General features: G+C 41.7%; 1 protein-coding gene and 2 long non-coding RNA genes across 12 annotated transcripts in view; 2 read left to right on the top strand and 1 right to left on the bottom strand.

Annotated features, from left to right (window-relative positions):
- Window positions 1-1692: 1692 nt before the first annotated feature.
- LOC117974110 (uncharacterized) lies at window positions 1693-8291 on the bottom strand. Of its 2 annotated transcripts, XR_009308074.1 has the most exons (6): window positions 7036-8283; window positions 6300-6539; window positions 5594-5898; window positions 5036-5141; window positions 2492-2868; window positions 1693-2203 (listed from the first exon to the last, which is right to left on the bottom strand). It is a non-coding gene; the product is annotated as an uncharacterized LOC117974110 (long non-coding RNA). The 2 variants fall into 2 exon arrangements; XR_009308073.1 differs by having other exon boundaries at window positions 5036-5898; window positions 7036-8291.
- Window positions 8292-30319: 22028 nt separating this feature from the next.
- On the top strand, window positions 30320-111527 carry LOC117962476 (NT-3 growth factor receptor-like). 6 transcript variants are annotated; one of them, XM_058995618.1, is made up of 19 exons: window positions 37687-37751; window positions 39250-39384; window positions 41152-41226; window positions 41378-41449; window positions 56494-56562; window positions 61514-61671; window positions 62237-62379; window positions 62518-62659; window positions 63587-63883; window positions 64152-64166; window positions 65719-65783; window positions 66273-66375; window positions 86261-86449; window positions 94792-94922; window positions 95858-95914; window positions 99268-99440; window positions 101345-101588; window positions 108728-108886; window positions 110791-111527. In XM_058995618.1, exons 3-19 carry the CDS (start codon window positions 41198-41200, stop codon window positions 110974-110976), a joined length of 2232 nt encoding a protein of 743 aa, XP_058851601.1. In that variant the 5' UTR covers window positions 37687-37751; window positions 39250-39384; window positions 41152-41197; the 3' UTR covers window positions 110977-111527. The 6 variants fall into 6 exon arrangements, with proteins under 6 accessions (XP_034757373.2, XP_034757374.2, XP_058851602.1 ...); XM_034901482.2 differs by lacking the exons at window positions 37687-37751; window positions 39250-39384 and adding an exon at window positions 30320-31065; XM_058995619.1 differs by lacking the exons at window positions 37687-37751; window positions 39250-39384 and adding an exon at window positions 37495-37560.
- Window positions 111528-130130: 18603 nt separating this feature from the next.
- Window positions 130131-144179, top strand: part of LOC131699172 (uncharacterized) — an 85582-nt gene continuing 71533 nt past the window's right edge. For all 4 annotated transcript variants that reach the window (XR_009308071.1, XR_009308070.1, XR_009308069.1 and 1 more), the window contains exon 1: window positions 130131-130200. This is a non-coding gene — a long non-coding RNA (uncharacterized LOC131699172). The remainder of the gene's footprint in view (window positions 130201-144179) is intronic.

Genomic DNA, 144179 nt, shown 5'->3' with positions numbered 1-144179 from the left:
GAAGAGGGGGCTTGGGCCCCCGGCCGTGGGGGGAGTGGAAGATGGGGGGTGTTGGTACCATGGGGGAGGAAAAGCAGGAGGCATAAACATGGGGGAGCAGGCAGTGATGTTACCTTGCCCTTTTGCCCTGCAATGGGCCCGATCAGCTGAGCTCTAGAGATGATTATAGGACATAAGATATCTTTAACGCGCCCTGTCAGATGGCAGGGCAAAAGGCATACGCCTGCACGCCTGCGTGCCTCCCCCATGTTTACCCCCTCCTTCTTCTTTTCCTCCTCTCTGGTACCAACACCCCCATCTTCCACTCCCCCCACGGCCGGGGGCCCCAGCCCCCTCTTCATCCTCTTCCAGCTCCTCTTCAGGGCACACTGCCCTCCTCCGTCTGTGGAGACACAACCAACATCGTTAGTCACAACCTGCATCATTACTTACAGTCAACACCCAGATTTACAACCACCACCATGACTCACAACCAACAGCATTACTTACCTCAGGAACTTGCCTCCGGGACCAGGATTCGAACCACCGTCTTCAGGGAGAGAAGGCCATCAGCATAGCCACTGCGCCACCAGCTCCCACAGGAAAGTGTTGGTTCACACTATATATAAGCTCAATTAACACATTCTTTGAAACAAGCAAATAACTCCTGGATTTGAACCCAGTCCATCTTACTTCCACGGAGTAGTCTGCTTTTTCATTGTCTTATATAAGAAATTAACCAAGTCTTTGAAAACAAAGGAGGAACTCACGTGGATTTGAACTCAGTCCCCCAAGGTAAGCAGCACAGCATGCTAGTGAACTAGCCCACTGCACCACCTGTCTGCTTGTGACTGCCTTGTTGTCTAACCTTGTATATGAGGTTCACTTCCCTTGTCAGAGGTCGCACTGCAGGAGTTGAGAATCCTGGCGCTGACTGCACAGTTGCATTCTTTCATGCCACTGAAGAGAGGAGGGATTATGAAACACCCCTGTTACACAGCAGGGCTCGGAGGTAAATACCAGGGATACCAGGTCAATGCTATGAGTGTTAACTCTAATCATATATATAATAACTGTGTGGCTTCCAGAGGAACATGTGTTTTTTATATTGTGTTCCTCGTCAAGCTGTGGAATCTGAAGCTGCGCAGCAGAAATGATTCCACTTCCAGCAGGTTGACTTTGTGCAAAGTTTCTATTCTGATGTAAACTTTCATCCCCCCCCCGAGCACCTTACTGTCTCCACTAAATCATTATTACTGATGAACCAACGGGAGCGCCAAGCCTTCCTCAATAGGCAAAGCTAGCGCTGCTGTTCAGGGTGAGCGTGCCTCAGCACTGCCAGCAAGCACTCGGGCGCTGGGGAGCAAAGCAGTACAAGAGCCTGGATGTCTTGGCTTTGCGGGAGTGAAGGGAGCTCTGTGAATACTGTCCTGTCCTTTCTGCAGAGGAAACGGAAGATTAGCATGGAAAGCGACCCCTTAGAGGAAGGACAGCGTTCTGATCAAGGACAGGTGGAGGGCCATGAAAAGGCTTCAGAGGCTTCTAGTCGTAGTTTAAAGTTTCAGCCAATAAAAGTGACACGTTGTGTGTCTGTATTGTAGCTGCAATTACTGCCTGGTGATTGAGAATAAATATGTATAGATCCCCTTTCAGGGCTTGTTGTGTGACAGGATGCTGCATGGAGCCATGAAGAAGGGAAACGCCCACACAGTATGTATTTCCAAACGTCCGGATTTATTAAAGAAAAAGGCTTGAAAGTAAAACAATCTCCCCTCTACGAGCAATGGTAATGGAAGGGCTGCAGTCCCCAGCAAAAACACACTCTGTTACCCACAAGCCTCCTGCACCAAACTGGGCTCCTTTTAAAATAGCAGAAAGTAGAAAATGTGGTTTGTCTTACCAAACACACACAATGCGAACAGTCAGTCAATATGTAGCGGTATCGTGAAGCGGGATGTGGGGCTGCTCAATGCCTTGCTCACTGGGTGTGCTTCTATTCTTTTAAACAAAGTAAGGAGAGGAGAGGAGAGGGGGAGGAGAGAGTAAAGAGGAGAGGAGAGAGGGGAGAGGGGAGAAGAGAGGGGAGAGGTGGAGAGGGCAGCAGCAGTATTCCTCAGTCTAGGAAGGACAGCTCCATGCACTCCACAGCCTCAGGGTGAAGCATGCGAGTCGCCAGCCGCTCCATATCATCCAGGCTCAACAAGCACAGCCTCCGCTCGTAATCCTGACAGAGAGGCAGATGGAGAGACACAGTCACAAATACACGCTGCTCTACACCTGCATTTCAGAGTGTGTGTGCTGCAGCTGTGATTGTGTGTGCGTCTCTGTGTCACTGTACAGCTGTGTCTGTGTGTGTCTGTATAACACTGTGCATGTGCTGCAGCTAGGATTGTGTGTGTAGCAGTGTTTATTGTGTTCAGGTTACCTTGTGTAGCTGCTCCAGACTCTCACTGTGTGTGTGTGTGTGTGTGTGTGTGTATAGCAGTGTGTGTGTTTATTGTGTTCAGGTTACCTTGTGTTGCTGCTCCAGACTCTCACTGCGTCGGCAGGGCTGAAGTGTTTGTTCAGAAGAGCAGGCAGGCTGTGCCACACTGACCCGGGGTGAGGCGAGGCGTGAGAGGAGGGGTTAGGCGAGGGGTGAGAGGAGGGGTGAGGTGTGAGAGGAGGGGTGTGGCGAGGGGTGAGAGGAGGGGTGAGGTGTGAGAGTAGGGGTGTGGCGAAGGGTGAGGTGTGACAGGAGGGGTGAGGCGAGGGTGAGGGGTGAGGTCTGAGAGGAGGGGTGACACGGAGTGCTGTTCTTGCTCGGGTGACACTTTCTCTGTTGGGGGCGTCACAACGAGTTCAGCTTGGAATCGGGAGCGATGGAGTCGTGTGACAGTCTGTGCTCATCTGAGAGAGAGAGAGAGGGAGGGGGAGAAACAGGAGAGATTCAAGACCAGGTAGATTAACCCTTAGCTGCTGACTCGGTGTAATTTCAGAACTTTTGTTACGATGACAAAACACGTCATATCTCTGCCGTCCAATCAGCAATTTTGTTTTTTTAAAGTATGAGTCATAGCCATGACTACGGGGCTTGCCATGATACCATTGGTTTAGGGCTAGGGTGGGCGGGACATATAATATTTTGATTACAAGGGCGAGTCTCTGTTGGCGCCATTGTGACTGAGTGCACAGCAGAGTCGAAGCTCTGTATCTCCAGTTTTACAATCCCAAGAGTGCTAATCTACATATCATCTAAACGGGAGGTACTTGGGCTAATTAACCATATTGTTGTTGTTGTTTTTTTCAACTTGATATTGTTTTTTTGTGCTGAGTACATCTGCAGTGTTTATTTTTGTTTTGTTTTCGCTGTGTCTCTTGTGTGTGCGCTTGCTTGCTGGGCAGGGCTAACTTCATGACTGCTGTAGACAAGAGGAACTACTGTACCAACACCACGTTTTGTTTTGTTTGTTTGTTTTGTTAAACATCTTTCTTATAGTTAGTTTCACATACGTTTTTATTTTAGACTTGTTTTTCCTCAGGAGAGAAGGCAAAACTAACAGGTCTATCGCATGTGATGCAAAGTTAGGCGTTTGTGTACGTCTGTGTTTTACTTTTTCTAGTCGATTCATTATTTCTCTGTAGTCGTTATTATTATTTAATTATGCATCTATTATTTTTTAACTTTTTATTCGATGTGTAAAAGAATGAGGAAAACACCTTATTTAGTTTTTATTTTTACGTTGTGTATGTAGCCTATGTAAAAAACAAAGACATTTAGCTGTAGTTATTATTTAGCCATGTATTTTATTACTCGTTTACTGTGTGTAAAGAACAGAAAACATTATTTAGCTGTTGTCACTATTATTATTTAGCCATGTATTTTATTACTTGTTTACTTTTTTATGTGTGTGAAAAAGGATGGAGCAGAATATTAATATTAGTATTAATATTATTATTATTAATTGGTATTTATTTTAATGTTTTATGTGGGTGTGTGCAAGCCAGAAAATGGATGGAGACAATCAGCTCTAGCATGTGGTTTAGTCACTGAAGAGGAGGAGGGCCCTGACTGAGGAAGAGATCGAGGGCATGTACGCCATGGAGGAGGACCTCCCTGATGAAGAGCTGCTGCAGGAGGAGGAGGAGGAGGAGAGTGATCTGGAGGAGCCCCAGTCCAGCACTTCAACTGCAGGGTAGTTTTGAAATTAAATATATACAGAACAATATGGAAGGTTTTATTTTTTTTGTCTCCCTCCCTCCCAAATAAAATTCTTAATTTCAGAGTTTTATTTGTAATATACTTTTTTTTCAAATAAAAAAATTAAACATTTTACTTGATAACTTGTGTGTTGTTTCTTTATTTTTGTACTGAAATATAATTGTATCTCAAACAGGGCAATAGTGTTTCCAGTCTCACTTTTTGCCAAGTTTTAACCCTGGTCTGCCTTTGCCATTTCAGAAGTTGATTTTTGTAAAATACTAGGCATTGCAAAACCTTATCTAGCTCTGCAACTGTTCAAGATATTTCAATTCTGATTTCAGATTTGAATTCCTTGGAAAATTGTGCAGCTACAATATACTCTAGTTATATATATATATATATATATATATATATATATATATATATATATATATATATATATATATATATATATATATATATAAACTCTTGGGAAGAGGTTGAAATTGACCAATTTTTAAAAATATTATTTTTCATATTTCGATAATTTTTTGGGAGGTGTAGCTCACATGAAAATAAAAATAAAATCACCCCACAACAAAATAAATTACATCAATGGAAAGATCTACTTAATGCCTTTCTGTAGGTGTATTAGGTTTTCATTTCTGATTTAAGGTTCCAAAACTACAAGTGTTTAAACAGAAAGTGTTCATGTTTATGACTGGATATGTTTATTCCCCGTAGGCAGCATAGGGTTAAAACACTTCATGCAACTCAAAGATGATAAAAGATTGAAAACAATTTGTTTGCAGGTGTTACTGTTAATAGATATATGTAGAATAACATGCATGCTTTTTAACTGAGTGCTGAGCTGTGCTGTGCTGTTCAGCCTACCTGCCAGCGCCTTGCCTTTGTAGAGGAGTCCCTGTTGATTGACAGGTATGTTGAGCCTGTCAGAGACCAGACTCCAGACTGTGGAGACCTTCTCATCCTCACAGACCTGTCAAGAGACAAGAACATACAGACACACAGTGAGGGGATGAGCATTAAACACTGAAACTACATCTTCATCAGTACACAAGTCTCGAGTGAAGCGACATCCCTCATCTGCACCATGCAAATGCACTTACTGTAATTTCAAACGGGATTGAGATTATTATGCTCAAGAGCTAAAAGGCAGTAACAACGTACGCTTAGAAATAATAAAACAATGTTTTTAAGAAAGCCCTCAGGACACGTGACGACATCCCCTCCTTGACAACGTCCTGTCCTCCTGTAGGAAGTGTCTCTTTACCTCCGCAATACCTGAGCTGGGAAGGTACACATTTTAAAGGGCCTTGATTTGCAGCAATGCAGTTCAACCCACTCTGTGATGTTTTATGTTCTGTTATCAAACAACCGCTGACTTGCCCAATCGTAGAAAGTAGAAGTAGAAAATGTGGTTTGTCTTACCAAACACACACAATGCGAACAGTCAGTCAATATGTAGCGGTATTGTGAAGCGGGATGTGGGGCTGCTCAATGCCTTGCTCACTGGGTGTGCTTCTATTCTTTTAAACAAAGTAAGGAGAGGAGAGGAGAGGGGGAGGACAGAGGAGAGAGGAGAGCAGAGAGGGGAGAGGTGGAGAGGGCAGCAGCAGTATTCCTCAGTCCAGGAAGGACAGCTCCATGCACTCCACAGCCTCAGGGTGAAGCATGCAGGTCGCCAGCCGCTCCATATCATCCAGGCTCAACAAGCGCAGCCTCCGCTCGTAATCCTGAGAGAGAGGCAGAGGGAGAGACACAGAGTCACAACTACACGCTGCTCTACACCTGCATTTCAGAGTGTGTGTGCTGCAGCTGTGATTGTGTGTGCGTCTCTGTGTCACTGTACAGCTGTGTCTGTGTGTGTCTGTATAACACTGTGCATGTGCTGCAGCTAGGATTGTGTGTGTAGCAGTATTTATTGTGTTCAATTTATCTTGTGTAGTTGCTCCAGACTCACTGTGTGTGTGTCTGTGTGTGTGTCTGTGTGTGTAGCAGTGTCTGTGTTTATTGTGTTCAATTTACCTTGTGTAGCTGCTCCAGCCTCTCACTGTGTGTGTGTGTGTGTGTGTGTGTGTGTGTGTGTGTGTGTGTGTGTGTATAGCAGTGTGTGTGTTTATTGTGTTCAGGTTACCTTGTGTTGCTGCTCCAGACTCTCACTGCGTCGGCAGGGCTGAAGTGTTTGTTCAGAAGAGCAGGCAGGCTGTGCCACACTGACCCAGGGTGAGGCGAGGGGTGAGCTGTGCTGTGCTGTGCTGTTCAGCCTACCTGCCAGCGCCTTGCCTTTGTAGAGGAGTCCCTGTTGATTGACAGGTATGTTGAGGCTCTCAGAGATCAGACTCCAGACTGTGGAGACCTTCTCATCCTCACAGACCTGTCAAGAGACAAGAACACAAAGACACACAGTGAGGGGATGAGCATTAAACACTGAAACTACATCTTCATCCTCACAGGACAGGAGAGAGACAAGAACACACAAACACACAGTGAGGGGATGAGCATTAAACACTGAAACTACATCTTCATCAGTACACAAGTCTCGAGTGAAGTGACATCCCTCATCTGCCACCATGCAAATGCACTTAGTGTCATTTCAAACGGGATTGAGATTATTATGCTCAAGAGCTAAAAGGCAGTAACAACGTACGATTATAAACAATAAAGATGACCCCCAGTCAATATAGCCGGGGAAATCACACCCCCGTCAAACCGCACCCTGCTGATCAGAGCTCACAAAGACAAACACATTATTAAAAGCCAATCAGCAAACAGTCACAAGCGGGTCCGGACGGCCATTTGTTATTAAAAATGCGGGATTCAAAAACAACCGCTGCACTGAATAATAGACAAAGTAAACGAGATGCACTCACCTGGTTTAACGAGCGCTGTCCCTCGTAGTCTGTGTAAAACAATAGCAAACGCCTCCTCACATGGCGTCCTTCTTCCACAAACTTATCACATGAAATAAAGTCGTTTCACACAGACACACGCCTCCGGCTGAGCTGTCCTCTGCTCTTTACAATTGGTAGCGAACTTCAGGGAGACAGACGAGGCTTTAGCTTTCATTTCCTATCCTATGCTCCCCTCGTGTGGACATTTACTAGAACTGCTGTCAAGGGGCTGAATTCAGTTTTAACTAATTCTGCTTCATAAAATCAAATGAAACCTGCTGAAAAACGTCACGTTAGCATACTGAAATACACACCGCTTGTAATTTTCCAATTTACTTAACTAAAAACTGACACAAATATAAAATGTGATATTTCCAAAACTGACGCTGCTCTTTTATTTAAACAACTGCTCTATCAATACAATGGTCGTCGTGAATCTTGGTTATATTTCTACGTCTGAGATTAAATTATTGCAAACACTTTTAGATACATTTTAAACCGCTATAAAAGAGAACTACAGTTGATTCCTTCAGGCACGTTCCGGTTTAGAATCGTTGTTTTCTTTGGTTATTTCGAAACTGCCCGTTTTAAAATATGACTGATAGTAAAACAATTCTTCACTAAAAGCATGAAAATATAATATTATTAAAATACTGACGTGGACACGTGTACTAAAAAATGTTTTATTAATAATAAATGTATATTTTTAAACAGGTGCGCACGTTGGACAGCCATAGGGTCTATACAAATTAGGTAACGCATTTCTAACTTTTGATTCGCTAACTGCGTTCGCCAATCAGAAGTCATTTAATTTGTGACTTGTCTTTTATCCAATCAGATTGTTTAGGACATGACGTAACCGTTCCACTTTCTCTCCACGAGATAGCCGCATCGGTAAGGAATTCATCAAATAATCTTCCAGCGCCTCCCGACTGCAGTACCGCTGCGTGTCCACTGGAGGGAGCCGAGCGCCTCCGTGGCGGCGGCTCCGCATGACTCGAGCGCGTTTGTGACGTCCCCGCCCCGATTGGCCCGTCTGTCGCTGTTTGTGAAGATAGCGTTCGCAGTTTTCACTGTAAACCTCTGGAGCTTGGGAAGGGAAACTGCCCGTGAAAGCTGAGCGACCAAAACTGTGAAAAATGACATCGCTCTGATAAAAATACGAGACGCCCTACACAGCATGAGTCATAAATCACAGAAATCGTGATTCCTACAAACATCATCATCATTATCATAATAATAATAATAATACACGTCATTAATTCGGCTGCAGTGTTGCTAGGACTCCCAGCGTCACAGTCCCTCTGGCTGTAGTACCGGTGTGTGTCCACGGGAGGGGGCAGTGTGCCTCACTGCTTGCTTGCCTGCGCTTTGGCTCCGCACCCACTCAAAAACCTTTTTTAAAATGTATTTTGAAATCTGAATTTGGACGCGTGTATTGTTTTGAAGTCAGCAAACATTTGAATTGCAGATGAACGAGTGTAGCTGATGGAATTGCATTTAAGTTTAACACAAAGAATCGTTCGTGTCAGTGCTTCACAGAGGGTTGTTTTAATATAACAGTTTTTTTTTAATTTGCAGACAGTTTGTGTGAACTCTATGGCGTTGGAGACAGGACGCTTCACGTGCTCCAGTTTACACGCAGTGACTGAAGAGGAGATGCGATGTACCGTTGCTTGTTTTAGACAATGGGGATGGGACTGAGCGCTTAAACACCGCGGGATTTGAATCAGCTGCTCCAAGTTTCAGCTTGTTATCAGAAAAATACACGCAGCTGCAATGTTTTCTGATTAAAGCAACTCCAAATTTAAAGATATAATTCCTCCTTTCTGCTTCTAACTGCCTTGTACTTGTCCACTCGTACTTCTCCCCACACGCTGTCGCTGGGAAGCCTGGCTGCCTTTGTTTGTGTTTGTGCTGCGGGCTCCGCCCCTCCCACTTGTCCCAGAACGCCGCGGGATTTGATGAGTGCTAACTTATTTTGCTTCAAGTGGTTGAAATGAGTGCTAACTTATTTTGCTTCATAAAGTCAAATGAAACCTGCTGAATAATGTCACATTAGCATACTGAATTATACACGGCTTGTAGGGTGGATTTTAAACAGCACAGTGCAGTTCTCCCAAATGTGTCGATGGATAGATGGAGAATGCTGCCCAGTCTAGAAACAAAGCATAATGTGTGTTGTTTTGGCCCAGAAACTAGTTGCTTAGCTTTTAAACCACCTTCTCTCTTTTTTCCTTCATTAAGGGTACACCATTTGTGCCCTAAACACCTGCCAGTTTAACTTTATTGTTCCCTAGCCTTTATTTACTGATTCATGTACTTAGTTTCTGCTTTCAATTGCTAGATGGCTCTCTATTCACTGATGAGTTTTTGCTGAGCTAATGCCCCTCTTCAGCTCATAAGCACTGGGCTCATGGTCTCCATTCATAATGTAATGTTGAACTAGGGGCTTTTCAAAAACATACCAGGTTTCCTTTAATATATGTGAGAGGGTGTGGGTATCTGCCGATAGACGAGAGACACACAGGTTGGATTTGAAAGAGCGCTCAGGTGTCCAGGTTTTATTTACAATGCACAAGCAGTTCAAGTGGTAGGTGATCACCGCTAGGCTACCAGCAATGGTAATCCTCGTGCAGGAGGACATACACAAAAATACAAACAAAGCACTGTTCAGAACAACGACAAAAAAAACGCTACTCCCTGACATCTCCTCTCTTTACTTGGGTTGGATTCAAATCTCCCAAGATTTCCCCTATTCGTTCTAGTACTAGCGATCCTGGGTAACACACACAGTGAACAAACATCCAGTACATTTTCCCTTGTGTGTTTCTCACCCAGGTGGCATACCCACATAGTCGTGAGACTCCTACAGCACAGTCTGCTTTCCAGACAGTTTGTATCCCTGGTTGGAGAACAAAGGAACTGGCTGTGCAGCTCCTTTTTAAAGGCATGTGGCCAGGGCTAATTGAGAATCAGTCCATCAATTAACACATGCTTTTGAATTACCAAGGCATTCTACCACCCAGCCCTGCCACATTTAACACAAACTTGACTTTCAAATGAAACCCATTTGATTTATAAACTAAGCAAAAACACAACAGCCCACTATTTACAGGCACAGAGCCTCAGCCCTGCCACAGGACAGTATCTCTTTATTTTAAAGACATATTACTGCTGAGCCCTCACAGTGTTCACCCCTTCACAGCAATGGGAATAGGAAGAAGATCATTTAGAAACCAATACAGAAATTAAAAGCTTACTTTACACCTGGTTTGAAGTATTGTCAAAAATCTAAGCTAAGTATAGTATTGGTATCTTAGGGAAAGAACATATTATGGAAAAAGCCAGTGAAACAAAGTTAATGTGAGCAAGTTGTGTGAGTGAGCTGATTGTACTGCACAGGGTTAGCTACTGTAGCAGTGGTAACAGGCAGGCAGATTGGAACATGCACAATCCATGCTGCCTAAAAACAAAGGCAACCACAGCTAGCATTAAGAGCATAAACAGGGAGATGTGTCATCCATTAGCAGCTTTAATAGCAGATGATTTGTAGCGCTTTGTCTCATTCTCTATCAGTCCTCTTTCTCCACCACAAAGTGGCCCCGGTCTTGTGAGTATGCTCTATTAAAAAGTCATTAATGCCAAGAGAAAGCAGTGCTTGCTTGACCCTCTCAGCAAAGGGAACCTGCTTAAATTGCATTATCCATCATAATTACAGCTACTGAACACTGCTTTCAGAAGCACGCAGACAGCACCCAACCAACTGTCAATACAGGGATTCTGAATGGAGAGGATGGAATTGAGTAGTGCCTGGAAGGTATTAACACGGGAAGCCAGGAGCTCTGGAGAAGACCATTGATCACCTCTCAATGCTGCCAATTATCCATGTGAGGACATTCTGGTCAGTGGTGTTAACTTACTGGAGCCCTCAGAAACCCTGAGAGAGGCAAGCAGATATGAGATCAACAGTGATGACAAGCCACTCAGAAACCCTGAGAGAGGCAAGCAGATATGAGATCAACAGTGATGACAAGCCACTCAGAAACCCTGAGAGAGGCAAGCAGATATGAGATCAACAGTGATGACAAGCCACTCAGAAACCCTGAGAGAGGCAAGCAGATATGAGATCAACAGTGATGACAAGCCACTCAGAAACCCTGAGAGAGGCAAGCAGATATGAGATCAACAGTGATGACAAGCCACTCAAAAACCCTGAGAGAGGCAGCAGATATGAGATCAACAGTGATGACAAGCCCCTCAGAAACCCTGAGAGAGGCAAGCAGATATGAGATCAACAGTGATGACAAGCCACTCAAAAACCCTTTTCACATACCATGTACCCTATTTGATTGTCAAATGCTACATGGAAATAATAAACTAAACCATTATAATTGAATTACTCACCATGGGAAGAAGATACATTCTTTTCTCTTAGTTAATGTTTAGTTAAAAGACGGATATGCCCACTTCTGATTAGTCTGAATAAGCAACCATCTTTATTGACTCCTGTGTCAGCACTCAGGTTATTGATTGCTGTAGCCAATCAATTCATTGGAGAGTTGCTTATAATCATTTTAAAGCACAAACTCCAAGTTAGAGACTAAAGCAATTAATCAACGTTAAGGGGAATTTCTACAAAACAAAGGTAAGCAATATGTTGTTATTCTCGCAGACCATCAATGGAATGTTCCACACAATTCTACTCTATTTGGGTGCCGGCTACAGAAGAGACGAGATTCGTTCTGCAAACTGCAACCCTTCAACTCATGAAAGAGTGCTTAATGTGCTGCACACAAAATGATGTCTGCATCATAAACATAGATTCAACTTGCCAGCAGCAATCTCATAGCATGTCTTCTTTCTGAGTAACCGAGTCATTAAAGATGACATCATGTCATCAGAGAACAGGCAGCCCAGTCCAAGAAATAATGGAAAACATCTTCTTTAAACCCTCAGCTCCGAGGTCAGAGAATAAGCATCGGAACATGGGTGACTTAGAGGAGCACTTTGCAGGTCATTAGACACCAAAGGAAATTGTGTTTGTAACCTTAAGCTGTACATTTTATTTTACTGAATATGTTTGATTGATGTGGTCTGTAACTGTCAACTAGTATCACCTAATGAAGACAATAGTGGTGCCAATATAGCACTACTGCATAGCTGTCTTACTGTAGTGATTTGGAGTTTGTCATAAAATGAAATACCTCCAGATTCATGTGAAGCCATCTTGATGCAGGGAATGCAATTTAAAAGTTTAAAAAAGTGGTCAAAATGTAAAAAAAAATAAAATAAAACAATACACACACCTCATGTAAACAGTTGTAGCAACACATGGGAACATGTAACACAATAAAATAAAAAGGTCCTTATGTACCCTTCAACAGCAGAACCTCAGTTCATTAAAACAAGAACAAACTTCAAAGCTGTTTTGTTACATCAGAAGACGTTCACATGTCAAATAGTTGAGGTATTTGGGGACCGTTTCACAGCAGGATTATCCATTTTACTTACATTTGTTCCTGCATTCCTCTAATCTTTTTCCTCTGTGTATGTTTTGTGGAAGGAACATTTCACCCCTAACCTCCATCTTGTGCAGTGCATGAGTATTTCCACTTTTCCTGGAAGGAGAGTAAATGCCTGCAGCATATATAAACACAAACCCACAAGCCTCCTATAAATACCACCAAAGAGTTTGGATTGGCCAGGGATGTCCCACACATTAGTCCTGTGCTGTGTTCTGGCACCCTGGAGTCTCATTTAGCTTGCAGTCAACACAGAGCTGAAGTAAAGTCATAAGAATGACCACAAATGCATTAAAAAACACTGGCACAGAAATACTGGAAACCACTGACTCCTGGAACAAAAAGATAGCACTTATGAAGCCATTCTGTTCGAAACTGCACCCAACATAACGGCTTGGTTGGGTCAAAGGTGCTCATGTGCATTTTTGGTGGTATTATGCATTAATGACATTAGCAATTCTACATTACCTTGCGAGCACAGAAGGGTACAGAACATTCTGTAGCGCTAATGCATTAACTGGATTAAATGGAATCTACTGTAATTCTGGGCAGGGCTTTCAGTGAATAAAAGACATAACATGTGCTTTCATGTGTTGTGTGTTTTCTATTGGGTGCTATGTTTAATTACTTTATACAATAACAAACTATATAACACTTTTTTTGTTGGAATGGCCAAAACATTTCACAATCTAAATCTTTAAATGAATGGTGTGGATTGTGCTCTGTTCACACATCAACACATCTCTGATCTCCACATCTTCCCCTCTGTAACAGGGCTGTTGTTATCAGCATCTGCTGATAGAGTGGAGAGACACAGGGTTTGTATTTGAAATCACTGCTCAGACATCCAGTTTTTATGGACAATTTACACTCAGCCACATGCCAGTATCAGCAATGGTAGAGCACGGTCACATACACAAACTGGAGTGCAAACAAAAGAATTACAAACATGCCAAACAAAACACTGTTCAAACACAACTAGAAAGCAAAAGTTGTCGTACAGGCGGGCGAGCGCTGCTCCCACTGTAAGGGAGGTCCCGCTCCAGGAACCTTCTACACTAACTACTAAATGATACTGTTGTGGGATTCAAATGAAACAGATTTTATTTCTAAACTAAAGCAAACCACCCTATTTACACATGCAGGGTCTCAGCCCTGCCACACCCGTCTTCAACAACTGAAAGGAGAGATAATTTAGCAGCAGCAGCAGCAGCGTACTGCTTTTGAAATGACTCAGAAACAGGGATTCAGGGTTCTACTCCCTTGTGAGTTCTTATCTAAATGACAATAATACAATGCTTTGTCACCCAAATAAACCAAACTCTGAATCACATTTGCACTGCTTTTGGATAATGTTGCTTTTTCAACTTGAAAGTATAATCTCCATTTGGATCAGTATTTGGATCAGATCAGTATGGAGATAAATTCAGATAAATACACATTTGCCAGAGTAACGTAATTCTTACCAGCAAACCACTATCATTGTTATGTTACTTTTGGGAGTAATTGGCGTTTAGTCAGGGTGGTGTAAATGTTACAGCTTTATAATAAGCTGTCTATATACTATAAATTTAACAGCTCAGCTTGAGTAACCAGAGGGAACTGGGGGAGCAGCTTCCATTAGAGAAGTGGCTAATGGCCAGTGGCAGGCCTATTCATTAAATGCATAAAAGTATAAGAATGTGTAGTAAGATATTCACAAGTGCAATGTAACTGTATAGAATAGTCTCGATAGCTGCAGTTAGAATGGGGTTTCAGGTTGTGTCAGTACAGTATTCCACGGGTAAGCAGTTGGGATGAATTGGTCCTGCATTTCCAACATTATATTCCTGAACTTTGCCCAGCCACCCTTTATGGATTCCCCTCCCAGTGTCTTCTTTTCCCAGTCTTTGCTTTGTAATCTCTCTCTCATTCAGCTTTTCTACAGTTGTTTAAAATGGTTTTACTTTTCCACCAGACTTCAGATGTGTTCATGTTGTATCCTGTTGTTTCCAGTGCTTCAGGATCTCCTTTTCTGTGCCTTGTTTATTGTAATACTTACAGAAAGAGCTCATTTATAACTTCCACTGGGTTTAGTTTGTAGGTAAGTTAGTTAGTTATCTATTGGAACTTATTTGTAATGCACGCTCCCTGCCGTTGTGTTTAATATGGGACGCAGCAGGGAGTTATTGTTCATGAATGAAGTGCCTGGGAACTGATGGGAATCCAGTCTGCTGTGCTGCGCTCCCTTTTGAGAAGCCTGCGACATCATAGGTCAGAGTTTGGAAATAAAATAAAAGAAAGTGGCTCATTGGAAACCGGAATGATCTATCATTGTCACCTATCATCTCTCATTAAGCACACAGCAATTATCTAAAGAGCCAATGAACAAGTTTTGTCAGAGAGCGTCATTGCACCATTGCCATTGGAAATGCAACACAATTCTAATTTATAACAATATGCTGGTGTTCCTAAAAATACTTAACCAACCACGTCTATGAATTGAAGGATAAATGAAAATACCCAAGGGAACTAAATGCAGCTCTTTACAGAATTAATGTTCCAGTCATTCAATACAAAAAATCAAAGCAGGCCTAACAGTGGAAGAACTGCTCCTTTACCTGACTTCTTGCATTAGGGTACTATGCTGTTCTCAACCTTGCACTGTAATCATTGGTGTTCTGTACAGTCCATTAACTGATAGACATCTACTAGCACAGGTACGAAAGAAATGTGTCTGTTACATGTACTGCCTTTGATTTGATCTCTGTTTGCACAGGGATGAAATGGGAAGGGGGGTAAACAGGGACACCAAAACACAATAAACACATCTCCAGCAGAGAAGTGAGTTATGTCTTGTAAACAGAAGTGTGGAGGAATGTATCCTGCAATAACTGAGCATTAGGATTAGCTGATGTATCCAAAGGGCTATCAGTCATTGCATTCCTCATCATAATAATAAAAAACAATAACAAAATAGTAACAATACCCTTTTACAGAATCTTGTTTTTTTGTTTAATGGTTTTTAAAAAAACCAACAACATTAATTTATACGGCAAAATGTACTGTTACAACAAGATTGTTACCAGGGCTGGAGTTATCTACACTTGGCTTTGTCTCAGGGGATATCCTGGCTACAGAGCACCCACTCTTTTACAAATGTTGATTGTCTGATTGATGGACCCACTCAGACGACAGTGAACGTGTAACTTGTGCTTAGCCACATCACCAAGTCTTTTAAGAAAGGAGACCTTAGAATCTGCACTGCCAAAAAGCTGCTATAAAACACTGAGTATGTTTCTATTGACTTGGTTCTGAGATGCAGAACCTGCGCTAGCTGTTGCCATGTTCCTCTGCTGTGCTGACGGTCGCTAAGAGGAGAACACAGAAGAAAGAGGATGCTGTGATATTGCACTCACCCGGCATGACTCATCAGACCTGCACATTCCACCTGGTTACCCTGTCAGTCCCTGTATCCACATTCATATGGAAGCATCACTCATTCTCGGACCAAGCATCGAAAAGCCTATCATACACAGTATCATAGATATATAATCCCTCATTTGAATACGCTCACTCAAAATACAAGAGTAGGTCAATATTTTAGATAGTGCCTTCATCAGTGTATTGGAAATGTGATGAACAGAAAGGGGCTATTGACTGTTAAACAGATTGTATATTGGCATGAGCAGTAATATCAGTTCACCATGGGGATACTGACACAGTATGGGAATCATTTCTCTTACCAGCTGCTCCTTTTAGCCTGCAATAGTCACTTTCTGAACAGTCTTGTTGAGAAGGACACAGTCATTTGAAGAACAGTATACAGTGAGTTGATGTATCAGCTTTTCAGATTACCTGTGTCTTGTTTTTTTAATGTAGCTGAGGACACAAGGTCTCAGTCTATCCCTCTATGGACAGTAGTGTCCTCTATGGAGAAGCAGTGCCATTAGCAATGGACAGCCTTGCATTAAAAAGAGAGGCCGATGATGGAGTAGACACCCCTAAATGTTTGGTTATTATGGAGCACATAGCTTGCAGAAGAGCAGGGCTTTCAAGAACCACAAGATAGTTGTGGCAGTAATAGCCAGCCTCTCATCCGAGAGGGCGAATGGATTACTATCAGGTGAGTTATTAGATCAGATTCTGCTCAAACAAGACGCACTCTCCTCCATTCACTGCCATTACAAGAAGAGTATATTTGGGAATGGATGTGGTCTGGTTTGTGGGCAGGTTATTGCATTTAGGCAGGTCATAAAAACACATAATTGCTGATGCTTTTTGTTTTTAGAAAGATTTTCAAAATACACTGGAGACAGAATGATGCAACACAGCACATCTAATGGACAATCATTGGACCCCACTTTAATTCAAACTAAATACAATTTTTAAAAGAGAACTCGCTATATATAGAAGAAATGAGTACAGGCAAGTGAGTAATATGAAGAAAGTTTATTTGGGTAATAAAATCAATGTTCATGTTCTAATGGGCCTTAGATAATGTCTGATCTACAGCGAGGACCAAATGTTATGCATCACCTGCAATGTTAGGGTTGAGACATCATTTAAAAAAATATTAAAACTATAGGAACATAATTTAGATCTTGTATTTTTCAATGTTGTCAGTTTTTTGTTAAGTATGTGGAAAACTACAAAGCGTTGTGTGTAATTCAATATGTTAACGTCACATTATTCAGCAGGTTTCATTCGACTTTATGAAGCAAGATGAGTTACTTCTAGAGGATGATACAAAACCTTTGGTCATAGCTGCAGTTTTTATAGTACAGAAAGGTCCTGTTCCCAAGTGGTTTATTTTGATAGTTACAGGTTTTTTTACACTCAGGAAGAGATTTCCAGAAATCGACATATTCTAGATTGAAGAGGAGGCTTTCATTATTATATGATTTTTTTAATTGCTGTTATTTTAATGATATATATTTTTAAGACATACAAAAACTTCAGTTTAAATTCTCAATATTGTACAGTATATGTCTGCATTACAACACTATATTGCAATTTCTTGTTAGTAAAATTAGTGTATTCTATGACAGACACCTTGATGGACAGAATGTCTTGGGATTTAGTTCCCTTTTAATTAGAAATAGCCTTGTACAATATGATAGGATTAGCATGGCAGGTTCAGAATCCTTATATCTACAAACAAGTACACTGGTGTAGAAATAAAGTGAAACGATGATTTTTCAACGTTCTCCACGAGGCAGTATATCAGCTAGACTCTGAACTACTTCTCTACACAGAACAGAGTCACCTGCAATAAAAATCCATTCTCTCTGGTCACCTGGTTTTCATCAGGCGGTATTTAAGGGTTTTGTTTGATTTTATTTAAAAGTGAAACATATTTCAAGTTAATTTGTTTTTGATTAATATTATATATAAAAATGTGTTGATATATTTTTAGATTTCAAATATGAAATGATGTACACAAGCACTGCAGAAACACACTCAGCAGGCTTGCATAACCTTGGACCCACATTTGATGACAGGGCATACCTGCGTTTCAAACTAACCAGGGGCAGGTAACATTTCGTGTGCCTTTCAGCTTACTTCCAGAATGGTTCGTTTAGAAGAGCTTAGAACAGCAAGTCTTGATGTACTTGTCAGTGCCCACTGTGGGTGGGAGGGAGTTTTAAAGAGAACATGCTCAATAAGAGACACTTGCTCTCTGGGAACAGTGCTTCCTGAGCTCCACACAAACTCTTGTCTCTTAAGCTTAATGAACTCATTACAAATCCACCCACGTATGTATGATGAAGAGCTCTCTTCAAAGCACTTTCAAAGCAAAACTCAGAATAGCTCACAGAGAGCTGCTGTTGATATTGTTTATAACTGCTGTTTCGTGCTCTAGTTGTTTTAACATTCTGTGAAAATAAAAAAGCAGTAAATATTGTGTAGGAAGTGTTGGTTCCTAACATGGTGATGACTGATATCATCAACAAAACATGTTCTGTATCATTAAGAAGACACAGTTAACCAAAAGAGGGGGATTCGATATTGCCTTGGAAATGGATTTGAATACATTTAAAATGTAGCGTGGATCTCTTCACTGTACTTGTTCACACTTCCAGGCTTAGAGTGCATTGAATAATCAGCTTTCTAAAATAGCTCTTTCAGTGCAGATTCTTACTCTTCAAAGAATTGGACCTGTGGAGTGTTCAGCCTCAGTAACCTGACCCTGCTGCTGAGCTCATTTCACCCAGCACCCTGCTGAGCAGCAAGGAAAGAGCTCATTTCACCCAGCGTCCTGCTGAGCAGCAAGGAAAGAGCTCATTTCACCCAGTGCCCTGCTGAACAGCAAGGAAAGAGCTCATTTAACCCAACGCCCTGTTGAACAGCAAGGAAAGAGCTAATTTCAACCAGCGTCCTACTGAGCAGCAAGGAAAGAGCTCATTTCACCCAGCGCCCTGCTGAACAGCAAGGAAAGAGCTCATTTCACCCAACGCCCTGTTGAACAGCAAGGAAAGAGCTCATTTCACCCAGCGACTTGCTGAGCAGCAAAGAAAGAGCTCATTTCACCCAGCGCTTTGCTGAGCAGCAAGGAAAGAGCTCATTTCACCCAGCGCCCTGCTGAACAGCAAGGAAAGAGCTCATTTCACCCAACGCCCTGTTGAACAGCAAGGAAAGAGCTCATTTCAACCAGCGTCCTGCTGAGCAGCAAGGAAAGAGCTCATTTCAACCAGCGTCCTGCTGAGCAGCAAGGAAAGAGCTCATTTCAACCAGTGTCCTGCTGATTAGCAAGGAAAGAGCTCATTTCACCCAGCACTTTGCTGAGCAGCAAGGAAAGAGCTCATTTCAACCAACGTCCTGCTGAGCAGCAAGGAAAGCTCATTTCACCCAGCGCTTTGCTGAGCAGCAAGGAAAGAGCTCATTTCAACCAACGTCCTGCTGAGCAGCAAGGAAGAGCTCATTTCACCCAGCGCTTTGCTGAGCAGCAAGGAAAGAGCTCATTTCAACCAACGTCCTGCTGAGCAGCAAGGAAAGAGCTCATTTCACCCAGCGCCCTGCTGAGCAGCAAGGAAAGAGCTCATTTCACCCAGCACTTTGCTGAGCAGCAAGGAAAGAGCTCATTTCACCCAGCGCTTTGCTGAGCAGCAAGGAAAGAGCTCATTTCACCCAGCGTCCTGCTGATCAGCAAGGAAAGAGCTCATTTCACCCAGCGCTTTGCTGAGCAGCAAGGAAAGAGCTCATTTCAACCAGCGTCCTACTGAGCAGCAAGGAAAGAGCTCATTTCACCCAGCGTCCTGCTGAACAGCAAGGAAAGAGCTCATTTCACCCAGCGCCCTGCTGAGCAGCAAGGAAAGAGCTCATTTCACCCAGCGCCCTGCTGAGCAGCAAGGAAAGAGCTCATTTCACCCAGCGCCCTGCTGAGCAGCAAGGAAAGAGCTCATTTCACCCAGCGCCCTGCTGAGCAGCAAGGAAAGAGCTCATTTCACCCAGCGCCCTGCTGAGCAGCAAGGAAAGAGCTCATTTCACCCAGCGCCCTGCTGAACAGCAAGGAAAGAGCTCATTTCAACCAGCGTCCTGCTGAGCAGCAAGGAAAGAGCTCATTTCACCCAGCGCCCTGCTGAGCAGCAAGGAAAGAGCTCATTTCACCCAGCGCCCTGCTGAGCAGCAAGGAAAGAGCTCATTTCACCCAGCGCCCTGCTGAGCAGCAAGGAAAGAGCTCATTTCACCCAGCGCCCTGCTGAGCAGCAAGGAAAGAGCTCATTTCACCCAGCGCCCTGCTGAGCAGCAAGGAAAGAGCTCATTTCACCCAGCGCCCTGCTGAGCAGCAAGGAAAGAGCTCATTTCACCCAGCGCCCTGCTGAGCAGCAAGGAAAGAGCTCATTTCACCCAGCGTCCTGCTGAACAGCAAGGAAAGAGGTCATTTCACCCAGCGCCCTGCTGAGCAGCAAGGAAAGAGCTCATTTCACCCAGCGCCCTGCTGAACAGCAAGGAAAGAGCTCATTTTAACCAACGTCCTGCTGAGCAGCAAGGAAAGAGCTCATTTCACCCAGCGCTTTGCTGAGCAGCAAGGAAAGAGGTCATTTCACCCAGCACCTTGCTGAGCAGCAAGGAAAGAGCTCATTTCACCCAGCGCCCTGCTGAACAGCAAGGAAAGAGCTCATTTCACCCAGCGCCCTGCTGAGCAGCAAGGAAAGAGCTCATTTCACCCAGCGCCTCGCTGAGCAGCAAGGAAAGAGACCATTTCACCCAGCGCCCTGCTGAACAGCAAGGAAAGAGGTCATTTTAACCAACGTCCTGCTGAGCAGCAAGGAAAGAGCTCATTTCACCCAGCGCCCTGCTGAGCAGCAAGGAAAGAGCTCATTTCACCCAGCGCTTTGCTGAGCAGCAAGGAAAGAGCTCATTTCAACCAGCGCCCTGCTGAGCAGCAAGGAAAGAGCTCATTTCACCCAGCGCCCTGCTGAGCAGCAAGGAAAGAGCTCATTTCACCCAACGCCCTGCTGAACAGCAAGGAAAGAGCTCATTTCACCCAGCGCCTCGCTGAGCAGCAAGGAAAGAGACCATTTCACCCAGCGCCCTGCTGAACAGCAAGGAAAGAGCTCATTTCACCCAGCGCCCTGCTGAGCAGCAAGGAAAGAGCTCATTTCACCCAGCGCCTCGCTGAGCAGCAAGGAAAGAGACCATTTCACCCAGCGCCCTGCTGAACAGCAAGGAAAGAGCTCATTTCACCCAGCGCCCTGCTGAGCAGCAAGGAAAGAGCTCATTTCACCCAACGCCCTGCTGAACAGCAAGGAAAGAGCTCATTTCACCCAGCGCCCTGCTGAACAGCAAGGAAAGAGCTCATTTCACCCAACGCCCTGTTGAACAGCAAGGAAAGAGCTCATTTCAACCAGCGTCCTGCTGAGCAGCAAGGAAAGAGCTCATTTCAACCAGCGTCCTGCTGAGCAGCAAGGAAAGAGCTCATTTCAACCAGTGTCCTGCTGATTAGCAAGGAAAGAGCTCATTTCACCCAGCACTTTGCTGAGCAGCAAGGAAAGAGCTCATTTCAACCAACGTCCTGCTGAGCAGCAAGGAAAGAGCTCATTTCACCCAGCGCTTTGCTGAGCAGCAAGGAAAGAGCTCATTTCAACCAACGTCCTGCTGAGCAGCAAGGAAGAGCTCATTTCACCCAGCGCTTTGCTGAGCAGCAAGGAAAGAGCTCATTTCAACCAACGTCCTGCTGAGCAGCAAGGAAAGAGCTCATTTCACCCAGCGCCCTGCTGAGCAGCAAGGAAAGAGCTCATTTCACCCAGCACTTTGCTGAGCAGCAAGGAAAGAGCTCATTTCACCCAGCGCTTTGCTGAGCAGCAAGGAAAGAGCTCATTTCACCCAGCGTCCTGCTGAACAGCAAGGAAAGAGCTCATTTCACCCAGCGCCCTGCTGAGCAGCAAGGAAAGAGCTCATTTCACCCAGCGCCCTGCTGAGCAGCAAGGAAAGAGCTCATTTCACCCAGCGCCCTGCTGAGCAGCAAGGAAAGAGCTCATTTCACCCAGCGCCCTGCTGAGCAGCAAGGAAAGAGCTCATTTCACCCAGCGCCCTGCTGAACAGCAAGGAATGAGCTCATTTCAACCAGCGTCCTGCTGAGCAGCAAGGAAAGAGCTCATTTCACCCAGCGCCCTGCTGAGCAGCAAGGAAAGAGCTCATTTCACCCAGCGTCCTGCTGAGCAGCAAGGAAAGAGCTCATTTCACCCAGCGCCCTGCTGAGCAGCAAGGAAAGAGCTCATTTCACCCAGCGCCCTGCTGAGCAGCAAGGAAAGAGCTCATTTCACCCAGCGCCCTGCTGAGCAGCAAGGAAAGAGCTCATTTCACCCAGCGCCCTGCTGAGCAGCAAGGAAAGAGCTCATTTCACCCATCGTCCTGCTGAACAGCAAGGAAAGAGCTCATTTCACCCAGCGCCCTGCTGAACAGCAAGGAAAGAGCTCATTTCACCCAGCGCCCTGCTGAGCAGCAAGGAAAGAGCTCATTTCACCCAGCGCCTCGCTGAGCAGCAAGGAAAGAGACCATTTCACCCAGCGCCCTGCTGAACAGCAAGGAAAGAGGTCATTTTAACCAACGTCCTGCTGAGCAGCAAGGAAAGAGCTCATTTCACCCAGCGCCCTGCTGAACAGCAAGGAAAGAGCTCATTTCACCCAGCGCCCTGCTGAGCAGCAAGGAAAGAGCTCATTTCACCCAACGCCCTGCTGAACAGCAAGTAAAGAGCTCATTTCACCCAGCGCCCTGCTGAGCAGCAAGGAAAGAGCTCATTTCACCCAGCGCCCTGCTGAACAGCAAGGAAAGAGCTCATTTCATCCAGCGCCCTGCTGAATTTGGATTTAAGATTACGATTGAGTAAAATAGTTATGAAATCCAAAAGTCGAAAAAGATGATTACAAATGTAATGGTTTTACATTTTAATTATTTAATAATACTACAGCTACCAAAGAAAAAGTAGGTGTAGAATCATGTCCCCAGCCAAGGCTTTTATCAGCTTTAACAACACAATACAATGTGAAGGGCCTCTATAGAAATGTGAAGACAATGTGAATGCCCTATATAGGAATGACAAGACAATGTGAATGCCCTCTATAGAAATGACAAAACATAGAAACCTGGCATTTTTTACAGTGTCTGAAATGTACAATAGCCGCTAATTATCATAGCTGACTAATGCCTTAAAGTGCATTTAGAAACAAAGTCATGTAGATTTTGTTTGCCGCTATATAACAAGAGTCCAGCTAGTTATGCATGTTTTTCCAATTGTTTTAACTGTGTGTGTGAAACTGCTCTTTCAGCAGCAGTTTGCAATTGGCAAGCACCAGGTAATGATGTAGCCTGATCTGCTGTGCAGCGTAAACCCAGCAGAACACCTAAGCCTTGTGATTAATGCTCTGTGCTGCCAGCTCTCACTGAGTCACTGCTACTTACTTTGGGTATTCAGCAGTATGAGAGCTCATTGAGATGCAACTTTTTATTTCTAATACATTCATGAGACAAGAACAAAGCAAGCCCTGCATCCAAATGAGAAAAATAAGCCACCTTATTGTGAGGGGCCCAGCTCCCCATTTAATGGGGCACATTTTGATGTATTGTTTACTGCATTCAGCATGTTGCTGCTGTTTCTTTTCTCCCAATGTCTGTGTAGTTGCCCTTTCTTTTTCTCTGAGTGACAGCTTCACTGCCAATGTCTCTGGCAGCTCTCATTACCTGTTGGGCTGCTTTTATGGGCACTGCAGAATCAAGACCTTCCCTTCTCCTGTAAACAAGGGGCTGAAGAATAATCTTCACTGACAGCACCAGTGCAATATTGTTCCCTGTACTGTAAGTGTACTGTAATTATTCTCAAAGTCACAGCAACTGGTTAGATAATAAGGGAAAACAAGTAAGAAAGGGACACATTGCCAGAATACTGGCTGTGCAGAAAGTCCTTACAGCAACGGGAATGCCTGCAGCAGGATAATTATCATTTCAATCTGTAACCTACTGCCTCAAAGGTATACATGCTGCAATGATCATTTTAGTTTTTTTATGGAAAAAAAGTTGGTTCTTTGAGTGCAAACTGAGTGCTGATGGTTTCAATGCTCTGTTATTGGTGATTTTGGCGTTGCATGCTTGGCAAGTCAGTTTCACTTAGTCACCTTGACGTTGGTTTTGTCACAGCTAACAAATCAAATCATTCAGATACTGTAATCACACCCTGGGGGGGTTCAAAATGAACCCCATTCCGCCCGTTTCATCTTTAATCTTTAGCCTTGCCCAGACAATCACTCTAAAGCACTACACCTGCCCCAGCTCTCAAACACCCTGTTCCCAGCAGCAATCCTAACCCCACACCTTCATCAGCTGTGAATCTGCTTCTTTATAGCAACCTCCATCAAGCTGTTTTGCCATTTACTGACAGTGTGTCTTAACCTGTGTTCCTGACTATCAATACAAAGTAAATGCAGTCTGTGTTTGTGAGTCCCCATTGAAATGACCTGGCCTCTGCTCCTGTGCATCTTTCTCCATTCCTTCTCTCTGCTGGTGGTAGTGTATTATAACACTGCCACGGCTGGGCAGGATTCATTGGCCAGGACAGCTTCAGTTTTTTAAAGTTGGTGTTGTGTTTCTTTGATGCTCCCATCAACAGAATTAATGGACTTCTTGCAATAACAACAGCAAAGAAAGAACAAGAAGCTCTGGAGCCACAGTGCAATTTAAACACCCTTTTACCTGAACAAGAGTAATTTAAGCAAACCAGTGATTCCAATTAAACGTCCATTACAGTGAAACTCAATCCACCTTCAATTTGTCTCGGCAAGGATTTTTTGCCTACCATTTCAAGATTCTGTTTTGTGGGTTTTTTATATGCTAGATACAACTTGGCACAATTTAAGGCAGCATTTTACTAAACAAACATATTGATCGCCTTTAAGGAAAGTGGAAAACATCCATGTGTTATTCTGTTTGCTCATCCTATTGTACTACTGAAGAATCTGCTTTATTTTTGTGTCCAGTTTTGCAATTTGGAACAAGCAGGAACCTACACAGGTATCTTCAAAGTGTGCAGAACTTCATGACAGCATGGGCATACCCCCAATTTATCAGGATGTATGACACTTTTCACAGCCTGTGTAAATTCTCTTCCAGGCCACATGTAGATCAATGAGTTGTTGATCTTTGTGATGTTTGTCTTTCCTTTAAGACCTGTGACACACTGGTCCTTGGTTGCTTGTTTGCACATGTCTCAATATGGGCTAGGTCCATGCTTGAGCCTATTAATCACTGTTCTCCTTTGCTTGTGTTTGTGTATCCTCTGGTTGAGCACATCCAACACAAACAGCTTTCCTGCAGCTTCATACACAGCGATGTGTCCCCACCCCCATATCTCTCCACGAGTTTCTGCTCTCCGTGTTTGACAAGTATAACAGTCAGATAAAGAGCTAATTGTCTTGGAAACCTTTGAACGGTGTGTCACAAAACAGCCTCCACATAGATGGCAGCACAGAACACTGCTTCTGCTAATAAGAGGCAATCTGAAAAGGCAGGAAACTGAATAGGATTATACACATCACCTGACACACACTGAAAGCAGTCATTTCCTAACAAAACCTGCATCCCCTAGTAGCAATTTGCTGCAATTTGCTTTTGTGAAAGGCAGGTGTAAATGCAGATGCCGTTTGCATATGAACAGCTGACCTGTCTTTAAAAATCTTCAAGCCTCTGATTTACAGTGAATTCAATTGGTTTATCACTGTCCCCATGTAAACATGTATGCCACTTTTACACTGCAATGGCAGGCATGGTTACATAGTCATTCCATTGTTTATACAAGTTCCTATAGTGCTCGAATAACATGTGCAGAATGGCAGAATAACTGGAAGAAGCCTGGTCACCTCCCTCAATTCCTTCTGGTGAGAACCTTCAATGCTTCACAAGATCTTTAATACTGAATCTGTGATAATGCTGCATCACAGGGATATGCACCTTCATACTAAATATTCAATACATCTTCTTCTTATTAATAACAAAGCCTGTTTAGTGTGAGTCCGCTATTCAGTTCACTGTGTTTTTAATGTATTCTTCCCTTGTGCTCTTCAGGGCACATGAAAATAATTGCAGTCTCTATCTGTCTACAAGAATGAATGAATTAATCCCAATAGGCTACTGTTATGCTTCTACTGGAAAGTGATGTTTATTTTTGTCCAGCAAATTAGTTACCGATAAAACTGACTTTGAAAAGAAAAAGTAAAAAAATATTTTAAAAATGTGTGATTATTTATTTATTCATTGATTGGTTGGTTGGTTGGTTGTTTGATTGATTGATTGGATATTTTAAAATATATACAACTTATTTTTTAAATATTAAAGTTTTAAAATGGAAGCTGTGATTAACCAACGCCTAATCAATTATGGTGATGAAGTAGCCTTGATACATCATTTAGTTACAGCCAGGAGTATTGCAGTGTATACTGACACAATCAAGAGTGAAAAGAACATGTGTATGAAGGTTTTAAATTGGACAGTGGAGCTGGGATGTGCAGCAGTGAGCGTGTTCACCTGGTTTAATAACTATCTGGGATGTGCAGCAGTGAGCGTGTTCACCTGGTTTAATAACTACCTGGGATGTGCAGCAGTGAGCGTGTTCATCTGGTTTAATAACTACCTGGGATGTGCAGCAGTGAGCATCTTCACCTGGTTCAAAAACTACCTGGGATGTGCAGCAGTGAGCGTGTTCACCTGGTTTAATAACTACCTGGGATGTGCAGCAGTGAGCATCTTCACCTGGTTTAATAACTACCTGGGATGTGCAGCAGTGAGCGTGTTCACCTGGTTTAATAACTACCTGGGATGTGCAGCAGTGAGCATCTTCACCTGGTTTAATAACTACCTGGGATGTGCAGCAGTGAGCGTGTTCACCTGGTTTAATAACTACCTGGGATGTGCAGCAGTGAGCGTGTTCACCTGGTTTAATAACTACCTGGGATGTGCAGCAGTGAGCATGTTCACCTGGTTTAATAACTACCTGGGATGTGCAGCAGTGAGCATCTTCACCTGGTTTATAAACAGCAAACAGTAGGCCACATACGCCCAGTAGATGGCGCCCTTGTGTGTAATTGCCAAGAATAAAGGCACAGCATTTCCAGCTCAGAACAAAATGCCACCCTTTTTAAAGCATTACTAATGCATTGCTAACATGTTGCTTGTTTATTTTAGTAGAGAGCAATTGTCATGAGAGACAGAATCTTTCACATTGTGTCCCACCCCTACATTTATGGAAGTATGTAAGAACTATACAATTTTAATATATATATATATATATATATATATATATATATATATATATATATATATATATATATATATATATATATATATGTTACTTCATTATATGTAACACACTAAGACATTCCTGCCAAAAATGTTTACTTTTTTCTTCATACGCAAAAAAACACACAATAAAAGCTCAGACATATTTATGGCTTTACAGTATATAAAGTCATATTTATTATCCAACCTCGCCTCTCTTATTATTTTGACTGACAAATATATTAAATATGTAGTGCAGACTCAGCTAATAGTGCAATTTATTTACTTCTGCTTTTTTTCATAGCACATAGTTTCTCCAGGTGGATAAATGTTGTAAGTGCAGTTTCTTCGAATTCCATTTTAGCATACCACACAGTGCCATCTGGTGGTCATGAAGTTGTAATTACAACTTAGGAATCGTTCTATTTTTGTCATTGGCCACAGGAAAGGACTGTGCAGTGTCTGCTGAGCCAGGCTTGAGGCCCTGTCAATTCAGTATAGAATATGGTTTATACCAGGGTCTGTAGTCCTTCTCTTACACTGCTGAGCCAGGCTTGAGGCCCTGTCACTCCAGTATAGAATATGGTTTACTCCAGGGTCTGTAGTCCTTCTCTTACACTGTTGAGCCAGGCTTGAGGCCCTGTCACTCCAGTATAGAATATGGTTTACTCCAGGGTCTGTAGTCCTTCTCTTACACTGCTGAGCCAGGCTTGAGGCCCTGTCACTCCAGTATAGAATATGGTTTACTCCAACCACAATCACCCCAGTCTAGAAACAGACGTGCCCCTTGACACAAAGAATCACATTTCTTTTTTTATTCTACATTCTTTCTTTTCCTTTCCCCTGGGTTGAGGCATTTTCAAGGCAAGTGTCTGACTCCTTTCTCCCCTCCCCCTGTCCTTCTCAAGCTGTACGGTTTCTTCTTGTCCCTGTGCCTCTGAGACCGAATCTCATCTCTAGCCTGCCCTCTCCTGGCTCTCTGGAGAGTTGAGAACACCACCACTCAGTCAGAGCTCTGTGTCTGCCGGTGTGTGGGTGCCCATTTATTTTCTGTACCTGCCAGCCATTTATTAAATGTTTAACAACAGATTAACAGGAACAATCCCTGTAGTCAAAAGCACAGCGATGAGGAACAGAAGACTCAGCCACGCTCGACTGAGGATCATGTACCAGTGCCTTTTTGTGCCTGCAAAGATGAATTGGTTTGAATTCCCCCCAGGATTAAACACTCAGATACTGAGGATTTTAAATTAAAGTTCAACAGTGTTTTTTTCACAGTACATTTTTGTTCCCCAGGTCCTTAGCTGGAGGCAGATATCTGAACACAAGTACGACACCGTTTTAATCCAAATGGCTGCAGTCCAATATGTCTTGAGTGCAACTCACCCACAAAGAAACAGATGGAAATAAGAGAGAAAGATCAAGTAAAATGGGAAAACACACAGAGTTCAAATTCTTTACAACAAAATTGTGTAAAACTTGAAATTATAATGTGAACAAGTACTCATTCCTTCAGTGTGCAGTGTGTTGATTTTTAAAAATAAGCACAAAGTTAAGTTCAGTTTTACTTTTCAGTTTTAAACAATACAGGGGATTTAATAAATAGTTAAGAACAATTTCTTCTCAAAAGTTACTGAAATATTTCACATCCATAGTTCATAATCTCACATTGTGATGGTTTACACAAAGGTGTTCCTAATAGCAACATGAATTCAAGCAAATAAAGAGGTTTGGACAGCCAGGGGGACAAGCTGCACAAGCTCAACTTGAGTTATTCTATATATGTGGGGTGGGGCTGTGCTACTGCTTCATAGCATCTTCCTGGACAGAAAACAGTATGAGTAACTGCACAGAACTGAACCTCTAAACAAGTATTAGAGCAATGGAAAGATCCTGACTGTGGAGACCCTCCACACACATGCTCTACACTAACAGTGAAGTATTCGACAGCAGCCATTAAACTAAACTGCTTCATTAGTAATCATTAAATACAGACCTATCTGAGCTTTGTGTGGAAATGAGCTCACAATAGCCCTATATTTTTATGGTGCACCAAACAGAGTGCCTGGACATTCTATACAGAACCAGAGAGTTCTTCTTAGTATTCTATGGAACACTCATTGTGTTCGGGTTCTACATGGAACTGTTCCTCAGAACAACAGATGGTTCTATATACTGGCTTCTAAATAGAACCATTTGATTCAATAGAATACTAATTCAGGGATCCAAATATGAAACTTTGAATTAAGGAACCCCTAGATTCCATTAAGAGCCATTGAGTTTCATAATGAACCTATTCTATAAAACCATATGCTGCAACAAACATGGGTCCCAGAGAAAAACTGAAGGGACCATAGGGTTCCATGTAGAGTGTAAAGGAGACTCATTTTCCAAAGAGTGTACAGAAAAGAATATAAATGAATCATATGATTGTCAGTGTGAAAAGACACAACATGGGTTTGCAATTCTATGACTTTCATATTGGTTTCAAGGTCAGCATAGCAAATAAAGAGCTGAAATCAGGTACGTTTCATGGCTCCTTTTGTTAATTAAATAACAGAGCTGTATATGTCAGCAGTTTAATCTGAATCAGTCCGTTTTTCTACAGTTGAATAGTCCTCTCTTTTGTCCAGTCCACCCCACACTGATCCAGGGCGCTGTCTTCACATACATTCTGTTTGGGTAAAATGAAGAACAAACCCATTCTTAAGCACTTTGCATGTATTAGTCTGCCCTGTGATTATTATACCTCGTTATTAATAAGATGCAAGACTCGTGATCCTATAGTCTAGGAATTCATTTTTATATTTTGAAGGTTTTCAAATGCAGTACAGCTTATATCCCAACCCGCATCCTACAAGTGTGAACGCCCACGTTCATCTTTAAAATCACGTTATTATCCACACAACCAGTTCATTGCCATTCGTACTGTGATTGCAAACAGAATCGCAAGAACTATAATTCTTAGTTTCCGCGCAATAAATCAATAGGGAGGCCATCCCTTCACCGCATGTGTTTAGTATTCAGGCTGGGACTCTTACTCTGCTCTTTATTTGCCTCGGTTATTGTTGGATGCTTCCCGACGTTTGCTATCTGATTTTTATCTCTTCCCTGTTTTGCAGGTGTGTCAGTTTTAATTCTGCCCAGTAGGTGGGACTTCATGCTCGGAACATCAGACTTCTTTTTTTCTCGTTGTTTTAATGCAATCCCTGTAAGTCCTAGAGATGCGTGCGAGCGAAGTGGAATTCTGAAGCGAAGGGCAGCAGAATATATGACACGCCATGCAGTCTAGTGCCGAAGACACGCCGGGAGTACTCAGAGTTCAGCGCCATCGTCTCTAACGGAGTATTTTTCATTTTTCTTTTTTTTTTTTTTAAATCAGCCTTTGTGTACTGCGAGATACTGGGACACGACACGCGCACACACACATACATAACATACATACATCCAAACCCACGCTGACACACATACACTGACTGTCGGCGGAATCACTCACCATGGATCTATCGTTCTCTACACCACCAATTTGTTGGTGGAGGGTTTTGTTTCTCCTGAGCATTTTCCAGGACTACCTGAGCTCTGTGCTGGACTGCCCGCCGACCTGCAGCTGCTCGTTAATGGAGATATATTGCAATAGGTCCGACAGCGGGAAATTGTTCCCTCTGCTTGAGGTGCAAGACCCGGGGAACAATGGCAACAGCAGCACCATTACCGAGCAGTTCAAGAACATCAGCTCCATGTAAGTCGAGAAACTGGTGAGGCACAAACTCACTTGGGTGTCCAATCTTCACTTACCTTTCTGCTTTATTTAATGTAAGGGATACTGGCTGCAGCATTTGTAATGAAGTCAATATGTCTAGGTGACTTATTTTGGAAGAAAGACTGTTTCTCTTATTTCATAATTGCTTGAAAGTTCCTTGCGTTGGTTCCGGAAGGTGCATTTTTGAAATATCATATATTTTGAGAATTACTACTGTTTTGTAAAACCAACAGTACTTGTGTTGCTTTGAGTTAGTTTTCTTTTTTTCTTTTTTTAGCGCAATGTTATTATGTAACACAAGAATAGAAGTAGAATGGAACTAATGAAAGGTTAAATAATCTGTTGCTGAAAAAACATTCTAGAATAAAAACCGTTGTTTGTATTGACTTACATTTTACTGATGTATTAATACTACACTAGCGAAATAGGAAATGTTATTGATACGTTACGCACAGTGGCTTATTTGGTGTATTATTTGATGCCTCCATTAGATGTTTGATCACAGAACAAAAGTGTCCAGTTTTAAAATGAAACCCACCATGCATCTCATACCATGTAAGTACGATGATGTTTGCACCTTATCTCACCGTATTGTATGAAAAAACCTTCTCCAAGGAATGCATTGCAATGCCCTAATAATAACAGTAGTGACAGACAGTAGTTACATTATCTTAAAAAAACACGTTTGATTCCAGACCACATGTATTATATTTGATAAATGTATTGAAAACGTTTGCCATCGGTAGTACTGTACTGGATACGAGAGGCTCTTCGGGGAGAGCTCGTGGGTGCAGAGTGAGGCGCTTCACTCCAAGTTCTTACCTTCACAACATCACACGCCAGTTCTAATAGCCAGGGCTGTTTCTAGCGAGGCTTGTACAACACCTAAAGAATACCGTGCCCTGCTTTTAGTAGGATCGTTAGTTTACCCGATGGCATCGTACGCCATTCAAAAACAAAAACAAAAAAAACGCAAACTGCAAAAAAAAAGAAATAGAAAAAAAAGAAAAAACAAACAGTCCGTAACGGATACATGCCTGCATTTACAGTTATTTTAAACAATGAACTAAGGGAGTAATTAGCCTTTACTAGGATCAGTATGCTGCAATTGCACTGCATGTTAAAACGTTGTTCAGAAGTGTACTGTGTTTTTCTGTATGGTGTTAGACAGAATAAACAGTATGCTAGCTGCATTTTGAATTCAGACGGAACATTAGGACTGGCCTATAGTTAAAGACTCTATTCAAAGAATAGTTCAATCTATTTAGGCTAACGGGGAATACATCTTAACCGTTTGATAGAAAAGGGGTCTGTCTGAAGATAATATATGTTACAAGTAAACAAGATTCAGAGTGAGAGATACAAGTATATAGAGACTCTCCGAGGTGCCGTTGTAGAAGTGTGTGCATTCTTCCTTAAAACGAGTTGAAATGTTTGCTCAATGGTGTGGGGAGATGTAGTGTTGTGTGACCCATTGAATTCACTTCTACGACATTACAATGCGTTTGTTTGTAAAATGTCTAATGTGTAGTATTATTAGAGGTCAGTGAAAGACGAGTGATCACTTTGTGAACCAGACACAAAGTACATTTGTATTTTGGCTAAGTCTATTATTAATTTCACCGTCAGATCGATGTGTATTGCTATTCAACGAAATAGTCAATATTATGGACGTATGACAACATTCCAGCTATACCAAATTTCCATTGACTTGGAGTGATGCTTTATTCAGTGTATTCACTGCTCTGTGTATATCTATATGTATTATTATTATTATTATTATTATTATTATTATTATTATTATTATTATTATTATTATTATTATTATTTTATGTATTTATTTCTTAGCAGACTTACAATTATTACAGAATATCATAGACGGTTTTACTTATTTAAAGAACATTATTTAGTTAGTATCTGTGAACTGAGGAACATTCTAGTTCGAACCATGAAATCGTTGTTACAACTTTTAAAATGCATGCAAAGTGATGAAGTGGCCGGTATCAAGTTCCCCATGTCAGGCTAATACCGTGTCACAGTTTATCGCTGAATAGTACCTGTGGGTAGAGAACTGGTTTGTTTTTTTCTGCTGGACTGCCACGCTTGCTCCGAGTTACGCCACTAGAGGGTATCTAGTTCTATAGAAGAGTAATGGAATCTGTGCCGACGAGGAAATCAGGTAAACTTTATATGGACATTTACAGTGATGCTTCCTGAAACGTCATTTGATCTTAAAATAGCAGTTCCTTTCGTAGGTTAAATGAAAAAAAGACTTGGCAGATCGAAGGGAAGCGATCTGTATTGATTCATCTGTTTTCAACCCATGCAGTCTCTTCAGCACCACATTGTTGCAGACAGCTCCTCGGCTCTCCGTTGTAATTATTTCTCACATACAGGTGCTGAGACAGTCCCGCTTATAGAGACAGCTCTTCTCATGCGAGCATTTTCATTACAGCACCGATACATGCACATGTCATTGTTCCACTGTTTTCCCTTTCATTTGTATTGTCGTCACTGTGTCAAACCTCGCTGTATTACTCTGTTCACGTCCACAATAGATTAGCCTTACCCGATTCAGGCACGACGTGAGCTAGGCAGCTTGTTCTCAGTGTTGCGGCACCGCACACCTTCGATGCTCACATACACGTTACCATTTGCTTAAGCTCTGGTTCCTCCCAGAGAAAAAACGCATATGAATTTCTGAGCTCAAACCTGTTGACTCAAAGCCAGGACCGCAGACTTAAGAGCAATGCTGCAGAAACAGACACTGTAAACTGCGCGTTTAAGAGCAGAACACAATTCGGGTGTTGTTTGTGTGTCATTATGAAATAAACCCAGATTTATTTACAGTGTAACACCTCGACCAGCCCTCCTAGCTGCTTGGGAATGAAACAATGCTATGCTGTATTCACTTTAAACAACAGTACAGACCGCAATTACAATGTCTGTGCCACTAATTCAATAACTAACACGCTGAGCACATTGGAAAGCCGTGTTAATGACAGTCAGGTGACAGCAGTGTTTCTACTTCCTGATCACCTCGTGACAGGAAACGCCACTGACTTGCACTTTCTTGTAACTATGGTTCCCACTATAGCGTTATAAAGGGTGAGCACTGTGTGTGTGTGTGTATATATCTATCTATATATATATATATATATATATATATATATATATATATATATATATATATATATATATATATATATACACACACACACACATATACAGCAGGAAGCAGCGATGTGTGCGCCAGTGGCTCCACTACATTACCTGAAAGGAGCACAGCTGGCAGTCAGCTGTTGCAGGTGGCCCTGTTGCTGTGTCTATGGCCCAACTGGAAACATTTTTTAAATGATTTATTAGGCTATAATCTCGTCTAATCGTGGCTCACTTGTAAGCTGCATACAGTATTTTAAATGAAATAAATAAATAATAGAATGAAAGTAATAAAGCTCAAGGTGCCCTTGCCTGCTCCACATGCCCTTGTTTACTGAGGCACAGAGACAGCGATGGCAGCACACACCACTGACCCCTGTCCTTTATGTATTATGCACAATGCCATTATGAAATGGTCCCCCTTTTTAATAACCTCCAGCTAGATTGATATCACAGCCCTTCCACTAATGTTCCATTATGGATTTGTAGTGTGAGAGCCCGCAGGTCTCGGTACTCAGAGCTGATGATGTGTTCAGTGGCACTCCATGCATAACAACCCCTTTCCCATATTCCATTAGACACAGTCTAGGACATTTCAAACCAAATATATTGATGATATATGTGGTCCCTTTGTGTTTTCTTCATTGTATTCTATTGCAGTAATAATTGACGTCACATCCTGTATTATTGTCATATACACTAGGCGAGCAGACACTACATTTAGTTTCACACCTCCATGAAGAACAAGCAGCTGCTGCAGTGCAGCCGAGGCTTGTCCTGCAAACCTACACATTAACATTCTGTAGTAACAGCTGTCTATTTTAATGCCATTGGCAAATGAAAACAGTATTGCCATTTCAACATGTTTTTTTTCTATTAGCTTTTTTTGAGCATTCCTCGAGAAGTGAACAGCACAATTTCTATCCATTGCTGTTGAAATAATGACTTCTACACACACTTTCCATGGTCCAGCCTCCAGAGACAGAGGGCTGGAATTTCCAGCTGGAGATGGTGTTCCCCATAGCCTGACCAACCTGCTGTACCAGCCATCATTCATTTAGTAAACTACCCTTTGAGACAAGTAAAGCAATGGCAAAACTATAATGTACATTGAAACTGTTGATGCTGTACTAGAGAGCCACTGCAGGAATGACCCTAATAATACTGCACTGTCACACACACACTTATTCCCTTTGAGCCACTGCAGGAATAACCCTAATAATACTACACTGTCACACACGTATTCCCTTTGAGCCACTGCAGGAATAACCCTAATAATACTACACTGTCACGCACACTTATTCCCTTTGAGCCACTGCAGGAATAACCCTAATAATACTACACTGTCACACACACTTATTCCCTTTGAGCCACTGCAGGAATAACCCTAATAATACTACACTGTCACACACACTTATTCCCTTTGAGCCACTGCAGCAATAACCCTAATAATACTGCACTGTCACACACACTTATTCCCTTTGCTGATGATGCCTCCATATTTAGCTATGAAATAAATCAGGGAGTTGAGATTCATTCTGAATACATGTTGGAGCTACAAAGCCTGGTTTAATTGAACTGAATTCATCCTCTTTTCTCATTACAGCACAAAAGGAAAAATACATATTCCCATACACATCTTTCTAATTTGAGATCTGTGGAGAAAACAAAAAGTTAAGTTATACTTTAATCAGTCCATTGTTATGTACAATTTCAGTTTGAGACAGCAGAGTGACACAGAACACACTGTAACACACAGCGCTCATGAAACAGAAAGGGAGTTTTAACAGAACACACAGCGCACATGAAACAGAAAGGGAGTTTTAACAGAACACACAGCGCACATGAAACAGAAAGGGAGTTTTAACAGAACACATGGCGCACATGAAACAGAAAGGGAGTTTTAACAGAACACACTGTAACACACTGTTCTCATGAAACAGAAAGGGAGTTTTAACAGAACACACTGTAACACACAGCGCACATGAAACAGAAAGGGAGTTTTAACAGAACACACTGTAACACACTGTTCTCATGAACCAGAAAGGGAGTTTTAACAGAACACATGGCGCACATGAAACAGAAAGGGAGTTTTAACAGAACACACAGCGCACATGAAACAGAAAGGGAGTTTTAACAGAACACACTGTAACACACTGTTCTCATGAAACAGAAAGGGAGTTTTAACAGAACACACTGTAACACACAGCGCACATGAAACAGAAAGGGAGTTTTAACAGAACACACTGTAACACACTGTTCTCATGAAACAGAAAGGGAGTTTTAACAGAACACACTGTAACACACTATTCTCATGAAACAGAAAGGGAGTTTTAACAGAACACACTGTAACACACAGCACTCATGAAACAGAAAGGGAGTTTTAACAGAACACACTGTAACACACAGCGCACATGAAACAGAAAGGGAGTTTTAACAGAACACACAGCGCACATGAAACAGAAAGGGAGTTTTAACAGAACACGCTGTAACACACAGCGCTCATGAAACAGAAAGGGAGTTTTAACAGAACACACAGCGCACATGAAACAGAAAGGGAGTTTTAACAGAACACACAGCGCACATGAAACAGAAAGGGAGTTTTAACAGAACACACTGTAACACACTGTTCTCATGAAACAGAAAGGGAGTTTTAACAGAACACACTGTAACACACTATTCTCATGAAACAGAAAGTGAGTTTTAACAGAACACACTGTAACACATAGCACTCATGAAACAGAAAGGGAGTTTTAACAGAACACACTGTAACACACAGCGCTCATGAAACAGAAAGGGAGTTTTAACAGAACACACAGTAACACACAGCGCTCATGAAACACAAAGGGAGTTTTAACAGAACACACTGTAACACACAGCGCTCATGAAACACAAAGGGAGTTTTAACAGAACACACTGTAACACACAGCGCTCATGGAACAGAAAGGGAGTTTTAACAGAACACACTGTAACACACAGCGCTCATGAAACAGAAAGGGAGTTTTAATTGAATTGAAAGCGGCATAGCCTTTGTAAAATTACAACAGGAAAATAAAACATGCCCAGGTGTTAATGATCCCTGTAAACAGCACATCTGGTGAATTTTATTAAAATAAAAAAACAGGCAAGACTGCTTCTTTCAGCAGGTGCTAATTGTTTTCTGTCATATCCTCCAAATGGCATTAATATGCTAATTGAATTATTGCATTTAATGAGACCAGAGTGCTGTCAGGTGTTGACACTGATGAACACGAGGCTCAAAAATTCCCACCTCTGTCTTTAACTCTGTGAGAGCCTGAAGATTGAGGTGTCCAGGTTAACTTATTCATTACAATAGTATCCACTTCATAACATTACTTCCCAATAACAGCAGTAGGGAATGAAGCGTTTGTATTTGACCTACACTATACCACATGCTGATGTTTGAAATCCACACAAGGAGGAACAGTGATGGGATCCTGTGTTAATTACACTCTGCTGATCTCACACTGCTTACCAGGCAACAGGTGCGCCCATCCTCCCCTGCCTTGCATGGCTGTCTCATGTTGCTGTTGCAGTGGTGGCAGAGTGCAAGGAAAGCACTGAAGTCTGAGGTCTGTGAGTTAACTGCATGATCATATTGCTGTTGCAGTGGTGGCAGAGTGCAAGGAAAGCACTGAAGTCTGAGGTCTGTCAGTTAACTGCATGATCATATTGCTGTTGCAGTGGTGGCAGAGTGCAAGGAAAGCACTGAAGTCTGAGGTCTGTGAGTTAACTGCATGATCATATTGCTGTTGCAGTGGTGGCAGAGTGCAAGGAAAGCACTGAGGTCTGTGAGTTAACTGCATGATCATATTGCTGTTGCAGTGGTGGCAGAGTGCAAGGAAAGCACTGAAGTCTGAGGTCTGTGAGTTAACTGCATGATCATATTGCTGTTGCAGTGGTGGCAGAGTGCAAGGAAAGCACTGAAGTCTGAGGTCTGTGAGTTAACTGTATGCTCATATTGCTGAGAGCAGCACATGAATCTTATTGCCATAGCATTTTCAGTTGTGTTTGTTTCTTCTGTAATCTTTGGGGTAAAAATCTAATGAGCCAGTCAAGCTCTACTGCTACAGGGATTCAATTGCTCTATTTCTGATGTAAAGCTAAAAAAAATCCAATATTTTACAATTCAGGAACTATGTAAGAGGATAGATGGAGTGACAACACAACAGCCTTGTTAGCTGCAGTCATAATGTGATCAGGCAGATACAGCCTAGACATGCCACATGATAAGATGGGTGTGTGTTTGTGGATGTGTAATACTGTCCTATCTAGCCGTTCATTTCACTTGCCTGTAATCTAAACTGGAAAGATTATTACAAACATTCACCACAAGGTCACAACCTGTAGACAGCAAACAGAGTGGGGTGTTCAATTAAACTGAACCTGTCACACAAAGTCCTCAATGGTATCAAATGGATTTTTATTGATATACAATTTTAAAAGTGTGCTGTAATTCAGCGACTTTATTACTAATCATAAAATATAATGTTTGATGGCATAACATCATTTTAATGACACATTACAAGTGTTCAACTGTCATGTTATGAAGTTGATTTTCATAACTGCCTGCCTGTACAGAGCTCTGCAAGCTGAACGCCTGTTCAATGCGCATGCTGCTGGTGTTTACCTGCTTCTCAGAGTGAAGTGTCTAATGAGAATTACAGGTTGTCACATGTTGAGGCTAATGAGTGCCGTTTACACTTCCTTTGATTACATTGACCTTAATTGTAATTAGCATTATTCTAAAATCCTCATGTGGGCTTCGGGCCAGAAGGACACAGCTTCAAGGGAGATGGTCACATGTAAAATAAGCACTTCTGACATTTAAAATCTTTCTCTGCCAAAGACTGTTTTTACAAATATGTGTATTGATCCAGAAGAAGAGCTTTAGAATGATAGCTGCTGGTCAGAACGTTGGGGGCTTTATTCATAGCCAGGGCACATACAGTATTATTATTATTATTATTTATTTCTTAGCAGGGTTAGAAAGCATCCAATTATGTTCAATTAAACCCTAACCGGTAAACTCTAAAGACCCACATCACAGGAATGAGTATTCTTTCAAAGAAGACCACAAACAAATGAAGATTTGGTATAATCTTAAAAAACTCCATGGTATGTAAAACATTTTAACATGCTTACACTTGAGTTATTTTACTTTATTATTCAAGTCATTGCTTTTGCAAAATGATAGAGACTTCAGTATCTAATCACAACTTCTCTCTCTTACCTCATTGAGTACGTTTCACTCGCTTATTTTATGACAAGATGAATAAAAGCGATGAGAGGTCATTTTATTTTTATACAGTCTTTCTGCAGGTTAATTTTATAGAAATAAGCACTACAGCATGATTCACTGTCTGAAGCCATGGTCTCTTTGTACATGCGAGGACCTGCCCTGTTTCTTACCAGCAATTCTGGAATACAGGCTTGAGAGCTGAAGATCTGTCCTTAATAAAAATAAAATAAAAAACTCTCTTTACTTTGTTGCTTTGACATGTGTGTCCTCCTGGGAGCCCAGAGCAGGCCATATGCACAGTTAAAGAATATTTTACTTTGAGGGTGGAGTTTGAAAGTCTTATTAGTTTTATCTGTCCTTGGTTTTGCAGTCCTGGGCAGTATTTTTACAGTATATGCCTCTGTATGGACAGCAACGTAACGGTACAGTTATGCCCATTTCTTAAAATGATTTTCTTATTTGCATCATACTCTGGTCTGAACCCCTTCCTTAGACTGGATTATTTGCAGAAAGATTTTTGCACCCTGTTTTTCTTTGTAGTTGCTTTCTTGCTTTAGTTGCAACTTGCTATTATCATTGTATGATATTCTGCAGTGTTTAAATACATCTTGGTATGCTGTGTATATATATATATATATATATATATATATATATATATATATATATATATATATTATACAGTATGTATATATATATATATATATATATATATATATAAATATATATATATTATACAGTATATATATATTCCAGCAGAAGTTTGTGACCATTGGCAAGTATTCTTTTCCCTAATGAAATAAGCTTCCCTATAATCCTCGCTATCAGGCTGTTCCATTGCTGTGTGTTCAGAGGGGACAATGTTTCTTTTCTTTTAGTAAGTGGTAGCCGGCACCACACTAGGTTAAAGAAAGTAAAGCAATCATGCAAGCTTTCCTTCACCGAGTGTGTTGCCGGATTCATATTTTCTAAAAGAAAATGCATGTTTGCTTTGACATGCGTGTTGTGGTACAAGATTGGCTATGAGAACACAAAGAGAAGACTGTGTAATAATCAGGGCTTTTAGGGTTACATTTGCGCTCAGTGTGTGTTAAACACTCCATATACAGAATGTGCAAGCCTGTCTCGGACTGGGTGGTGTGGATGCAGTCACTGAAGAAAAGCAGGGCTTGCTACCAGTCTGAAGCATTGCATCCTCATTGCAACTCATTTAACTGCTGAATGGCTTAACTCATCAGTTAGTCGATTAGTCAATGGCTCAATTAGCCCCCACAGGAAAGGCTTGTGTGCAGTCTGCAAGGAGCACCACAATCAATTGAATTCATTCATTTTCATTTTCTAGCTATTGATGTATTGATTTCTATTAGTTCCTGTGTTTCTTTTAGTTCTGTCTTGTTCCACTTTGTCAGCTTCCTTTTCACTGGAATGTCTCTATTGTGTGTTTGGAGGAAAAACCCACACTATAGAGCAGCAGTGTGCATCATGTTAGTAATAAGGAGCAGTCCCAGGGCTCATCCAGGCTCTATCCCAGTCACAGGGCTCTGTCATCTATAAAACATTGTGCACATCATTTCTGAAGCTTTAAGTAGGCTGGTCTTGGCGATGAACCCCAAACACTAACCACAGGGTCTTCTGTTTTCACACAGACACATTGAGAACTGGAGAGGCCTCCAGACACTGAACTCAGTGGACATGGAGCTCTACACTGGACTGCAAAGACTGTGAGTTCTGATTGCATGGATTTCTTTGTTTTCAGGGGATATTTCCTATGGTAATCCTTATCAATTGCTCTGGTCAAGGTAGTATATCTGCAGTATGAGATCACTAATGCCATCCTAAAAGCATTGAATTGTGTGTTTTCATTATTTTCAGCACCATCATAAACTCAGGCCTTCGAAGCATACTGCCACGAGCCTTTGGCAAGAACCCACATCTGCGTTACATGTGAGTAAAAGGGTTCTAATGCGAACAATACTTACATACTTCTTGAATGACTTGTTTAAATACATTACAGGGATTTGAGCAGCGTACACATTAGACAGGGGAGGAAGGTGGCAGATTAAGGAATTGTTTGTCCAGCTCTCTTGTCTAATAAGTACCCTTTAAGAAAGAAGAAGCAAGGTGTTTCCAAATCGAGCTCCTCCAGTGGTGACTAGAGGAATTGTTTTTACAATGCAGCTTTATCAGAGAGTGTGTGTGTGTATTTATGTGAGCGAGGGAGTAGCAGAAAGAGCTATGAGATAGAAAGTGAATTCAGAGGTGACTTCTTTCACAGAGGATCGTGTCACACAGGATGGCAGGAGGCTATGATATTCCAAAAAGTCAGTAAATAGCAAGAGGAATGAAGTTTTCAGGAGCTGAGTATCATTTCAATTGAAGGGGGGTGTTGATTCTTGCATGATTACAGTAAGATCTGGCTGTATATGTGTGGTGAGGGAGGGGGCTTGAAGCCGTTTCATTTACAGTGGAGTGGACAAGTTAAACTGGAATACCTCATTAACATGTAATGGAGTACCTCATTAACATGTAATGAATAGAGAATGTCACGGCAGCCCCGTCCACCCAGTAACAAGCGCAGCAGATGTGCAGCTAATTGAACCTCGTTACGAATGCAGATTGGGGCCCCGTGGAGGTGGCGTGGAAGATTTCATTCTGGGGTGCAGAAGGGAGGGGGTTCAATTAGGTGTCGATGGTAAGGAGAGGTCTATATAGCACTTGCAATGTGTACTACATTATAGAGCATGGGCATCAGGATACCGTATAGAGCATGGGCATCAGGATACTGTATAGAGCATGGGCATCAGGATACTGTATAGAGCATGGGCATCAGGATACTGTATAGAGCATGGGCATCAGGATACCATATAGAGCATGGGCATCAGGATACCGTGTAGAACATGGGCATCAGGATACCGTATAGAGCATGGGCATCAGGATACCGTATAGAGCAAGGGCATCAGGATACTGTATAGAGCATGGGCATCAGGATACTGTATAGAGCATGGGCATCAGGATACTGTATAGAACATGGGCATCAGGATACCATATAGAGCATGGGCATCAGGATACCGTATAGAGCATGGGCATCAGGATACCGTGTAGAACATGGGCATCAGGATACCGTATAGAGCAAGGGCATCAGGATACTGCAGTGGAAACACAGGATGCTGTGCATCGACACCCTTGATCTATATTATATGTGGCTGTGGGGCAGCTGTGTGTAGCGAGTGCACAACAGCCAGAACCTTTGATAGGTTTAATCACTGTAGCAATGTAGTACTGTATTTCTGCAGAAACCCTCATTCTATACAGAACTGTGTCTTTGGTGGCAAATAGAAAGTAGATCAGACATAAAAGCAGGTATCAGGCATGACCTTCTTGTCTCAAAAAGAAGCACAAATCCAATAAAAAAACAAGCTTAAAAGAAATAAACTGAACTATTGTAAACAGGAAGCTGTCGGCAATGTAAAAAAGAGATCCTGCTTTTTGCTCTTCAGTTAATACATCATAAAAAACACGTACCAAGTGGTGCTAATTGGCTCCCTTGTTTGCTTGGTGTCAGAGAGGCCAAGGAGATGGCAATGAAGAGAGAACTGCCGTCTCTCCCTGTCAGAAAGGGGTTCCTTTAGGGCAGGCTTGAGGCACATTGCCTGGGGGCAGGCAGTGTGGAAAGAATGTGTTGTAGCTTCTGTGTTTAAATTGGTTATAAACAGAGACCTCGTCACTCTCCAGCCAATATAGCGCCTAGCAAGTCTAATGAATTCAGACCATTTACTGTGGTTTTAAATAAAGCCCATCTGCTCCAACACGATTTAGCTGCGCTATGAGGGTGTGTATATTCCTCTACTTTATTTTTTCAAAATAACAAGATTTACATTTTTCTCTCATAATTAAGCATCATCACATATGCAAATCATTTACCAGTAGCAAAGTTGCTTTGAGGTTCCTAGATTAAGCCTCCATGATTTAAATTGTGACAATTAGAAGCACCGTTGTGCCAATTAGAGCTGTCATTCTATCAATTTCACTCGCAGCAAAGAAAGTACAAGCTGCTGCCTTTGCATCTTCAATACTATTGCCAGTCATTGCCCACAGTTTCCACGGAATTGCATACCACCCTTTTCCTTGCATTACTCTGTGATCGCCTGCATGTGTCTGTTTGTCTGAATCTGTGTCTCTCTTGGAATTAAATATGTGTTTTCATCGTGCTGTGGCTGTCTGAGTCCATTCCACGGCAGTGAGTTTTTCCACAGCAGGATTTCTAGCAGTTAGATTCAGATTACAGGGTGACAGGTACTGTTTTGTCACTTCACTGGCAGTAGGAGATCATGCCAGCCAGTATGGCAGATGTGCAGATCAATACCTTGACTAGCGATCTGTCTGACCTGGGAATGCATGGGACCCACTCTACTTCATATCAGTGGCATGGATGCTATGGGGGCCATTAATCAAAAGACAGGAATGTGAAAGTAAAAGATTCTTCTTTAATGAGGTTTCCGTTTAGCACTTGTTAGAATTTGATAAAAGAGGGTATTCTGTAGCGCTTTACTATAGGCAGGCGCATTGCTGATTTCAGGCTTTTATACAATAACAGACCACACAGCAGCCCCTGCCTCCTCAATCTGCACTCAACTGACATGCTGTGTACATAGCAGCTGGAAGCATGCTTGCTGCTCTGTCACTCACATTAAACAAGGACACGGATGCCTGTTTGGAAACCAAGAGTCTAGTACGCTGCTGCTTTGAAGCTGTGCTCTCATTTCTCGTGTCTTTTAAACTGGAAAGGAGATGTAGCGTCTCAGCAGGATTATCTGGGGCTCTCTGGAACAGAGCCATTGTTCACAGCTGCCCAGGCTCTCGTATTGCGGTTTTATGTTCTGTATTTGGGGGCGAGCACATCACTGACATCACCTCCAACATTGGGACATGAAGTGAAGCGTCTGAACTTTGTGTGAGCTTTAAAACCATCGTTCATGACAGAGATAGCAGGGATAAAGAAAGGCTGGAAAAGCATCACAAGCCTGCAGAGAGGTAGAGGACCAGAGATAGCAGGGATAAAGAAAGACTGGAAAAGCATCACAAGCCTGCAGAGAGGTAGAGGATCAGAGATAGCAGGGATAAAGAAAGGCTGGAAAAGCATCACAAGCCTGCAGAGAGGTAGAGGATCTGAGCCGCTGCTTGTTTGTTTCTGTTCCACAGCATCTAACCTTTCTGAATGAGAAATCATTCCACAAGGCTTCTAATCAATGATAGAAAAGTCTAAACAAGAAGCAGGAAGATACTGCTGCTAGTCCTCAGGATTATGTGCAAGCAGATCTATGCAGCATCTGTTCTCTGAAAACAGATTTTGCTATTGTATACACCAATTTCACCAAGTACAATTTATAAAGCAAACTGCACTGTTCATGTTCAAATTAAACATGTTATGCGAATGATACGATAGAAATGTTTGGAAAGTAAAGAGTGATGCACTTAACATTAATTGAGCTAAACACTGCCATGTCATGTAGTGTGCCTGTTTCTTCTTTAAAGGCCTTTATAAGACCACATTAGTGGAAGAGGCTGCAGAGATAACAAGTTAGCGGGGGCTCAGGTCTTTAGTGACGCTTCTTAAGTATATAAACCACGTCCCCGCTTGTCTCTGTGTGAAACCTCACAGCAGAGCCCTTTTTCACTCACTCGAATCCTGGAACAGCCGTAATCTCTAATCCTCTTTGAATTTCCTTCTTCGCACAAAACCAATGAGAATCTACCGTGGTTAAGGGGGTTTATCTCACAGAACATGTTGGAAAATGGTGTGAAAATAGAGCATTAGGTCAGCCCAGCATGCTTTCGATTTGAAGTGAAAAATGACTTTATGCTGAATGAAATTAACTGTGATTTATACTCCCTAGGCTGTTCTGTTCTTTACACTGTTACAAAATGCTTTATAAAAATGATAGATGTTGCCTTCCTCAGCACCCTGTTAACTTGTGCTGTACAGTACCTGTATGCGTAAAGCCTCCTCTTACCCACACAATGCTGGTACAGTCAGTCCAGAGGCAGTCCTGTGTAGTGCCCCCATGCCCTCACTGGGAACCTCTTACCCACACAATGCTGGTACAGTCAGTCCAGAGGCAGTCCTGTGTAGTGCCCCCATGCCCCCACTGGGAACCTTCTTGATATGTCTTATTTTGTGTAATAATTGAAATAGATGGTCAATGCTTCGTAAAGCGTGGTAAACCAATGAGAAATTTGCAAACTGTGCAGATTGCAAATAGAGATGTGATGTGTTTTGGGGGATGGCCGTATCTCATCTGTTCAACAGAGGGTTCATTCACTCCAATCCATCTTGCATGAGTATGTATTCATTACACACACAGTCCTTCAATGCAAGTCTTCTTGAAGAGCAATCCGCGCCAAACAGAACTCGAAGACCCCATTTTAAGCAAGTGTGAGGATAAAGGTAAATCTAAGTGTATAAAACCAGAAGAAGAATTAGCACAGGGGTTTCTCAGGCAGGGATTGACAGTAGCATTGCTATAGTGTTTTACAAATAGGAATTTGACAGTGCTCTGATGTTGTTTTACAAATATGAATTTGACAGTGGTGTGGTGTTTTACTAATAGGAATTTGACAGTGCTGTAATGTTGTATTATAGAAAGAAAGGTTTTAGAAAACAAGAGGACAAAAATCAGAGGCCTCACTGTCAGGGATTGCTTATAGACACAAGCCTCAACAGAGCAATTGTGTTTTGTGATCTTACTTGAATGTGTATTACATTATTTAAAAATCTGAGAGTGACCTGCACACTTGTAATTAATAATAATGATCACATTTATCTGAAGATTCTTCTGGACAGAGATCAGGACTTTGTTTGCATGCAGAAGCAGGACAGGGCTAATGTAGAATTCATAACCTCTTGGAAGGATCGTGCCTCATTCTTTGTGTCTACACAAAGGCAATAAGAGCTGCTTCTTCCTCCTCAATAGTTTTATTGTGTGTGTTTGCATGCAGCACTATATGAATAGAAATGACAGGCTAACATTGGTCAGATTGTAATTGTATTGGATTGATGTAAAGAACTAAAGCAGCACTTCTGTGTAACACAAGGTTTATGTGGAGTTGAGTGTTTGTTGGTGTAGGATCGGCAAACTCATTGTTCAGCTGACTGAGAGCTAGAGGGGAGGGGGTGAATGTGAGGACCTGCTAAGTTAAGAATTTCAGATGGGTCTGTCGGTCTGATCCAGCCCTGCACACATTGATGAACTGGTTCTCTTGTCATTTCTCCTCTGCACTGTCCTGGCTGTCAGCACACAATCAAGAGGAATCGATCGGTCACCGCGAACATGAAGCAAGGATGAGACAGAGAGACAGAGAGGTCAGCTTGGAGATTCAGGTCTGCCGCTCAGAGGATTGCCTTTTTTCGTAGAAATCGGTGTACTTGTTTCTCAGACTAATAGGGCAGCCAAGGGCAGGGTAATGGCCTGTGACTTCTTGCTAGCACTCTCCCTGAGTAGTTTTATAAATCAGACAGGGACCTTTAGCCAATCCCAGTATAAAAATAGATGCATTCTGTTGGCCTAGAAGTGGTGGATGTATCTGTGTAATGCAGTGGGTATGAAGTGGTGGATGTATCTGTGTAATGCAGTGGGTATGAAGTGGTGGATGTATCTGTGTAACGCAGTGGGTATGAAGTATGTATTTGTGTAATCCAGTGGGTATGAAGTGGTGGATGTATCTGTGTAATGCAGTGGGTATGAAGTGGTGGATGTATCTGTGTAATGCAGTGGGTATGAAGTGGTGCATGTATCTGTGTAATGCAGTGGGTATGAAGTGGTGGATGTATCTGTGTAACGCTGTGGGTATGAAGTGGTTGATGTATCTGTGTAATGCAGTGGGTATGAAGTGGTGGATGTATCTGTGTAATGCAGTGGGTATGAAGTGATGGATGCATCTGTGTAACGCAGTGAGTATGAAGTATGTATTTGTGTAATGCAGTGGGTATGACGTGAATGACAGTGAATTAACCCATGGATGTCACAATTGGAGACGCTGTTTTTCAGGTACTATTAATGCATGAACACTTTGATGTAGTGGTTACTGTGCAGCTCATCACCAGGGTGTGGAGCTGTCATGTTGCCAGGATTCTTTTGTTCTTCATTTCTCCCACAGAGGGTCTTTTGTGACACTCTTTCTGTATATGTACACACTGTAGGTATCTTAAGAGTGAAATTACTGCATCTTGCGCCTTCAATTTGAGAAATAGTTGAGACTGACATTTAATCTAAGCCTAGTCAAATGCAGCTGATTCACAAGGCTGCGACAAATAAGAGGTTTGCATAGGAAGAATGTAAGCCATTTGATTAGAGACAGATTTCTTTTTATTTTTTCTCCAGCTATGCCATGCAAACAACTTTGCAACAACTGCCTTTGTTCTGAAATTCTTCAGCGTTCTATTCCCAAGAGCGCCCTTAGTAAGGGAAGCATTGTTTTAGACAGTCTCTCTGGTTATCAAGCACATTCACAGCTCTGTTCTCTTTATAGGGTTTAACCGCAGAGTATTGATGACCTGTAGTGTAAATGATCACACCTGTATGTAAACCCATCAGCTGTAGTGCTGTTAAACTGCAGTCACAATGCTACAGTCCACTGTCACTTATTGATTGTACTACTTTCAACACAGTGAAGTGGAACAGGGCAGATCAAATTGCATAAAATAAAACTATACTTTAAGAGCTTTTATATCTATGTAGTATTTCATTCTTTAGTGAATCATCAGTAAATATCACGTACTGTACCAGGGCTGTGGTGGTACAATGGGCAGATCCAATGGGACAGTGATGATGGCATTGGGGTTTGTGTATGAACGTTACAATGGGCAGATCCAGTGGGACAGTGATGATGGCTTTGGGGCTCGTGTATGAACGTTACCTTCTTGCTACGTACAGTTCTTCTTAGCAGAGAAGATGTGTTACAAGTGCTTTCCCAGTTAAGGTGAAAGTACCCAGACCTTTTTTTTATTGTAGTACGGTTGTGTATAAATATGGTAGTTTTGGTTGAGACAATCTTAATTACAGGTAGAAGCCCTTAATCTTGGAGGATGCATTTGTTAAACCTCCTGTCTAGTTGTTTTAAATTTGAAATTGAAATGAGGATTTCAATTCACAAGCTAGGAGGCCTAATCAATGCTTCTGCCTAAGTGAAGGGATTCTACTTATGTACACCCCAAAGGATATTTTAAACTCCTATTGAATTTGCTTTTAATTCATGTACTGTAATAGTTTACTGAAGACAAGCTATTTGAGATTGAATGCTGCAGGAGAATGTATTGAAATCAGGTGTAATGGTAAATGAGGGAACCAGTGCTATATTTCCCCTGGCATTAAAACAGCTGCCCAGTAGAAAAGCAGGCCAGGGGGCACCTCCTCAATCCACGGATTCTCCCTGACCATTATTGCTAATGACTCACTGGTAGGCAGCGCTGATGCCAATGAGGTGGCAGAAGGATTGCGGGTGGCAGTGGCAGAGGGGTGGCAAGAAGCCATAAACACTTATATTGCCAATTTCATCTTGCCTGCTGTTCTGCTAACTCTTTGCTTTTTACACTGCCTGGAAAGGTCTGTTCATTTATTTTGCTTAAAGTATGACATCATCATGCCCCCTTGTTCCCCTCACAAGGAATATTATGCTTCGCAAAGGAGAGACTGTTCTAATCTAATCTGCCTAGGAAACACAGTGCACAGAATGAATGGGCCAGATGTCCCTACACAATTTCCTAAATGAATATGTGTCTTTGTGGTGCTTCAGAAACCCCCAGGTAATACTCCCGGTAGCTGCTTCTGCAGTAAATGGGATCCTTCTTATTGTCACACGTTTTGGACTCTGTGTATTCAAAGCCACACAAAAACTATTTTGTTTGTATTTGCTGTTAATCTTTCTCAGCCTGACTGCTGAACATTGCCAGGCTCCAGGGAGGGGCTCTTTGGAAATGGAGGAGTGCTTTCCCATATGGATTGTGCCACCAGCTTTCAAGCAAGAAAATAATGAAACGGTGTGTGCTGTCAGGGCTGTGTAGAGGCTCGTCTGGCTGAGACCTGAGCAACGATTAATGTCCTTACTGGGTCTGTTTATTATTCAAACTTCAGGGCTTGTTTTGGGAATAAAGGGGGGCAATAAAAGTCTTAAATGTGCTTCTGATGTCGCCACCAAATATTGATTTCATTGCTTGAATGATCACTTTCTTGAAGAAGTCTTCCATGGTGTATTTGATTGATGTGTGTGTCTGAAGGAAGATTAACTAGTCACCCTGTTGCTTAGAGTTGAATCAGGGAGATCCTTCTCAGATGTGCAGGGGCTGTTTTAATTCAGGGGAGCGTTAAAACAAAATGTGCAAATTTGCATAGATTTGGGCACAGAATGCATTAGAATATCAATGGTGTGTATCCCTCAGAAACAACCACCATATACAATAAGCAAGAAAATTCAGCTGCAATGAAATCCAGATAGCTCTGCCAGGCTCACAGAATGCTACAATTTTATTCCATTTTAATTGTATTTCCCATGATTGTGGAGAAACTTACTTTAATGCTAAACCTCAATTTACATTTAAAGGAGTTAGAATGTTTTTGGGACAGTGAAAAGTCATGAATGATTGACAGGTACTGTGTATGTGGGTCGTATGGGGGACACGGCCTCAAGAAATTCAGGGACAGCTGGAGGTAAGTGGGACAGAGCCTGGCATTTATAGCTCTGGGGTGCAGGCCATATTGTGTAAGGACAGTAGGTACCTGATCTGTTTGGTGCCTTTTTAAATGAGCTATCACTTATGTAAGTGGTAATACATGAATTGTATCGATGTGATATTTAAAGAGTACAGGGTGTTGGGAGGAGAAGCAGAGGTGTTTGAAACTGAAACACTGACAATGACCCTGTGGAGGTCACCATTGGGGTGTTCTCAGGAGAGATAACTTGACAAATCAAGCTGTTTCTCTAGTGAAAGAATGTAGACAGCCAGCACTGCTTCTCGCTCTGTCCCTGATGTTCTGGGAGGAGTCCAGACTGTGTTTGTTGAGGTGGCATTTGCAAAGTTAACTGCTCTCTCATCAGATGGGCGCAAGAGGTTTCTGACAAGGTCCAGGGTCTAGCTGCTTGTAAAGAGCACTATAGCTCCCAAAATCAGCTGTCAAAAAACGTGTCACTGAACAGTTACAAATATTTAAGAAAAGTGAACTTTTCCACAAAAGATGTTTTTCTCACAAATATTAAAATTGAAAAAAAGAGCAATAATAAAATGCGTGGCGCCCACAGAAATGTGCTTTTCTTAACTGGTGCACATCTTGTATGTTATACAATTATAAACAACACTTTCTGCCTTCTGGCACAGATTTATGAATAAAACATTTGCTAACAGAATAATAAAAACTAAGGCAGTTTGCCTGTTATATTGTCAGTTGCCCAAACAAAATGTATTCTGTATGAATATGTTCTGGCACACATCCTGTAGCTTTGGCAACACCAATCCTTAATCCAAATAATTGCAACCCAGTGGTCCTGCTATACAAGATAGGGCTGGTGCCTCTAAGCCCAAGTATAGCAATGTAGCCTGTGTGCAGAACAGGGCTGGACAGGGAACCTGCAGACACTGAGACTCACATTTATTGAGTGGGTGATTCTGGAATCAATGTGTCCCTGGGATACAATGATTCTGATGAAAACCTGGAGAAGTAGAAGAGTAGAAATAGCTGCAGGCTGCAGCTCTGAATAGTTCTCATAGCAGCCTGTGTGGTTCAACATGAGCATTGATGAAGTCAGTTCCTTTAATGACACATCATGCTGCTGTAGCAAGTGAGAGAATCCCCTGACTTTCACAATCAAGAGGCTCGCTGCCTTTAGTTAACACTGATGGAACATCCACAAGAATGTATGGGAAAGGAGTAAAGGAGAAATGATGGGAAACAGTTAGCCATAGTCACCTGTCAGTGTGGTGCAGTGGTGTCAGTAACGGTTTTGGCATATTGCATCAAACTGCATTCACATTGTAGCCATCTGAAATAAAGCCTCACATCTGACTACGTGATTAGCAAGCATGATGTAGTGTTTAAGTATGATGCTCAATCCTTGCATTTGTTTTGGCATTCTGTGAGTACCAATCTAGCAATGCACAGAGACAATGTGTTTGTAATACAGTCCGTTTTGTAAGAGATTCAGGTATTTAAACAGCATGTTCTTTGAATTTGAAAGTACAGATGAGTCTGGGAGCTGAGGAGAGAGAGCTGCATGTCTGTGGATGGATGTTCTTATCTGGGTAAACTAGATCAAGTACATTAAACATGGAAAGAGATGCTGCTTTCATCTTTGAGGTATTTGTGGAAAAGGTTCTCCTTTTCAATTGCATCTTGTGATGATGCGCGCTGTTTCTCTATTTCCATGCTCATTTATTTGCCTTGGTGCACATTTCTCTATTTTAATAACTGTGACTGTTCATTGCGGAGGGCTGGTGTCATGTTTGATGGTTGATTTTCCCCCAAATCCAATTTAAGCTGACATTTCTCCTCTCTATATGATAGGTGACCTTTGGAAAGGATGCTTCCCTCAGCCAGTGTGAAAGCAGGCTTGAGTTCTCTTTTAAGCTCCAGTTCATCTTCCTTTGACCAGTTTAACTGTTTCATTCCCAGCCTTCCACACTGAGAGGGAGGGTATGGTTGTGATCCTCCATGTCTAGCATACACTGCCCAGGCCTGGCACTCTTCCACTAGTTCCATGTACAGTACACATGATTATTGCTTTTATTAAGCCACCATTATTCCATCTGTGCTGAATATCACACAGAACGGTGTGCTGAAGACACTATAGATCCTCTCAGTCTCTGTATCGGGACAGTTTGAATTGCTTTTGAAATGTGCTGAATATCATACAGAACGGTGTGCTGAAGACACTATAGATCCTCTCAGTCTCTGTATCGGGACAGTTTGAATTGCTTTTGTTATACTACAGAATAAGGGGGAGCCAGTCCAGTTGACAGGTTAATAACACATGATTTCTGAAGTTTCTGAAGTTGGAAACATGTTGGTTCCTAGCAGCAGCAGTGTGGCTTGGTAACCCATTCCTGACAGCAGAGAGCTGCTGGCCTCATTGAAATATAAAGCAGCCATTATCTAAATACCAGTTCTTTACAGAGAGACCCAGCTGTATTTATTGCAGGTGCTGTTTGCACAAAACTAATTAGGCTTCGATAATCTTCTTATTAACAACATCTGCTCTTTATTTGCCTCTCTAAGAACAGTAAACTAAATTAGCTGTTCCAATTATGTTCACTTTTATTATAACTGTAAAATGATTTTTTAAATGGAAGTCAATTCTGAAAAATCAAGTTGAGGATGTGTTACAGTTTGAGCACCTTGTATCCTGTGTTCAGATGTCATCCTGTGCACAGTGCATGCAGCACAATTGTAAGTTAAATAAACACCACAAGCACTTTTGTTTTCTTTAATAGCAGTTCCTGACCAAAGAAATCTTCGGTCTTGTGATTTCCAACACATGGTAGTTTGGGGAGTCTCTTATTATAAAGGATATCATTTTGCACAGTTTGATCACCCAGAGCTATACAAGATCACACCTCCTGAACAATAAGAGACACACTACATATTCACTCATCACACAATGCATTTACTGCTTTGGAACTGACTGCTCTCTGCCTAAACATGATAAAGTACATTCTGCATCTGTGTCCTTAATGGGCAGTGCTTCTATGTGGGGAAAAAGGTTTACATCTGTCAAGCTTTATCTAGTATTCAGAATGATCTATTTCTCTGGTTCCTTACATAAAATAAAAAGTGTGACCTGGTAGTCTTGTGATATGCATTCTAGTGAAAACAACAGCAGCAATGGAGATTGGATAAGTTGGAAAAACATACAAAACCCAGTCTGATACCCCCATTATCACTTTAATGAGGCAGTTAGCAGGTCTGGGGCACTGGGTTTGAATTGCATGCATTATTAAAGAAGGCCTGCTCTGCCCACGAGAGAGCTGGGGTGTGGCATTGCTCTTCTGATAGTTATTATCCTGTGATAATGAAGAGCACAAGAGTTCCTAGGGAGCTTTTTAAAGGGGATCTCAATATGTGAAAATGCATTGTTCTGCTTTTCTAACAAGCCAGGGAATGAAAAGTAAACAGAACATTTTAAAAAAGGACAGATTCTAAGATAGGTTACAGTATTACTACTCCCTCTTTGCATATGATTTTCAAATGAACTTCATTGTTGTATCTTGAAAAGAAGCACAAGTTACAGTTAGGGACAATCTGGTTTTCTCTACAAACTGTGTTATTCATTAAGAGCTTGAGAGGTGAGAAGACCTTCAAATGCCTTGGCTAGATCTCATATACAAATCAATAGACACATTAAAGGTGAATATACCGAACTGCAATCCACGGGGCTGGTAGCACATGCAAGTGGATACAAAGCTGTTTAAAACACAGGAAGCAGAGAGTACTTGTAAGAGGGGAAACCTGGAACTGGGGCTGATGTTTCTTATCTACATCAACCATTTAGATCAGGGGATAAGCAACAAGCCAGTCAAATTTGGTATTATGGTCACCACAGCACCAAAGGGACATTCTGACCGTGGAGAGAGTCCCACGAAGGGCAACCAGACTAATCCCAGGGCTTAAAGGAATGAGCTACAAAAATGGGCTGAAAGAACTGAATCTATTCAGCCTAGAACAAAGCATTAGGTTGAGGTATGGAATGGGCGTCTAGTCATGTTGTTGAGTAAGGGTCAGCTGGATCCTTTAAGACTCGACTTGACAAAGTTTTGAAATCAATCCGCTACTAGGAAGCGGACGAGCTTAGATGGGCTGAATGGTTTCATCTCGTTCGCACATTTTCTTATGTTCTTAGGTACAAATGAATAGATGGTACATTAAAGGTAAATAATGAAACTAAATGAACTTTGCAGAGAGCATATCAAATTTGAGCACTGGAGAAAGTATTCATTTATTTATAAATATTCTCACAGAATAAACATGTCCTGTTTCTAAAGCACCCTGGCAGACAGTATGGAAAGTAAGTTACAATAGAGAAAAGCACATACAGTGCTGTATAATTACAATATCAGTGCAGTGCACACAGAAATCAGCACCCTGTAGCCACTGTATGTTATCATGCGCTTGATTACAAGAGGAGGCTGCATAACTGCAAAGGTTAATCTGCCTAATTGTTTCTTGTAAGCAGGCACATGGATCGTATTGAGATGCAATATCAGCACACTGGCCTGCTACCATCATGTTGTGTGAAGCTGGTCACAAGCTCCAGTTCCACTTGTGAATTTTGGAAAGAGCAGTTTTATTCATTTGTAGTTTTGCCTTGGTTTCTGAAAGCAGAGGGCTAGGAATCATGGCACCCTTCCCCTCTGTCTCAGGAGTGATAATGAGACGCACAGCACAAGGGCATTGCCAGTCCTAATATGGACTCTGAATTAGTGACACTGACATGCTCAGAGTAAAGAGCTACAGACAGCAGCCTGCGCTGAAACTGGGAGAGAAATTAGGAGAGATGCCAATCTTCAACTCTTGATGGGAATGAGGTACAGTTTGCTCTGTGTGTATCTATTTAAACTGTTTCACCACAAATAGACCAATAACGCCTTTAAAACTTGCAAAGAAAACATTAAATGGACGTGGCCCAGAGACGTTATAAGCACTAAAACCAATGACCCCCAATATCAATTAGTGTGTTTTATCTGTAGAAATGTTGTCTATCAAGAACATTGGCATCATTTGCAAAGCAGTTTTGAACTGTATGAATCTTAGGTGCTTATTAGGTTTTAAAATGACTTAAGTGTTACAATTCTCTGCAGTATCTAATTTTGGATGTCATGATTATTTACAGCAATAACAGAATGTATTCCTGTTCTAGCAAACGACCAATTATACAACCTTGAGGATTTGTAGACCTTGTGGTGGATTTGTCATCGCAATTAAAACAATGGAGTTGGATAGGGGTTATAACCGTTCTGATTAACCATTTCACTGGAACTTGATTTGATTGCACTTTTTCAAGGTAATGGAGTTTGTAGTTTTTATGCCACCTTGGCCCAACATTAAATAAACTACCCACAACTCTGGTGCATGAACTGCATTTTAAAACCAAAAAAGCTGTCTCAACAAGCACACTGTGGCATTATACTGTGAGGGCAGACTTTTAAACCCTATACATTTGCAGAAAGGTGGGTTCAGAGACAACAGCCTTTCAAGCCTTTCAACAGAATGGACACAGAGCTGGCTGTCCGGAGAGCCCCAGGAAATCGCTCTGAATCAGGGGTCCGTCTTTAGAATCGAAGGGCCATGGCATGCAGGGAGGGCAACCATCCAGGCCTCTGCACAGCCTTCCTGCACACTGCACACAGCAGCCCAGGCAGGGGCATGCAATGTAATAAAACATCATGGAGTCGATTGATTTCTTGTCACCAGGCCTGTTAAGGTCTAACACAGCAGTGTTTGGGTATTAAGGATTTCAACTATTCAATAAATATTGATAATGAGGGCCGTTTGTTTCACTGCATCCTTCAGAGAGCCACATTGGTGGCTGGGCCACAACCAAACAGAATGGACTTTTCTGGGCTGTGAAGATCGACCAAAGATTTCAATTTCCAGTACTGAACCACAAGGCAATCCCAGAACTGAACAGGGAATAATCCACTTGTTGTGAACCCCGTCCTAGCTCTGTCAGCACCCCCACGGCACACATTTCAACATTCAGCAGCCGACGTGGCTCTGAGATAGCACTGCTCTCTTGTGTTACATTTCCTGGATCTAACTTTCATGTACGTTTTTCCTTGTTCAATACCGGGTTGTTTCTTTTCTTTCTATGTAAAATGGATCTTGAACTTGTTGCTTTAAGATCTTTGTATTGAAATGGCTGCTAAGTTCCCCTCTTTGAATTGGCAGTTTAGACAATCACAGACAGGCAGTGTGTCATTTCTTTTCTCTCTCTTTTTTAATTGGCAGAAATCTTTCCAGGAACCCGCTGAGCACCCTGTCCTGGCAGCTCTTCCAGACGCTGCAACTCTCTGAGCTGTAAGTTTTCAAAGAAGACATTCTCCAATTCCTTAAGCCCACAGACTGCACCAACACAGAGGGAACTTAACCCAGAGTACTTCCAGAGGGTTACACAATGCTGCGGTACAATTGAATAACTGTTACATCTGAATGAGAACTTTCCAATCATTTACAGTGCAATTATACTAAAGGCCTAATATGATACATAGCATGCTCACAATGCAATATGCATTATATAAAAATCACATGATAATGCATGGTGGACTGTGAGTCTGCTCCTGGCACAGAGAGCGCTTCCCTGCCAAAGTCCCACTATGCAAAGAGATGGGGGAGAGAGAGGGACAAGGAGAGGGGCTGAAAGAGCAGAGTTAGAGGCCATAAGGTTACTGTTAGCAGAAGCTTATTTTCCTGAGATACTGGAACAAAGCTTACTTTTCAACAGTTTGTTAAAATGGGGCAGCACTATCTATATCTGCAGAAAGGGATTCCTATTCTCAGTAGAGTTCAATAACTTGGATAAGGGACCGTCACATATATAATAGAGAGAAGAAGCTGTAATAGAAATCTGAAACTTGGATATAGAAACACAGCACCTCTCTGTACACCTCCAAACAGCACATTATATTTACTAAAATCTGAAGCCCTCAATAAAAAAAGAAAGAGATAACTGCACTACATTGCAATTCATTTTAATGATAAAAGGAATTAGAACCTATTTCTTTGGTAGGAAATGTGTGTTTTTTTCCTACATGATCAACAAATTATTATTATTATTATTATTAGTATTAGTATTAGTATTAGTATTAGTATTAGTATTATTTATTTATTAGCAGTCGCCCTTACCCAGGGCGACTTACAGTCATAAACAAAAAATACATTTCAAGAATCACAGTACAAGTATTAATACAATTAAGAGAAAATGAATCATTCTGATGTTTTGTTCATTTCTGAAGGTTTATTTCTGTGGGGATTGCATTGAGAAACGGAGGCAGACAGCAGCTTAACACATTACATAAAATACAATAAACACAGACTAATTTAATAAAACAATGTACATGTATTACATTCTCAACCAGGGGCGTGCACAAGGGGGGGGGGGGGGGGGGGGGCAAGCAGGGGCACTGGCCCCTCCAGTAATCATCTCCAAAATATTGATTTGTGCTTCTCAATGTATTGCGTTTGCACTTTCTGTCACTGACCCTCACAAACTGAACGCATTTCCTCATAACGTGCAGTTATGGACGCACATGGACTCGCTTTGCACACGTTCCCCCATAAGTGCAGTTAAGGATGCAAGCGTATTCGTGTCCACTTAATGTTTGAGTCCAGCTGCAGTAGTACAATTAGTGGAAAAACAGCACATTTTTAAATGATGCTATTTTATGCTACCATTTTTTGCAGAGGGAGAACATTGATTTAGCCAGTGCAGTAAGTGTCATAGAGAGGTGTTTAAACGTGTGAAAAGTTAATTCTGTGAGTACTTTTTAGAAGCTGAAAATCGTGCTAATGAACTGACTCTGCAAATGCTAACATTCAGGAAAAAGCGCCTGACAACAACACTGGAACATTTTGATGGGACTCGCACAGCCGGAATCCTGAGTTTTTTAACCTTTGCAAGAGAAATATAAGTGAGATCGACAGACAGTTTAATCAGAAAAGTACAGAAATACTCCAAGCCACTTCTTATCTTAAACTGAAAACTGTTAGTGTACTAAAGGGAAAGCACTTGTGAAGCTGAATCAAGAATTTCAATGCAGCTCCTGAAATGCAGTATGGATTTATTTGTAACCCACATTGAGACTATTTCTAACGCTCAGGAATCACACAGTGCAATGTCTTTGCTCATGAAGGTCTGTAAAGAACACGACCTGGGACTTCTCTATCCTGATGTATTCCACCTATTGGTGCTTTTGGCCACGCTACCTGTTACAATTGCAACTGCAGAAAGATGTTTCAGTGTTAAAAGCTCCAGTGTATGGACTTTCATTGAAATGGCGAGTTTAATGCTATTTATTTATATAACCATATCAAGACACACACACACACACATGTGCACACACGCACACACACACACACATGCGCACACACGCACACACACACTATATATATATATATATATAGTTTAATGTGCCCCCCAATAGCGGTCAAATTTGCATTCCTGCGCACACCCCTGTTCTTAAGAATCTGGTCCAGATTAATCAAAAGCACCGGTGCAGCTTTTCACACAGTGATCTTAAAATACCCTGGAGTCTATTGTAGTGATCCTGTTATACCCTGGAGTCTATTGAGGTGATCCTGTTATACCCTGAAGTCTATTGTAGTGATCCTGTTATACCCTGGAGTCTATTGAGGTGATCCTGTTATACCCTGGAGTCTATTGAGGTGATCCTGTTACACCCTGGAGTCTATTGAGGTGATCCTGTTATACCCTGGAGTCTATTGTAGTGATCCTGTTATACTTCGTATGTGTGTTCCTGGTTCATGCTTGTGTCTTCCCTGCTTCTCAATGGTGCTTGACTGTCAGAGCAAGGGAGCTGTGCTAATGGCATATGTTCTCTAATTGAAGGATATTTGCAGTAGCAGACAAAGTCACATTCACAAGGATCCACTCTGTTTGGATTCTGTCGCTACAGTGTCTGTCTGCCAGGGGGGGTTGCGTGTCATTCAATCTCTTTCTCTTCTGACTGTCTGGGAGGAGCTTTTCCATGCAAAATGCCTCTTTTAAGTTCTTTATTTCCATTCATTGCAATCCATGTCTTATTATCTCTCCAATCCAGTACACTTTACTCAGCATGAATATATAAACAGAGTTTGGGGATATTTGAATGGGCAGGAACAGAACGTCAAGAAACCCTTTGAGTTCAGAGACAATCTCACAAGTTATTGCTTCATGGTTACAATGTGATCTCACTCTAAGGTATTATCACAGTCTTCCTCTTGTTGTGTGTGACCCGCATGTCCTCATGCTATCCACTTGCTGGTTCATGCTGTCCACATGCTGGTTCATGCTGTCCACATGCTGGTCCATGCTGTCCACATGCTGGTCTATGCTATCCACTTGCTGGTCCATGCTATCCACATGCTGTCCACATGCTGCTCCGTGATGTCCTCATGCTATCCACTTGCTGGTTCATGCTGTTCACATGCTGGTCCATGCTGTCCTCATGCTGGTCTATGCTATCCACTTGCTGGTCCATGCTATCCACATGCTGTCCACATGCTGGTCCATGCTGTCCATATGCTGGTTCATGTTTGTTTCTTGTTTGCATGTTTAGATGTTTGTTTCTATGAAAGCTAATAACTTCTGAACATGTTGTTGGACTGATCAGGAAATGTGTCCACAGCTTCATAATTGCAGGGTAATGAAACTGCCACAGTTACAGATTTATACACTAACTATTCCTCTATCAGCAGGATCATCTGCGAGCACATTCTGGTGTGATTTGTTTTGGCAAACACCTTTCTAGTGTGCACCAAATTTACTGAACTTTTATCAGCCTGTAGTGACATTTATCAGCACATCCCATTCAAAAATGCTTAAACCAAACCAAAGTCTTTTATTGTGGACTAAAACAAAGTATACATTATTTGAACTGGCCTGGACCTAACAGCTAATCAAACTGACAGCATCCTGGCTTTGAAAGAGATGATGCACAAAGCAACACCAAGGAAAAAACACCTCTTAATCAAAAACTGACCGTGTGCCAGGGAAAGATCACTTCACTTATACTGTTTCCCTGATCGTTTTCTTTTTCTGACTCCGCTAGTTTTTCTTACAACAGTACATTTTATATATATAAAATATATATTTTTTCTCATTTATCTTAATGATGCTGTAAAATGAATCCCCCCAGGGGAGCTCTTTCTCCAGTGCCTTTTTAAGATGATCAATACAGATTAGCTGGCCCTGCCCTGCTGTTTAGAATGTATGCTTGCTCATTGTTATCGAACGACTGTAGAGCTAAAGATTGAACCTTTCCATTGCTGAATATTTTGTTTGTTTGCTTTTCCATTGATAAGTAGGAGTTTTAACTTGCAGTTGCAATGCTTATCCTCATTGGCTTACCAGAGCTGCTGTTTGTAATAATCTGAGGCCAGTCTGTAGATTCATTTTAAAATCTGTTAATGTCACCAAGGACTGGGAAAAATACATTATTATTTGGAGACATTATATTTTAGAAATGGAAGTCAAGAAAGCCTGTCCAGGCAGTAATTTGAGGTTTACTGAGCAACACTATAAATTGAATTAATTTATAACCAGTTCAAACAGTTTCTGTAGGCCAGTGTCTTCTGCTCAAGTTCATTCGCAGCTTCAAACATTTCTGAGTAGAAAGGAAAGAGGCAGAGGCTGCCTGCCAGCTTTCAGCAGGTTTGCTTGTTAAAGCTGGTGACAGCCCAGCAGAATTTCACAGGTACAAGTCTTGGTTATAATAAAGCACTTCACACATTCAGCACTGGGGCTTCCTCCTCGCCTAGCAACCAAGTTCAAAAGCAGCGTTACCAATGGAAGTGTTCCTCCTGCTGGGGTACTTCTACACAGAGACAGTCCTTTCCACATTTAACCCTTCAGTGCATGTGGATCATTACTTTAGATACAAATGTCTTATTACACAACAAACCTTTAAATTCAGTGTTTTCCAGGCTGTTCTGCAAAGTGACTTTATTGCTCCAAAGAATGAGTTAAAAACACAGCTGCCTGTATCAATCCAAGCATTCCTATAGAGACTTCAAGAAGCAGCACGTGCACCTTGTTTAGTGCATGTGTTTGGGTGGTGTTCTGTGCCCTGTGCAGCACACACAGCAGCAGGCAGCACATGCTATAGGCTGGGGTGCTGGAATATGGAGCGCGTGCTTTGCTCTCCAGGCGCAATCTGATGGATGTTTGGGGCACTCAGTGGGATGAGACATTGTTGTCCTTAACCTACTTCCGTCCCCGTGTGACTGAACCAAGTTGTGTGCTTTCCTGCAGGAGGCTGGACAACATCCTGTTCAACTGCAGCTGTGACATTCGCTGGGTGCAGCTGTGGCAGCAGCGAGAGGAGGCCGGGCTGCACACCCAGCAGCTGCTCTGTAAGAATGGGGAGTCGGAGGTGATTCCACTCCAGGACATGAACATCACACTGTGTGGTAGGGCATGCTGTCTATTCACAAGCCTCAAAACACCTCAAACAATACATTCTCACTATGGACAATTGTATAGGACCACTCTGATGAATTAACACTATATCCTGTGTATTGGAATTAGCTGAATAGGTCTTACTGGCCTGCCCAGGACTGCCTGGATCATTAATGGGCAAAACATTCTGCTGCAAGTCCATTGCTTTCTCCTTAGAAAACAGCACTCAGGAGCCATAGTTAGGGGGCTGTCATATGTGTTCTGCCTTTTTATGTGAATTATAATTTATTATAGGGACATTTACAATTGACACCATGCAGTTACTGTATAACTAGTTTTGTGTAATAGAGGATACCTTTTAACCAGGGAACACTGCAGCTCCATGCAGTCAGGCACGCCTGAAAGTTATACCAATTCCACTCTGCTGCATATTCCATGTCATCTCAAACAGCCATAGAAAAAAACCCAGTGGAACCTGTAACATGCTGTGCTATTACAAAGAAATGAAAGCAGGGTATTAAGCACTGCAGGAGGCCGCAGCCCATGACTCATCTCCCTGCCTCTCTTCCTTGCCAGACCTACCAGAAATCAGTGTGAGCCACAGTAACCTGACGGTGATGGAGGGGGAGCGTGTGGTGGTCACCTGTAACGGCTCGGGGTCCCCCTTACCCGACGTCGACTGGATAGTTACGGGTCTTCACTCTATAAACACACACCAGGTGAGAGCGGCTGCACTGAGGGAATGCTGTGAGCTTGGAGTGTGGATATGATGGATGGGTTTGAGCATCTATCACAAAGCCAGGCTGCTGCACACTGCTGCTTGCATTGACTCGCTCTTTCTCTCCCCTCACCTCCAGACCAACGTGAACTGGCCGAATGTTCACTCCATCAACCTGACTCTGTTCAATGTCAGCTGGGAGGACAACAGCTTTCAGTTGACCTGCATCGCAGAGAATGTGGTGGGGATAACCAACTCCACTGTGCTGCTGTCCGTTCAGTGTGAGTGTCCCTGGCACACACACACACCTTTTACTGGAGAGTGAAGCTGTATTCTACCTGCAGCTTTGAGAGTATTTCACTGGGTAGCTGAGTCTGCACTAATCACTGCACACCTAGCTTCTCCTGGTCACATGCAGCCAAGCCGCTTGCTTTCATATCTTCTGCATGCTGTGAGCTGACCAGCCAGCTTCTTTTAAAAGAAGCTTTCCCTCGCTAAACACAAGCAAGTGCCCACGCCCATTATAGTGATTCTACATGGCATCACGTTTCAGATTAACTGCACTTACATTGCCATGAACTTGCAGTCTAAGTACATTCCCCCTCCTCACACACACACTATACACACATAATAAACACACACACACACACTACACACACACACACACACACATAGAGTTTGGCCAGAAAATGTTTGGTCAGGATTTCACTTTTCTTTAAAGATTCTTGTTGAACATTTGAGCAATATTGGAAACCGTAATTATATTGGGTCACTTTGTGGTATTGGAAACCAAAAATAGAAACCTATAACAAGGGAAGACTGTCTAACTATGTGTGAATTATTAAGATTTTTGCTGGCTGGTTTATATACTTAAACACTCCAGTCCTGTTCTAAGACTCTGACTCAGAGTATGTGAGGTCATTCACTGACGCACTAATGATTAATTTATTGAAATGGTTGTGTTCTGAGGCTCTGACTCATTTCACTGACGCTCTGTTCAGAGCACCATCAAAGCTCTTGCAGCAGAGCCTCAGTTGCAGGGCTGGACCTCAGGACTAGTTTGACCTGAGTAGCCAATAGCTTCACAGTGTAACAGGGCTTTGTGCACAGGGGAGGTAGGACATCAGAAATAAAACAAATACAAAAGCAGTAAATAAGCAGCTCAGTGCATTGCCTCACTGTAACGTGTGTGCCTCCCTGCACTGCAGACCCCCCTCACATCGTGAAGCTGGTGGAGCCTGAGCGCAGACACGATACATGTGTGGAATTCATTGTGCGTGGGAACCCTCCTCCAGAGCTGCGCTGGCTGCACAATGGAGTGGAGATTGGGGACAACGGATACATCTACACTGACAAGGAAGACTACCAGGACTACCAGGAGGGCTGTCTGATCTTCATAAACCCCACACACTACAACAACGGCAACTACACCCTGGAGGCATGGAATGGGCTGGGCTTCGTCAGCGACACGATCTATGCACACTTCCTGCACTCCCCCTTCGAGGGTGAGTGAGGGCACTTCCTGGGCATGCCTGACTGCTCTGGATAGGGTGCAATTCCAGGAAAGATGGGACCCACAATTCATTACACATGGAGTTGCTGCTTTTTTTTAATTGCACCATGTTACCAATTTTTCTGTGTGGCTTCATCTGGTCAGATAACTACAGGTGTCATTACAGTACTCTGCATCACTGTTTTATTTCAAATGTTTTATTGAGGTTTTCTTTTTGCAGTTTTTATTCACATGATTTTTCCTTGTTTTTCCCTCCACAGAAACTGAAGATCCCAGTAAGTCTGTGCTGTAATACATTGATATAACAGAGTAACTGAAGATCCCAGTAAGTCTGTGCTGTCATACATTGATATAACACAGTAACTGAAGATCCCAGTAAGTCTGTGCTGTCATACATTGATATAACACAGTAACTGAAGATCCCAGTAAGTCTGTGCTGTCATACATTGATATAACACAGTAACTGAAGATCCCAGTAAGTCTGTGCTGTCATACATTGATATAACACAGTAACTGAAGATCCCAGTAAGTCTGTGCTGTCATACATTGATATAACACAGTAACTGAAGATTCCAGTAAGTCTGTGCTGTCATACATTGGTATAATGGACACAGTTGAACAAAAAGGCTGTATGTCCTCATGTGTTTATTAAGGGCTCAGGCAAACCATGGTGCTATCAGGAAGTCGTTCTTCTAAGCTAACAGTGGCAACACTTCCTTTATTGAAGGAGAACTCTGTCTCGGTTGGTCATGTATTCTACAAGCATACCTGATACCCACAGTGCAGTTTCTGTGCCAATGTAACCATCGTGTGAAAATGAAAGGCAGTGCATTCTTTGACGTTGACCTTCATCTTACACCTTTTATGTCCACTTCATAACACCTCCATGACCCCCTCAGATCACTTCACTACAACATGCAGACTTCATGGGGTGGGTGACTGGCAAGGATTGTCAATAAAGTGGATTGACTCCCTCAACAGCACAGAGGCTTTACACACAGTCAAACCCTGCAGAGGAGTGCTCTTATTGTATTACTTGTATTACTTGTATTGTAACACTTGAAATGTATTTGCTTACGATTGTAAGTCGCCCTGGATAAGGGCATCTGCTAAGAAATAAATAATAATAATAATAATAAGACTACAAAATCAAGCCCAGATGAATGGATTGAAAGTTCAACAGATGTGATGCTAATTATTATTGAGCAGGCCTGGGTATCTGGAATGCAAGAGGGGGGCTGCATTGATTCTCTTCACTGTTGAACTCTGCCAATGGCAGTCTGGCTGTAAAACATCCAGTTTCCCTCGAGTCTCAAGTGCAGTACCTGCTCACTTAATACCACTGTTGCATAGCTCGGATGCTATCTATACAGGTTCAGCTTGCTTTGTTTTTTGTTGTCTTGTTTGTTTTTGAAGTGTGACAAGTTCACAAAAAAAATACTTTCTCTGTAGGTAATAGTATTTAAAAAAACCTAACCCTAAGTATCTGTAAGTAAACAGATATTTTCTCTGAACAGACATTACTAGACATACGTTCTGCTTGGAATTGCACAGTCCCTTGTACAGTGATTAATATTGGGATAGTCTTTCAGCAAAAAGGAAAATCTGAATTAGTTGTACATGTATGTAAAATACAGCATAGAAATATGTATCTGGAAGATCAAATATTAGCCATTAACTATTTAAGAATAAGAAATAAATTATTTATCATAGCCCCACTATTCCAGTTCTACAGTATAGCACTGTTGGAATGTGTTGCATACTGTAAGGACAGTGAGGTTAATTTGATGATAAGGACGTCTAACCTGGTCTCTGTCTCTCTGCTAGTGTATTCCGTTACCCCCACGCCTCCTGTGAGTGTAACTCACAAGCCAGAAGAGGACACTTTCGGGGTGAGTGTGCTGACAAACCCCACTGCCTTTGTCTGTCTATCACAGAACCTCAGCTCATTATAAACATCTCCTGACTCTTTCCATCTGGAGGTTTCAGACATCCACTGCATGGCAGATTGATTCAGTCCAGGTTTTGTGAGCTTGAAATTAAATGAATTAAACAAATCATAACATTAGTTAAGCTCCAGAGTAGCTCAAACTGCTATTTCTAAGTTTAGATTTTTCATAGGTTGGGCATTTGTTTTGTGTGTTATGAAAGTCTTGCTGTAAACTCAGTAAGAAATATTCTGTGATATGAATAGAAAAGCAGACCTAGTCAAGGCTAAATGCTGCATTATTAATGGTTAAATCTGGAATATTCTGAGCTATGTAGATAATAGGGATTGGGTTCTATTTAAGACAAATGAAGCGCTATGGAGGGTTGAGCAGTGTGGTGTTCCTGTGCTTCACAGCAGTGTTTTATACCCCAGGGCTCTCTCTCCACTGCAGGTGTCGATTGCAGTCGGCCTGGCCGGATTCGCCTGTGTCCTTCTTGTGGTGCTCTTCGTCCTCATCAACAAATATGGACGTCGCTCCAAGTTTGGAATGAAAGGTAAGGTGGATTTCTCTAAGTTCTCTTGGGTGTGAGCTGGATTTTCACTTTTTCACTGCCTTGAATACAGTATCGGAGCCTTGGCTATGTGTTTGTTCTTTCTGCCCCTGTGGGACACTCATTGCTGCCGTATCTCTAGTTAACTACATTAGACTACCCTGTGGCCTCTTGGGTTGGCTGCTCTCTGCTAAGTGAATGCGTTCAGCGCTGGCTGGCTGTGTTCTGTGTTTGGCTTGGCCCTGTGCCATCTTCATTGACTTTATCTTTTTCACTGTAGTTCCCTCGGGGCCCGCCACTCTTCTCTTGATTTTTTCCTATCCTTTGCCCTTCTGTGTGAAAACACCCAGGGTCGTATAACAACAGCAAAGTCTCTTGTTCCTATAAACAAAGTTAATTAAGAAAAAGATTTAGAGGATACTATTGCCAGATGTCGAATTCTCAAAAACAAGGGGAAGACACAAAATGTCTTGTGTTTTGATAGAAATCTGTTTCCACTGATCTGCGATATGGCTCGTTTAACCTCCAGCTGCTTACACATGTTCATACAGTACAGAACTTGCATTTAGAGATGTTTCTACTTATATCTGTGTTAAATGAATTATATGCACACACAGGATGAATATAGGTATTTTGGCTAGAAGGCAGAAGCATTGAATCAGAGCTCAATTTACATTTTAATTAATTTTCTAATTGTGATTCTCCCACCATCCATGCCTTTTAATAAGACAAGCCTTTACCTCCCTGAATTGTTTGGATCAGTATGTGGTGAAGGATTTAAACAGCAACAGATGCAATCCTCTCACTGCACTGCCAGGCCTTGAGTCCTCTTGCCCTGCATGTTCTGCAGAGTCTGGGCATTGCCATGGCAATGAGACTGCATGAAACCTAATAGCAGCTGCATTGCCGTGTCAGTGAGACCGCATGAAACACAATAGCAGCTGCATTGCCGTGGCAGTCAGACTGCATGAAACACAATAGCAGCTGCATTGCCGTGTCAGTGAGACCGCATGAAACACAATAGCAGCTGCATTGCCGTGTCAGTGAGACTGCATGAAACACAATAGCAGCTGCATTGCCGTGGCAGTGAGACTGCATGAAACACAATAGCAGCTGCATTGCCGTGGCAGTGAGACAGCATGAAACACAATAGCAGCTGCATTGCCGTGGCAGTGAGACAGCATGAAACACAATAGCAGCTGCATTGCCGTGGCAGTGAGACAGCATGAAACACAATAGCAGCTGCATTGCCGTGGCAGTGAGACTGCATGAAATACAATAGCAGCTGCATTGCCATGGCAGTTAGACTGCATGGAACACAATAGCAGCAGTGCTGCTTGGGACTCTCTTTTGTCTCACCTAGTGAAGGCATGGGATTTTTGTTAGAACTTAGAGGTTTAATAAAGGTCAGAAAACAATCTGTCCACTTTTATGCCAACTTTCAATCAGATTTGTTATGTTATGTTTTTCAAAAATGTCTTGATCATTAAAAAATCACCAATTCTACACAATAAAGTACTGAAAGTTGCAAATGTAATTATATATGATTGTATTGTTTCCTATTGAATTCCTATGGTTTCCCACTTTTAATATGAGGTATGTGACCTGCCACTTACAGGACTGTAGAAGTGTTATCCAGAGCTGTGCTATACATCCAGAATAGCCTTGTTGTGTTCTAGAATTCAGCATCCAGAGCTGCGCTATACATACAGAATAGCCTTGTTGTGTTCTAGAATTCAGCATCCAGAGCTGCGCTATACATACAGAATAGCCTTGTTGTGTTCTAGAATTCAGCATCCAGAGCTGTGCTATACATACATAATAGCCTTGTGTTCTAGAATTCAGCATCCAGAGCTGTGCTATACATACAGAATAGTCTTGTTGTGTTCTAGAATTCAGCATCCAGAGCTGTGCTATATATACAGAATAGTCTTGTTGTGTTCTAGAATTCAGCATCCAGAACTGTGCTATACATACAGAATAGCCTTGTTGTGTTCTAGAATTCAGCATCCAGGGCTGAGCTATACATACAGAAAAGCCTTGTTGTGTTCTAGGATTCAGCTGGAGGGTTCAGGAGAATCATTACCTTGAAGAGGATTGCATTTTCACTTCACTAAATCAGCTCCTGGTTATTCTGTGGATAGGCTGCAGATTATTCCAGGTCTAATACAATCATGATGTGCTGCTATGGGGATTGTTGTGTTCTGGTGGAACTGGGGGCCGTGGCGTGTTCTACTGCATTGCATTGATTTACTTGCACTTCAAGCTTGAGTGCCACACAATCATCCCGAGATCATGGCTTTTCTTTCAGAGCAGTTGATTTATTTCTTCACTCAGATATTAGTTCATGATTAAGAGTACTGGGAGAGGCACAGAGCCAACCCTGTGATTTTGAGAGCAAGCCTTTCTCAGTAGTGTGGATTCACACTGCCTCCCTGCAGCACAAGGGAACAGCGGGAGGTTTTTTAGATGAGATTATTGGCATCCTTCAGAATAATAGGGTCTGTGAATCTGCTTGCAGTCTCTCACACTGTCCACAGAGCCCTCAGTTAAAAGAATCCATTTAAATGAAAAACATAATAAAAGATTACAAACAAACTGTTTCATTAAGTATCTGTATCCTTGCCTACAAGAGTGTTGTCTGCCAAAGAGGAAATGTAATACAATTGTGTTTGTCTTAAGCAATAGCCTTTTATCTAAATCAGATCTAATTTCATGTCCCTGCTTAGCTCATGCCTGTCTCCTCAAGCCTGCAGGGGGAGGTTATTATTATAATTAGGACAGAGTGGTTGCATCCAAGGACTAAGCAGAGACCAAAACAAATGCCCTAAAAAGCATTTGCAGTGGAATATCAAGCATAAAAGCTTATTAAGACCTAGGCAGGGAAAGTAAATGAGTAATGTGTGTGGTAGAGCTTGATTAAAACCATGGCTAATCATGATAAGACACTGAATGTACAGTATAAGCGTACTGTAGGAAGAGCTTTACATTGGTAAAACTGTAATAGTCTCACAAACAGAGCAATAGGAAATAACGCTGGTATTCATAGGTCAGATACATTACCATAACATAGACCTTTTTAAGGAGTGCCTTATCCGAAGTTCTCTGCCATGATATTGAGAAGTGGAAATTGTACTGCTGTTGTATGTGCTTTTTGCATCTTAGCCATTGTACAAAGGGGTCAGTCGTATCAAAACCAGCAGTGCGTCTCACTGCCTGTTTACCTGCACGTCTCGGATTCACACACTGTCTGTGTCAATATGCCACTCCCTTGCAATGTGCTGTCAGTTAATTCTGGATGCTGCAGTGTGACAGGCAGACTGTAGAGCTTACGTGTGGTGAAATGAAGCAAGGAAAGCTGTGGCTTAAGAACTGTCAGTCACTGTATCTCTTACTCCTCTGTGACCAACAGGATTGTTCAGGTCTCTCTGCCTTCCTGCAGCGCCCCTTCCCAGCCCTGCCCCTCCGCTCCCAGCCATGCCCCCCCTCCCCTCCTTGCCCCTCCCCTTCCCCGCCCCTTCAATCTTCCCTCAGCCCTCCCCTCCCTGCCCTGCCCCTCCGCTCCCATCCACGCCCCCTCCCCTCCCTGCCCCTCTCCTCACAGCCCCGCCCCTCCCCTTCCCCGCAACTTCAATCTTCCCTCAGCCCTGCCACTTCCCCTCCCCTTCCCAGCCCCGCCCCTCTCCTCTCAGCCCCTCCCCGTCCTGCCCCTCCCCTCCCCTCCCTTCCCAGCCATGCTGTGTGCAAATGCATTTTCCTTATCCTCGTTATTTTGGGGGTGAAATATTTCTGAACTGGAAGCATGGAAAGTAAGCTGCAATTACTGCATCAGAGCACAGCAAAGGGATGGTGGTGTTGACACTTGCTATAGGATGTTGTATTTAAAGATGAATGCATACACTTTATAGAATGCAGTGAATATCAAGGAGACACAATAGTTCAGATTGAAATATTTTAAAAGAGGAAATTAATAATTCAGGAGAGGCAAAGTCCCAAGTAATTACAGGCTTCCCTTGTGAGAGAAGCTAATTAACCACGGTGTTCTGTTTATGTTGTATGTACTGTAGTGTGCATTGGGATCACTGCTAGCTCTGGCATTTGACCATGTTTTATTAATGAATTTGACAGATTGAATGTTTTTTTTGTGTGTATGAAACTGTTATGGTATGTTAAGGAAGCTATTCTAAAACAGTTTTATGAAAAACATACTTCATTTCATCCATTCAAATTAGACTTCAGCTGTCTCTGTTAGATGCCACAGATACAATTACGTGTTCATTCTGCCTGGCTCTTCTGAATGCAGCTGCAGTTTAAAGCTGAAAGTTTCACAGCCTATTGTGATGCCGCTAACCATCTGATCTCTGCATTTAACATGTTTCAGACCTGCAATTGAGTGGAATGAACAGGATTTAGGAAAGTACACAAAGTGGGCAACTGACCACAAAATCTTACTTTGCGTGTTGTAATCAAACTCCTCTGTCTCCTAGCAACTGGAACTGGGAACAATATGTCTGTTATACAGCGGAATCCCTCCATTGTGACCACCGAAGACTGAGTAAAAACACGGCTAATAGAGAGCTGGTGATAATACAGGGAGAGCTTCACATGTCTCAGAATTCAAAGGGACTGGCAGAGAGCAGCTTCAGTGCTGAGCTGGTTGCATTGTGCTGGCAAAGGGTTTGTACTCTGCATGAATTGTGAGCCACAAAAGCCTGTTTTGAATGTTGCTCTAAATTTATAATAATTTTTTCTGATGTATTTCAATGCTAAATGGTAAAGAGTATTATAGATGCCTGTTGCTGGCTGAGCATTGGTGTTCTGTGGTGTTGAGACTCGTGAAATTGAAAATTCAGTGTGATACTCTCAAACAGTTTGGAAAATTCACAGTCCAAATAAGAAATGTCAGCCAGTTATTCCAACGCTGGGGTTTACAGATGCAGCAGGGTTTATTGAGTGGTGTGTGTGTGTGTGTGTGTGTGTGTGTGTGTTTAAAGCACATTTCCCAGTCAGCTGTTGGTCTCGGTGCAATAATCCCCAGGTTGATTTGGTCTAAGCTCTCCAGGCCTGTGTCAGCTTTTTCAGTGTCTTTTATGAGCGCTTGTCTTTATGAGAACATTTTCTTTTTTTACATGAGGGAGCCTCTATCAATTATTAAACAGTGGGTCCCTCAGCAAAAGGCAGGGGGATACACACTGAAATATCCAGAAAAGTCTCCCTGGAACACTTGAGAGAGACCAGAGTGCAGACTTCGCACATTGAAACAGGGGCCGGATTAAGTGTGAGTGAAACTCTGTTTCCAATGGCTTTTAATTGAGGGTCACAATGCAGTACCAGAAGCAGATGACCCTGTTGCTGGGGAAGGCATGGGAAGCAACAGAAATACATGCAAAAGTTTATACAAGATTCATGAACACACACTACTCTTTCTGAAACACTCTAGAACCTTTACCACCTTCATTCGAAATCTCTATGTCTGATATATGGATGATATACATGCCAACTTGATTCTAATTCTCTCATTCATAACCCTGTCACATGAAAAGACCTGGGCTTATGACTCCATACAACCCCATTAAGATGTTTCAGACAGGTAGCTCCTGACTGCTTTAACGCTGGCCTCTGGGGGCCCATGATGTAAAGAGGGCAATGGGGGGTTTATGTTTTATGAGAGGCTTTTAATATTTGAGAAGCTGAAAGTAATTGTTGTGTAATCATAACCTCAGCCTTAATTATTTATCCAGGGTAGCGCTGCACCCTGAACTGCTTCAGAAACTGCCAGGCTGATGGTTTCAGCCACAACAGAGCCCTTGTATCCAGCTCCCTCTTAGCCAGCTGGACAATTAATGACTGTCTGGCTGCAGGAAGGATGAGCGGCGCCTTCTTAAAACAAAGTGGAAAAAAGAATAACAAATCTGTCAATGAATGGATTTCCTATTAGCTCTCTGCACCAAAGATTATCAAAGGTGACACCCTAGGTTTCATGGTCTTTAATCTTTTCAAATAGATGAATTGTCTCAAGGTAAGAGCTTGATTCAGTTGTGCAGAGGGGATGGGGCTGGGTAGGGGTGTCTCTGCACAGCAGTTTAGTGGTATTTTAATTGTGGTGCTTATAAAGGGCCAAGAAGGATATATGATTTACTTTTGGTCACCACACACTCTCCCTCGCTGTTTATTAAACTGGCAGGATTAGACACCTGCGTCGTCACACACTCTCCCTCGCTGTTTATTAAACTGGCAGGATTAGACACCTGCGTCGTCACACACTCTCCCTCGCTGTTTATTAAACTGGCAGGATTAGACACCTGCGTCGTCACACACTCTCCCTCGCTGTTTATTAAACTGGCAGGATTAGACACCTGCGTCGTCACACACTCTCCCTCGCTGTTTATTAAACTGGCAGGATTAGACACCTGCGTCGTCACACACTCTCCCTCGCTGTTTATTAAACTGGCAGGATTAGACACCTGCGTCGTCACACACTCTCCCTCGCTGTTTATTAAACTGGCAGGATTAGACACCTGCGTCGTCACACACTCTCCCTCGCTGTTTATTAAACTGGCAGGATTAGACACCTTCATCGTCACACACTCTCCCTCGCTGTTTATTAAACTGGCAGGATTAGACAATGTGCTGGGAGGGGTTTGAACCTGGGCACTCAAACAGCAGCACTGTTTATTATTCATTGATGTGCAGTTCAGCAATGTGATGCATTCTTCATGAGGGGAGGATTAAATATGGTGAAGCTAAATGACACATGTTGTTTCCCTATTAAATTACATTTCCACACACGCCCTGAACATACCTTGGCATCATACAAAAATGAAAAGTTGAGTAAATACTAAAGAGATTCAGAACGTACCAGTCATAAGACACTGTTGATTGAATACTGCCATAGAGAAAAAAACACTGATCACTGATTTGTTATTTCTTATTGAAAAAATAAGCATCATTGAAACACATTCTCTTCTGCTAACAAGAATGAGTGTGAAACTCCTAATCTAATTCAGCTAATAATCAAACACAGATATTTAATCACTAGTCATACCTAAAAGAGATTCAGAACGTACCAGTCATAAGACACTGTTGGCTGCACACAATGAAGTTTTCAGAAATGAAGCCTCGGGCCATTCCCCTCTTAAACTTTTATTTTTGCTTGTGTTTTGATGCAATTGGATCAGGGTGCATATTTATAATGCTCTGAGATGTGAGTAGAGTATTTAGGTGTTTAGGCTTGCACTGTATCTAATATAAATAAACAGAACTACAGACCCTTTCCAAGGCATATAGAATAAGAAGCTATCATGCATTTACATGCATTTGAAGTAATGTATTGTGTGTGCAGTAGAGAGACACACATTGTACAGCACCGCATGCATTGTTTTCAAGACTGCTTCGGTAACTGTTCAGCACTGAAAGACAGTGACAGAGGCCAGCCCCACACTAACCAGGGCTGCACAGGGACCTTTACTGGTATGCTGGTCGAACCCAAGCCTATTGTCAGTGAAAGTACCTTTTGAATGTGTATCTATAGCACAAGATGGCCCCTGGGCTGTTTGATTTATGTTTCTTTCTAGTCATTCCTTAGAGGAAGTCACAAAACAGTATAGGAGAGGGAAAGGAAAATGAATTTTATGAATTTATTAGCAAACACTGAGCAGATATCTGACATCAATCAAGAGCTGGGGAGAATGTGGGAGAGACACGAACACACACACACACACACACACTGATGCACACACACACTTTCACACACGCACTGACCCTGACACACTGACACACACACACACACACACACACACACACACTGGCACACTCACACACACACACTGACCCTGACACACACACACAAACACACGCTGACACACAAACACACACTGACACACACACACACTGACCCTGACACACTGACACACACACACACACTGACCCTGACACACTGACACACACACACACTGACACACACACTGACACACACTGACCCTGACACACTGACACACACACACACACACACTGACCCTGACACACTGACACACACACACACACTGACACACACACACACACACTGACACTCACACACAATGACACACACACTGACACACACACATGTCTACCACACTGCTGTTGAAACAGATGGATAATGTTTGCTATTGCTGTTCTGTCTATCGGGGTGTGTTTACTCACACAGCTGTAATAATGGTTCAGTGGGGTGCTCTTGGGATTACAGGCAGCCCCTGCTGTACATCACTAGCAGTACGAGAGCAGCACCATTACGGGAAGGCTGTCCGATGAATTCCTTCAGCTGCTGATCAGCGAGAGACCATGTGGTCCAGGCATGCTTCCCATGGAGCAGTGGGGCCTGGAGAAGAGTAAACAGCAGGTGTGATTGAATCACTTAAAGTGTGCATAACAATCTATAGCTTCAGTAACACGGTGATTGTGAGAGGACTGACATTGCATATGTAAGACATCACAGTACATTTCAAGACAATAGCTGTTCATAAAAATAGCTGTAGAATTGAACGTGGATTGGAGTTCTATTCATTGTAATTCAAAATGAATGTTAATGTAGTAGCAGAGGTGCTGGTTAATGAGGGCAGAGAGAGTCAGGGCTCTGCTCCACAGAACAGGCAGCGATAGACTGGGAATGAAGATGGGAGGAATGGGAAAGCTGCCTTTCATCACAGACAGTGCTGGAGTGGAGAGGACTGAGTCACAGGGGCTTCATAATAAATAGAGCTGTACAGTACATGACAAATACTGGGGGCAACCCAACTGAATAAATAGAGATGAACTGAATCCATGAGAGAACAGAGAACAGTAAAAAGAACAGTCACTTCTCAACACATCAATTCCATGGTAATATAATACACACTATGAAGATATCTTTTATTTTGTCGCTCCAGTGTTCCAGCATTCCTTCTTTTTAATCTCTTCTCCCGTGACCTGAGCCTCTTTTCCTTGTCATTTTTTTTCTGGTCTGCTGGTAACAAATTATTCTGATTTTACTCATTAAGCTTTATAATTAGTAACAATTGTTCAAGCCATTTACAAACTCAAGGAACCATGTTGAGTAAATGGCTCCAATTAGCTTGAGATGCAAATGGGCTCAGAAATGTATAAGAACCCATTGGGCTCCCATTACTGAGGACAGCACCAAATGTATTCATTTGCATCCAGATTGGCGCCTCTGTACTGTCTTGTAGAGCTGTTTGGGGACCACAGATCCTATGATGCATTTGGAGTTGCCACAGTGCTCACGCAAAAACTTGCACTATCCTTGCAGACAAAAGTAGAGGTGTTGAAAGCGGTGGATAATGCACCACCATACAAGAAAAAGAAAGCTGGTGCTGCATATTTCAAATAATAATTATGTTTTTTTTGTTATGTTTGTACTCACACTGTGATAACATCAGGTATCTGGAATACATACAAACTTAAAAAAAAAGAAATGCTGAAAGCTTGCTCCACTTGTGCACAGCGTGTTCTGAAATGGAGAAGCGCGCTGTCCGTGGTGCTGAAGAATGGGACTTCAATAGGAGGATGCATATTGTTAATACGTCCCGGGACTCTTCATTACTCACCACACTACCAGATAGTCCTTGATCAGTAACAATCACACAACATACACATTACTGTGGCAATGGGATCACAATAAAACCACCTACTAAAAAGTAAGCACAATAATGTAACCACGTGTTTAATTTTCCTCCTTGTAACTTTAACTATGGAGCTAAAGAAAATCAGTTTGCAAAAAAGCTAGTACTATCCATTAAAGCTCCTATATGCACACCCAGGCATACACTACACTGCACAGAGCACAGAGCATACACTACACTGCATAGAGCATACACTACACTGCACAAAGCACAGAGCATACACTACACTGCACAGAGCATAGAGCATACAGCACACACTACACACTACACATCACACACTGCACAGCACAGAGCATACAGCACCACACACACAGCACACATCACAGAGCATACACTACACAGCACACACTACACACTACACAGCACACACTACACAGTATACCCTACACAGCACACCCTACACCATACACAGCACACACTACACCCTACACAGCACACAAGCTCTCACCATTCTCCTTTCAGCTTGGATACTGCCTTCTAAATTTAGGCTGCAGTGCCTGGGCAGAGATGGATTGTGTGGAGTTTGCTGAGTGTGAAGGCTTCCCCGACACCTCAACAGCAACATAATCAATCCTGAATTGCAGCCCCAGCTTCCTCCTGCCTCCGTCACTCTCTGCCTCTATAAATAATGCATGGCAAACTAATCTCATCATGGGGTGCCACCCCTGCCAAACTGCACCACATGACTGGAGAGGGAATGGGGGGTTGAGCTCATCATCTTCTATACAATAAACACTACATATAGTTTACTAATATAATATGAACCACTGCAATCAAAATGCAGTAACAGCACCGTGTTTCCAAATGATATGATTGAAACATGCATTAAGAATGAATTGCTACTGTTTCTATTATGGTTACTAAACCTGAAGTGAGTAAACAGGTTTGGGTTTGGAGGTATACTGTATAATGTTTTGCACGTTTGAGAAAGGACACTGTTAAAACTGTACAGTTACCATTGAATGGTCCTGCCTGGGATTGGCTGCCCTTGTCCTCCATGCTGCGTCACATTGAAATGACTGACAAAAGGAAGAGGTTAATAAGAGAGCAAAGAAAGAAAAACAAAGCTGATTTATTGTATGTTTTTAAACTCTAAAAGCACTTTCATATTACGTTTTCTTTTCTTTTACAAGCCAGGCTGCTTGCATTGATTATTATCAAAAATATGTGGGTGTTGCAGAACAATAACTGGAATATTAAATGTTTGAGGTTTAACCTGAAATAATGTGAGCTGGGCTCTCACTCGAGGGAGGGAGAGAGAGAGAGAGAGAGGGAGGGAGGGAGGAAGGAAGGAAGGAAGGAAGATTTTTTTCTGCTGACAGGAAGTTAATAAAATGTGCTGGTAAACAACCTATTCCCCTGGAAATAATTTCAGTAATAGATGTTCTTCACTTTCTGCTCAAAGCACACACTTTGTCATCTTCCCTCTTCTGTCTTGTCTTAAGGCAGAAAAACAAACACAAATGAGTGTAGCAGAAAGATAAGTGTCATGGCCTGCGTGAGGAGGATTCATGTTGATATGAGGCCTCTTGTGACACTCCCAGCAAACACAATGCCAGAAAAAGGCTAGCTTTCTCTATTCATGGGTTTAATAGAGTTGATGTTGTTTGTGTTTTGCACATATACACCAGCAATTTGTGAAAAAAACAGTGTCCCCTTAGTGAGTGACAATGTTCAACCCTCTGCCTTACACACAGTCAGTAAGATCCAGATCCAGATCCAATCTGAGCAGTTCTGTAGTTCACCCTGTGAGTGAAGACATCCCTACACCATGCTCCAGTGACGGGGTTCACACCACAGTCAGTAAGATCCAGATCCAGTCTGAGCAGTTCTGTAGTTCACCCTGTGAGAGAAGACATTCCTACACCATGATCCAGTGAGGGGGTTGTTCCATTCTGGGTCTGTACTGTATGTTTACTGTATTTCATATTTTGAAATAAATTACTATTATTTCCTGAAGTAATTCACTTCGTTATTATTATTTGGTCTGGGATTATTTGTGTCCCTCTGTAAAGAGACCGGCTTGTAAAACAGATGGTGCTGGTGGAGGGGTAACACTAAAGAAAATGTTCTTAAGATCTGTATAATATTAAGTAGGCACTAATTCTTCCTTATGAAAAATGGCTATAAAAACAGATGCCAGGGTTTTTCTCATCTGTGTTCCTAAAGACACTGGCAACTCAAATCTGCCCATAAAAGCTCTGTCTGTCCTGAGCTGAGCTGCTGCCAGTGTTATTTATCCCCTCATGGAGGGGCTGCAGGAATATCATTCCCAGTAAGGGGGGGCGGGTGTGTGTCCTAGATTAATATCTCTCCCACCCAGTGACAGGCTGCATTCATGTGACGAGCCCAGTGACAAGCGCTTTGTGATGGTGGTCCACTATGAAAGACGCTATATAAAATAAATATTGATTGATTGATTGATTGATGTTCCGTCCCAAGGTCAATGTTGATCTATGGATTCCTTTATGTGGGTAGTTTTTCCCTGCAGTTTATCTGCTGTTACTGTTCATTCCAATGGTCCATGATCAGACTGTCAGGCTTGGGTCTCTCTCTCTGTCTCTCTCTCTCTCTCTCTCTCTCTCTCTCTCTCTCTCTCTCTCTCTCTCTCTCTCTCTCTCTCTCTCTCTCTCTCTCTCTCTCTCTCTCTCTCTGTGAATATTATTCAGGACCCCTCAATACAGCAGGCTTCTATGTCCCTTTCTAATATTTTCAGTATTACACAGTGCAAGCCCCCTGCATTTATGTAATGGCATTCATTACATCGCCACAGCCCATCTGGCTTCGATAGTAAAAACAGTTCCAGTGTCAATTCTGGAAGATATACAGCTACTGACACATAATAAACAGAGAGCAATTTAATCAAGCTAATGTTTTCATTTTGAAGCTGACTATATTTCAATCTGACGTGACCGTTGCAACCGCTTGACTTTCCTTCTCTGTTTATCTCACCAATGAGAGATAGAGAGGGGGGGAGAGGGAGAGTGAGCTGCATGGACTTCTGATTGATTGCTGTCCAGCAGCTGGTGCTGGATGTTTCGTTTTCCGCTCTCCTCGTGCTTGTAATAAAGGTAAATGTTTAATGGTCTGCGTTCAATAACCTCGAACCGCCTGCCATGATGCAACATTATCATTTTTTATCTCCCTGTTTTACTGGCCACTGAACATAACGGATGAGCTTGTTTGCATTTTGAGTGTTTAACCCTTCGTCTGCACTGTGGATGGGAATTACGAGTTCCAGCTGAAGATACTTGCACTGGAAACATTCATTTAGACTGGGGTCTCCTGTATTAGTCACGGCCAATACCATTCAGCCACAACATGAGCTTTAAACAGCTTGAAATGGTGACAGTTGAAGCCAAAGCATAACCTAGTGTTTAATATATATACATTTCCAGTGCATTTCAGGTGTTAGTTTGAAAAGAAGAACACACTGCAATCTGGTTCATTCCCTGGAGATACTGACTCCATGAAACATGCTTGCATCTATAATGCAATGGGATTCACAGTGCACTCAGCAGTGCTGCTATTCTGCAGAGTGGAGCAGGGTGTAAAGGGCTCATTGTGATGCACAGTGCACTCAGCAGTGCTGTTATTCTGCAGAGCGGAGCAGGGTGTGAAGGGCTCATTGGGATGCACAGTGCACTCAGCAGTGCTGTTATTCTGCAGAGCGGAGCAGGGTGTGAAGGGCTCATTGGGATCCACTCGGTGCACTCAGCAGTGCTGTTATTCTGCAGAGCGGAGCAGGGTGTAAAGGGCTCATTGGGATCCACTCAGTGCACTCAGCAGTGCTGTTATTCTGCAGAGCGGAGCGGGATGTAAAGGGCTCATTGGGATGCAGGGTGACGGGCTGGTGTGTATGGGAGTGTGATCTCAATGTCAGCTGCACCTGACATCTTAGTGCAGGTGGCCCAGCAGCTGGCACTCAAAACAGGCTTGGCATGGCTCCAGCCAGCTTCCCCCCACATGTGCCAGATACAATATGCTGTCAGCACCCCTGCAGTTCTTTCATGCTTCTCCTTGTTCAACAAAATGTTTCTCCAGTGCACCCGAACTAAGCTGCCCCGTCCCCTTTTAAAGGGAATTCAGCTTGTTGAAGTTATGAGGCAGGATCAGAACTCAGTCTCACTTCTTTCTGGAGGTTATCTAGGAAAGAGCCCATTACTGTTGTATATGACTACATATTTCACCTTACTGGAAGACCCTGAACTATGTGTTGATTCAACTGCCTGAAAAACCTACAAACGAAACCGCAGCATAAGTGTGCTGTGGAATGTAGTCCAGTTCATAAGTGTGCTGTACCTGCTATGGAATGTAGTCCAGTTCATAAGTGTGCTGTACCTGCTGTGGAATGTAGTCCAGTTCATAAGTGTGCTGTACCTGCTGTGGAATGTAGTCCAGTTCATAAGTGTGCTGTACCTGCTGTGGAATGTAGTCCAGTTCATAAGTGTGCTGTACCTGCTGTGGAATGTAGTCCAGTTCATAAGTGTGCTGTACCTGCTATGGAATGTAGTCCGGTTCATAAGTGTGCTGTACCTGCTGTGGAATGTAGTCCAGTTCATAAGTGTGCTCTACCTGCTGTGGAATGTAGTCCTCTTCACGTCCTTCTCACTCTATTGGAATGAAACCAGAACGTGTTCATTCCATTTATAACCCATTTCCACCTTCTGCTTCTCTGAGTGCCAAGATACACGCTCCTTAACAGAAGATATAGAAAGGCGTTCCAGTGGCCATGAGTGCTTCAAAAATAAAGAGGATGGATGTTTTCTGGTTGGAAATAAAAGACAGTGACACTAAATATTAAGACAAAAATAATGACCCAGGGTACTCTAACGCTGGAAACATTTCTAGTGTAATTTAGAGTGACAGCAGGGTCACCTTAAAAAGGCAGAGCTGTCGAGAGCTCCCTCAACTGGAAGATTTGTTTTCAGGCCTGACAGATGAGTGTCCTGAACCCACTAGCATCAGATAAGTAGCTTACAAGCGGGGCCCCTGGGGAGGGTCAGTGCCAAGGAGCCCCAACCCCCCTACCACCACAGACTATTACACACTCTCGTAAATGCAGTGTTATACATTTAGTGGCATCTGTACCTTTAAATCAAATCAAACTTTATTTGTATTGCGCTTTTCATGGCAGAGCCATCTCAAGACGCTTAACAGAAAACAACAGTTCAAAACATCAACAATAAAACTGTAAAAACAGTAATAAAACTATAGTACATATAAAATATATAAGAACAGTAAAAACAGCAAAACATTAAAAATATAAAAATTGACAATTTAAAATGGAAACAATAGATCATAAAAATAAGTTTTCAATCTTGACTTAAAAATTGCAATGGTTGAGGCCTCTGTTATAGAGCCAGGGAGAACGTTCCACAGTACAGGGGCCCTACAACTGAACGCTTTATCTCTTATAGAGCTAGGGAGAACGTTCCACTGTACAGGGGCCCTGCAACTGAACACTGTACCACCTGTGTTTTCTTAAAAGTACCTTACTGTTTGGTTATTTAGAAGCTCCCTTTTCAGAGTAACCAAAGCCATCAATATGTGTGTTTTAGGTGGTCGTTCTGTGATGCTGACAAAGTGTTCAGTTTGGGCACAGATCTAGAATAACGGTTTTGTGTGCTCAGTTGATTTGAGTTCTGGGTCATGAATTTAACAGGTTCTGTGTAGAGGTGTCAGTGGTTGCTTTCTGAAGAATGCCATGAACCCTATCCCTGGTTTTTAAGACAAGGGTTTACACAATCTGTAACAGAATCAGAATGATTCTTTAAAAGGAGGTTTTGTTTGAGTTTACCGCTCTTCCTTTTCCTTCAAATAAAAAGGACAATGTACAGCAATGTACTGTAGAGCAATTGTGAAGCATTCCAAACATAGGGGCTGATTCAGTGTGCTGCACTGTACTGTGTTTCTGTGTTCGCTTGTCACGTATGCAGCGTGCTGTGTTTCTGTGTTCGCTTGTCACGTATTCAGTGTGCTGTGTTTCTGTGTTCGCTTGTCATGTATTCAGTGTGCTGTGTTTCTGTGTTCGCTTGTCATGTATGCACTGTGCTGTGTTTCTGTGTTCGCTTGTCACGTATGCACTGTACTGCGTTTCTGTGTTCGCTTGTCACGTGTGCACTGTACTGTGTTTCTGTGTTCGCGTGTCATGTATGCACTGTACTGATGTTTCTCACATCTGGATCATGGCAGTGTATTTGTCTCTTACCTCTCACCACAGGCAGTCTAGCACGCACAATATGGCAGATGGGTGATGGGTTCTTTGTCATAAGAAAGCATTATCATCTGCTTAAGCATGCACACATAGGCAAAAACACATAGAAATAGAGCAGAACTTCAGCCTAGAAACAGGAAAGGTTTTGCAGTTTGATAGAAAACAGCTACTATAATAAATACATGCCTGTGTTCTAGAGCTCTCTATTGCACTAAATTCAACCCTATTTACTTTATTTGTTCCTGGTAAATAATGAATCTGTTTCATTTAGCATACATGCTGTTCTTAAAGCATGATTGACGATAACAATAATCATAATAATAATAACAATAACAATGGTTCTAGTACTTCTCGTTAGGGGAATCAATCAAGATTATTGAGCATCTGTATGATATTTTGCAGGCCAGCAGATAGACTGAGTAATAGGTAGGTTTCCCCTCAGGGAATGACAAATTCAAATTGCACTGCCTGAAGGGCCCCCTTGGGAGAGCTTGTGGAGACACTGGTCCCCAGGGGAAGTAAGGTCAGTTTCCTGGCAGGATGGCTGTCCGGCCCCAGACACCTCCACCAGAGTACAGGAGAGACTGGGCAATGCAGGCAGCAGGAGAAACTACATTGCTTTCAATTCTTGTTTTAAGAAATGTGAAGCTCTAATGGCCACGTTAAGTGTACAGGGATTCACAAAACCAATGTGGGCTAGCTGCCCCCTGATTTTAAATAGTTAAATAAATTGTAATGCATTTTAGGAAGGTTAGGGTTACACCAGAATGACAAATACTGCTAACTAGCTTCAGGTACAGAGCAAGAGGGAGGTTATTATCTTAATGTGCATTACATATTCACAAGAGAGATTCATTAAAGCCCTGTCTCCCATGAATCCACTTCGAGGAATTGATTCCAGCGCATTTACTGACATGTGCGAGAGGGTAAAGGTGTGAGAGAGAGGAACGGGATGAGGTGATGTAAGAGTTATATTTAAACCATCCTCTACAAATGGATTGTTTTGCCTTCTTCACGCTTTTTACACAGCAGAACAAAAAGCTCATTTGACTGAAAGTCTTCCACTAAAAGAAAACGTGCAACGTGATTAAAGCACTCGGGGCATCAAAAAGCAAAAAAAGAAGCTTCCACCATGAACCGGGAAACCGGAGTAAAAGTCCATCAAGATTCACAGACCTCGATTACCACTAGTCTTTGACCACCTAGATTTATTGAAGGTAAGATAATCCAAGATTAGTGCTAAATGAGGTTTGTGAAACCAGCCGATACAGATATTGACTGTATACATTAGAAAGTATTGAATGTGCTCTCAATCACTGTTTGTTGTTTCTTAATATAAAATTAACTTGATTATACAGCATTTGTAGCAGTATTAGCAATACAAAGTATGTCTCACTGTAGAGGAAATAGTGTTCCTGCAGCACAGAGCAGAGGGAGGCTCCTATACTCACTGTAGAGGAAACAGTGTTCCTGCAGCACAGAGCAGAGGGAGGCTCCTATACTCACTGTAGTGGAAACAGTGTTCCTGCAGCACAGAGCAGAGGGAGGCTCCTATACTCACTGTAGAGGAAACAGTGTTCCTGCAGCACAGAGCAGAGGGAGGCTCCTATACTCACTGTAGAGGAAACAGTGTTCCTGCAGCACAGAGCAGAGGGAGGCTCCTATACTCACTGTAGAGGAAACAGTGTTCCTGCAGCACAGAGCAGAGGGAGGCTCCTATACTCACTGTAGAGGAAACAGTGTTCCTGCAGCACAGAGCAGAGGGAGGCTCCTATACTCACTGTAGAGGAAACAGTGTTCCTGCAGCACAGAGCAGAGGGAGGCTCCTATACTCACTGTAGAGGAAACAGTGTTCCTGCAGCACAGAGCAGAGGGAGGCTCCTATACTCACTGTAGAGGAAACAGTGTTCCTGCAGCACAGAGTAGGGGGAGGCTCCTATACTCAGTGTACATAGAGCAGTGCAAGTGTGACTTTCAAAAACTTCTTAAAGCAGTCAGGGATCAGTGAACACGTGCTGAAGCTATTAGAATACTTAGAGCAATGCTCAGTGTGATTAACAGATTTGATCAATAGGCTCGCTAGCAATCTTTCATGTCTTTAATAACAAGCTAACAGCCAACAAGCATTTCCTGGAGGGTATAGATCACTCCAGTGCACGGCTTGGCACAGGGGACTGTAGTTTTCAAATGAAAACACTTCCTGATGCTGTACAAAAAAAACTAGAATCTCAATGTGTTAGCAAGACTCAAACTGCGGCATCTGAGGGTCATGGATGAAGTGATGATTGGATTTTAATTGAGGTTGCGCATCTAAAAGCCGCATTTGAAAGCCTGTTTTATAAAGATCAATTTAAGTTTTTGCACTTGAAATAATCTTGTGCTTGATTTCAATAAACCAGTGTTATGGTTATGCTAAAGTGACCCTTTAATTGAACCTGAACTGATGCTGCAAATTTACACCATGGAAAAAACACTGTGTTGTCAGCAAAAATAAGGTGGATTTCAATGTTTAAAATCCTCTAATGTCATTATTGTTGCATTGAAAGACAAGAAGACTGTGAGCAGAACTCTGATGAACACAGGAGGTTACAGTATACTCACAGGGAACACGTGAGGTTACAGTATACTCACAGGAAACACGGGGGTTACATTACAGTATACTCACAGGGAACATGGGGGTTACAGTATATATAATCTCAATCCATATCTGTGTTAGTGTTAGTCTACCCTCTCTCAATACAGGATGTGCGCACCTGTCTGCCTGTTTGGTGTTTGATCAGTCTGTCTTGCTTTCTGAGGACAGGTCTCTCTCTATCTATCTATCTATCTATCTATCTATCTATCTATCTATCTATCTATCTATCTCTGTCTGCCCATCTCTCCTGGGAAGGTTCTCCATGGGGAGACTTCATTCTCCTCTCCTTGCTCCAGCATCGATTCCTCCCATTGGTTTGCCAGGCTTTGTGTGCTGGGTGATTGACAGCTCTCACTTGAGGGATTCACAGGGGCTCGTTAAGATGACCGGTCACTGCCGATCCTGTGCATGGTTGTCGTTAAATGACCATCAGGAAACACACTAGTGAGTCTTGCTATGGTAACAGAGTGAGCTTTGAGGGATTCTTATGACAGAAATAACCACAGTTTGACCAGTTAAGTACAGTGAGAGAATCTATAGTTAGGTCTAGCTACTCTGTTTGTATAATCATTGGAACTGCGTATCACATTATATTGTATGAACTACAACCTTGAAGCATCACAGACAATGCTAAATGCCAATGATATTCTAAGCATCAAATGGGACCCAGTCCATTCTGAACATATAATGTAGAAGATTAAGCAACATTCTCTTGAGATTCCCTGCCACTGTAGTTAAACAGCACTGGTGTGTCCTTTCTCTCTGTATAGAGACAAGGCTGAATAATATCAGACACAAATAAAGGAAACAGAAGGCAGCTTTCATTTATAAACATGTATTTTTTTTATTTTTTATAGCAAGTCAAGGACTAGTTTCTATCCTACCACTCAACCAAAAAGATGAATTCCCTTTGTTTTTATTACATCTTTTTTCTAGGCTCATTGAAACCTAGGTCCTGTCTCTTTCCATTATGGCAAATATGGACCTGCTTTGCATGGTTCATTCTGAAAGCAAATCATTCTTTCAGTTTATTTCCAAAATGGGGCTGTGGGCAGGGTGATGCACCACATTTTTACTTTCATGAGCAATGTTTTCTGTGCAGTATTTGAAAATGAATACACTGTAAATGAAGGTTTTTTGTGTTGTGGGAGGAGGATCTTTAATGGTGTGCACCCCATCCAATGCGTCCAGGGGTCTGCACTGCCCAGGACTCTGTTATTCAGCTATGATTTGAATGTTCTGCTTATGTATGTCTATCTATATATGGAGAGGGAAATAGAGATGTGTTTCCATGTTTCTTTTTAACACAAACGTATTTGTATAGTAGTACTGTTTGCAGGTTTTGTGACTTGTTGTGTGTATGTGTGTCTTTGTGTACAGGACCAGTGGCAGTCATTAGCGGGGAGGAAGACTCAGCCAGCCCTCTTCATCACGTTAATCATGGCATCATGGCTCCCTGCACACTGGACGCAGGGTCGGACGCTGTGGTCATCGGAATGACCCGCATCCCTGTCATTGAGAATCCACAGTACTTCCGGCACGGGCACAACTGCACCAAGCCTGCCACCTGTAAGTACCCTGCTGTGCCCATGCCAGCCCGCTCTGCACCAACATTGATGTGCTAACTTTAATAGCAAAGAATGGAAGAGAAAAATTTTATATGCATGAGAAGGCTGTGAGGCTAATTAGTCCCCAACTGCTTCCAGGGGGCTCTTGAACCAGTAGGAACTGCATGGCTTGGCAGCCCTAGTTTTCTGTGCCCCATTGAATTGATCAGTTCTTAGATCTCTACATCACTGATCACCCACAGCACTCTAGCCATTGAATTGGTCAGTACTAAATACACTGTATGAAACTCCTGCAAAGTATTAAGAAGTTTTTACTGAATTAGCTGTTTCTGAGATTCTGTAGTACAGTACTTAGTTCTCTCTTCATTTTTCTTATTCCCACAGCTTTCTGTAATGAAGTGGTTAGATGCATGATCTCAGACATATTTGTAGCATTTTCTGTGCTGCAGTATTCTGTATTACAGTATTGATTGTGGTGACTCTTTCAGCAGTAAATGAACAGGGGGCTGCAGTGTCGAAAGAGTTGTGTCTTGGATTGCTCATTGCTAGTACTGAATGCTCAGTGTGGATTGTTCTGGCTATATGATTAATCCCAACATTGTGTTTTCCATATTGCATATCTATGCTGGCTCCAGTATCCGGCTCTTAATTCTAAATACTCAATTTGCTGGCTCTAAGATCCTGGTACAGATTTCTCCATATTGCAATTGTTGGCCGTGGTGTCCTAGTTATAAATGCTGGTTTTTGTCTCTTAGATTACTTCCATTAATGCTCTATAGAATGCGGTCCCATGCTTTGACTTCCTGGCTAAGATTACCAAAACTGAGTTATTCTTATTGAATTTGCTTGCTTTAAACGTCTCAGAGTTTCATATTGATTCTCTGAACTCTGATCTTTCTTCCCTCACTTCCCCATAAATATTCTATTTGCTAAGCTTGTGATCACTATGTGAAACTCACTTCTGAATGAAGGCCAATTTCCCTCTCTCTCTAGAATTGGCCTTTCTTTAAATGCCATCCATAGAATAACAAAGTGATTCTGTTCAATAAAACAGAAACAACACTTTCCGCCGCGCTGCTTGTTAGAGCAGCAGTTGTAGATGCTCTTGAATCCAAAGCAAAAGGGCTTGTTTAGGCCCTTTTATTATGACTGTGTGGTGCCACCATCACTGTGTTCAATCACAACAGTCAACCGGTGTAACAGCATTTCAGACTTATCATATTATAGATATGGAGACATGGAACTATTTATTGATAAATGACTGGATAATATACTAGCTTAGTCTGCTTCAGCAATGTCCAGTTAAAAATGTGGGGACCTGGCTGCTGTTCAGAGTGGGGGCCTGGCTGCTGTTCAGAGTGGGGACCTGGCTGCTGTTCAGATTGGAGACCTGCCTGCTGTTCAGAGTGGAGACCTGCCTGCTGTTCAGAATGGAGACTTGACTGCTGTTCAGAGGGACCTGCGTTCTGTGAGTCCTGCAGGGCTGCTGCTTGCCTTTCCCTGGACAGTTTCAGGACCAGCAGATGTGAGCAGACTGCTGGTGTGCTGTGATGTCAGCAGAGATTCAGCAGACTGTTCACATGATCAGCACTGTCCCAGCAGCTTGAGGGACAGGCTGAGGAGTGAAGTCAATGGAGTTGTTCTGGGAGTGAGGCTCGAGATAACGCACACAGATCAGGCCTGTTGCCAAGGCCTTTCAAATTCGAAATCCTTTGTTTGTTCCATTGCTGTTTTTACTCGTTGTTGGATGTTCAGAAGACGGTGTTCCCCAGCGGCAACTTGGACGTGAGTGGCACATTCTGTCTGCTAACAGCAGTACCATCCCTTACAAGCTTCCCATTACTTATCTATGTCATTGTGGCTTCATTTAAGCAAAAAAGTATAGCATTTCTGTATGGAAAGTCACAAAGTGATAAAACAAAATGAATACAAAAAAAAATAATATAATCATATTTTGAATAAGCGTCAGCTGCATTATAAACGAATGGCAGTTTCCACACCACTGGAACTCTATTAAGCTCTCTGAAGGGAGGCTGCAGGGTTCTCTCCAGCTCAGAGCTGCCTGTTTGTAAAGTCTCACCCACATTAAGCCCTGTGCCTTGCAAGGGGATGCAACGAACAGGACAAAAAAAAAAAGAATCTCATTTAGCACTAATAAATAAATGACCATGAGTTATACATTATGAATCGTATGAATTCTTAATGACAAGAGCTTGATTTATAATCCAGCACCTGTGTGTATCTGAACAGACCCTGAGCTCATAAATAAATGACAGGGGTCATGTGTTAAATGTAGCCTTCATTTTCATGTACCTGGAATTCAGATGAGGTGGAACCAGGAGATTCATTTACGAAGGTGGGGTGACTGCAAGGTGTTCAGAAAATAAAAGTATTTAATTGGCTTTGCTGTTTAATGGTTCATGGCTGTTGCAATGAGACACATCAGGTTTTTGCTGTTGGCTGTGTTATCTCCCATCCCCATCTGGAGTGCTCCAGGAGGCATATTCTTCTTATGGTGGCCTTCTTTATTCCGCAGAGAAACTTTGAGTTTCTGCTGGATCTGTACTATAACAGCCTAATTTGAAGACTTCCTTCAAAAACAGTAAGCCTCCTCTTTTGTAAAAAGAATGAAATGATTTAGAAGTGATTTCCATAGATACGATTAGAGAAATGTTCTTACATATGCATTTACTTACATACATGCCAAATCATTTTTAATTGAAATAAACAGAACCATTTTCCAACATTCAGTTTCATAACCTAAGAATACCTAATATTTTTTAGATACTATATATTGTTAATATTAAACTCATACCCTCCTGAACTCTGTCTTCATTGATGTGGTGTGTCCATCCTTGAAATGCATGAGCCACAATCCACGTACCAGCTCTCCAACAATATCTCACAGGGCAGCAACCCCTTTATAGCCAGCCACATGCATCAATATTCCAGCAGAGTGAAACATGCCACATTCCAGCAGAGTGAAACATGCCACATTCCAGCAGAGTGAAACATGCCACATTCCAGCAGAGTGAAACATGCCACATTCCAGCAGAGTGAAACATGCCACATTCCAGCACAGTGAAACATGCCACATTCCAGCACAGTGAAACATGCCACATTCCAGCACAGTGAAACATGCCACATTCCAGCACAGTGAAACATGCCACATTCCAGCACAGTGAAACATGCCACATTCCAACACAGTGAAACATGCCTTGATTAGAGTCATTGTGTGTTTTCTATGCAGTGCTACACCTCTTTACTGTTATTCACAATGTAATGTACCATTTGTGTTTTGTACCAAGTGCAAAACAGAAAGCAAAGCTCTGTACTCTTTCGATCTTGAGACTGTTCTATGAAATGTGTTCCTGACTGTCTGTGTCTCTCTCTTTGTCTGTCTGTTCATCTGCCTAATCAAGCTAGCAGAGTTGCTTGCATAGCAGCTAAACATGGACATATCTATTGTAGCCTGTTTAAAAAACAAATAGATGAAGTTGCTGAGGCTGAAGAATATAGATGTTTGATTGAGAATTCAATGCACTTGTGATTCCCTGTGGCTGGTTATAAACCTCCTCCATTTGGCACTGCAGACTTGCTCCAGCCATAGCTCTGTCTGCATCAGACACCTTCCCCTCTTTATTGTGACTTAACAGAATCCAGAAGGTCTTCCCAGGGAAATGTCCCCAGTGCTAACTGGTGCTGTTTAACAGAGGCTCGCTGGAGTGTAGTCTCACGAGAATTGCCTTTCGTCACTGCTGAGTGGTTTATTTTATACAGTACTTGGAGAAAATCAAGAAATCAGAGGTAAGAATTGAGTTGCTGCTGCAAGATATTTATGCAGGATAACCCTGTAAGCTCACTTAATCATTTCACAGCCCCGCAGGAGGAATAAAGATATACTTTAGTAGCTCAGTGGTTAGAGCACTGGGCTGCAGTGTGTAAGGTAGTGGGTTTGAGTAGCTCAGTGGTTAGAGCACTGGGCTGCAGTGTGTAAGGTAGCAGGTTTGTGTAGCTCAGTGGATAGAGATACTGTACTAAAAAACCCACTGTGTGATCAGCCATATTTCTATTATGGATAAAATGCAGAAGTGCAGGGAGATGAGCCCTTATTAGATGTCTGGCGTAGTGACAGATACAAATCTAGCTAACTCCATTATTTCTCCAACCAAGCTCTTTGTTTAATCACTCAGTCTGCTGTTTCAATTGAAGATTGGTCACAATCCGCCAGTCCAGATTTGACAACCTTTTGATTAGGTTTTCTATCAAATGTAGCCCTTTCATAATAAGCATAATATTAGCTGGAGAAATGAAACAGCAACACAGCCAGCAAAGGCCACCCTTTATCCACACTCATTTTTTAATTAGGGCGATTGAAAAGTCATATTTTCAAAGAGGACTAGCAGACCTGAATGGAGTCAGCTTTCAAGTGGTGCTAGGCAGAGTATTGTTCAGTGTCGTCTGTTCATGTGGTCTGGGGGGCCCCACTGGGCCCTGGTTCCAAAGTGCATGCAAAATAAAATTCCCATGGTCTGCCATCACATTTTACTAAAATAAGTAGATACAATAATTTCATTAAAAGTGCTTTCAGCACAATTAAAAAACCCACTATGGAAGCTCCTGTAAATTGTTCCCTTGAATGAATTTGAATATTGTGCACTGTTGTGCTGATTCCACCTCCAATACCAATGTGACCCTCCATCCTGGAAAGTGCCATGAATGGGCTTTAAAGAACCAGGGAAATGAGGGGAATGAATGATTCTGAGCCCCTGAATATTGCTTTTTAATCCCAAGGCTTTAGCACAAACAGGGTCTGTACGTAGAATGTAGAGTATCGGCTCCTAATGTGGAGCAAAGCTGAAGGTTAAGAAAACAGATCCTGCTTAGAGGACAGCAGGTGCATGTGTGTAATAGTGTGCTTTGAAGGCAGAGATAGGACAGCATGAACCAGCATGTCATTTAATGATGGAATAAGGGAATAGAAATGAGATATTTAACAGCAAGCCCTGCAGTGAGTTGCAGCTCCACGTGTGTGTGATGGAAGGTCGTAACCTCCCTTTGCCAGACCCATAACTAATGTGAAAAGTGGACTAATGAGAAGAATAGTGTTTGAAGCTGAGTGTTGAAATGGTAAAGTTATTAAAGCTCCATGCTGCTTCTCATTTCTTCACATATAAACCAGTGTAGTTACAGTGTATAACACAAAAGATAGGCTTGCTAATGCTGAATAACTGCAGAAGTATGAGGGAATTACACGTGGTTTTCCATACCAGATTACTTCCCAGCAGCAATAGAACATCTGGTGGTGTGTTGTTGAATTATTAGAAGGAAACTCTTCACTCTGTCACAGGGTTTACAGAATGTAAAGCATTTGCATTGTAGCCAATTACAAAAGAAATCGAACATGTTGACACAGATAAATCTAAGCAGAAGTGCTCCCATGCAAAGTGAAATCAAACAATACTAATAACAGTGAGCACATCTTTAAAAACTAAATGTGTTTTCAGTCACATAGTAGCTTAGAATACCTTTGGTGGAGCTCATTCCGGCCAGCTGCCCTTCATTAAACACTGTCCCCTTTGACTCTGTCCCCGCTTCAGCCTCTGCATGCGGGTTTCCATCAGCAATGCTGTTACATGGTGCATTACTACTTGATTAGAATGCTATCACAAAGCCTAATTAATGATGAAGCGTTTCATTACCATGGGAATGGAAGCCTGCACATGGATACAGTCACCTCGTTCAAGGTGCTCCTGTTCAACTCATTTTGTGCAATTACATGTTTTCCCAACTGAGTTTATTTTGTTCTCTTAACAGGATTATGTTTTTGTGCATCCCAGATATAAAATAGCATACTCACTGGTTATTAGTATTAGTGGTACTGTTAGTATTAAATAGCATACTCACTGGTTATTAGTATTAGTGGTACTGTTAGTATTAAATAGCATACTCAAAGGTTATTAGTATTAGTGGTACTGTTAGTATTAAATAGCATACTCACAGGTTATTAGTATTAGTGGTACTGTAGTGTTAGTATTTACAGTGCAGTTCCACTGAACAATCTGATTTGGAGTTCTGTACTGGTAAATGATTCCATGGATTTTTTGTAATTCCATGTTATTGATAATGTAGCATGTTTGGGTGCAATGTACACACTAGAAGCTTGAGTTTTCTTTGGGCACATTGAGCTACAGTATTGTCATCGGGAGCATTTTCCAAATGGGTCAATGTGACCCTGCAAAAACAACACATTGGAATGATTGAAGAATATAAGCATATTTAGTATTAGTATTTGCTAGTATGTGTTCATGTGTGCTAATTCATCAAGCTGCACAAAGCTTTGAGAATACATTTCTTTTTTAAATGATTATTTTGTCATTACGATGCTACTGCTAAAGGCCTCAGCAAGCTCAGTGCTTTAACCCTGCTGGTGTGGGTTGTGAAAAAGGTAGTGCCGGAAAATCTGTTAATTTGATGACAAAAAATGCCACTGGCTGTTTTCACAAGCTGTTGCATGTTGTGAATATGCCCCTAATATATTCGTCTTCAAAATCTTTAATAAAACGAAGAAGAAACAGAAAAGAAGCCCATCCCTGATCAGTGAGGCTCTTGTTAAATAAGAAATGAAGCTGTATTGTTGTTATGTTTCTGTGAGCCGTCTGTGCAGAATTCATGTGAGGACAGGCAGAAGTCACCTTGTCTCACAGATTCATCTTTATTTCATTTCTATGCACAAAACCAACATGAATCTAAATCAGGGTGCTTTTCATGGAGCCAGTGATAAACAGACTCAGCAACTTCCTGCACTGAGCGAGAGGATTAAGAAAACAGCCTTTTGTAAACCTGTTGTGTTTTTTGTCTCAGAAGGGAAGGAGTTTCCAGTTTACATTCTAGTATAAGATATGTCCCGGATGTTATTTGAAATCTGTGCAGGCTGGTGCTATAAAGTATCCTCTCTGGATTTTGAACGCAGCAGTGAAGTGAAAATCGATCTTAAATAAGGGATTTTTTGGCATCTGGTATTGTGCAGTGGTTGGAGTAAGCAATGGTGGGAACAATCAGAAATGAGTATATCCTGAATACACCAATAGCATGCTGTTCTCAGGAGAAGAATGGTGAAAGCAGCAGCAACAACAAAACATGACGGTCACACAACACTAAATAAATAATGTGTTTTTAAACAGGTGCACTGATTTATATAAAGAAATGCCTTTTATCGCTCTTTTAAAAGCTAGAAAGGAACTACTTACTTTAGGGGATAGAAACTGCAAGGCTGTTTGCAATAATGCATCTTTAGTCTGCATAGGCCCTGTGGCGCAGCAACGTCAGAGCCCAGATGTTATTTGCAGGGAGAGAGTCACACACAGAAAGCTGCAAGTTAAATGCGCCAGTGCACAGTTTTAATAAACAAATAACCAAAAATAACACAGACAAAACACTTCACAAAACACACGTCACAAAATAAACAGCACAAGGGCCAAAACAAAATGGTTTACAAAAACTCACGAATGAGTGCAGGACATAAACATGGACCTCCACCTCTATCACCAACCCTAACTCTACTCATTCTAAACTAGCACCTGTGAACGCCTCTCTTATACACCTGTGGCTGGATTAATCATGTAATCATTTATTCACTGACAGGGTGCTGTTCCAGGTGATTGTAGGGAACTCTCTGCTGGGCTTCACTGAAAGGGTGCTGGCCCAGGTGATTGTAGAGAACTCTACAGCTTTTGCATCACTTACAATTTTAGGATTGAGACATCATTAAAAAAAAAAAAAAAAAAAACTACATGAACATAATTTAGGTATTTTATTTCATATCATGTAATCAAATAATCTACAAAATGATTTTGCAAAAGTCAACCGGAAGCCATAATAGTAGTACAGTATTTCATGTTAGATTTCGAAATGTCAATTTTTGTCAGTTTTTCATTAAGTATATGAAAAACTACAAAGCGGTGTGTAATTCCATATGTTAATGTAACATTATTCAGCAGGTTTCAATCGACTTTATGCAAGTAAAGCAAAATCCGTTACTTCTTCAGAGTAATGCAAAGCTTCTGGCCATAGCTGTTCATTCTGTTTCTGACTGGGTGTGGGCTTACCTACTTGCAGTCATCTTGTACTGATAGCCACTTCTTATTCTGTGTTTAAATAGACAAACAGCAGTTGATGTAATTAGACTAATAGGCTGTGTAATTAGAGGATTGCACATGCACACATTCATGTTGAGATGATGCTGCTGTTTGTGTGATGACGCTCCGCTGTAGTTTAGCTGCAGTGAATATGGTCTAACTCTACAGGACGGTGAACTTGTCTCACTCTCATCTTGCTCTGTAGACGTGCAGTACATCAAGCGCAGAGACATCGTGCTGAAGCGAGAGCTGGGGGAAGGGGCCTTTGGAAAGGTCTTCCTGGCAGAATGCTACAACCTGTCCCCCACGAAGGAGAAGATGTTAGTGGCTGTCAAGGTAAGTTCCAACAAGCTTGCTTTAGGGCTGCAACAGCTGCTCGATTTCACTAGTTGGTGCCAATAGTCGTCTCGTAGTAAACTAGTTCAAACATAACTGACCTTTTTTTTTTTTTTACAACCACAGTAAGCAGTTTGCTAACAGTGGCCTTTGTAATATGTTAAACTCTGTCTCGGTTGCTATGCTCTAACCCAGCAAACAGCAGTGCAGCTCAGTCTTGTCGTACGCTTTTCAAAGCTGGGTTTACAAGAGCAGGATGGAGTCCCTGCCTAAGGCCTTGCTTCGGTTTGGAGAATCACACAGGAGATGCCTTCTAGAGAATCACACAGGAGATTCCTATAGAGAATAACAAAGGAGATTCCTTATAGAGACTCATACAGGAGATTCCTTATAGAGACTCACACAGGAGATTCCTTACAGCGAATCACACAGGAGATTCCTTATAGAGAATCACGAAGGAGATTTCTTATAGAGACTCACACAGGAGATTCCTTATAGAGACTTGCACAGGAGGTTCCTTATAGAGAATCACACAGGAGATTCCTTACAGCGAATCACACAGGAGATTCCTTATAGAGAATCACGAAGGAGATTTCTTATAGAGACTCACACAGGAGATTCCTTATAGAGACTTGCACAGGAGATTCCTTATAGAGAATCACACAGGAGATTCCTTATAGAGAATCACACAGGAGATTCCTATAGAGAATCACGAAGGAGATTCCTTATAGAGACTCGCACAGGAGATTCCTTATAGAGACTCACACAGGAGATTCCTTATAGAGATTTGCACAGGAGATTCCTTATAGAGAATCACACAGGATATTCCTTATGGAGAATCACACAGGAGATTCCTTATAGAGATGTGCGGGTCGTGACCTGCCTGCCAAAGCAAACTGCCACCAGATAATACCCACCATTACCCGCTCTTTCAGGTTCCTGGATCCGCCTACTATCAGCCATTAATTGAGATGGGACCCCACTTTCCACAGGTACTATTCTTTCATTTCTGTGAGCTGCTCCGTGTTCACTTTCGCCAGCACACCCGGGATCTGCTATAAACTAACATATTCCTGCTTAATTATTTAGGGTTTGTTGCCCCAGTTAAGGTAACTTTCCAGCAGTAGCACCGAAAACCAGTGCATGCATGGTGTCAACAAAGCAACTGAGGCCAGAAATATTTATGTGTTTATTTTATTTTTCAGAACTGTAACCATGAAATCTGATTACATTGAACTGTTTTTCTGATTCTGTATTTTTGGATTTCACAGAAATATATATATATATATATATATATATATATATATATATATATATATATATATATTTGCACAGTGGGAAGAACTATACATAGAGAACAATTATGGGGTTCAATTATTTTGTTGTTTTCTTGTTTTTTTTTAACAAACCTGCATGATTATCATTCCTTTGCACAAGCAGTGCAATTTAGCGGAGCAAGATTGTCATTGTGACTTAATGTTCTATGTTTTAATGGAGAATTGTCCCGTCTCTTGCAGTACTTCACAGTGGAGACACCTCTGGAGGACTGAGCATGATCAAACTCACAGTACATGTTGTTTAAACTTTGATTTTTTAAAGACACTAATGCATCTTGCTGATTTACAATCACAAGTGATGGGTTCAATTGTTACACTAACCTGATGTTATTGAGTGTCCTCCAGAACTCTACAGCATGTGCTAATGCTGCATGTCCAGCAGGTGGCGGTGGTGTATGTGTCTGATCCCCTCAGTTTAGGGTGTTGGGATTGCAGTGGAAGAACCCCATTGGATTGTGGTTCATTGTGTAAGGAGCCCTTCGTCATTAAGATTATGACGTCACATTTCTGACATCCATGGGTTGAAATCCACTTTGTTAAAACAATATTTTGATACTAATCGGTACACAATGCTGCTGGAACACATTACAGCTCACTTTGTGTAATTATTTCTGAGAATCACATTAAAAGAATTCCAAAGGTTGTTGCTAGGATCTGTTTCTAACACTGCTCTATATATATATATATATATATATATATATATATATATATATATATATATATATATATATATATATATAGCTCAGTGCGGTGCTTGAGATTAAATGTGTTGTTAATATATAGTAAGGCACAGGCATCACCCACTAACCATCAGCTCCCAGTCTCTTTCTGAGTACATAATACAGCATGGTAAAGCACAGGGAGGCATTGTAAAGCACAGAGAGGTATGGTAGAGCATAGGGAAGCATTGAAAAGCACAGAGAGGTATGGTAAAGCATAGGGAAGCATTGTAAAGCACAGAGAGGTTTGATAAAGCATAGGGAAGCATTGTAAGACACAGAGAGGTATGGTAAAGCATAGGGAAGCATTGAAAAGCACAGAGATGTATGGGAAAGCATTTTAATAAACAGGTAAACCACAGTAAACTATGATAAATGCAGTATAACCATGGGAAAAGCATGGGAAAACTGCAAGTTTACCAAGAAGAACTTTTCAAATAAACGTTTCAGTAGTGCTGTAGTGCATAGTAATCAAAGGATTGATTGAATCATGAATTAGTCAATTCATGATAGGGCTGCAGTTACAAAGGGAGCTGTGGATGGGATTAAGTGCACTTATATGGCATCCCAGCAGTGTCCATTAGCTATTCTGTTTAAACTCGAAGAAAGCTGGTATGAAATATTTAAACTCCTTTGAGGAAACCTGTCCTGTTATCTACTGGAGTGTCGTTAGGGAGTCGCTGCAGCCTCAAGAAAGGCCTTTGATGATCTTTTACTTGTGGAATACAAGGGTCGATAGAGAGAGAGAGAGTAATATCCTCTCATAAGCGTATGCATATATGATGTGTATATACAATACATTTTCATAGAGGATGTACATGTGCCTGTTATACAGAGGTGTATGAAGGTGACAGGCCTCTGGTACTATGGCAGGCTCTGAGGGCAGCTTGTCCCAAATAGGGATGGATGACTTGCCATCTGTGCAGCACAGCCGTCATCCATCTAAATATTCCCAGACTCGGGATAGAGAGTCCGCTGGGAGTTCCTTAATTCAAATAAAATCATACCATGTGTTGCTAAAACTCAATTAGAAAGTAATGGTTTCTTAGAGTGCTGCACAGGGCACACTGCATTAGCTGCTGCTTCCCTGTCAAGCAATGCAGCTCTGCTTTGAAAACACAGCTTCACCTCTCCACAAGGAGATGCTCTTGAAAGGTCTCTTCTCTCTGTCAGTCTGTCTGGCTGGCTATCCACACTGGCTGGCTATTACAAAACAAGAAGATTGCATTTGTATGATTTTAAACAGCTTCCTTACCATGAAACGGTCAAGGTGTTTTTTAAACCCACTTGATTAAAACGAAGATGGTCATTGGCAACACTATAATGTCAGGAAAGCAAAAACAAACACATTCAAGTATTATTTTGTACAGCACACATTCCAGGTGTCTTGAAGTTGGCATGTTTGAAAAGTGAAGCTGTGGTGCATCATTGGGAGGGACTGTACTTGTACATGTACTGCTGTAGAGGGTGCAGTTAAAGGCACACTTGAGCTCCGATTGCCCTGACAGGAGCCCTGGTGCATCCTTCATGGTCCTCTGATCCCCAGTCTCTTACAGTGACGTGTTCATTATACAGTAGAGCTCAGATTGCCCTGACAGGAGCCCTGGTGCATTCTCCATGGTCCTCTGATCCCCAGTCTCTTACAGTGATGTGTTCATTATACAGTAGAGTTCAGATTGCCCTGACAGGAGCCCTGGTGCATTCTCCATGGTCCTCTGATACCCAGTCTCCTACAGTGACGTGTTCTTTATACAGTAGAGCTCAGATTGCCCTGACAGGAGCCCTGGTGCATTCTCCATGGTCCTCTGATCCCCAGTCTCCTACAGTGACGTGTTCTTTATACAGTAGAGCTCAGATTGCCCTGACAGGAGCCCTGGTGCATTCTCCATGGTCCTCTGATCCCCAGTCTCTTACAGTGATGTGTTCATTATACAGTAGAGCTCAGATTGCCCTGACAGGAGCCCTGGTGCATTCTCCATGGTCCTCTGATCCCCAGTCTCTTACAGTGATGTGTTCATTATGCAGTAGAGCTCAGATTGCCCTGACAGGAGCCCTGGTGCATTCTCCATGGTCCTCTGATCCCCAGTCTCTTACAGTGATGTGTTCATTATGCAGTAGAGCTCTGAGTGCCCTGACAGGAGCCCTGGTGCCTCCTTCATGGTCCTCTGATCCCCAGTCTCTTACAGTGATGTGTTCATTATACAGTAGAGCTGGATTGCGTGCATTACATGGCACTGAATCAGAAGCCAGAGACAGCGTGATCACTGTGTCTGTGTCTCTCTGTTCCAGACCCTGAAGGACCCGACGATCTCTGCGCGGAAGGATTTCCAGCGGGAAGCCGAGCTCCTGACCAACCTGCAGCATGAACACATAGTGAAGTTCTATGGGGTGTGTGTGGATGGGGACCCCCTCATCATGGTGTTCGAGTACATGAAGCACGGAGACCTCAACAAGTTCCTCAGGTACTGCGCAGCAGCCAATGCATTGCGCTGTCAGGGCCTCAGATATGCTAACGTTTCATTACCAAGGGCATGCCATTATGCAGCAGTGAGTCTCTAATGCCTCTCACTGTTTGTAAGCAATAAGACACTGAAAGGCATGCGGCTGAGATAATCTCCAGTGGTTATAGTTAATTAAGGGTTCAATGTAATATATTCAAACTATAACTGAAATATAATTATTTACAGTGACTTTCATAAATAGAAATTTGAAAGTATAGTAACCTGCAGAAATCCATTCTTAAATCTGAAATAAAACTCACAAATTAAAACTCACAGAAGTCATGTACAGTACTTGAGAACTTGGCAGTTAAAACTGCTTGATTTAAAAAAGAAATCTGTGATTTACACGCCGAACACACATCACATAAACCCAGTGAAGTGTCCCACACGCCAGTCTTCAGAAGCCTACATAAACAGCTGTCTGATGAAAGCACATCCAAGTTCTCAGCAGTGTCAAAAACGCAGCACTGTTAGCCAGAGTTGTTTGAGCTCACTCCAGACCATCTGAAGCTCTGGGTTTCTGCAGGAAACAGCCCTTTTTATTATCAGCATACTGTGCGTTGCATATGGAGATTGCATTACGTGTTGCTCTTATACTCAAACTCCATGAATCCAGGAACCAAGTCCTTGACTCTAACCAGAGATAATGTCGCAATGTGCCACCGACTTTCCCCTTAGAATGACTTATCAAAAGAGATGTGTCATACCAGTAAGAGCAGCAGTGTGGAGTAGTGGTTAGGGCTCTGGACTCTTGACTGGAGGGTCGTGGGTTCAATCCCAGGTAGGGGACACTGCTGCTGTACCCTTGAGCAAGGTACTTTACCTAGATTGCTCCAGTAAAACCCAACTGTATAAATGGGTACTTGTATGTAAAAATAATGTATCTTGTAAGTCGCCCTGGATAAGGGTGTCTGCTAAGAAATAAATAATAATTTAAAGTGTTACTGTTCATTATTATGTTTTTACCTTTATCTTCCTTTTTAACTCCTTTTAATTGATTTAGAACCGACTGTAATACATTATATTACTTAAAAAGCACAATCTCATAGCAGTCAAAGAAAAGCAACCCATTCAAAGTTCAATTAGAAAGTTACCGTTTCATGAGATGTATTCCAAAGACAGGGGCCAATGGCTGAGAAGGCATGACGACAATGGGAAAACGAAAGCAGCTCTGGGTATAGCCTCAAATTTCCATTCTCGGAGAGCTGTGGAGGATGAGATACTGGAGCACAAAGAGATAAAGAGAATCCCACACTGACAGGCTCTTAATAGCCTTAGTATCTGTTCCTATCAGTATCAGTTTATATGTTGCTTTTACTGGCGTCAAATGAAATTTTTCCAGAATTTGACAATGTAGGAGGTCTATAAAATAACAGACTGCCGAAGTTGTGTTGTAATGAAATGTTCATGAATTTATTCTATTAAAACGTTATAAGTTTAGTGGCTGTAGTGATGGGGTTGCATTGCAGGAATGCACGGTTTTCCGAGCAGTGTTTGTATGAGATACTATTAAACTAGAGAGAACTGCATGCAAAGCACTCGATCATAAACAATCATGTTTATATACCACATTATGTTTATGAAAGGTGGATTCTTCCATTCCATTCGATTTTCATACTTTCCAAAGTTATTATTTACTTCATTTGTTCTGACACAGCACCTATTACCGGTATACATGGAAATACGCAATTAGGAGCCTTGACTGTACGTGCTCTAAAGGGTTTACATACACTAAAAAGATGAAAACAATATAATATGGAGAACTTGTGTTTATTTTGGTTTGGCTGGGCCCAGGGGATGTGCTGACTTTGTCTCCAGCTCCTCCACACCTAACAGCATGATGCTGTGTATTATTGTGTCCCCAGAGCCCACGGGCCTGACGCAATGATCCTGGTGGATGGGCAGGCTCACCAGGCTCAGGGGGAGCTGGGCTTGTCTCAGATGCTGCACGTCGCCATGCAGATCTCCTCAGGAATGGTGTACCTGGCCTCCCAGCACTTTGTCCACCGTGACTTGGCCACCAGAAACTGCCTGGTGGGCAACAACCTGCTGGTGAAGATTGGGGACTTCGGCATGTCCCGGGACATCTACAGCACCGACTACTACAGGGTGAGGCTTTTATTTACTGCAGTGTACCGAGATATGAACTATCTGCACCTTGTACAGGAAGCACACCTACCCTACACATTCCATAGGGGTAATAAAATACAATTCAGCTTACCTGGCTGATTCCATCCCACCAACATTCACTTCTATCAGCATAATCAAAGCCCTTCAGGTAGGACTATGTTCACACTCTTACCTGGCTGATTCCATCCCGTCAGCATTCACTTCTATCAGCACAATCCAAGCCCTTCAGGTAGGACTATGTTCACCTGCTTGCAGTGAGAAACCCATGTAAGTATCTGACTTCTCTTCAACAAAAAGACTGTGAGCATCATGAGTGGTGATAAAAAGTATTTTATTAAGGGAATCATTAGTTTGCTGTGTTTATGGTTTTTTCTTTTAGCTCTGCAAAGACTTGCAACACACCTATTTAGATGCATTTATAATCCATTTACATATTTATTAAAATTAGTCCACAAGATGGTTGCCTTTGAGCGCTTTTTTAAATTGATGGGAGAAGCTGCCCAGTACTCACGGTGCTGACTGCCGATATTGACGTGTGTTCAACTCTGTGCACCAGGAGAGGTGTGCATTGGGATCAGGAGCTGGGATTATTGTAAGATCCATCTTCATGTCACTCCTGCCTGCCAGGGATTTGACGTTGGTCTTGTCATGGTGACGCATGCAGAGCAGCACTGCTTTATAGACTACCTAGTTGGATCGTGTTTCGTTTTAAGTGTGAAAGCCTTGCAGCTGCTGTTATTTGTATGCCCTTAGTGGTAGAGGAGCAGTCCCAGGGCCCACACACCATGCTGGGATTGAGTTAGATGGGAGGTCTGCTTGTTTAGATCCACTGTTACACCTACAGTATCAGCAGTTTATTCTTAATAGGTTTGTGACAGTCATGTGGTAACAGGTGATATGGCCAAAGCCATGTGCATTAACCTCCGTGATTTAAAGTAGGTGTACATTGACAGCTGCAGCCACATCTGGGAAATACCTTGTTGCTGCAGCCCAGCAGTCCAGTAAACAGCATGGCCTGTCCCCTCTGAGAGCTCTGAATGAGTCTCATCAAGTCGGCTTTGTGATCTCCACACAGACTGATCTAAGCATTACTCTAACCGGCTGGAAAACACATCTCTGTGATCCTCTTCATTTTCCAACCAAAAGGTCTTTAATTTGTCTTAACAGGGCTGCCTCTGATGAAGCCATGACATCAAATGGAATTACGTTCATAATTAGTCTGTTATTTTATGATATTTTTTCAGTGTCTGCTAATTGTAATTGTTTTGCCACTCTGCCCAAGGTGATAGTGATGACATTTGCCTCGCTGTTTAGCCCATTTAAATTGTTTACGAGTGTGCTTCAGCTAATTAGCAGGATGCTAGCGCTAATTTACCCAGCGAAGGAAGTGGGTGGAATGTACCAGGGAAAAATCATTTAGAGTCATTCCTTTTTTTTTTTTTTTTTACATTTGTTTAAACCCAACCTCTTTTTTTCATTTATAAGATAATGTGCCTCTCCAATAATGATGTCCAGCTATATAGAATGACAGATACTGTATAATGGACACAGATTGACCCCTTGACTTTTTATATCCACACTATTCCTGCATGGGGTCCAGCAGACAAAACCAAGCTGTTCTCTGAGATTGCTTCTGGAGTGGCTCCCAGGTGAATAATGACATGGAGCGTGGGGATAACATCAACACAATTCCAGTGTGTTTAATATGAAGCGATGAGGAATACATCACTCCCTGGAGGCAGCTGTGAGATGGAGATGAGTTAGGGGTGCTTGCAAATAGATGGGCTTGAGTACAATGATAGGTGTTTGTATGCAGACATACAGGTAGATTCGTAGATTATCTCATATACAGCTCTGGAAAAAATTAAGAGACCACTGCAAAATTATCAGTTTCTCTGGTTTTACTATTTACAGGTATGTGTTTGGGTAAAATGAACATTTTTGTTTTATTCTATAAACTACTGACAACATTTCTCCCAAATTCCAAATAAAAATATTGTCATTTAGAGCATTTATTTGCAGAAAATGACAACTGGTCAAAATAACAAAAAAGATGCAGTGTTGTCAGACCTTGAATAATGCAAAGAAAATAAGTTCATATTCATTTTTAAACAACACAATACTAATGTTTTAACTTAGGAAGAGTTCAGAAATCAATATTTGGTGGAATAACCCTGATTTTCAAGCACAGCTTTCATGCGTCTTGGCATGCTCTCCACCAGTTGTTCACATTGATGTTGGGTGACTTTATGCCACTCCTGGCGCAAAAATTCAAGCAGCTCGGCTTTGTTTGATGGCTTGTGACCATCCATCTTCCTCTTGATCACATTCCAGAGGTTTTCAATGGGGTTCAGGTCTGGAGATTGGGCTGGCCATGACAGGGTCTTGATCTGGTGGTCCTCCATCCACACCTTGATTGACCTGGCTGTGTGGCATGGAGCATTGTCCTGCTGGAAAAACCAATCCTCAGAGTTGGGGAACATTGTCAGAGCAGAAGGAAGCAAGTTTTCTTCCAGGACAACCTTGTACTTGGCTTGATTCATGCCAAAGCTGCCTGATTCCAGCCTTGCTGAAGCACCCCCAGATCATCACCGATCCTCCACCACATTTCACAGTGGGTGCGAGACACAGTGGCTTGTAGGCCTCTCCAGGTCTCCGTCTAACCATTAGACGACCAGGTGTTGGGCAAAGCTGAAAATTTGACTCATCTGGGGGTGCTTCAGCAAGTCTGGAATCGGGCAAATTTGTCTTTGTGAAGGACGCATGAATCAAGCCAAGTACAAGGTTGTCCTGGAAGAAAACTTGCTTCCTTCTGCTGCTTGAATTTTTGCGCCAGGAGTGGCATAAAGTCACCCAACATCAATGTGATCAACTGGTGGAGAGCATGCCAAGACGCATGAAAGCTGTGCTTGAAAATCAGGGTTATTCCACCAAATATTGATTTCTGAACTCTTCCTAAGTTAAAACATTAGTATTGTGTTGTTTAAAAATGAATATGAACTTATTTTCTTTGCATTATTCAAGGTCTGACAACACTGCATCTTTTTTGTTATTTTGACCAGTTGTCATTTTCTGCAAATAAATGCTCTAAATGACAATATTTTTATTTGGAATTTGGGAGAAATGTTGTCAGTAGTTTATAGAATAAAACAAAAATGTTCATTTTACCCAAACACATACCTATAAATAGTAAAACCAGAGAAACTGATAATTTTGCAGTGGTCTCTTAATTTTTTCCAGAGCTGTATATATATATATATATATATATATATATATATATATATATATATATATATATATATATGTGTGTGTGTGTGTGTGTGTATGCTAGCTACAGGATTTGTATTAACATAGTATACTTTTATGTGAACTCATCTTTTTAATCTTTCATTTATATTTATGTAACCTTAACAGTTAGTTGTATATTAATGCAGAAATGTACAAAGCGTTGCTCATTTATGTACCTTGATAGCCTCCCACACTCTCTGCGTTTATAAGCATATTTACAAATCAAGATTCAATATTTTTTTTACTGCATCCAATAATATTGAAGTGTGTAGAAGCATGTAAGCGGTAGCAGTGGAAATGCACAGCGCTGCAATCCCTTGCTTGTTCAGGGGGAGGCAAATGGGCCCCGTTGCGGGGGGAGTAACAGAGCACAGCGGAGCCGCTGTTCCTGGGGGGGGGCTGTATTTAAATTCAATCTCTCTGAGAAACAGTGTGCGGTTGCCATGCCACTATCAGAACGCACAGCAGGGGCTTCTATACAGAGCAATTCCCTGCTCCCAATGTGAAACACATTCATTTACAAAGCACTGCTGCTGTAGATTGGGATGCAGAGGAGCACCCAGCACTGAACTGAACAGAGCAGGTATTGGAACAGTCTGCCTTGTAGCAGGGAAGTGAAAACCAACAAAGTACTACTGTTCCAATCAGCAGATTCCTTGCAGGACCCAAGGGATTTACTGTGGAGCAGCAGGCAGACACCAGAGCAGAGACAAATAACCATTAGTGAGAAGCATGATGTAAAGTGTAATGTAGACAGTTACTGCAGGTCCCGTATCATCAACAGATCATCAGGTTGTGACCAATAACAGATAAACTACCAACATGTGCAATTTGCTGGGCCAATTGGAACAGTTATAGTTAGACTGCAGGTTCCTAACTCTGCTGTGGCAGGCTAGAAGGGTAACATGCCATCAGATTGCAGTGATCTATGAATTCAGCTGCAGGTTTTAGTTTTTTTACTCACGGATCTGGAGTGATTCTGGCTGAGAAAAATCTCAGCTCATTAACAGTGCATGTGAAGGGGCTGAACCGAATCCCCTTGATAACAGCAATACATGTGTTTAACAAACCAGTCACATACATGCTTCATATACATGCATCTGCTTATGTGTGTGTCTGAACTAAAGAGAGGCTTGATGTTATTTACTATATGAGAAGTCACACTCATGTTATTAATATTTAATACTGTGATCAGAACAGCAGTGCGCACCGCAGTCTACAACTTTCCTGTTTTATTAGTATTTTTGGCCATAATGGGGAGAAGATCTATCAAAATATGTGCTCCTGGGAGCGTGACGGGCTCAGTGATGGATTCTCACACAACATTAGTTTTGCAAGGAGACCTTTCAATCCTGGCCGGGGACATCCTGCCTCCTAGAATGTGTCTAAATGGAGTCTGATAGATCGGTCCTCTCTCACACATCCTGCCTCCTAGAATGTGTCTAAATGGAGTCTGATAGATCGGTCCTCTCTCACACATCTTGCCTCCTGGAATATGTCTGATAGATGGGTCTTCGATTTCTCTCTCATATTTTGGAGGGGAGGGGAGGCCCTTCTGAACCAGGTCGACACACAGAGCTACCACCAAAAAGCCCTGCTAAGCAACCAGTTCTCCCCAGAGTCAGACCATTGGGGGCAGCTAGCACTGAAACTAACACACTGCAACGAGAACAATGACATCGTGCAGAATACAAAAAAAAACAAATTGACAAATCTCTAAAATATAAATACACTGAAAATTGGAAACAATTATATTATATCCCAAAACAAACTAGAATGTTATCAGGCCCTAAATAGAGAAATTCCATTGGCCGATTACCTAACCATAGTTCAAAACACTAAGGAAAGACAAACGTTAACTAAATACAGACTCAGTGACCACACTCAGTGGAAAACATCAACCGGATTATCATATAAAACATGTTGGTTAAGACAGTCCATTAGTGAGCTTCCTGTGTTTATTAAACTAATGCTGCTGTTGTACACATTCTTTCATTTCAGCCTAATTAGAAAAAAATGTCTTTACAGCATCCTTAGATATTCCATGCACACATCACTGTGAAACGATAGCTAAACAGAAATAGAAGGGACTGGCATAGTTGTAAGAGACATGAAACTCAGTTAAAGGATAATCCTACCCAAAACCTACCAAAAACTGAGCACAGCTACAGCGCTTCTGTGCAGAAACACATCCCTCTATCCTCATGATGCTCCTGGCATATTTTCCCTTTTAGCAAAATACCTGGAACAAAGGTACAGGCAGCTCCTGGAATATCTCCTGCTTACATATCTCCTTACCCTAATCTTCTAAATTCTCTAAACACCTGGAAAATCTAAATATGTCAATGTTTTCACCCCTCATGGTAATCAATGAAACCCTAGTCAAACTGACACAAACCCTAACCTTAAACGCTTTGTTTGACAAAGGGTTAGAATTGAATAGCAAATGCCAATGTATACTGCTTTAAAAGAAACTTAGCATGTTCCTAACCCAGACATGGTAACAAAACAGCAACCCAGTGCTTGAGTCAGACCCCTAGATACCACTGGAGTCACGGATCTTCCTACAGCCTCTTTCAGCACACGATTCAATGACCTAAGGCTGCTCCCAGAGCATTTAGTGCCATACACACCTTGGCTGGGGATCCAAGGGGATATAGAGGATATGGGCATGTACAGTTAAAACATCTCAAAGCAAAGTCTGCACCACGAACTGAAAAGGATGTGTGCACCCAGCAGCAGATTAAAAAACAACAATACTTGAGATGAGTTTGATGCTGTATCGCACAACTCCTCGGCAGGAGTCAAGAGACAGGCAGTCCAGATACATGAATACATTAAACCAAATTTATAATGCATATCATCATCTATGGGAGTAGAATTAGAAAATCGAAGATCAAGTCTGTAAACACTGTGAGAAAGGGATGCCATTGTTACGTGTGGCACTATCATGGCAGCAATAAATGTGTAGGCTAATATATGCTTTAGTGAAATCAGAAGCTCAATCAATACCTTGACCTGCAGTGTGCACAGAGTTAATGAGCTCTGTCGTTAATACAGAGCTGCCACTTAGGGTTGAAGGCAGCAATATCCACGGTCCTATTGAAATGTCAGTCCTGTTCATCCCAGAGCAGATATGATAAACACAATACAATTGACATGAATAGGAAATAGATTTCTAAACAATCCAGCCTAGTGAAGGCTGAGCATTAGGATGATTAATGCGCTGCTGTTTAATCGATTAATATCTGGCCGTGCAAGGCTAAGCAAGGGACTGGATTTCAGGACATGCTCAGTGTAAAGCTGGCATGTGATTTTGAGAACTGTTCCCCATGCCCTGCATTCTTCCTCTACATTGATTTCCACATTCAGACTGGGAGGCCCCCAGGGGCCTCCTCCAGCTCTCTAAACCTTTTCAAGAGCAGATATCTGAGCTGCTGCTTCTTCTTCTCGTACCCCCATTTCAATTTCTTAACTTATTTGAACTTGAATAAGTCATTTGAACTTGTGTACCCGTTACTAATTATAACTGCTGCAGTAAGACCAGGATGCCCATAAAGATGAGCTCTGCAGTCACTTGTTAGGCTCCTTGAGGAGTGCATTGGCATGTAGAGTATCTAAATTATGATTTAGCTCTAAATATTATAAATCATGTTCTTTAATTTCAGGGCAAAATGTGCACCTGTTTTGTTTTGTTTCTTTCTTAAAGAAATGTTTATGATGAGTGTCACAGACCCCGATTAGCACAGATCATAGACTACCTGATGTCAACTTCGTTAAGGTGAACCAAGAGTGAAATTAACACATTTTCACTGTTTCCTGATATTCAGGTGGGGGGCCACACGATGCTGCCAATCCGCTGGATGCCCCCAGAGAGCATCATGTACCGCAAGTTCACCACGGAGAGCGACGTGTGGAGTTTCGGAGTCATCCTCTGGGAGATTTTCACCTACGGGAAGCAGCCCTGGTTCCAACTCGCTAACAACGAGGTAACAGAAATACAACACACAGCCTTCCTTTACTTGCAACACTCGAGGAAACAGAGATACAACACACAGCCTTCCTTTAATTACAACACTCAAGGAACAGAGATACAACACACAGCCTTCCTTTACTTACAACACTCGAGGAACAGAGATACAACACACAGCCTTCCTTTACTTACAACACTCGAGGAAACAGAGATACAACACACAGCCTTCCTTTACTTACAACACTCAGAATATACAGGATATACACCTGCTTCCAACTTGCTGGAGATAGAGTAGCTAAGTACCAATCTGTCCATGAAATGTGCTGAAGTGTGGGTTTGAGTAGATCAGTGGTTAAAGCACCCAACGACAATGGTAGACGGTAGTGAATGAGAGTACTGTAGCTCGTTGCTATGAGCACTAGACTGCAGTATAAGGGGTTAGAGATAGCCGGTAGTGAATGTGAGTACTGTAGCTCGTTGCTATGAGCACTAGACTGCAGTATAAGGGGTTAGAGATAGCCGGTAGTGAATGAGAGTACTGTAGCTCGTTGCTATGAGCACTAGCCTGCAGTATAAGGGGTTAGAGATAGCCGGTAGTGAATGTGAGTACTGTAGCTCATTGCTATGAGCACTAGACTGCAGTATAAGAGGTTAGAGTGCAAGACTGTTGTGTGGAAGGCAGTGGGTTTGAGTAGCCTTGAGCTAGGCTATAGTGTGGGAGGTTCAAGTAGTCCTTTTGTTTTCCAGTTTCAGGTTGGAGCGTAGATGCTCTGAATGATATCCTGCAGAAACATGCTCAGACTCCAAACTGCAGTTGTCTTGTATCTGATGGAAGGAAAATTGCAGCCAGAATGTGCTGTAATGAAAGATTGATACAGTGGTGTTGACACTGAAGCAGCATGACTTGATGCTTTCAAACTTCACCTTTTATAGCGCAGTCGATTGTGTTTGATTAAAACTGCCCTCGACCTGTCTCAAATTGAGACATATTTATGAAATTAATTTGAATACAAACCTAGCTGTATAAAACACCTGCTGGTTTTTGATAGCTGTCATCAATATTTGATCATAGAAATTTTGAAGCCCAGTACAAGGCCCAATTAATATTTAGTTTTTTAGTACAGGGCTGTAAAACTACAACTACTCTTCGGGTCTAAGTATAATATATACAGAGGTACATATATATATATATGGGAGTATGCATTATAACGAGAGTAATACCTTTCAATGGTTTAGATTGTTAGTTAGCTATGTAGTTTTGTTTTCTACTGGTTATGCTGGATTGTTCATTAACTATAGTGTGTATAACTAGATGACGTCAGTTTGGGTTATGTTTTACAATCCGTAGAAGAGAAGAGACCTGCAATACAAAAAAGAAATATCAATTTTTTTTTTTTTAACAATACATATTTTGCCCCCTGTAAATATCTGTCTTTCCAATATCTATTTCATGGGACATGCTAAATGTTTTCATCTGACAGGTCAAGGCAGTTTAGCCAGTTTTAGACAAGATGTGGCAATTTGTAAGAAAATGTGTTATGTATTCCTCGCACCATTCCTTCTCAATAATGCAATACTCATAGGTCTTTCCTACATGTTTATGAGCTTCACATGTCTTACTATTTTATAAGCCTCTTCAAATTACCTACTCAATATCTGAAGGGTAGTCTTTTAATTTGCTTGCTTCAAATGGAGAACAATATGCCATGAAATGGGGGAAAAAATGTATTATTGTTAAAATCCTCAAAAAACAAAGCATGTCAAATAAATAATTACGAAAATATATATGAAAAAGCCACTGAAAACATCCATTTCAAATTAGAAAAGAAAAGAGTTCATCAGATTTGAGGCAGACTACAATTCCAGCCCACCAGTTGTTCAGACAGATAGTCGGCCATGTGTTTTTTTTTTCTTTCTCAGGTAATCGAGTGCATCACGCAAGGCCGGGTGCTGGAGAGGCCTCGGGTGTGCCCAAAGGAGGCTTACGACTTGATGTTGGGGTGCTGGCAGAGGGAACCGCAGCAGCGACTAAACATCAAGGACATCCAGAAGATCCTGTACGCATTGGGCAAGGCCACGCCAGTGTACCTGGACATCCTGGGCTAGAGGAGGCCTGCCTGCCTGCCTGCCTGCCTGCCTGCCTGCGTAAAACAAACCACGATCCAGGAATAACCAAACAACAATATGTACCTTACTCTACTACTCCACAGTCAAACACCAAGAGATGGGGATGGACTTAAGTGCCTGCTACACCTTTCAATACACTGGATAACCTTTCTTTACACCAAGGGGAATGCAGTTTGGGCTTTTGTTTACCTGCACATGAAATGTACAGAACTCTACTCTGTATGAAGAGGACTTTTTCCTTGCAAATGACCTCCATCAAAAGAAAACAAACAAAAAAAACAACTGGTCCAATTTGGAATTTAGACAATATAACAGAAGAGTTAACTCCCCACTGTTTTTATTTTATAGCTTTTTATTTTATTTATTTATTATTCTTTTCCATGTGTGGATGTCCGCCATATTGGTTGCTAAGAGAGTGTCTCAAATCGGAAACGGCAGCTTCCTGTTGGGAAAGCACCACAGCGGCAGGACTTCCTGCAGAAAGCCCTGCTGCCTGGATCACTTTTTTGGTGCAGAAGATGATATCCTGAGTGGAGGGGGAGGGGGGGAGGGGGAGGGGTTTCTATTAAAAAAAAAATTAAAAAGAAGTTGAGAAAATAAGAGCCCTCGGAATGAGGGAGCCACCAATCAATAAAACAACCTAATTTAATAATGGAATGTACATACTGTAAATCTCTATTTCCGTCACAGAATTATGTTAACTTATTTCCTGAATATGGACTTGTTTTCTTTTTCAAGTTAGCTTCTTTAGTTCCTTGGAGTGCAGTTCTGGTGAGTTATTGAGTTATTTCTATAAATGTTTAAGAACCTCCTTCAACTTTTTTGTACGCATCAGAGAATGTACGTTCTTCTGTTGGAGCACTTGGTTACATTTAAAAGATGTAACCAGACTTTAATGTTGTATAAAGGAAAGTCAGACATGGTCATAAAGAGAACAGAGCAAGACAAAGTGAGACACACACACACACACACATTGACACACACACTGACACACACACACACACACACAAACACACACACACACTGACGCACACACACACACTGACGCACACACACACACTGACACACACTGACACACACACTGACGCACACACACACACACACTGACACACACACACACAATGACACACACTGACACACACACACTGACACACTGACGCACACACACACTGACACACACTGACACACACACTGACGCACACACACACACTGACACACACTGACACACACACACACTGACGCACACACACACACTGACACACACTGACGCACACACTGACACACACACACACTGACACACTGACGCACACACACACTGACACACACTGACACACACTGACACACACACACTGACACACACTGACGCACACACTGACACACACACACACTGACACACTGACGCACACACACACACTGACACACACTGACACACACGCACACACAGACACACTGACACACACACACACACACACACACACACACACACACACAGAGTCAACATAGGAACATGATAGGATACTTATAATAAGTGTCTCTTTATGACATGAGTGAGGGAGTTGGCATACATTGCAGGTTCTGTTCCAATGCAGACCAATCATCCCAGGCTCTGTTTCTAAACCATTTCCTAGAAGAGACACTTACTGTATGTAGATGGACACACCCAAAGCTGAACAACTCTTAGAAGTGAAGCAGTGGTAACTGGATAGCAATTCTAGAAACATGGGTGAGTTTAGTAACACAAGTGTTACCTAATTAAATCATGTGGAGATTTCTCCTAGTTGTTCTGGTGCAGTGCAAGGGCAACTACTGACCCCAGAGTACAACACAGGACCTTGAAGAACACAGGACCTTTTTGCAGCCATTAAAGTGAACATTCTAGGAATGCTATTGAGCACACTGAATGGAATACTATACTGTGCACAGCAAATATACTAGGGTGTGGGATAAAGTAAATATGGTTCTAAATAGTAATATACTGTGCCATGAAGCACCATTTCAAAGATTACAGCACTAACGGTGTAGCAACGGTGTAGCAATCTCTCTTTCATCTGGAAACATCACACAGCCACATAACAATGAGGGTTCACGTTTGAAAAGGCTGACAACCAAACCCTTGTGATGTTGGCATTCACCTGTAGAATATTTTGGACTGAATGGTCATCTGGTCTACAGTGTATTTATCTATGGAACCAGTATGAAACCAGGTGCACTATTGGATTCATAGGCTTAAATGCAAAGTTTGCAACCAGAGTGAGTGACTAACCCAGAATAAAGGATTCCTGCCCCAGGATAGCGTCAGAACTGGGTCTTCTAATGAGCCTCATGATAATAATAACCACGCCTACCTATGCCTTCACATTATCCACTTTTGAGAACAAAGATGTTTTTCTTGTTCCTCAAAATGTCCTATTGATTTTTTGTAGTGAAATGGTATTGAGTATCTTTAGTGGAAAAGGTTTAAAACCCAAGTATGGGCCTATTGCCTTGTGTAGTGAATATATAATTCTATCTTTATATTATTGGATTGAATGGCACCCTTTGTTTGTACATGTGAATGAAAAGACAGGAGGGTTACTGATTTCTTGGTCATGCTTTATTTTCTTTATCCAGAGCTGTTTATTCCATATGCCATGGTTGATGTAGAGCAGGATCCAGTATAATGCAGGGGCCATTTCTCATCAAAAGGGCTCCAGAGTGAATGGATTGGGGCCCCCAGCCCGATTCAAAATGTTATGCATCTTGCTGTGTTGCTGCTGTTAGAAATTGGCCACACTGTTCCAATGGAGTTTGTGGTATCTGTGACTGAGTCAGACTCGTTTATTCAGAATTCAAGTGCATAACTCTAAAGGACAAGCCAGGCAAGCAGTGTACAGTAACCGAGCAACAGAGGTCAGGGTACTCTCTCGTGCTGTGTATTATGGGATATTGCAGTCACTTCCTTTGTCTTTATGAAACAACATGAATAGAGGAGGAGCAGAGAGACAGAAGTTAAAATAGTTAATCATTCTGAAGATCTATTTTGGCTGGAGCTGGAATATCTTCATCAGTCATTTATGCATCTTCACAAAACCCTTGAGATCGATACAATATGTCTTTAGCAAGGGTCAGTCCATCTTGGATTTCCAGTTTGTCTTTTGCCATTTGCATCTTCTAATATTTCCCTAGAGATCCCATTTCTTCACACTTTGGTCACTTCATCTCATAATATGAGCACATCAGTTTCACTTTGAGGTCCTGTCTGCATCTCCAAAATGATCTCATTGGTTTGGTTTGAGGTCGTTGCTGTATTCAGGGCAGATCTTGTGGTGACGGGTGTCTTGTTTGGTCACCATGAAAACTTCTTAAGACAAATCTCTGCATAAAAGGATAGCCAAACACTTTTTTCTACCTAGTGCAAATCCATGTAAATTGTACAACACAATTGACTTGGAGGCCTTACTGTTAACTTATGAACATCTCAATGGCTTTTATCGCTGCCTTGATCTGCTGAACCCGCATAGAGCTTCACTGAAGTGCCCAGTAGAGCGGTGTGTTGATTAAGCTTCTAGACATTGTGCAGCAGGCTGTGGAATTCCGGTCTGGACGCAAGCAGGATGCAGAAGCTATTCCTTCAGTACGTACTTATTTCACTTGCCCATTGCTTAGTAATTCAGAATGTGTTTGATCAGTGCAATGGGAATTGTACATAAAGAGCCAGTTTAAGAGCCTATATCCTGTTTTATTGTAATACAACAATGCATTTTTATTGCGCTTTCATGAATGAGCAACTGAAGGCACTGAAGAGAGATCAAACGGTCATGAGCAGGCCTGGTCAAACCAGTTCATTTTTTAGTCTAGTCTACATTAAACCCCCAAGGCTACATTAGCTTCTGCTTGATAAAAGGATCCCAGCAATTCAGAAACAATTAATATATATGGTCTAAAGCACTGGAATGATATCGCTGTCCATGATCCCAGGAGGGAGGAATTGGCAGGAGGAAAAGGTTGGCAAACAATTGCTGCCCGCTACGCTTCATATCTCAATGAACAAATCAGTCTGGAAAAAACAGACAAACTTCAGACATGAACAAATGGACAAGTTCAAGACATGCATCTCCTGTGGAGATCCAGGTTCAGGAGAAGAGACCAACTGCTCGCCAAACTTAGTGAAACATTTCTTACAGCTCAAACAGTAAGGATGTATTTCTTGGTGTCGAAGGCACAGGGTTTGACTTCTACTGCCCGTGTATATGGTGATGGTGAAAAGCCCAAACTCTGTATTCTTGTGTTGTACAGTACCATGGTTGTGTGTGGATAGGTGGGTATGAGTCTGTATGACGTGCACGACCCCCCCCCCCCCCCCATCCCAACCTGAAATGACAGTGTGTGTGTGTGTGTGTGTGTGTGTGTGTGTGTACCGCTGAAAAGGCCAGTAAAACCTAACATTTCCACTCCATTTACCCCACAGCTAATCAGTGTTCAATGACCCATAAGGAGTATTCGATTGATGGTGAGAGAAATAAAAAATCCTGCATCTTCATGCGCACTCGACTTGCTCTTTTAGGTCAGGAGCTAAGAAAAGAAATAAAAGAATTGTCACTCAGGGCACGGGCAACATAATCAAAGGAGAGAGAGTGTGGCAAGAGTCTGTCAGTGCAGCATCTCAGGAGGTCGCAGCGATTCTAATGACTTCCCCTGTCAAAAACCCACGGAAATGACTTATGAAATGAGTTTTCAGAGCTCGGGATGACTTATAAATATGATGAGCTGCTTTGCTAATCGCTCAAGGTCAAACAGGGCTTTCAGTGAAGGCTACCCATTCTCACAATGGAGCTCTGGCTGTTGGTATATTGTATAAAGCAAAATCAGGTGCAGCCACAAGTCAACAGTTAATCATCAGGAGAGTGGTGGAATTGAGAGGCAAAGAGCCAGAACATTACATCTTAAAGAAATGCTATGTGAGCTCTATAGAGCTGCGAGCCAGGCTTCTCAATGCACAATACTCACTCTGTGATCTGATATCAGGATATGCAGGGAGTGCAGCTGAACTGCAGCCTAGTTCAGGTCCACCAGCATTCCTCAAGGAGCTCTGTGTCTGTATAGTATTAGTGCCTGTTTGTCAAGCTGCTCTGCACAGATAAATCTTTTTCTAATGTGCACCGCATATCCACTGCGTTGAAGAACATCAGACCACCAGGCAATAAACAGCGTCCTACATAAGGATCCGTGTATTGTGCCACTGATGCAGTTATAACAAGTTTCACGCAGCCCAGTGCTGTGGAAGATTTGGAGTGTACTGGAAGTTGCCTACGCTTACTACCTTAGAATGGTGAACTCTGCCATAGAGGGAAAGGGCACAACTGTTTTTCAGGACTTCAAACAAAGGAAAAATTGCTTTGAAGCATTTAATTTCCTTTTTTCATTCCCTAAAGGCAGGATGGATGACTGTAGTATTAAGACTTGAGACAGACTGTCACCCCGGAGCAATCTCTCGTGCTGTCAGCAGACATTGGCATCTAGATTAACCTCCGTGGTGCAAGTGTTTCGGAGAGAGCCTCATTGAGATGCAAGAGAGATCTCTCCTCCAATCAGGGTCCCGAACCCTCTGGCTTCCTGCCCTCTTTTCTGGCTGTCAGTCTCCTAGCATCTGAAAGCTTGGTGTGGTGTTGGGGCAGTTTGGCTCTGTGTGATTCTGATTCCTTCCTTCCTCCTTAAGATGCGTTGCGGATGTAGACTGTTTCTGTCTTGGCAGCTGAGTGATTGTTATCAACAGAGAATGCAAAGGGACAGCCAGAGCTGCACAGCCGTGAAGATGGGCAGTATGTCAGGAGGGAACAAAGGAAAGCAAGCCTATAGAGGCTTATAGAGATATACAGTGCTGTTCAAGGCTTGTCCCGTGACTCAGGGGATTTGGTGTTTATTGGGAGGGTTATAGGATATGTGAAATACATTTATATGCTGCAGTATTTGTTTTACATTTTTATTACAGTTAGAAAAAAATAGTTTAAATTAATATTAATAAACCAGTGTTTTGTATAGAAAATATATGAATACTTGTAATGGATGGACATGGACAGTATACATACATACATATTGGAATGACTTTCAATGAGAATCGAATGCAGCTGTGTAAGATATCTAACTTTCAGAGACCTTTTGTATCGGTTATCAATAATTTATTATCATTCTCATCATGCTTGCCTGTCTCGTTCACAAACAGAACACACAGGTTGGGTTGTCATGGATACCAGAACTTTTCCATAAGATTCAGGCTCAGTGTCTTGGCTAAGCAGATGCAGCAGTGATACAGGCTGATTATACTCCAGCTCTCAGAGATACTGAATTGTGGGTTAAGGTCAGGAAAACTGTAATAAAACATCCAGGAGGCCTTGGAGGCATATTATAACAGCGGTTTTCTTGTGTTATATTACAGTACACGTAGATGAGACAATATCTATTGCAACTATTAACTGGAACAGTATGTTGAACAAAAAACAAAAACAAAGACAATGACTACAGGTACATTGTGCTCTGTGCAAGTCACACCAAATCTGTGTGGAAAAACAGTTGTAATAGATCTTTAGTGTAAACATTGTTAATGTGACCAGCCTGTTCAACCAGAAGAAGCACATCAATTGACATTGACTCGCAGACATGGTCCAGGTCCTTTCTGAAAGCCGTACACAAGCGTTACAAATTGAGCTTCTCATCTGAGAGTGTCCATGGGGCATGCGCTTACACAGGCACAATAAATACACCTTTAATATAATACATGACACGATTCGACATATAGTTCATTTCAAACACTTGATAGCAGTCTATTCTGAATGAGTCACATGCATGTTCTGAGAGAGAAGGCTCTGAAAAGCACATTCATAATATGCTAATTGAAACAAAAAGAAAACACACACATTAAACTGCACACCCCATAGCACACCCTCTCATACGTCAAGTAATGATCTCATAATTGACTCTAATGAATTGAACTGGGGTTGTAAAGATTGAATGTATTGCCTGTTCTGTTAGAAAGTGCAATTCCTAGTCAAGGAGAGTCAACAATTAAAGTCAAAGAGAGTTAGCTTTGAGGAAAGCAAGACGAGTGTGTCTGAACATTCTGAACCTGCGCATCGTAACCCAAGAGACTGCGAGCCTGTATTGTGAACACTATCGGCTTTAAGACACTTATTGTACTGTTATTATCCCAATACACAAAATGACACTCTGTAACATGTGGCACTGTACCGTGAGGGCTTTCCCATGCGCTTGTTCAATTAAATTCTGCTTTCATATAAATGATTTGCAGAACTAAACAATCTGATGCTGTATTCATCCATTGTATATGAATATTCAGTGCATACCACCTGAGTATTAAATGCTGTGAACATTCTTAGGAGAAGTAAGCACAGTTGTTAAAAAGCCCTGTAGGGTATATGAAGCTGATGCTGTGAAACCAATTATTGACATGCAGTAGTGTGAGCTAGACTTGAAAAGAAAAGGCTTGTATGTAATCTGGCCCCTCTTTGTCAGTTGTCACTAGTTGTGAACTGAACTAATAAACCCAGATAGGCAGGCCAGTCAGTGTTATCTAATTGTCTTTACATGAAAAGGAAATGTAGAGAACCAGGGGAAACATCAGCACTTGACCGGGCCTCAGTTCAGACCCGAACACTGCCTGGTCCTCCACCTGGTTCAGACGCTGGAAGCAGAGCTAGGGCTGGAAGTCACTCTTGTCTACCCCCCACCCCCTCCTCACCTCCCTTCTCCTCCCCTCTCCTCCCCTCTCCCCCTCCCCACTCCCCCCTCCCCTCTCCTCCCCTCTCCCCCTCCCCCTCTCCTCCCCTCTCGCCCTCCCCCTCTCCTCCCTTCCCCCTCCCCTCCCCTCTCCACCTCCCCTCCCCACTCTCCTACACCTCTTTTAAAACACCAGTATATGTACATGCATTCCCTGTTCAAATGCACTGGATGACATGAGTCTTATTATTCAGTTCTCCTTGACCACAGCACCTGAAAGGATATTCAGATGTCATCTCTCCAGTGTTTGCGCAGCTCATCCGTTAGTCAATGACAGAAGTGACGTTGCCTCATTATAGAAATCCCTGTTCAGTGGCAGATTTGTTTTCTAAAGAGACGGGGCATCTGTACTCCAGAGACGTAGTGGCCTCATTGTGTCTCTCTGGGTGTTTATTTATTTTTATTTTGGATTTGTTCAGATTCAGAGAAGGTTGAGGACAGGAATGTTAGCTCCCTTTGCAGCTCTCGGTTTTCCTGAAACATACATGCATTTCCAAACCTCAAAGCAGCTTCCTTTAATCATGAAGTGCAATATTATAACTGTAACAACATACAAAACTACATACATGAATGCACAACCCCTCATGGACTTGGTGACACAAATCAAACTCAAATACCTCCAGATACAAAACAAATATTTATATATTAATGAATGTATTTATTTATTTATTTATAAATGTATTTATTTGTAAATTTATTTATTTATTGTAAAACAAAAGCAGTATCTATTGAAGCTAACAAAATGTATTTTTTTATGTTTAAAACATTTACAAGCGCTGGTCCAACATGAGTAAAAGTTTCCAGGAACACTTTCTATCAGACAGGCCTGTGTAAGCTAGGAATCCATTTCAGAAAGCGTGTATTACTCTTTGCTGCTGTGACAATCACTTTGAAATGAACGTTTATTACAGCCTGTTTGATATGAAGACTTTCTGACTTTACTGTTCATTTAGTATCCTTGAGGGGCCACGCCTGCATTAGCACTACCTAGAGACTGAGGAGTACCGTAAATAACTAAAAAACAGAGGGGAGACAACAGAACCCAATACTGACAAAGCAAAGGAATTCCTTTTGACGCATCGAATGACCTACATGAATAGTATGGCTAAAATCACATTCACTTTAATACATCTTTAAGTTGTGTTGTCAAGGATCTTAAAGGGAAACTCAAATCCAAGTCAGTATTTTATTAGCATACAATGGAACCCCATTGCCAACCTTTTTGTGTGTTAAAAGCTGCTATGATTGCTTCATATATGGCATGCTTTGTGTGTGTAAGAGGGAGATGGTGGGTGTTTAAAAGCAAAGGGTACTGTGTTATGCACAATGTAAATCTCCTAATGCAAAGTCCATGCCATCTTCTGCACGCCATGCATATACAGCTCAGTGCAAACATACCGTTCATTGCAAACAATCCTTACCTTTTGAGGTTTTTATATTAGAAGCATTTGCAAACCCTCAAAGATTAGGCTGGCTTTTAAGGTTATGTATATGGCAGATGAGACACGTCTAACACTGCAGCACCAAAACATGTCCAGACAACACCTCTCAGAACAGCATCTTATTGACACCTATTTCCATTTTCATAGACTCTGTCAGGATTGTAGCTGGTGTTACCTGATTCAGACTGGGCAGCAGTCAGGCTGTGGTTTGAGTCTGACGCTGCCAGCTTCTGACTACAGCATCAGTCTTCAGAAAAACAGGGCTTTACTTCATAAGATGGAAGAATAAAATAAAAAGGGGTAGGCCTATACAAGCTCCCGCATCTCAATGTACAGACCTGATTACTCTCCTCTCCTCTTTCTCTCTCATTCCCAACATGTTCTAAACTCTTGTGTATAAGCAGTGCAGATTCCTTCCATTCCCATTAACAATGCTGCTGTGGTTTTGAAAATGAAGAAACAGATGAAGTGTAGTGCAGTCTGGCATTGAAGTATATTACCACCCGAGAAGTGCTAACTAAACACAGCTCTGCAGTCCTTTCTAGTATTCCTATCAGTGTGTGCACACCTCTCTCTCGTGCTGGGGGAACAAGGTGTCAAATACTCATGGTTCCTATGTGTATGACTATTCATCTTTAATCAGTGTTTTGTTATTTAACTTATTCATCTATAAACAAAATACAGCTGTAATTATGTATTTATTCTATGATGATTTATGTAGACCTATTCTATAAATAAATTAAAAACTACCACTTTGTGTCCTCATTTTCTTTCAGTGTATTGTACATGGGTTCGAGCAGGTGAGGGAGTTTCATTGCACACAAGAGCCCGACTTCTTTTGGCTGCAATTATACAGCTTCTTGTTCTGCATCACCTCATTGCTGTAAGGATTGGTCAAGTATCTACACTCCCATTACCCCCTAACCATCACAACCCGACTCCTTGATTGATCATGTACCTACACTCCCATTACCCTCTCTAACCATCACAACCCGACTCCTTGATTGATCATGTACCTACACTCCCATTACCCCCTAACCATCACAACCCGACTCCAGACACGCTGCGCTTTCCTCTGTTCGATGGACTGTTTTATAGCATTCCTTATTGTGAATCGTTCAGTATCATGAACTAAAAAAACGTGTCTGTAGAGATATACAACAGTCAAACCCCATTACTGTGAGAGTAATGATGCAGTATTGTCAGAGTGAGTCACATGAAAGCATAGGAAAGGGAAAAAGAGGTTCCCAGTGAGGTCAGCTTTAAACAACAGAGGAGGTGCTGGGAATGTGGAGATCTTTCATTCTGTATTGCACAGATATACAGAGAGAACTTTTCAAGCACTGAAGCCTCTCAAAGCAAGCACCATTTTGCAAAGCAAGTGTCATGTTGATGCATTTAGCACCAGTCCTACTGTACATTCAGCTGTGCATTTATTACTCCACATTTGTATCACACTTGCAAAACCGAGAAGGAGCAGGTTTATAGCATACAAATGGTTTATGGCCAATTGTGCAACAGTTTTCATGCCGTTTTCATGAATGCCTCATAATGAAGAAATACATAAACTGTAGAAAACAGGACACAAGTTAATTCAAATGAAATTGATGCCAAATTCATTATCACAAGAATAAAAGTCTAGCATTGTTGCTGTGAGTGCCTAGGATACAGAAGTATGTCTGCATGCTCACAGTGCTGCCTGGAGCTCAGTGACTGTTATTAACCAGGTCTGTCTGCCTAGAGATTCAAATACAAACTTCATCATCTTTCAAACAGCTTGTGACACGGTGAAAACCCCTCGCATGGAAATACAGATTGTTGTGGTGTATTTATGTAAATAGCTTATTTTGTTCCAGTACCTGTTTTTCATTCACTCCCATATTCTACAGTATAAATGAGCAGAATTACTCCACCCAGTTCATCCAGTAACATTATTATCTATTTATTCCTATTGAGATGGGTTTGCTTTATTTGATTAGTGCTCAATAGGGTTACATTGGGATGTTAAATGTGTACATTAATGGAACCCAGAAAGAGTTCATTTTGAGTGCTGATTTAAAAACGTGTTGAATTCTATGTGAGAATGTGGATGGAGTGGAGGATGGAAGAAACTGCAGGTTCTGATGAGAGGGCTAATCAATTAAATGTTTAATGTGGTTTCAGTGCTGCAGGTGTGTATGAAAGGTTAAAATGAGCCTGTATGCTCAGTCCCAGATGCTGGGCTTAGGAAGGAGCTCCAGTGTATTACTGGCAAAAGCAGAGTTTGTTTTATTGAGTGCTGAGGTGATGTTGAGGATGAGATTTCAGTCCATTTAAACACTCTGCCAGTCGCTGTACAGCAGTAAGTCCAGTCATTCTTCATGTTGTGTTGCAGAATTCTGTAAGTCCCATTGTTACTGCCTTTGTGTTTTGATATTGTGTGCACTTGGAACTACAGGGTTCTTACTAACACACTGGTAAACACTGAGATAGTGTTGTGGGAAGCTGCTATCTAAAGTCTTTGTGCTATACAACGTGCTCAATACATAGGAGCTACTTTAATCAGAAGTTAAAATGTATGTTGTAAAACGTTCTAACTACATATCCCCCTAAGGAGTTTGAATTATAAGGGTTTATCTGCTCCACCAATCAGAAATCCCCTTACTAGCTGAACAGCTAATTAACTGATTTTTTAGAACAGTGCCACCAGACGAGATCTAGCAATCATGTCAAGCAAAACACAGCATAATGCTGCCATGTAATGAAGTTCTGAACACTATTAGAGCAGTTCATTAGATTACAGTCTTCTTGTGACTGTATTGCCTTTGAAGACTGTAAAGCTACAAGCAACGTGTTTCGCCTCATGCAATGCATGGAGCCAGTTATTTGGATTCCATCAGCACATGCATTGTGCTATGTTGTTAATCCAATGTGTGTGTTTTTCCATTAACACATGCATTCTGATATGTTGTTTATCCAATGTGTGTGTTTTTCCATTAACACATGCATTCTGATATGTTGTTTATCCAATGTGTGTGTTTTTTCTTGGAGAGTGGTGTTTGAAGGCGAGGTGTGATGTCAACTTCCTGTGGACAAAGCAAGTGGACATGAAACCTAAAGAACAAGGCGAACGTGAAGGGAAGAGAATCTCCCTGTGAGAGACATGCAAGACTGAAAAGAACATCACAGTAAGGGAAGGGGATGGTAAAAAGCCAGCATATAATATCTGTCTGTGGTCCTGGTTGCTGCTTTGCTGGAACGCACCCCTCATTGGTCTCAAAGCACTTACAGGGGCTTGGAGATGGTGAGCAAACACATTTACACACTGCTAGCATGTACCTGTCTCCTTTTAAACTGGATTATATTGTTCTGAAAAGGCAACAGAAATCATCCATGTTTCTTCTTAAAAGAACACAGGACTCCTCAAGGCTGTATTTTTAGAAAATGAAATGCAGCTGAGGTCAGTGATAAAGATGGCTCTGTTTCTGCAATGCCTTGTGGTAAGTGAGTTTGTGGCTCTGTATTGATCGACATGTTATATTAGCTGCATTGCCTCCTCTGCCATAGATCACTAATGGAAAGCAACAGTCCATTTAATCTGTAATAACACATAACTTATTACCAGTGTGTAATGGATAACCACTGTGTGCAAATAGAGATAGAGACTGCACATACTTTATTTCTATATATTTAGAACTACACTGTGGGCACTAAATACACACTCTATACACACTCTATACACACTCTATACACACTACATACACACTCTATACACGGCTCAAAATGATCCAAGAATAATCAATTAAAGTAAACGGATGAATGTTTTATAGTTGAATGTACATTTCAAATACAGAAAGACCATGTCTGTGTCTGTGTGCCTAATGACACTTGAGCATCTTTAAGTAAATGCAATATATATATAGATATATATCCCCTTGAGATGTGTTCCTCCTGTGGTCCCCTGTTTCATGGAGTGTCACAGAGAGAGTATCGTTTATTATAAGATATGTTGCTCCAGGCCCCATTAACATATCATGAAGTCTGAGCTTTTCCCTCCTCTCTTTAATGCTTCTATATCTGTCAAATGCTCATCTAAATTCAGATCAGAAACAGCAAATAAACGAAGCAGAGAGCTCAGGCCCACGTATACACTTGGGAGCCATGCTGCTGCTCTGGGAGACGAGCATAATGTCGACATTCATGCTGTCGGAGGAATACTGTTCTGAGTAGTTCCCATGGCAATCAAGACAAGGACATGGCACTGTTAGCAGAACAGTGCCTGGAAGCTGGTCAAAGCAAGCTGCTGTGCTGGTTCATAACCACACGATCATGGATGTGTTCATTCAAGACAAGGACATGGCACTGTTAGCAGAACAGTGCCTGGAAGCTGGTCAAAGCAAGCTGCTGTGCTGGTTCATAACCACACGATCATGGATGTGTTCATTCAAGACAAGGACATGGCACTGTTAGCAGAACAGTGCCTGGAAGCTGGTCAAAGCAAGCTGCTGTGATGGTTCATAACCACACGATCATGGATGTGTTCAATCAAGACAAGGACATGGCACTGTTAGCAGAACAGTGCCTGGAAGCTGGTCAAAGCAAGCTGCTGTGCTGGTTCATAACCACACGATCATGGATGTGTTCATTCCTGTATTGATCGATTGATACATCAATTGCATGTAGCAAAGCGAACCCCAAAAGCAAAAAAAAAAAATCCATTAAAATCATACAACAGTTAAAGAACAGGGTCAAGGGCAAATGCTTTATTCTATTATACATCAATCTGCAGAGACTGCACCTGTAGTTTTATACAGATTAATGACAGTGCACATTACTTTGTGCTTATGAAGTTTTTTTTTAACCCAGCATGGGAATCAGACAATCCCTGATGCAGCGGGGGGGGGGGGGGGGGGGGGGGGGCGGGGGTGTTCTGTACAAAACGATCACTCCATGGAACAGTTTGGTCCATTAGTATGTATTTAATGTATTTATTCACTGCTGAGGTTAATCATTAGTATTGCATCCGATAAACAATTCAGTTATACATGGGAGAGCTGAAAAAGACACATTGTGTTGCAAGTCATGCAATTCTGCCTGTATAAAATCAATAGGGTTGTAAAATATGCTTATAACTTTTTTTGTATGATTTAATAATGATAGGTTACATTTTTTTATTGTATAACTTTTTTTAAAAAAGCTAAGCGTTTATTACAAATTCATACTGAGATGGGAAATAAAGACACTGACAGTGCTGTATAATAATCCTGGTTAAAGACACTGACAGTGCTGTCTAATAATCCTGGTTAAAGACACTGACAGTGCTGTATAATAATCCTGGTTAAAGACACTGACAGTGCTGTCTAATAATCCTGGTTAAAGACACTGACAGTGCTGTATAATAATCCTGGTTAAAGACACTGACAGTGCTGTATAATAATCCTGGTTAAAGACACTGACAGTGCTGTATAATAATCCTGGTTAAAGACACTGACAGTGCTGTATAATAATCCTGGTTAAAGACACTGACAGTGCTGTATAACAATCCGGGTTAAAGACACTGACAGTGCTGTATAACAATCCTGGTTAAAGACACTGACAGTGCTGTATAACAATCCTGGTTAAAGACACTGACAGTGCTGTATAACAATCCTGGTTAAAGACACTGACAGTGCTGTATAACAATCCTGGTTAAAGACACTGACAGTGCTGTATAACAATCCTGGTTAAAGACACTGACAGTGCTGTATAACAATCCTGGTTAATGACACTGACAGTGCTGTATAACAATCCTGGTTAAAGACACTGACAGTGCATGTGATCCACGACTTCCGGGTCTCGGGGTCTCGGTAGGACCGCGATCCAGCAGGTAGGATGCTTTCTTGGTAAAGGACTCGTATTTGTGACAGCGTGGATGTTCTTCTTCTGCTGTTTCTTCTGTATTCTTTAGTTATACCCAATCGTTTTTTTCTGTTTCCTTTGTACCAAAGTTTCTTTTACGATTCAGAGCTTCACTCATTACCCTTCCTCCCAGTCTCAGCTCAATTCCTTCAGGGCAATGGGATTGTGATCTGTGTTAAAGCAGCTTACTGGAGCACTCGTATTCTCTTCTGCTGCCTCTTAGCACAACTCCAGAGTACACAATGCTTTCATCTCAAGTTTGTACTGGTGAGATATAAAACCCCATGCATGCTGTGCTGTGAATCACTAAACTAAAAAGAAAATGTACGGGACAAAGTGTCACCAAGCTGCTCATTCAGTACAATGTTCAAGTTTTCTAACACAAGACTGTATCATGTTTACATCAAATTGGTTGTAAGCATGCCCCAATCCAATAATCTAACCTAATTAACAGGGAATAAATCAATACTTAGGGTTTAGGCAATAATATGCAATTACAGTACAATCCATAAAACATTTCATGTGTTACTAGTGGATACAGCTAGGTAATAGTCTGCTCATTATCTTACCAAATGTATTTCTTTTTTAGCCATTATTTTGGGAAACAGCATAAAGGGGCCTTATCAACTCACAGTGCTGATCAGTAGAAACACCACTCAGTCCTTTGCACTATCCAGTCCTTTGCACCATCCAGTCCTTTGCACCATCCAGTCCTTTGCACCATCCAGTCCTTTGCACCATCCAGTCCTTTGCACTATCTAGTCCTTTGCACCATCCAGTCCTTTGCACTATCCAGTCCTTTGCACCATCCAGTCCTTTGCACCATCCAGTCCTTTGCACCATCCAGCCCTTTGCACCATCCAGTCCTTTGCACCATCCAGTCCTTTGCACTATCCAGTCATTTGCACTATCCAGTCCTTTGCACTGTCAAGTCCTTCGCACCATCCAGTCCTTTGCATTCTGAATGCCCAAATTCTGCCCCCCGTGAATGGAAGAAATACGACATCAGATCTATGCTGTCGTCTTTGGGTTCATTTAAAATGACCCTGGGTTGTGCTCTGTGTGCGCATGGAGTTTGAATCAGCATTCTTCACGCTTACAGCGTGTCTAAAATTGTGATTCCACAACACACAGATGTGATGGATAACAGGTAGATGGAATGGGATTTGTAAGATGAAACCAAGAAATGTGTAGGAGCGTGCTGGGTCAATACGGATGGCTTGGAACTGTTTTATTAGACTGTAAAGTATTTAAATATGATTGAGGACTAGCTTACATTAGAGCAGATGGATAATATTGTTCTTGTGTGACCAATACAAAAGAATAAGTCAATGGTTTTGGCCAACAGAAGCAGTTCTCAGCACATGGAATGTCACTGTCACGCAATCCCTCACTACAGTCCTCACAGTTAGTATGGGCTATTGTGTCAGGTGTTGGCATATAGAATAGAGCTGTGCGGAGCCTCACCAGTTAGTACTTGTTTGCCTTTTTTGTTCATTTATTAAATCTCATTGTTTCTGACTTTATTTGCATACTTGATGATTGTAATTTAAATGCAGCAGGAAGCAGTGGAATAATAGAAAGAGAACAATGCTTTCCTCAAATCAAGGGCAGCAGAGGTATCAGTGTAGCATACAAAAGTCCCTACTATAAATTCTGTTTGTAAATATACTCTTTGTGGACAAATAAACAATGTGTCTCAATGATTATAAAGCATGACCAATAATGAGTGCAAAAGAGACTGCAAAAGACAATTATATAAAACCAACTTAATAGGGAGAGATGAACAAGAAAAACAAAAACATGATCCAATATACTTTGTTCAAACAGTACCTTCAATATGCAGCACAGCTCAGCACGGCACAGCAGAACAAAGCACAGCACAGCACAGCACAGCACAGCGCAGCACAGCACAGAGCAGCACAGCAGAGCACAGCAGAGCACAGAGCAGCACAGCACAGCACTCTCACACTGTGCTGGGGTCTATAAATACAGAACTGGTACTTAATTTCCATTAAAAACAAAACAGAAGCGCCTTTTACTTGTACAATCTTTCTCTTCCTTGCTCAGTTGATTTTTTTTTTTTTTTTTTTACAGAAAAGCCTCCCGCAGGGATTGGAAAGTGGAGCAGAAAACAGATAAAAATAAAAGTATGCTGACACAGAGCAGAGTTATTAAAGACCGGTCTCCAGGTACAGAGCGTCTAGGTAATAAATCTATAGCCGCTTCTTCCATCTGAGCGCTGCATGCAAGGAACAGGACCCCAGGAAGCAGACAACCTGAAGCGTTTAGTGTGCCTTCAACTTAATTGAAGTAGAAGAGGGGTGGGGTGTATCTGTTACCTATCCCCATGCTGCATGGCCGGGGCTCAGCAGAAGCGTCTCTAAGGGCTGGTGCTGCTGGGGGCCCCTGTCTCCACTGCAGCAGGACTGAGGGAATTGAGAGGCTCATTCTGATCCCCAATGCTACACTATTTCTTTAGATCTTACAGATATGTTTCCAAAGCATTTTACTTACTTTTAAAGACTTTCTATGAAGTATTTGCACTCCAATGTACTCACAATGATGCTGTCCATATCCGTTAAGCCATCTCACAAAGGAATATTTAACTAACCAGTGCAGTGGTAACAGCGACAGAGCCAGTGAGATGGAGGCTGATCTCGCTGGTTATTACAGCAACATTATCCACATCAGCATGCAGTCTGACTCTGCTTGAGCTTGATTAGCTTGAGTACATTATTATCATCATCATGCTAATGTATTATTATTATTATTATTAGCTCTCTGTCATGAATATGCCAGGGGTATTCCAAACCCTTACCAGTGATGTCCCTATAGTGTGTTCATTAATAATCAGTGTCATTGAGCAGTGCCCTGGGACCTATACAGAAGAGCTCCCCCTGTCTGTGACAGGCAGCACTACAGTATCCCAGCACCCTTCATGTGTAGGCGGACGGATGTCACTGTTTAGTCTCCATTCACTGCAGGTGCAAGACCACAGCCTGATTAGTACTGATTGCCTCTGCAGCTTTGGGAAGACTGGCCCCCTTTACCACTATAATGACATGTCGGTTTGGATCGCTGTAGCATATCAATTGCTTTTTTGTGGCTGCACACCAGATTTGCTCAACAGTCCATTGGCTAGCTGTGTGGCTTTACTAATTGATGAGTGACCACCCCCTCTAGCAGTCTTGTTTGCTCAAGTCAAGGGCTGAAAAGCTATCTGTTAAACAAATAGGAATTCACACTTATTCTATCTGAAATGATGCAGGTTCTGGAGTGTACAGGTTTCTCCTGTCTGGTTTTATAGACCTCACACAGGACAGAGAGACCCCTGGGAAATTAGACCCCATGCATGTTGGGCTGTTCACAGAAGAGAAGGCAGATAGAGGGGGAGTGGGGGTAGGAAGAGAGGGGGTGACAGGGTGATATCTTTGGAATCACAGCTCTATATAATACCAGTTTATTTTAACATGATCATATGAATTAGCTGGGACATGCCTCCTGTATCAGAAAGTGATTCTGTGTGAATTAGCTGGGACATGTCTCCTGTATCAGAAAGTGATTCTGTGTGAATTAGCTGGGACATGTCTTCTGTATCAGAAAGTGATTCTGTGTGAATTAGCTGGGACATGTCTCCGGTATCAGAAAGTGATTCTGTGTGAATTAGCTGGGACATGTCTCCTGTATCAGAAAGTGATTCTGTGTGAATTAGCTGGGACATGTCTCCTGTATCAGAAAGTGATTCTGTGTGAATTAGCTGGGACATCTCCTGTATCAGAAAGTGATTCTGTATGAATTAGCTGGGACATGTCTTCTTATCTATTCTACCAGTCAAAAAGTGGTACTGTATGTCTGCGTTTAGAATTAGGTAGTGTTATACAGTATATAGCTAAGAAGTCCTTTAAATCAAGTGGCATGTCTTCATTCTCAGCCAAGCAGATGCAAAGCAAAGCCTCAGTAAATACGTGTTGCCAGGTGGATTGTGTTCTGTCCCTTTAAGAACAATGAGGACCTGAAGTTTGAAATGAGCTTTGAGCCCATGTGACTCACTGGCTACCTGTAGGAAGTGATCTGCTGAGGACTGCTGGAGGAGAATCTTTATCCATCCTGGGTAAATATCCATGCATTTTTATTGTTATTATGGGAAAAGGATGCAACTTAGGGGGAAGTGTTGGAATAAAGGGGAATCATTTGTATTGATGCATGCAAGCAGATGCTAAGAAAACCCAGACTGGGGTTTGACCCATGTGTTCGTTTGTGATGTTTGTTGTGCATTGAATTAATACATGGGAAATGTTCTGTGGGGTGCAAAGACATCACAGTAAACTTAATAGTGAGGCTATCCTGAGAAAGCAAATACGACAACCATCAACAGACCATAGATGAATGTGGTGTCCAGCAGATATCAGACCCCATTAATATGGCTGCTTCTCACAACTGAGCTCTACCTGCCTGTTGGTTATTCTATTGGCTGCTTTGTATTCTTTAAGTGTTCACGTCCTGCTGCTCTCTATGGCTTTAATCATTTTAATGGATAATTCCAGGACTGTCAGGATCTGGTAGTTTTCAGTGCGATGGGATTTTGAGTCGTACCCCTGTAATCGTGTTTCACAGCCACAGTGTTCACGCGCACTCTGTTATGATCTGCATTTATTTGTCCTGCTTCCATACAAGAGAGGTTTCTTCAATTGTATTATTATTATTATTATTATTATTATTATTATTATTATTATTATTGTTACTAATAATAAACTGTACTTTTTGTGTTTTTGAAAATAACAAACACCACAGCTGAAAAAGCTTCAATTAACGCAATGCTTTTAGTGTCACAGAAACAACAAACAAACGATTTGTTTAAACAGAATGTATTCACCTCCCATTGGAGCTGACATGTTGAACACATTCAGTTGAAAGCTGGAGTTACTGTTTTGCAAAACTGGACAGTATACTTTTTATATTGTGAAGAGTTAAAAAAAGAAAAACAAATTGTCAAAGTTAATACAATTGCAGCACAATGTGCGTCATTCCACATGCTGTTCATGGGGGTACGTTGCGTGCAATGATATCATTGGAATGAGCAGACGGTACAATCCATTCGTGCCACCAGGAGAGGTCTTTCCAAGGCAGCAGTACGCAGTGTAAGATGTGTGAGTAGGAGACTGAGCCAAAGCACAACACCAGTAAATACTGTGCATTCAACTGTCATGAGATACAGTGTACTGGTCAGTATGAATCAGTATGAAGCTTGCATAGTCTTGAGAACTACTGGAGTTATTGAATAGTTTTAAGAGTTTCAATACAGTATTACATTGGTAGAGCTTTTCTATTGTTATTGGTACAAAGTGTCCAGTGAAATGCCCAGTGTTCTGTAGCACTTTAAAAATGTCTTCCAAGACACAGAGCAGCTCTGATAGCTCGCTCCATGACTGGAACACCAGGGGCTCTTTAAGGGTTTCATGTTTGCATAGTGATTCCTTTCTTGGATTGCTTTCAAGGGCAGTCCCCTCCAGCTGCTGTGAAGGCTCTTAGTATGCAAGGTCCACATTGCCTAGGATACACAGCTTTACATCCCGACACCTGACATTTCAGAGGCTTAACCAATAATCCTGTCAGCGAGCAGCACATGTTCTTGGATGCGATGAGCCTCCTGTGTGATGTTTCTGCTCCCCTTTTCATCAGATCTGCCCCGTAACAAGTAGCGGTGCCAAGCAGCACAATGGAGGCAAGCTGCCTTATTCACTGCTGCACTCGGGCACCTCCGGTCACATCGTCCTGCCTTATTCACTGCTGCACTCGGGCACCTCCGGTCACATCGTCCTGCCTTATTCACTGCTGCACTCGGGCACCTCTGGTCACATCGTCCTGCCTTATTCACTGCTGCACTCGGGCACCTCCGGTCACATCGTCCTGCCTTATTCACTGCTGCACTCGGGCACCTCCGGTCAGATCATCTCAATTTACTTATTCATCTGGATCTCAGATGAATTCCTCTCATTTTCTATTTTCGTCTTCCCCTCTGCAGGCCTCGAAAGAGTCTTATGATCTGTGTCCAGTTTTTGAAGCCAGAACGTTGTTTCCTTTAAACAGTGATATGGATTTTTTTTTTTGATAGACTACCTGTCCTAACAAGTCTCCCTCTTCTTACTGATTTGATCTTCCATTAGTAGATGGCTCCAGTAGTGTTTCTTATCACAACACTTCCTTCTTTCAAACTGCTTTTGGCTGTGTGGGTTGGTTAGATAATTTGTTTTACGAATGATTCAATGTTTTGATTTTTATTAAGAAACTAACATATTGTTTCATGCATGAGCACACAGAGTAATTATACCTCTGTATTTGTCTTCTAATGGCAAAGCAGAAAGACTCCAGGGGGACCAGCATAATGCAGTTTGTATGGATTTCACTTGTAAATAATATTGGAAATGATGTGTGCGTGCAGAGGATGACACACAAGAAATAAACGCATCCCTTTTCTGGTGAGTGCTTCCAACAGATCATGTCTGATGATCGCTGTACAAATCCTGGGTGTGACACGTCCTTGAGTCCCATTCCCTGCCTGATCTCAGCTTCAATATCAATGGCACTGTGGCTGTCATTTTAAGGCTAAATAGATGTTGTTAATTGTTAGTTTCTGGACTTTAAAGGTAGCATATTAACCGCTGTTTGAAAATCACAGGTACTGTGCATTTCTTTACTGTTAAAAGTAGATTATATTGCATTCATAAGGATGTGGTGGGAGGAAAACCTAAAAATACAGCCTAAAAAACTGTACAAAGAAATGTATATTACAGCTGTACAACCTTCTGAAACCCCTTTGATGAAATCTCAGGAATGTATTGCTTTAGAAACAGTTTTGGTAAAACAGGTCTCTGGGCAAACACAGTAGATTACATGGGATCAATATGTATATGAATTAAGTGAAGTGCACTTTTAATTATTTATAAACAACCTACTATATATATACACACACACACCATAGATATATATATACACACAATAGATATTATTTAATCATTAGTTAATTTGATAATACAAGACTTTATAAAGATAAACACACTCAGGAAGCACACAAGTCGTTCAATAGAAAAGTATCTCGCCCTAATTAAAAATAATATTAATAGTACATGTCCTTCCATGTGAATTGTCCTGCGACTGAAACCCTGCTGGGAACGCTATGCATTGTGGGAGGCTTGTGAATTTGTTAACACTCAGCACCAGCTCACCTCCCTTCTAATACCAGTTAACAGGAATATGTTGTAGAGCGTCAGCCACAGCGAGAATGTAAATGGAATAGCTGTTGTTTAGGGGGCACTGCCTGTACAACTATCTGGGAGAAACAGTTTTCTTTTTGTTTTTACTGGACAAAGCATTTCAAAGTAGCAGAGTAGTTACCCTGAGTGAATACCTAATATCCATGCAGACAGAGCACTGCAGTGCAATGGCTTTCTGGCTTAGTTTATCACAGACTCTTCTGTCCCTCTTTAGATACAAATTGGTTCTAAATCTGTTGTGAACAGTGTGTTTCTGAATGTATTGTCCTGTCTTGTTCTAACTCTATGGTATGAGCATGAATGCCACACTTGAACTGTACTGCCAAGGACGCTCAGTGAAAACAAGACTTATTTTACCTGCCTGCTTCAGCATGTTAACATTTTTCTTCATCAAAATAATAATAATAATAAAATTATTTACTGTCAAGGATTTTTTTCTTCTTGACATGTGAAGGGCAGTCGCACCCCGCTATTCATTCCTGGGGTTCTCTCATGCAGAAACTGTGGAATTGTGTTGGACTGTGTGCTGGTTTTGTTATGTCAACTAAAGCTGAATCCACCAATGTCATTTCACAAGGGGAAAGGCTAATGTAATACAACATATCTGAAAAGCATTACTTGAACTGACTCTGAAATCTTAGTGAGTATAGATCAACTGTTTTTATACATTAGTTCCCCAAGACATAAATACATTCAAGGGTGTTCTCTTTTTAGACCATCGATAGTAAGGTACATCTATTAGAATTAGCCACTGACCCGTGTATGATCCTGATCTCGAAGGAGTAGTCCATTAGTTTAGCTCACCTTTGCTGTAACTCCAGCTAGTCCTCATTAGCATATCAAACCGGACCTGCTCTTGAGAATTGCATGTTTGCCTTGTTCTCAGCACTTCAAAGCTGATTGTTTCAATTGCATTAATTAGGGAGTTGGTCCATGTAAAATCTACTGCTGGTGCCCTTGATCGCTAAAACTAAGAAAGAGAATGAAGCCTGTGAGGTGATAAGCCTGAAGCAGGCCTGTCAGTCTCCACTGCTTACTCAGGAGTCTCTGGAGGAGAACCACAGTTCCTTCACAGTCAGACAATTCTCAATAGATTACACATGGGAGAAAGAGTGGGGGAATCCTATTCAAATCTTGATAAGAGTTGAGTGAAATTGATCTGGGGTGGAAGGAGGGTCCTCCAGTGAGCAGCCCACACTGCAGACACTCTGTCATCGAAGGAGCTCAGCCAAGCCTTTACCTGTCAGAGTCACATTGGTGCATACAGGGAGGATCATCCAGTAAATGTGACATGGGCACCACAGTTTGTCTAAAGATGATTTGACAGTGTGTAGAATACGAGCTTCAAAACTTAGTAAACTATGTTAAAATTAAACAAATAGTTAAATGGTAAATTAGACAAGAATATGCAGCAAGCATTTCCTGTCCAAGTTCTTTTCTAAAGGTGTACATGAATTAAAATGATATCAGCAATGATTTCCATAATTAAAAGTTAACGGAGCAGTTCAATATGGAGCGCTAGCTGCCCCTGCCTTCTCAGCCTCCGTGACAGTTAATAATGATGCAGTTCCAGCCGTTTCACCCACACCCAGAACCACACAGATTCCCCTGCATGTACACAACTGAACCAAGCCCGGCTGCAAGGCTGCAGATTTCAATTTAGAGCTAGTCACTCCAACTCTCACTCATGTTCTCTCTATGCAATCCAGTGTTTTCATGTATGTATGTATGTATTCATGTTTGTTCCTGTGAATCTTAGTGCAGACTTATGAGCAGAGCTGTGGCAAAACTCTGCTAAATAGGGATTTTTGATATGAACTGCTTTACACACATTTCAGGCGAGCACAATAAAGCTGTACATGGTAACCAGGGATCACAGGGTGGTGTAGATGGTGACAACACTGTTATTACATCAAGCAACACTTCAACAGTGTGCAACCCCTGCAAAATGAGACTCTGCAGTCATCACCAATTACATTTCCATGGTAAGAAATGCTCTCCGGTGTTTGGTCTGCAGTACAGTAAAGAGACACCCTGCTGACTCTTCTGTACACCACCAGAGAGTGCCTGTTTTCTACTGGTCATGAAAGGTCAATATGAAGCCGTCTCCTGCCTGGGATAACAACACATTGCTCTGATGATTTATCTTTCCCATGAAACTTGCACTGTCACACAATTCAGCCGAGCCATTTCTGTTACAGCAGCCCTATCCTGTCATGGTGTTTTATCACTGTAATTACATACAGCAACACACCACAAGCCATCTGCCACTGCAGAGATTGCTCATGCACTATATGAGCAAAATGTCAGGGAAAAACGTCTGGAGAAGATCGCCGCGAGACAGCAATGAGATAGCAGCTCGGGTAAAGATGGAAATCTGATTATTATAGATCATCCCCATGGGGCAGACAAAGCTGCTGCCAATGAGTGTGTATTATATATAGTTACATTACTGGACTAGAAGGCACTGGGGGATATGTATTTATTAATATGTCTGCCTATCTATTAGAACTATTGATAATGTTTTTAGTTTTCTTTATTGTGGCAGCAAAAAGTATCCAGACTGCTCCTGGACATACAGTACAGTAGTTCCAGATGGATTGTGCTTGATTGAACAGGTCATCAGTGTTATTCAAAAATATCTTTCATACAACTTTGAAATCTTCACCAGATCATGTTTTAAAGAGAATAATGAATGCAGCCCTTTTCAAGTGTCACAAGGATCAGCAGTGAAGAGTTCCTTTTAAGAAAGAGAAGGTGGGTTTGCTGGAAGGAAGGGCAGGTGGGTTTGCTGGACTTTCACATCAGGTAAGTCTTAGGAGTTGCAATAAAGAGCGCTGCTCTTTTCCTTTGCGAAGACCTGAATCAAAAAGTCTGATAGATTTTTCATTGAACTTTAACAAATGGCTTTTTCAAAGGGCAGAACCGTCAAACACATGTCAATGTACTGTATGAACTCTGCCAGTCTGGAAAAATAAGATCATTACAAGATTATTTTTTGATTTTTGTATTGTGTGTTGTATTAAAGCAGGAACATCTTCATCACTAATTCATTCTGGGACACAAGGCATGCTAGATGTGAAGTGCTCACCACAAATGCATCTCCTTATTAATATCTCTCATTGTGTTGTCTTTCTCAGCCAATGCCAATAAGTGATCTCTCTCTCTCTCTCTCTCTCTCTCCCCTCTCTCTCTCTCTCTCTATAGATAGATAGATAGATATAGCTTGGAGCTGTTACTCCCTACATGTATTTCCCATCGCATTACACACACGCACACACACACACACACACACGCACACAGACAGGCTCTCAGTTTGCAGTCTGAAGATTGCAACAAGAAGAAAAGTATTTTTCTCCACATAAATTCATGTAAGCAGATGCAGCCCTGCTGCTGGAGCATCTTTCAGACTGTTTATCACTGCATTTTGCAGGATGCACTTGTGACATTCATATACAAATACTAATGGTAGTAATGGTGAATTCTGATGCATGCTGACTGTTAAGCCAGTAATACAGATATTAAACTAAATGCACTGTAAATGAGCATGTGGTGTTCTTTCAGGTCAGGCTCTTCTCTATACAGTATGTACATGCTCTACTTACAACTCTGACTTCTTCAATCCCAAATGATGCTATTAGACTTCCCAATGGCATTTACACATCTGGCTGCATGATAAAAACAGCCCAGAAACATGCATTTACTAAACTCTTTAAACAGGGTGTGACAAACCTGAGACGCAAATTACTCTGCAGAATGTAGTTTTGCAGAGTGGCAGGGTATTTGTTGTCTGTTTTGCCCAATGGATAAATGTTTGAATGAGTAACCCCCAGTGCTATCCCATATGTTCAATGTGATCATGTATTTGAGGAAGTGGTCTAAATACAACGTGTTATTTTGGAAGGATAGGTCATCTCTTTTTTCAGATGTATGAATTAAATGTGAATAAAAGTGCAAATGAAATGTAATTAATAATTTACAGATATTGTTTAGAGATATGCAGTTGCTTCTATCTCTTCAAGGTGTTCAGAGACTGCATTGTTTTCCAATATAATGTAGCTTCTGGATACACCCACATACGAGTAAACACATGCACTGTTACCAATGCTAACTCTTCAGTTTCATTGTAACAGGGAATTATTATTTGCATATTCTATTCCTTAAACATTTGAACCCTTGTTTCCTTACTGACGATTTGAATAAAGTTTTGCCAGGTTTCAATAACTTGTTTGACTGCAAAGCAGCCAGCGAGGCCCCATTCCCATGCATATGACTGTAGACTAGATACTCTGAATATTGTATTTAATGTCATTATGTCATTTTTGTTCATATATTTAAATGCTTCTAGGTTGTCATATATAACTACTTATAATGAACCCTAGAAGGTTCACAGAGTCATTACCATGTGATTACAGTGCATGGCTATTCAAGTTGTTATACTTAATATTGTGGATGGAGTGTTTTTTTTTTTGCAGATTAAGGTTTTATAATTTATTTTTAATGAGAGCAGTTTGTTGTTTTAATGCTGGCTGTGCAGTTCTTAACAAATATAACCTAATTAGATCCATCCTGGGGATTCCCATGTGCTGCAGTACTACATGCTCGAAATCGAGTATGAAACCAACAAGAAACAAAGACTCGTTCAAATGATTCAAGACGTTCTGGCATGCACAAGTACATCTGAGATCAAAATAAACAGGCATGAAAAAATGAACAGCAAAGGATAGAAAACAAATACTGCATTACAGAGTAGCCATGAGGTATGAAATACAGACAGCTAGACTAACTGCAATTGAACTGCACTGAACTCCGCTTGTAATTGAAGTTGCATTCATTTAGTCTCTTACTACACTTCCCTCAAGTCCTACCAATCAAATGTGGTTTTTGTATCAAACTTTAAATTGCATTTGTTCAGTACAGACAGCATGCAGTTCCAGTGAAGGGATGTTGAATTGTAATGAGAATATTGTGTGGTTTTCATCTCAAACAAACTTTCACTGTTTCTTACTCCTCATCCACAGGACTAGATTGATTCGTTATTTAATGATTGACATATTAAGGAAGGAAAAAGAAAAGATGAAATAACAATCAGTGTTGCTTCATTAAACACTGAAGCATTTCACATATTTACACATGTATTCAGAACGCTATTAAACTGTTTAAACAGATGAGTGTGATCAACACAAAGTGCAGTTAAACTGGGGAAGCTATTTACAGCAGAACCAGCGAGTGGGAACTGTAATGAACAGCCAAAGGGGAGCCTGGGGATATTCCAGGAGTTCACCTGAGGCTGGTTTATAGAACGTATATCACACTATCGATGGCCTACAAATCCCAATAGTTCTCTTAAACTATTCCCGTGTTTAGTAACAGGCGGTCAGTGGTCATTCTCACAGCAATCTCATCGTGACCCCTTACCAAAGTGTGAAGCATTCTCACAGCTTCCATAATCCAGAATGGTTTGATCCTCTTTGTACGGAATCTGAGCTTTCTTCTTGATTTCTTAAGTTATTAACAGCACAGGTATCAACAGGAGAAACAAACTGCTTTGAGGTGCAATGGAGGGAAGTAAAAGGTTTTTGACCTGCAGCGGTTGTCCCAGACCCTTGTTGAACATCTTCTGATGCCTCCAAGTTTAAAAACATCGCCTGCATACTGTACTGTATACTTTTCAGTGAAACTAGAATCTTCTTCATTTTAACTTCTGTGGAAAGAAAACTACAAATTTCAGGGAAAAAAAAACAATGTATCCAGTCTTTAAACTGAGATGATCTGATAAACCCATGGAAACGGATATGAGAAACTTCAAGTTAAAGAATCAAAATGATTGCAGATTGCAATGCTGTTTTTATTCCTGGAAAGGAGTATATATCTTCTCTTCAGAGCACCGGTGTTCTACCTTTGTATTGAGAGTGTTTATTTCCTTTACAAAAGCTAAATGCAAAGCAGCTGGTATTAAATTGTTGTACAGCGCAGGGCTCGCTTTTCCAAGATGAGTTTAAATTAAAGTGACTCTCAGATTTCAGGGTCCTGGCTGACATTTTCCAGTTTGATTTTCAATATATTTTCCTGCAGGGCTATGTAAAGGGACTGAAATTGAACCCAGGACCCAGGCAGGCACTGACGTGACCCCACCAGTCTTGTGCCATGAGTTACGTTTCATTCTGGTTTAGCAATGTTTGTTTCTACAACCTCCCCCTCATCTGTGTTAGCAGTGTATATAAAAAGGGGGAGGGAGACTGAAAATTAGAAAGAGCTAAGAGCATGAAGTCTTGAGAAACAACGTTCTGTTTTTGTTGATGTGCTGTACTATTATTTATTGTGAATATTGTGAAAGGCAAGCCTGTATTCAAACCTAGAAATTCCTTTTCATGAATCATTCTGAAAACATTCTTGCCCGTGTATTCCACTGTTTCCAGGGGATGCTGTTTTCACGTGCTTTAGGAGTGGTCTAGGTGCAGTATGTATTGAAAACAGCATTGGTTAAGTGATGTGTGCAATAACCAGAGCACTCAATATTTAATCAGGAGATTGGGAGAGTGCCCTTTTGAAATATGATTGCATTTAATAAAGCAAATGTTCTTCTGTTCTCATTTTCATTCAATGCATTGGGCTGAGATTCCAATTCATTGCAATGGGATATACAATGGAAACATACATGAAGTATGCAATGGTACTTGTTCTCCTGAGCTGCATGCCAGTAGTTCCAGGATACTGCTGGGATAATGGAGGCTCGGTACAGATCTGAATCAGTGCTCGAACGATGAGTGTGCAATTACTTTTTTCAAAGGTCTTGCCAGTATTTTTATGTGTCTATAAAAATAATTGAAACAGAATGAAATAATGATGTGGTGATGATCCAGCTGGGAGTCCCTGAGCCAAGTCTGTTCCTTTCAGTCCTCTCGTGCAAATTGGTGCATCACACGTGTCTACTGAATGATTAAAGGAGGTGCAGTCCAGATCAGGACGCTGTATCACAGGACTCCTGTATTCCTCTTCATCTCTTTGCTCCAATGTACACAGAGAAATTCAAGCTAATGCGGACTAAAGTTAATGAAATGGGTTCAGAGGGAGCATTTCTAAATAGAAAGCATGCCATTGAATCATTGTACAGGACATCGATGCCTGTCTGTGTACGATCTAAGAGAGTGCTGTCTGTGTTTAGTCCTACTGTCTTTTAAAGTGTCTGATAAGCATAGCCTTGTAGCATTGTTATGTGGAACTGCCGATTTTAAATCCTCAGTGGTTCAGTGATGGACAGGGGTTGACACTGAAATTGGGGTTGCACATTCAGTTTACATTTTGATCCTTTGGGGGGCTGAATACCAGGAACTTTGTCAATGGTGGAAATAACATTTCACAAATGTTGGAGCTACATTTGTCAACAGTGATCCAACTAAATAAATTATAAGCAAATTTAAAAAAAAAAATTAAAAAGTTATTTTTTTCTCGACAAGGCAACATTGTATCCCTGTCTGGCTCTATAGAACTAAATATTGAAAACATTTTACCCATAGTTCTATTTGCTGTTGTTCCATGTGGAATGACAGCACCATACAGTTCCTAAAGAGAGAAGGTGCTAACAGTACCCTTCTGTAAATGAATACAGCTCATAATGAGAGAACGTGCTAACAGTACCCTTCTGTAAATGAATACAGCTCATAATGAGAGAACGTGCTAACAGTACCCTTCTGTAAATGAATGTCTAGTTTGGAGTGTGAAGATCCTCCAGCCTTGAATTTTCCATGCTAGATCAAATCAAAGTGACATTGTATTGTACCATTACTGTACGTAGGAACAAGTGGGCACCCAGTACAGTCTGGCACTCATGTTGGGTGCCTGGCTTGTTGTTATAAGGAACCTGATTTTATTCCTGTTTTACTTTGCAAACCTAAGAGCATTGAAAGGTGTTGAGTGTATCAGTATGTCAACCTATTGATTTACTGTCAGAAATGTACCTTTAGTGTTCTTTCTGAAAACCACCAAGCATGTTCAGAGGAGGCAGCCTGCGGGCCTTTCTGAAGGGGAGATGAGCCGGCAGATACAGTGCTGGAGTGCGGACACCAGATGAAAGATGAAGCTCTCTGGTGTGGGCATCCACAATCCGGGGAGGCAGGACAGGGCAAGGAGATGGCTTCCTTTTCTTTTTTAAAGATCAACGAGAATGTCTCCATGTACATTGGAGCAAAGAGATGAAGAGTAGTACAGGAGAGTGAAAGTGGCAAGCGTGGATTGAATACTAATCCCAAACCTTGCATTTAAAGATTAATTCAAAAAGTCCCCTTTGACAAGCACACCTACACAAGGCGAAGACAGAAGATATATATATATATAATTTTACAGAAATACTTTTTAAAGAATATCCACAGTATTTTTTTTGTCCATTTTGAAAACACAATTTGTTCTTCTTTTTTTATGAAGAAGGATTCGTACCTATTATCATGCTGCCTAAAGGGCTAATCCCTAGTGGGGTGCTTCAAGCTTTAAATAAAATGTTCATTAACTAGATCTATTACAGAGACGCTACAAGAGCAGAGGAGACTGCGGTGGCTGCTGGAAAATAAAACCTTTTCCCTGTTCTTTCATTACATTTATTGAGGATACAATCTTTATTGATCTGATAAACAGCTTGTTCCAGGCCACCCTTTCATTAAACACAGTTGCAGTGTTTATGTAGATGATGGGATGATTATTGTTATACTAATCTTCGTGTAATTAATTAGGAGGCTGATTTAACCGAATAGCTGTGTTTTAATGTGTCATATCATTGTTCAGACACAGCTAAAGCAAATGCACTGTAGTGTTCAAATAAAATGATAATTCAGTAATTGCCACAAATATACTATATCTTTGCTGGATATAGTAGCTGAAAGATGTTTGAATTGATTTCCACATCATGTATCAGTAACATGGGGGCTTCTGTTCTTCAGATATTGGCAGTTTACAGGCACAAACATGTGCATGGATGCTGTTGCTAGTGCAGCCTTAGTTCTCTCACACTTTAGTTTAAGGGTCCATTTATAACGCAGGACGGACAATTATTAGCAGACAGTAACGGTTTATTCCAAAAACATTTCAGCAACTCATTGCTGGTGTGAAGCTTCAGGACAGGCTAAGTAACTCGACTGCTTCTTCTCGATTCCTTTTCTTACGTGTTTGTTCTTTTAACAATGTATTGCTGTATTGTAACTGACAACTTTAAAATGGGGTTTGTGATCGTGTCGCTTTAAAATGGGGCTTGTGATCATGTCAATTTAAAATGGGGTTTGTGATCGTGTCGCTTTAAAATGGGGTTTGTGATCGTGTCAATTTAAAATGGGGTTTGTGATCGTGTCAATTTAAAATGGAGTTTGTGATCGTGTCGCTTTAAAATGGGGTTTGTGATCGTGACTCTTTAAAATGGGGTTTGTGATCGTGTCAATTTAAAATGGGGTTTGTGATCGTGTCGCTTTAAAATGGGGTTTGTGATCGTGTCGCTTTAAAATGGGGTTTGTGATCGTGTCTCTTTGAAATGGGGTTTGTGATCGTGTCTCTTTGAAATGGGGTTTGTGATCGTGTCTCTTTGAAATGGGGTTTGTGAACGTGTCTCTTTGAGTGGAAGTCATCAAACCCATTGTAACTTGTAATTGTGATTGGGCCCCTCCAAAGGTAAATGATTATTTTACACTTAGAGCAGTTTTCTGCATTGTTACTCTCTCGGGTCCAGGTTACTTCATTATTTTAACGATTCCACTTGTCCACAGGGCAATTACTTGGAAGAAAATAAGTTTTACATGGTATAATAATATAATTAAAACTGAACAGCATTTAGAAACCATTAAAGTGTTTGAAAAAAATCAAGTAAGTACTGTTCATTTGAAGCACAAAGGCATGACAGTACTTCAATACAGACCACAGAGTCACTCGGAGATTTTCTCAACTAAATTGAGCTGTTTCTCTGTTTGGCTCCTAAATAACTTTCAACTTTCAGTTATTTCTGTCTGTCTATATGTAGTGTTCCTAATTGTAACCCTCTATTGCACAGCTCACATAGCAATTCCATGTTCCTAATCGTAACCCTCTGCACAGCTCACATAGCAATTCCATGTTCCTAATCGTAACCCTCTATTGCACAGCTCACATAGCATTTCCATGTTCCTAATCGTAACCCTCTATTGCACAGCTCACATGACAATTCCATGTTCCTAATCGTAACCCTCTATTGCACAGCTCACATAGCAATTCCATGTTCCTAATCGTAACCCTCTGCACAGCTCACATGACAATTCCATGTTCCTAATCGTAACCCTCTATTGCACAGCTCACATAGCAATTCCATGTTCCTAATCGTAACCCTCTGCACAGCTCACATAGCAATTCCATGTTCCTAATTGTAACCCTCTATTGCACAGCTCACATAGCAATTCCATGTTCCTAATCGTAACCCTCTGCACAGCTCACATGACAATTCCATGTTCCTAATCGTAACCCTCTATTGCACAGCTCACATAGCAATTCCATGTTCCTAATCGTAACCCTCTGCACAGCTCACATAGCAATTCCATGTTCCTAATTGTAACCCTCTATTGCACAGCTCACATAGCAATTCCATGTTCCTAATCGTAACCCTCTATTGCACAGCTCACATGACAATTCCATGTTCCTAATCGTAACCCTCTGCACAGCTCACATAGCAATTCCATGTTCCTAATCGTAACCCTCTATTGCACAACTCACATAGCAATTCCATGTTCCTAATTGTAACCCTCTATTGCACAGCTCACATAGCAATTCCATGTTCCTAATCGTAACCCTCTATTGCACAGCTCACATAGCAATT

Source organism: Acipenser ruthenus, chromosome 21 (assembly GCF_902713425.1).
Source record: "Acipenser ruthenus chromosome 21, fAciRut3.2 maternal haplotype, whole genome shotgun sequence".
NCBI classification, from domain to species: domain Eukaryota; kingdom Metazoa; phylum Chordata; class Actinopteri; order Acipenseriformes; family Acipenseridae; genus Acipenser; species Acipenser ruthenus.
The sequence above is the reverse complement of the archived record's forward strand: the minus strand, read 5'-3'. Positions and strand labels throughout refer to the sequence as shown.

Bases quoted from the DNA above. Each gene is read 5' to 3' on its own strand.
- LOC117962476 (XM_034901482.2), top strand. From the start codon at position 30,824: ATGGATCTATCGTTCTCTACACCACCAATTTGTTGGTGGAGGGTTTTG. The intron at 65,784-66,272 runs GTGAGTGTGCTG...TCTCCACTGCAG, and splicing joins CAGAAGAGGACACTTTCGGG to GTGTCGATTGCAGTCGGCCT. The intron at 94,923-95,857 runs GTAAGTTCCAAC...CCGCTCTTTCAG, and splicing joins AGATGTTAGTGGCTGTCAAG to GTTCCTGGATCCGCCTACTA.